General features: G+C 36.2%; 5 protein-coding genes and 1 long non-coding RNA gene across 10 annotated transcripts in view; 4 read left to right on the top strand and 2 right to left on the bottom strand.

Moving 5' to 3' along the window:
• LOC149807554 (excitatory amino acid transporter 3-like) overlaps positions 1 to 32861 on the bottom strand; it is a 74423-nt gene extending 41562 nt beyond the window's left edge. For 2 of the 4 annotated variants that reach the window (XM_089967670.1, XM_089967687.1), the window contains exon 1: positions 32469 to 32861. The gene's annotated coding sequence lies outside the window, so the exon portion shown is untranslated. Of the gene's footprint in view, positions 1 to 20221; positions 20279 to 32468 lie in introns of those variants that run through there. The other 2 variants (XM_089967697.1, XM_089967661.1) reach the window with 2 other exon arrangements.
• Positions 19277 to 30271, top strand: LOC149807555 (uncharacterized). The gene is made up of 3 exons (XR_016422878.1): positions 19277 to 19568; positions 25042 to 25207; positions 28750 to 30271. It is a non-coding gene; the product is annotated as an uncharacterized LOC149807555 (long non-coding RNA).
• Positions 32862 to 43528: 10667 nt separating the features above from the next.
• On the bottom strand, positions 43529 to 105516 carry LOC149807553 (uncharacterized). 2 transcript variants are annotated; one of them, XM_089967635.1, is made up of 10 exons: positions 105484 to 105516; positions 79704 to 79740; positions 76861 to 77213; positions 58671 to 58811; positions 57918 to 58061; positions 57360 to 57514; positions 52767 to 52911; positions 48846 to 49004; positions 46771 to 46904; positions 43529 to 46269 (listed from the first exon to the last, which is right to left on the bottom strand). In XM_089967635.1, the coding sequence occupies exons 1-10, from the start codon at positions 105499 to 105501 to the stop codon at positions 46176 to 46178; spliced, it is 1380 nt and encodes a 459-aa protein (XP_089823761.1). In that variant the 5' UTR covers positions 105502 to 105516; the 3' UTR covers positions 43529 to 46175. The 2 variants fall into 2 exon arrangements, with proteins under 2 accessions (XP_089823761.1, XP_089823770.1); XM_089967644.1 differs by lacking the exons at positions 79704 to 79740; positions 105484 to 105516 and adding an exon at positions 79027 to 79045.
• A 1175-nt stretch (positions 105517 to 106691) lies between these two features.
• Positions 106692 to 108551, top strand: LOC149807552 (complement C1q tumor necrosis factor-related protein 3-like). Its single transcript, XM_089967626.1, has 2 exons — positions 106692 to 106972; positions 108123 to 108551. The coding sequence occupies exons 1-2, from the start codon at positions 106759 to 106761 to the stop codon at positions 108521 to 108523; spliced, it is 615 nt and encodes a 204-aa protein (XP_089823752.1). The 5' UTR covers positions 106692 to 106758; the 3' UTR covers positions 108524 to 108551.
• Positions 108552 to 108698: 147 nt separating this feature from the next.
• Positions 108699 to 121928, top strand: LOC149807551 (complement C1q-like protein 4). The gene is made up of 4 exons (XM_089967613.1): positions 108699 to 110548; positions 117812 to 117854; positions 120120 to 120334; positions 121345 to 121928. The coding sequence occupies exons 2-4, from the start codon at positions 117826 to 117828 to the stop codon at positions 121746 to 121748; spliced, it is 648 nt and encodes a 215-aa protein (XP_089823739.1). The 5' UTR covers positions 108699 to 110548; positions 117812 to 117825; the 3' UTR covers positions 121749 to 121928.
• Positions 121929 to 141162: 19234 nt separating this feature from the next.
• On the top strand, positions 141163 to 143149 carry LOC149807550 (uncharacterized). The gene is made up of 2 exons (XM_089942400.1): positions 141163 to 141461; positions 142444 to 143149. The coding sequence occupies exons 1-2, from the start codon at positions 141197 to 141199 to the stop codon at positions 142842 to 142844; spliced, it is 666 nt and encodes a 221-aa protein (XP_089798526.1). The 5' UTR covers positions 141163 to 141196; the 3' UTR covers positions 142845 to 143149.
• Positions 143150 to 144179: the final 1030 nt, after the last annotated feature.

Raw genomic sequence — 144179 nt, 5'->3', positions numbered from 1 at the left:
AACAATTCCTAAAGAAGAGAACTTGATATTACTGCGAGAATTCAACGATAGGGTGGGTGCCGACCATGACTCTTGGTCTTCCTGTCTTGGCAAGTTTGGCCTTGTGAAGATGAATGAAAACGGGCAGCGACTCATAGACACGTGCTCGTACCACGCCCTCAGCATCACCAATTCATTCTTTCAGACAAAGCCACAGCACAAAGTTTCTTGGAGGCATTCCAGGTCGAAACACTGGCACCAGCTGGACTTGATCATTACCAGACTGTCTGCCATGACGGATGTTCTTCTAACCCGTTCCTTCCACAGCGCTGAATGCGACACCGATTACTCGCTGGTGTGCCGCAAAATGAATCTTCAGCCGAAGGAGATCCACCGCTCTAGGCAGAGAGTAAACCACGCAATGATGTGAGCAAAACGTCATATCCAGACAAGGCTGAGGATATCAATTATGCCCTCTCCAAGGCGTTTGATTCAGAACTTAAAAACCACAGTGCCACAGAGAGACTGGATAACATCAAAGACACTGTACAGCACTACCACGTGTACCTTTGGTGAGAAGCAGTCAATGAACAACGACTGGTTTGAGGCTAACTTCGCCACACTTTTGCCAGGCATAGAAGAGCGTCGCAGTGTTCACCTGGAATACAAGCGATCCCCCTGCCAGAGGACACACCAGGCACACAGGTCTACCAGAAGCAAAAGTGCAGAGGCTAGCACGGCACTGCGTCAATAAATATTGGCATCAGCTCTGTCAGAGCATCCACTCAGCAGCAGATATTGGAAATATCAGAGACATCTACGATGGCATAAAGAAAGCAATGGATCCCACTAACCAAGTGACAACACCACTGAAGTCTTCCGCAAGTGATACCATCAACGACAAGGGCAAGCAGATGGAGCGTTGGGTGGAGTACTACTCTGATCTGTACTCCAGAGTGAACCACGTGAGCAAAGATGTCCTCAACACCATTGAAAACCTCCCTCTCATCGCCGAACTGGACGAGAAACTAACTGTGGAAGAACTAAAAAAGGCCTTAGAGAAATTGTCCTTAGGTAAAGCCCCAGGGAAGGATGGCATCTCAGCATAAGTCATCAAGTGCGGCTTCAGCGTGCTGCTCACACACCTGATCGACCTCCTCTGCCAGTGCTGCAGTTCCTGACGTGAGAGACGCCAACATCGTAACCCTGTACAAGAACAAGAGCGACAGAAGCGACTGAAACAACTACAAGGGGCATATCCCTTCTCAGCATCGTTGGTAAAGTCTTTGCACGGGTCATATAGTGTATCCGGAGTCGCAGTATGGGTTCCGCGCAGAGAGATCTACAATCGACATGATCTTCTCCATCAGGCAACTACAGGAGAAATGAGGAGAACAACACAGACCTCTCTTCCTGTCCATTATAGACGTCCCCAAGGCGTTCGATCCGATTAGCAGAGACGGACTCTTCAAAATCATTTCGAAAATTGGATGCCCTCCAAAGCTGCTAAGCATGATCCAATCCTTCCACGATGACATGAAAGGCACAGTGAAGTACGATGACTCAACGTCCGACCCCTTCGACATAATCAGCGGAGTGAAACAGGGCTGCTCTAGCCACTCACACAGAAGCTGAGCAACAGCGCCTGGTGGACCGCTTTGCTAAAGCACGCGATGAGTTTGGGTTGAACATCAGCCTAAGAAAAACAACGCGATGGGCTCAGGACTCGAATCCACCAAGCATTCATCATCAACAACTACGGGCTTGACGTAGTTAGTCAGTTCATTTACCTCCGCTCTACCATCACCAACAACCTGTCGCTCGATGCTGAGCTCAACAAGCGGATTGGAAAGTCATCAACAATTCTCTCCATGTTGTCGCAGAGAGAGTGGAACAACAGCATGCTGGTTCTGAACACTGAGATCTCCGTGCACGATGCCTACGTGCTAAGCACACTCCTGTACGCCTGTGAAACCTGGACTCTGTACGCCTCGCAGGAAACAAGAATGAACTCTTTTCACATGCGATGCCTCCGACGCATACTCTGGATCATCTGGAGCGATCGAGTAACAAACAACGAGGTGCTTGAACGTGCCAAGATTCCTAGCATGGTCACACTCCTCCGCCAACGTCGCATCCGATGGCTGGGCCATGTACATCGGATGGATGACGGACGGATCCCCAAAGACCTTCTTTATTCGATCTTGCCTCTGGCAAAAGGTCGAGCGGACGGCCACATCTCCGTTTCAAGGATGTCTGCGAACGCGACACGAATGTCCTTGACATCGATGTCAACACCAGGGAAGTGTTTGCTCTAGACATGTGCAGCTGGAGACACACTCTGATCACTGGTATGATAGCCAGCGAGGACAAGCTACGCTTGCTACGTGATGAAAACGATCCCAGAGGAAGTGGAAGCATCTTCAACCCACACCAGGCTCAACCTTCAAGTGCAGAAAGTTCAGCAAGGACTGCCACTCCCGTGTTGGGCTCCATAGACTGGACATCTCTCATGAGTGCATTGCCCTCGTCTCTCGAGACTGACGGATGACAACCAACCAACCAACATATTCAAGCCATGGCAAGTATCCTTACTATAGTATGCACATACCCTCCCGTTTGTTTATACCCCGTACCGATTTGAAAACGATGACATCCAGGATATATAAAATATGCAGATCTTAATCATTTCATTCATTGAATTTGAAAGCTGATTGTCGCCAGGAGGTCCCTAACACTGTGAAACTGTTGGCGTATTAGTGCAAATGGAAGCTCCCGATTTAAGCAAGCAGACTGCTCGCTGTCCATTTCTGGTTTCTAGAATATTTCATTCAGCAAAAACTGTGTTGTCACCGCCCAGTATTTTGCTTTGTCTAGTTTTAATCTTTCTAAAACAAATTGAACATAAACTATGATTAATTCTTGTCTGCTGGTGTTCAAAGAGATATAAATACAAAATTTACAGAATTATTGAGGTTTTCAAAGACGGTGAACTACATCACAGCTGCTGCTTGAAAACATAAACTGGCCGAAGCAGCTATGACGACCGTGTTGCTAGAGAAACTCCCTTTTGCGTCGAAACGTCAACAAATGGACAGTGTTTTGGAACCTCTTTCGACAATCAAGTCAGAACTTATAAATTAATGAATTAAATGACCAAATTTTGTGATTTCTGTTAAATCACTGATACCTTCTGTTTTTAAAATCGGTGGGGTGGGACTAACAAATGAGATGGTGTGAAAATAATACAGATATTATCAATACATCAGACGATCAATAATTATTCATAATAGGTGTGTGTGTGTGTGTGTGTGTGTGTGTGTGTGTGATTTGGATTTTTAACGTAGCTTTGACACTTTTGCAGTCATATCGCTACTATGTCTGCAGTGTGACAGTTTATAACGATGTCTAACACTGGAGCATGATGGCGTAGACATGTAGCACGATGTCCCACCCAGTCATATTATCCTGACACCAGACCGACCGGTCCTAATACTAACCTCTTAGTTCTGAGCGCCTAGCAAGGCAGCTGTTAGTATCATTTTATAAGTCTTTGGCATGACTCGGTCCTGCTTCGAACCCACGACCTCTCGCGTCAGATGCGGACGCTCTAACCAATAGGAGACCGAATCGGTTGTTTATAATACTATCAAATAAGCAAGGTATTTAACTTACAAGAAAATATTTTTATACCATTTGCTAAAAAGTGGAGGATTTGAAAAAAAGGATTTGAAAAAAAATTCAAATGACAAAAACAATTCAAACGCTAAGTTCTGACCCTATCAATTGATTCAATTTATTTTGAGCCGCAATAACCTTGCAGCGATTTGCATAAAGGACTCTGACAATGATGGTGTTACAGTGCAGTAAGGGACACGAGCTATCAGCCTGGAATGTTGTTTAGGCCTTAATAATGCTTGGGCTCCACATCGTGGGGTAACTAAGGAAAAATGGGTTATCTATTGGCAAATAACGGAGTCCATTATCAGCTGAAAAGTTAACCTGTGCTGACATTTACTTTAAATATGTTTATGCCGAAAGGGTCATCGATGATCAGCTAAACTTTTATTGTCTGTTTACCTGCATGAACACTTCAATTGACGAGAGAGAGAGAGAGAGAGAGAGAGAGAGAGAGAGGAATACAGCAGATTCGGGTAAAAATGAATATCAAATCAACCAAGAGACAAAGACAGAGACGGGTGGGGATTGTATTTCAAACAAAATTATATATATTACTTATTGTTTCGTCGCAGTGAACAGCTTCCATAATTACTGACAAGTAATAAACCAGTCTACAGAAGTGTACATAAATACTGTCACGACCGGGAGATTTATGGTGGTGACGACCTTGCCACAAACCTCAATACAGAAAAGGACAGAACAGAACATTCTTATTTTGTTGTGTGCAAAACAGCTCATAGTCAATACAATACATAATGCATATAAAATATAGACACGCAGAAATGAATGAACGGCGATAAAAAGAATATGTGTACACAAAAATCTTCAAGGGAGAGGTCAATTTGTTACTAATTTTATTTTTATTTGCACAATATGCATGTGACTTTTGTCAGGGATGCATTGAGTCCATCTACTGTATCTGACTATATCACCGTTATCATCAGTAAACAATACAATATATAGATAAATTCTTGTAAAACTATGCTTGCATATAAATTTGACAATATAATTTCCAGATCATTTATATAAAGAGCAAATAGTAACGGAGATAGGCTTTCTAATTAAAAATGAACAAGTAAACGATTGAAATGGATTGAATGTGGGTTCAGTGCTTTACACATGGCTGTACTGATACGTTTTGGAATAAGAAAACTTAATATAAAATGCCATGTAACATACTATTACTCTTCTTTGAAACTTGTTCATCATATAATATCATATTTAATGGCCCCAATGGAGAGTCTTTGATTTAATATGCTGCTGAAAACAGTTCCTATATATATAGGTATGCAACTTTTTGCCCTCAATAATTATTGCTCCATTTTAATGGAAAATTACTGGTGCTAAATGTCATATCAAAATTCAGAATGTAAATTACCGTAATTGGAAACAAACTAAATAATGCATTAATTCAAAACTGAATCAAAACTGTATCAAGACTGAGTCCTTTGTAAGGGTATGAATTCCTTGTTACAGATACGTTTTCATCTGTAACATGAGTATCCTAATCATCGCGTAAATACGCAGTTTTACATAAGCCGAAGAAATGTATAAATACTTCACAAGATAAATATTCTGAAAACATATGCTGTGTCAAACACCTAGAAGAAAATATGGTATTGTACAAATCACACGTGAGTCACACGTACCTGACAAGTGCTTAATTCCTAACGGCGAGCCTCGACTAATCAAGTTGAGTGCAGTAAGTTCCACTCTGTGAGGCAGACTCTATTTAATGTGAACTGAAATACAGAACTTTTTGATGATCTACCACCAGTGAGTAAATACTAGACTTTCTAGGAAATATTATTTAAATAAAGATGTAAATTATATAGTTTACGTATTCTATATTTTACCTTCGTGTCGTGAATTTCATACACATTTTGCAAAATTTTAACATTTATACATTTTATGTTGTAGTAACTGATGTTAACATTTATTTGGAATGGACTATCTTCCTAAAAACTATGCGTAATTCACTATCCAGCCAATCCTATCCTGATGGCCACCTTCATATAGGGTCACCTGGTCACAACGACATTCACATTTCCCTCGTAACATTTTCTTGTTAAAAATCACGTATTAAATGACCACCTGCTTTATGCAGTCAACCGTCAGGTGTTTTCTAACAACACAGTGGACAGTTCTGGTGACCTAAGTGATCAGAGCGTCCGCCTCGGATGCGTGAGATCACGGGTTACAACCCCAGCCGAGTCATACCAAAGATTAATAATTTTTAAAAAATGGTACTAGCAGCTGCCTTGCTCGTGCTCAGCAATGAGGTTAGAGTCAAGACTGGTTGGTCTGGTTTCAATATAACGTGACTGGGTGCGACTTGAAACTACATGTCTGCGGCATGATGTACCAGTGCTAGACATCACTATAAACTGCCACAATGCAGACATCGTAGCGATATGACTAAAGCAACGTTAAAAATAAAAATAAAAAACACAAACACACAGCCACATAGTGGTTAACTGCTGCTTAAAGCGGTTAACATTCATTATCATGATTCTATTCACCGAACCAAATTCAATCTTTGTAACTTTAAACTGTCTAGTCCTATATTACATTGTTATTTTAAGAAATTGAAAATAATGTCCAAGTTGTGCTTACAAATTCGCTGTTGGCGACGTAAATATTCGAGATAAATCTTCATTCTTATGGCGCCCACCCCGTTCCATTTTTGTAGGGGGGGGGGATGAGCTGATTACCATATTAAATATATTTGCCAAAAGAGATTAACATAGAACCCATTTTACCCAAATTTGACTAAGCTGATCACATTGTATCTGCTCAACAATTTCTATAATAATAGTTTGGGTCAAACATAGTGTCGATCTCTTGCTAAGTATTATTTATAATGCAAACAATGAATTTCCGTTTCAAACGTTGCTCATTTATTTCGGATAATAATTATTGTAAATAAAGAAATAAAAACAAAAAACTACTAAAATATTATAAAAGTATCGAAAAGACAGCATAAATGCGAATACGCAAAATGCAGTGTTGTCACAGAAAGAAAAACGAACTGATAGTCACAAAGTACACACATCATATCCGTCCAGGTTTCAGACAAAATGTTAACTGGCATTAAATCATCCGTTGCTCCTTCTAATCCAAGGACAGATAATGGACCAACGCTACCGTCACTAGTTCATATCAGATATTATGTTGCTTCAATCTTTCTAGAAATGCTTTACTAGATTTTTCAAAACCACAGAACTTAAGGGGAAAAGACTTGCACACGTTTGCTAGGAAATACATGTAAGGATCGGCGTTTCAACTTAAAAGCCCACACAACTCTTGGATGAAGGGTGATCTGTCAGTCATTGGTTTGGCTCTCTATATTTGGCTTAGATATGATACATCTGAGAGAGCAGATTCCTGCTGCAATTGCTGTATATATATACATTTACCTAGACCAGATATTATCGTGTTCTTAATACACTGGAATACAACGACAACTGGAAAGATCGCTGAAAACATTCGGAAATTCTTTGATCGACCCAAAAATGATGCAAATTTGACAATTTAGGTAAAGGTAAGTTTTGTCATCATTGTAATACTGGTTTAGCATATATTGTAGGACACGGTCAATATAATCATGTATAAATTAAGGTCAATGTTATCTCTGAATTTCATACATACATACATACATACATACATACATACATTTCGTTCCACCAAAATTACTTGATACATAAATCTGGACTTGTTGACATTCTTCTTGGCAGATTAGCAACCCATCATGTGATTGAATTATATCATGAAATATGTTTTTTTTTCACTTGATGCGAATGATATTACATGTTTAACGTTCATTGATGACAATAAAGTTTTTGACAGTGTGGATAAAATGATTAGTTCATAAACTTGAAATATATGGAATTATTAGTTAACATCTAGCATGGATCGAAAGTATTTAACAGTTAAAGCGAAGTTTTCTATCGAAAATCGCTGTCAACAAAATATTAACTAATTTATGGGGTTGCTCTATGTTCCATATAGGGCCCATCCCTATTTCTTTTTTATGTCTACGATATTTGATAGATTTGAACTGGGAGCTGGTCTGCCACGTTAATTACTAAGAATACTTACAATTTCTTCTTCACATACATTTCAAGCATAAATTTTATAAATAACGTAATGCATTCGGAAAAGACTGGCTTGTAACTTTTAATCCCTCTGTAATTAACACTGTATTAATTACCTGCAGGCAAACTGGTATCCCCTTTCGGAATTTCTCTTTTAACAATACAAATTTCCTTGCTATTAAATGGCATAGGTTGCGAAACTCTTGCACAAGGAATTAAAAAGAAAGGATTATGCATTATATACTCGATGATAAATAGTGAAGCACTCCAACTATTAAGCGATATTATTCTACGAAGGTGATAAGGCATCTAATATATTGAACTAAGCACCTTTCAAAACATAATGCCATCGTACTTCAGACTTTTTAGAGTTCTGTTTTCCCATGAATGATTATTCCGTTAAAAACTCTCTCTCTGAAGGTGTCCAGACTGCTTCCAATATAGCAATTTAAAGATGGTCTATTTAATCCAAAATTAAGAAACTACCACTGTCACATAATATAAGCAAACAAAACCCTCAGTATCCTATAATCAAAACTACGTGTAAATGTATATGAGTGCAGAGAGACCAGTTTACAAAGACATCTTAAGGTCTACAGAGCCATTGCGTTGCCAACAAAGCTGCATACTTGCGAAATCTGGACGGTGTACAGACGCCTGGCACAAAAACGGATCCATTTTCGCATGGTTTGCCTGAAGAAACTGATGAGGATAAGATGGCAGAACAATGTCCTCTACACTGAGGTTCTCACACGGACAGGAATTCCAATCATCCACGCTCTGCTGATTAAGTCACAGCTGAGATGAAAGTTCATGTCACCAGGATATCAGAAGAGCGATTTCCCAAACGCACCTTCTATGGCAAGCTAAAGGAGGTAAACAAGCCCACCTTCTATGGCAAGCTAAAGGAGGTAAACAAGCCCACCTTCTATGGCAAGCTAAAGGAGGTAAACAAGCCCACCTTCTATGGCAAGCTAAAGGAGGTAAACAAGCACACCTTCTATGGCAAGCTAAAGAAGGTAAAGCGACCTCGGGTGGTCAGAAGGAACGCTTCAAAGATTCCCTCAAGTCATCCTTGAAACACTTTAGCAGTGACCCTGTGTACAGGGAAGATCTAGCACAGTATCACTCCACCTGATGCAGTCTGATTCATACGGGGCTGTAGGCGTTGAATGGACTAGAATTGCAGAGACTGTACTGAAGCGCTAACAGCGTAAATCTCAGAATTGCAGCACATCCTCTGTTGGTGAATCAAACCCAAGCGTGACACAGACAAAGCACAACCTGGCCTGATCGATCACTCATATACTCACAGAAATCAAACCGGTCATCTCTTAACTCGAAGGAAGAACAAGAACAAATAAAACTTCGACATACATGTATCCCAGTCAGTTCCGACCTTGAAAGAGCGAACTTAGTAACTCTTCGATATGTGCAAGTTATAATGAAGACGTTAACCTCTATTTTGTTTCTATTATATCTTATCTAATACTCAACAATCCCAACTCTCTCTCTCTCTCTCTCTCTCTCTCTCTCTCTCTCTCTCTCTCTCTCTCTCTCTCAACGAACCTATGATGTAATGCTATACTTATTTGTGGAATTGTATGTCGAACTCAATAATAGAACAAACTCTGCAATATGTATAACTGTTCACAACTGTATCAACTAGACTAGACGATCTTAGCATTTGAAATTACAAGATGAGACATCTCGCATCCTGCATAGAATGAAATAGACAATAGTGGATGTGACCACTTAAATCTTGATCGATCGATCGATTGATCAAACTTAGTATTTGGTTGTTGATTTAACAATAGTACATGTATATTTTTGAATTTTTGTCACAGACAAAATATAATCTTTTCAAATGTTATATATGCTCTAGTTTTTGTTGAGCATTTTATGTTTTAGGTAAGGACCTAGGTGCGTTAGTGAACTCGTTTTTGTTAATTAAATGAAAATGAAATATAAAAATAAGTTAAGAATAAAATAGATTCAGCTGCCGTTGTTATTTCAAGATGATAAAGGTAATTAAAACTTTTTATTTTTTATCGGAACGCCATAAATTAATATATTCAGAGTCATTCATTACACAAAGTTTTGGTTTTAGGATAAATTTTCCTACCAAGATACTGATTTAAAATATTTCTGCAATTTTACACGCTCGCCCAAAGTATATAATCATGAATAATACATAAAAATTTCATATTTATAAAGTTATTGCATTAATATAATCTACTGGGTTAAATTTACGGAAAAGCTATTCAATGAAAATTCTAAGCTTCAGTGAATTTTCCTGAGATTAAACATATTTTCAGTATTCGAAAGAAAGTGGGGACAAAAGTTCCATATGAAGCCTTTTCAATTGAAGATGTTTATAGTTAAATCAGACTGTTTTAACCCACTCTATTTCTCCATGGCAATTCCTTTTGCACCCGGTTGTAAATGTATCTAGCTCTATAAGAAGAACACTTGTATGGGCATTTTATGTTTCATATTTGAAGATGTGCTATCCAAATCGGAACTATCCTTTGATTTCTTCTCAACAATCACGTATATTTAAACTCAATGATCAATAATGTATATTTATAAAGGGACTTTGTGAATGATTTGTAATGTGCATTCTTAACACGGCGATTAACTTCATTCTCGCATACTCAAACAACATTGAAAACGAAGAAAAGGAAGAGAAGGAGGACTGACTGAATAATTGTGTCACACTAATTAAAATGTTTATGCAAAAACATACAATATCAATCACATCATCAATAGAAAACACAAAATAAACTTGATACTTCGATGGACATCTTGCTAGTAATAAAGTTTCCCAACCCCTAACCCTCCAATCCCAATCTACAATAACAATTACAACAAGTGTAATATCAAGGTACATGACGGGTCGAACTTATATTGCAAAAATGGTTTTTTGAAAAAAATATTATGTACCTCAAAGTACCCTAGAGATGTGTAATCCATGTTTTTTTACTCCACCGTGCTAACACATTTATTTTTATCAGTCACCGATGATGTGTTCATGCATTTGTACCGTTTACAAATGCTGTCGAATGAAAACAAAATGAACCTGATCTGTTTTAATATAATGGAAACCAATCATGGAAAGCCAAGTCTCATTTGTTATGAATAATTAAATTGTGTTGATAAAATATTCAAATCATCAGACAAGTCATTGAAATGTACAAACAAAACAGTAATACGCGTTTAAGAACAGATGCGTTAAGAAAGAGACTGGTGCAGTAAGAAATTTAAATACATGTTGGTAATGGAACTAGAGTATCACAAGAGAAATACACGGGCTGGGGGGGGGGCAACTATTTTTAAACTCTCAGGTTTGAAAATATCTACTTTACCGTAAATGGTTTACGAACTACAAGCGGACAATAATACAAGAATATTAATTAGAAAGATGGCAATACATTATCCTTCTACCATCTCCCCGTGTAACAGCCAAAATTTCTCGGACTAAAATGAGATTTACAGCGAACATTCGTCACATGTAACAGCAAGTGTGTACCAATTGGTCCAAAACAAAAGAATTAGCGCATATTGGCTAAATTGTTGTCGCATGTAATAACAAATCTGTACAATTTGGTCAAAAACAAAATATAATTAGCGCATACTGGCTAACATTCTGCTGGGGAAATGGCATTTATCGCACAAAAGGACTATTTAAGTGCTCAAAGGCTTTACAACAGGGCCAATCAATGCCTTTAATTATAATTGTGTTTCTTAACGGGCAAATACTGTATTACTTTTGTGATAGTATTTTCCGATATTTACTTCCGTCGAGCATTTATCATAAATCGTGCTAACTATCTACAGTTTTGACGGCCATTTTAATGAGTCTATGCTCTTCAAATAAGAAACAGAAAAGAGTGAAAAGCAGCAAGCTTTGTAAAATTCAAAACTAATTTATTTCCATAGAATACAAAGTGAAAATGAAAACAGAGAACTTACGGTATTGCGAATAAAATCCAAACATAATCCTAGAATTGCAGACACAAGTCCTAATAATAAATATTCTGAATAAACTTTAGTGGGACTCCAAATTAAGATCAACTCTAAAGTGTTGATGCGCCTTTGGCGGCCTTCATCGTGTTGATGTGTTAACAGTTGTTTGTTGAAACACAGTAATATAATCCAAGAATAAATCCTTATTTGAAATTTCGGTATAAATTTAAGTCCCTATTTGTAAGAATTTTATCAAAGAACCTTTGTATTTCAAGGGAAGAAACAATTTGAATAATTCCAAGTCAACAACAATAACTTCATTCGGCTCGGATGTCGAAGCCATAATGGATAATCATTCCAGTGACAAAAATATATAGTCATCTACTTGACCTCAGGTCACAATTGGCATTTTCTTTATAAAAAAAATAACTATTACCTGATGGAAATAACTTTCTATAAATTCTTAATGTTTACAAAATAAAATGTTAGTTATTATTAGAAAGTCAGTTACTAAAATAACAATATATAACCTGGACTATGTCAGGTGGGACAGGTAAATTGTAGAGGATATCCAATAATCTAGACCCAGACTCAAATAAAAACTTTGCTTCTATTAATTATTATCCTGATATTAGACAGAGAATAATTTAGCTTTGTATTAGTTGTTTACATAAATAAAACTAAATAATTCAGCTTAAGTAGAAAACAAACGTTAGTTTGGACACGGCTAAGTTCAACACACACTATTACATGACAATAGCATATAACGAAATATATATAAAAAAAATCCTTTTAAAAAACGAACTAACAAACAATGCAAATTAAATATGCATAATAGTAAAATTTATATTTGTGTTTCATTAATAGACTGTTGAGGACTATTCACTAGTATACACAACACTTTGATTGTATATAAAAACTCCTGGTAAGAACGTTTAATGCATTCTTTACCAAGATAATGTTAGTCAAGATTGCGTGATTTGACAATAAATAAAGTAAGAAGTAGTAACAATATTAACTTGACTTAGAAAATGAAACCAGAAATATATATCAGAAAAATACATTTACAGTGTGAACATTTAACTCTGACGTGTATTGTTTCGTACAAACGGTAATGAGAGTGCCGGTCGTTATTATGACTAAGGGGAATAAGGCCACGACTTATTTGAAATAGCAAAGGCTGAAATGAAATTATTATTTATGTCCGTGACCTCGTTTAAATCGCGAGCCATCTTTTTTCCTTTTCTTTTTTCATGAAATGTTGCAGAATATATGATCAGATAATAATTTAGTCCTGAACAAAATGATTCACTTGCAATATTGCGTTTAACGTGTTGAAGATGCCCAAAGGTCAGAGGTCATTTGCAGTAAATAGTCCTGAATTAGAAGGAAGTCTGAGAGTTACATAATGTAGATTTTGGACATGCAAAAGTTTACGTCTATTGTAAACTGAGACCAGATATATTCCTACATTTAATATATTTTTTAAAAATGACAAATGTGACTGAACACATCACTGAACATTACTGTATTTCCACCTTGAATGACCACTGACGTTACACAAAGGAATATCACTCTATGAAAGTGAATCGTTACTGAAAATCGTAGCATATATATTGTCTGCGAGAAAATGGAAGTTCTAAATCGTCTTTCAGACTGGGGCTTGATCTCAAGTATTTTGTCCGGAAAATCAGTCATACGTTGATCAATAACTCTCTATTTGAAAAAAGGATACGATAAAACTGGGTCAAGGAAATGTATAGAAACTTGTTGCAGCTGTCCAAATTTCAGAACACCCATATCACTCCATTCGAAATGGAACCTCAATTTGAATGTTTTATTATAGTGTAAGTGAGATAAGGAACAACAGAGAGTAGGAAACATATCTTACACCTGACCAGGTACTGCAGATATAATTTAGTTACTTACCAGTATCAACAAAAGTGTACAGGACTTAATATAATCTAATGGTTGATCTCAGGTGCACTACGTCCGAAGTAAATAGCAGTTTAGGTGATATACCTGTAGTCTAAAACTGTATCTGAAAGTCCCTGTGTCAGGTAGTTACTACGGTCAAGCAGCTATCCAGATTCCAGTAATAAATGTTCCCAGACAGCAATTAAATTAAGACTGAAGCTAATTTAAAGGAGACCAGAAACCAATGGAAATATAGAATAAGAATAAAAGTACTATGGCAGAAAACCTTATTCTGAAGTATCATCTGCGACCGTAATGCCAATATTTAAATAGGAGCTGAATTTCCGTGACCTCGTATGCAAAATTTCCGCGCCTATTCGGTTACTTTCGGGATGTGACGTCATAGTAGCGACTCTAGCAGCCCAAGTGGGAGTTGCCAGAGTAAAAGACAATGCCGTTTTACGTTGCTTACGGGTGTAATAGAACATTAAGAAAAGCCTGTGGACAATATTTCTTTTTCTTTTCCGAAAGATAAAGGCATAAATAAACAATGGATACATTATTACAAACGAGTCGATTTCAAAGCAACACCATACAGCCCTCTGTGCTCGTTACATTTCTCAAAGGAATGTTAGGAGAGGGATGTTGAAAACATGGCAGCTCAAGGATACGCAAATGTTAGCCTAGACTAAATGTTGGCGCTGTTCCAGACATACCTTTGGACATTTTAAATCCTGGGAAAAGTGTTAAACGTGTGAGTTACGAAAATAGGCAGAAGGCCCAGTAACTGACCACAAAATGCAACAATCAATTCACAGATCTTTTATCTACACCAGCAGTGCTAAAAATAAATCTGATAGCCCGACACCCTGGGCCCCTCTGGTTTTAGTTCAGGCCCATCCTGTATTCAAAGTGAGGTGTCCGTCAGGCTTGTCGAGACAAAAATTGTTTGCCTGAGGAAACTTTGATCGCGCTGGTGAAATGAGTAAATGTATTTTCAAGATGTTGACATACATGCCTTAACACGGCACAATCTATATCAAATCACCTCTGTCCTAGGTGAAATTTAGATCTGATTTAAATCAAATGGAAGCTTTGCTAAAAATAAGATTCTAAATCTGTCGTGTTTCGAGAAAACACAATTTTCAGTAATCTTAAAAAAGTAAAAATTTAAATTAAAAAAAAGCTTTCATTGTATACATGTAGTATGTATAAACGGTAATCTGTCATGATTGGAACTGATATAAAACTATCCCTTGGGCAGTTTAAATAGCAGCGAATAAAAGAAAAGAGGTCAAAGTTTCACATTAACTGGCTGACAATAGAAACTGGGGGGATGAGGAGACTATTGGTCCAACCCCCTTGCCCCAATGTGCGAGCGCCCATGGGACGTGCCTTTTCTCCCTGTGATACGCCTTATTATTCCCCCAGGACAATCCCCTTTTGCATAGTCTGGTCAGCTCTGGCTAAATTGCAAAATAGCTACAGTTTTGATTTAAATACGCAAACAATAAAGCCACCCTTCGGACATACTTCAAAGAAACCATGTTCGACAGTATGTGTATGTTAGCACAGCAATTGATTGCCAAATAAACAATGCCCATTTTGTTGTTACTTACGATGCCATGGACTTCATTTTAACAGTTTAAATCTGCCGTCACAAGTTACCATACATGTGGCAACTGTTTTTTCCACGTTTTATGTCCCACCTTATTTACTTAGGTTTAAGTCTTAATGCATGTAACGCTGTTTGCTGAATAAAATATTTATTCTGAATTAGTTCTTTAGGGGCTCATATACTGCATGGTATATTTGATTTTATTCATTGTTGTAATTTAATCATGGTAATTAAACTTTACATATACGGTAGAGGAATGTCAGGTGTTAACTGGCTGAGTTTCTTTGGCGGAAATGGAGATGCGATTTTGTTTGCAAAGAAAATTTCACAGCATTCACAGTGATCATTCATTTAAGCTAATTGGTGACAATTTTATTAATATTTTTTATAACTACATTGCTGTTGTAGTTGTTTAAAAACATCTGAAATTTACTTGAATAATGTTTAATCTTCACGTTCTATTTACTGAAAAGAAAAGAGAAAAAACTTGTGTATATTATTTCGTCCAGTGCCGGATTTAGAAGTGTGTGCGCGCGGTTTGAATTTTTACGTAGCTTTAACAATTTTTCAGTCATATCGCTACGATGTCTGCAGTGTGGCAGTTTAGACTGTGGATTGCATACGTTATATCTATTTATAAATGGTTGGGGTTGTTTTTGTTTTTCTTCTGACAAATGAAAATTGACAGACATAATGTAATAATTGGTACTTCGCTGTAAAAAATGAGAGCTATTATGAGATCGGGAGGTAGATGAGGAAATAAAAAAATCAGAAGGTTTTTCTCCCGGCTTGAGAGTTGACAGGTATGAACTGTCCGGGCTTGTGGAATTTCAGTCAGGGTTTGAGTTTATTTAAGACACCAGCCCGGGGCCTGTGCCTAATTTTTTTTTTTTTAGCACTGACCAGTACAGTACACATAAACTATTATATCAGACAGCAGATTCAACTTTTGAATGTGCAACCCAAATGTGGTCTCCTCCTGTCTGCCTCGCTCGCCATGTTTATGTTTGTATTCGAGGACTGGCTAGTATTGCGTCACGGGACCACGTGATCTGTCGTCTCATCAAAACTCGGGAAAACTCGGCAATTTACGGAATCGTATTATCTTCCACGCATTATAATCACTACCCGCTTACGATATTTAATTTATAAACATTACAGTCGAATTAAAATCTGTAGAGAATTGCAAACGTAAAAGGAAAATTTTGATTTCTAGTCTCCTTTAAAAAATCTGCACCCCATCATTGCTTCAGCACGTGCTCAAAGGTTAGTGTTTTGACCCACTCTGATCCTGTAGTATCAGCATTTTTGTATCTTTTCATATGATTGCATATACATGAAGAGTAATTACGACTTGGCCTTGGCGTTATAGTACTCTAAAATCCAATAAACCTCCAGCTGCGATATTAGTCACTGGAATTATGTACACAAGTAGTGTTGTCCCTTCTAACGTATGAACCTATCATAGATATGTAGACAGAGTGACATAAACGTCCTCCCTTAAAAAATCTACACTCTGTTGTAAATAAATATTACTAACTATGGGTTGGTTGAACACATTGCGATTACTGAATAGATATTCCAAGTGCGACCTAAATGTGTCCTCATTCCTAAAGATCTTGGGCGACAGAGGCAATTAAAGAAGGTAATAAATGATATTCGAATCTGTATAAATTTGATTTCAGCTGTGTTACACTCCAAAATAGCTTACATCGGTGCCATACAATAATAACAACGAAAATAGTTTCTTACATTGGTTGCTGGCAGGGACTAGCATTTATATGGAGAACGAAATATGGAAATATGGAAAGGTGTGTTATTATCCATACATTTCAAATCACATTTAATCGTTATAATAGCGAATACCCGGGTCTGCTACTGGAGTATACATAGGCAGATCTGATTCTACGCCCTTCGAAGCTTGGTACGTGTTACGCATGGATATATACAAAACTGTAACCACCGATAAGACGATTTTTTCAAATTGGGCTGCGTGAGCTTGAATGACGAATTTAGTACCAGTCCAAGTCACTTTGAGTATTCATACTCTAATTTATAGTTTATATCCACTTGATCAGGTAGTAAAATGTGGCAGTGAAGAGGTTTGCACTGTTCTTTTGAGTGAGTTTGTATTTATTAGAAGTATTCATAGTCTAACCTATAACTTATACCCTCTTTATCATATAGTAAAATGTGGCAGTGAAGAGGTTTGCCCTGTTTGTTGTGTGTGAGCTTGTATATATTAGAAACAAACGCAGTTTGCGAACGACAGTGTATCTTGCTTTATATATATATATATATATATATATATATATATATATATATATATATATATATATGTGTGTGTGTGTGTGTGTGTGTTTAGAGAGAGAGAGAGGGAGAGAGAGAGAAGCAACACAATTGAATAATGTTACTTTAAAGAGCATTCAAGGGAAACTCAGTGATTAAATATCATTTCGATAATTAAGCTTCCTATATGTATTCAGGCCTAATTAATGTGTGCACTAATCAAATCAGTGAACTATTTGACGCATGTTTGCAAGATACAATTTATACAACTAAAGCGTTCTCAATTTAAAAAGTTAGGAAGTTTGAATCAAAATTTCATCTTACAAATACTCCTATTGCACACAGTAATTTGTCTCATTGTTCCATGGCTCTTAATTTATTTTACACATAGTTGTAATTGAAGCTAGCCTTGACTACATACATGGTAACGTTTTGTCATCCTTGAGCCACTGCTAAATTTTGAATAGGAGGTGTATTTCGGTTCTTTTACAAAGATGGGACCATGGCTACAGTTGTTCAGGGCCTGGCACAATAACAATGTTAATTGTCCAGCCATGTGCTACCCATGGCCCGCGACCTGGATTTATCTGGTCTCATTAACATCATACGTTAATGTTTCAGAAAACCTATGCACCGCGAGCCCATGCGGAAGTCACACACACCTGACTTTGTCTTGACGAAAGTTTTAAACTTATACATTTCGTGACCATTTTCTAGTTTGATTTATTATTTTAAGATGGCGTAAATATCTATGACGCTAAAGGTGTATGATATTGTGAGGAATATACTAAATAATTGGCTCTAAGGGCATCAAATTCTAAATTTCATCATCCGTATTTAGTGTAAATATCGTTTTACTGTTACAAATTCCTGCGGGAAAAAAAAAGATAAAAAAAACGACATGCAAATGTGCTTATGACATTATGTCTTATTATTCTTTTTGTATGACAATTTTAGGACCACGCATAAGGTTTTGTATTTCTGGAAATCTTATGGTTACTTTAGTGCCACATAGGTGATATACCTTGTTCAGATACTGTTTCAGATAAACCAGCAGTACACACTTTTGAACTTTATCGATATTAGTTCTCCCATCACTTCCAAAGCAACGACACGGGTCGAGATTTTTGCCATAAATGATGACATATCACCATTTGGAAAATTTAAAAAGTTATATATCAAACATCATATCAATGGAGCTTATATATATATATATATATATATATATATATATATATATATATATATATATATATATATATATATATATATATATATATATATAAAAGCTCAAACATCATATCACTGGAGCTTCTTTGATGTGTATGTGAGTAAGGTAACTGAGTATTTGCGTTTGGACCGCACAAGTGTAACCTATGGCATGACATGACCCTACGCTAAGATTGCTATTTTGTAAGATAAAGGGAACTCTGGTGAAAATACATCCAAATTTGACAGTTATGCTTCGGTGGTGCTAGAGACAAATTAAAAGCAAATTTATTAAATAGGTCCAAGTTAATATCCAAAATAAGAAAGATAGTCTTGGTTCATCTACGAGAAAAAATAATGCACTGGATGTATTATGCATAAAAAGAAAGAATGTGGAGAAATGAAGGAATTATGTAAAAATTTAATTTCTGTAGTAATACTTTGAAGTTTCCTAACTTTGTATTCGCAATGCGCTTTAAACAGTATCATTCAATTACGATCTTGAAATGCTCTTTGTCTTATATTTTAACATTTTATCCCTTAGACAAATATTTTGAGCTTGAGCTTAATGTATTGTCTCGTCTGTGAATTATGTTATCAGAGGCGAGATACAAATTTCACAATGTCAAGCCGTCTCTTGTCAAAATTTGGTAGGATGGTACTTCTGTCTCCTGTTTATATCTTTAGAATGCTGATGAGGAATATAGCTTCAATAGGGACCGCAAGATTAGAAGTAATTCTTGGGCATAAAGAGAAGAGTTCAGACGGAGGGGTGATTAGAGTGGATCAAATTTCTTGACTGCAAAACTGTAAGTATTACCCTCAAACCATCAACATTACCTCTGGATATTTGGTAAGGTTTTTATTTGGTTCGCTTTTAAAGGTATTTCATTACTTTTTATATAGCCATATCATGCACAGGGTCAAACCGAGGAAGCCGATTCAGGCTGACCTGGGAGGACATTGTTCGCGCAGTCCCTGGATAAACGAGTCCGACGCTCTATCAACGGAACTAACACTTACTTTTAAATTTGCTTAGGCGTTTAAGATATTAGGAAATCGATATCAATCTCCTTTTGTATTATGATCCTTCGAATCTACCGTGTCACCTTGTTTAGGTTCCCAATAACAGTCAAAGGGGATGTACATAGTGTGCATGATACTATAAACTGACATTAGAATGAGAGTGAAATTTGCTCGGTGACAACTGAAATTCGTAGTTTTGTGATTTTAAACCATTTTCACAACAGTTTAATCATCCGGTTTTTTATTGTTTCTTATTGTTTCCACATGGAAGTACTTAAAAATTTGTTTCCTTGCAGTTTGACTGTATTTGTAATATAACCGCCACCCCTCCCCACCCTACCAAGAAAGAAAAACAAAACACATAATACAATCACATGAAAAAGTAGATTAACGAAGTGTTCGATCATAAAATTGAAGGGAATAAATTCTGACTTACCCAACTACTGTGATAACTGCAAAACTTGACAACACCGATCAAATTGATAACACTATCAGTCATGTCAACTGGACTATATTTAATACGTGAGCCAATCAAAACGCTCGGTTTATTTACACTACATTCATAAAATACATCCAGCATTTAAATGGGTCAAGTTAAAGTAAGGATGTTGTGGTACGTTGTGCATATATTTAATAGAATATAAATTCACCTCTTTGTACACGATACTGAAATGATAATTCTTATGAACACATTACGTTGTCTATACAGGATGCATGTTCCACCCTGAGTACAGGAAAAAAAATACAGATAGGTGAGTTTGCATGACACTGTAATTTTGAAATCTCGTAGTTCGTTGTCTTCTTTTTTTGTAGAGTAATTAAAATTTCGATTTTCATATCATATAAAATAAATTATGGGAAAGGGAATCATTCTTTTTAAACATTAATTTATCACATCCGCGCATATAGCTCAATCTTCAACCAAAAGTGATCATTAAAACTTGAAAATGTTTGGAACGTTGCCATTGGCTATCACATAACTTATAAAATTAGATTGCGGGCTTCGAAAATACGCTATGATTCAGCTGATCAATGGTATAATTAAAGTAAGGATTGCGCGTTGGTTAAGGGTTATGTCCCCTTTTGGTCATGACAACATGTATATTGGCCATGTACCTTAACAAGCACAGCAGAAACTAAGTATAGTAATTAATTCCAGATGATATAAATATCTGGATTACAATATTGTAACACAGGTAAAAAATATTAAAGTTTATTCAATGCTTTACCTGTAAGCAATTACAATATGTTCTATGAAATTCAGTCACGTATAATTGAGTACAATGCATACAATACGCTGTGCTCATTTGAACTTACTGGCCTGAATACAAAGTGTATTGATGGAAAGGGGCAAATATTTGCTTACAAAATGGGTCCAACTGCATCCAATATAGACCCTGATCTTCATTCAAATAATGCACAGGCAGGTCTGGGTCTATGCAGTTTGCACTTGGACCCAACCAATAAGTGAGTATGTACGACATACTTTCAAGTTTGAACTCAATGTCTTTATTACCTCCGAGTGACCCCGCAAATAACAAACTTTGTGGTAACAAACGACATAGCCGTAAGGTACTAAACAAGTGATAGAGCCACGTAGTCCCCTTACTTTCTCATAAACATATGGGAAGAAATATTGACCGTCATATAAATTTTACTGAAGATGTAAGCAGTTATTCCTAAATCATGTAATAACATCCCATGCCAGATGTATAAACAACGTTCCGGCTATATGTTAATCAGTGAATAAAGTTGATTTGAATTTTCTTAATATATACTTGTTCATGGATTCGTGTCAGACATCACTTGTGTGAATTTACGTCTATGTACATTGCATGTAATCTAATATTTCTATTAATATGGTGATTTTGCGAGCGTGGATAGATCGATGGATGGATGGATGCGTGCGTGCGTGCGTGCATGCTTGTTTGTATGAATGGATGGATGGGTGTGTGCGTGCGTGCGTGTATGCATGCTTGTTTGTATGGATGGATGGATGGATTTATTGATGGATGGATGGAGTTTCATTAATATGATTCATACACTACACATACACACATACTCCCGAGCAATTTAATTAACAACCTGCTTAAACCCCCGACATTGCTGACTATAAATAATTAATTGATTACGTAGGATGGAGATACAAATGTGGAAATTAAGAAATCACGTCGCATAACTATATGTAGTGATGAAATATCGGTCGCTACAAGTAGACATGTACCGGAAGAAAAATAGGCATGTACATGAAGAAAAAATAGGATGTACCGAAGACAAGTAAGCAAGTACCGGAAAACAAATAGGCATGTACCGGAAGACAAATATGTATGTACCAGAAGATTAAATATGGGAGATAAAAAGGCATGTGCCGGAAGACCAATATGCAAATCAAGATTATGAAGAATTCCTAAACTTCATCAGAAACTTGATTTCTTCCGGATACAATTTAGGACTTGAGTTTATCCGATCCCAGTTATTAACAAACATAATTACCGAAGACGATATAATGCATTTCTCCGTACTTGGAAAAACAATAATAAGAAATGAAGTCGAGAAAAGTAAGGATAAGAGTAACAATGTTCCAAGAAGTCATTATCAGCCGCCAACCAAAAAATCTCCTTGAGCCAGTGGGCAGCTTAACAAGACTGTTCAAACATGTCTTCTTACTTATTAGTCAAGACGGATTTTCCCTGATCGAGTCGGTTCATACTTGAGATGTTCCATTAAAGACAATGAATTATTCAATACAGTATCTCACCTTTCGATTGTTAGCTTCTTCTATATTTTTCTACCATCACGTCATTTTATTCAGATTGATTACGATTTGTGTGTGCGCGCGCACACACACACACATCACATCACATCACAACACACACACACACACACACACACACACAACACAATTCAATGCAAAGAAAGACATAAAAGGAACGTAAGCCTTCATGTTTAAAGAAAAGGAGGAAAACGGAAAAGGCATTTTTGTGATACTGTGACGTAGACCTTCTAAACCCATATTGCGAGAGACATATAACAGGTGATCTAAGAAAACAGTTTGTCGTAATTTTTCTGTTCGTTAAGGATGAGCGCAAACATCTATCGAAATTTGCATATTGGTAGAAGTTTTCAAAGGACGTGTCTTGTGCTAAAGCGTCAAACATGTTTTGAAATGCTCTGGTAGTTTTACGGATTTTGCAGAAATTTGACAAAACTTTAGGTTTTTAACGAACATGCACAGATCTACGAACAAATTTAACTGTTTTCAAGTGTTCCATTCTATAATATGGATATACGTTACTGTGGAAATATCGTGGTATAACCATAATAAATGCTCTTACAATCACTTAAATGTAAGCTAATTTAAGAAGGGGCGGGGAAATCAGCCTGAGGTTTTTTCTTGTTGGTTTTTACAGGCTGGATTGGGCGGGTATCGAACCCGCAATTTGTTAGATTAAACGTCCATTACTCTAACAACTGAGTACCGAGACTCCTCCCCCCCCCCAAAAAAAAAAAGTTGACTTTGAGTGAGCACTCAAGTTCAAGAGATTCTTGAACTTATGCTCAGTCTCAAATGCACATCATATATGATGCATGGATTGCGTCTAGTTCTAAGATACATACAATTTTGGAGGGAGACTGAAACATGCAAAATCTTGTAAGCTGGGGCATTCTAACTTCGTTATAGTTCAACATAAAGGCATATCAAAGGTTTTGAGAATTTTAACTTGAGCTTGAATGTCGTGTTCAAAAAATGTTTTCGTGAATACCAGTCCAAGCCTTCTTGTTCTTATATTTATATTGTTACACGCACACGGCTATTTACTTGACCGAGCGGTTGTCAAACCCTGGCGCGATTCTCGCTAAAAGTCATAAGTTTACCCCAACTTTCCAAAGACTTCCATACAGCTTCAGTTGTAAATTAGAAAGCCCGACGTGTCCATTCTATACCTAAATTTTACTCTAATTAATGCAAGACCACAGATACAACAAACTACCAAATATCTATCAACCGCACATCTGCATGTTTTATCTTCATCATGTTTCCGTACCCAGGGCTGGCGCTACCATATAGGCAAACTAGGCAGCCGCTTAGGGCGCTGATTTCACGTTTTAATTTTTTTTAATTGTTTATAAATTTTGAAATTGATATTTTCCGGGGGGGGGGGGGGCGCCAGAATCTAGCCTTGCCTAGGGCGCCAGATAGTCTGTCCGTACCGCTAACCGTTCACGCCTTAGAAAATATACGAGTATCCCCTATTTTAACTCCGTCACCTTAGGCCAGTCAATGTATGCTTTCCAGGCACATTTCGCCAATATAACTGCACCACATTTGCCATTGCAGTCACACCACCAATGTACACCACTAGATCTTAATATGGACTATCTTACGACAGGGACATTCATTCGGTTTTGGCTTGATTTTACTATTAGTGAACCATGGCATCATGGAAGCTCACTAACACTTCACTCCGTGACGTTTGCTCCTAATAATTGGCTAATTATTTCGGGCTAGGAATATTTCCATTGCGCCGAATTCCAATAATCACACAAATAATGACACAAATCTAAGAATTCCTTAAAACGGGGCGCTATAACCAAATGCGCATACTCCATATTTATTACAATATCTTTAGAGGCGACGAATGGGTCAGTGACGGAATTTACCGGTAGGGTGTGGAGGGTGTGTCGTGGTACATTTGACCCTTGCACAAAGAGCAGCCAGTCAGGAAAGTTTTCGTATATGTGAATATTGCTCAGTGATCCTTTTCTACCTTAGGCTTCCAACCCAGATACTGTACAAAAAACCTGAAAGTTCATATTGATTTTAAAAAGCCGACAGCAGCCTTATTGAATCACTTTCTACATATATGCTTTATGTCAATCCCTTACATAATCCATCTGATATATATTAACAGCGACAAAGAATTTCACATGAACCAAAAGAAAGAATTTTGATACTAGGACTATATATATATATATATATATATATATATATATATATATATATATATATATATATATATATATATATATATATATATATATATATATAATATGAAAAATTCCAAAATTCCAGGACGTGTGGCGAGAACGGATGTTTAAAATGGAATCAGTGTTTTCTGTCTGCGTTCTTCAAGAAATTACATATAGATCTCTTGATATTTAAAAATATAAATACGCGATACGTGTCTAATTAATCAAGTTCAGCGGAACCGAGTTTGGCTTATATATGTCCTTTCTTTCGTACTAAATGTTTAGCGACCGCGTCTCACGACTTTAAGGGTCCAGTTTCGAATCTTACCACCAGATCAGCACGGGTCGTCTGCTTTTGGTGTGTCCATGGACATAGCACTTCCTCTGAGTACTAACAAACGTACTTGTGTTCGAGTACCGTAAAACTACAAAAGGCGAACACCATAATTTGGTAAGCAATGCATTGTTGATTTTGCTATTTCAATATTTGACAGATATATGAGACGGGGAGTAACGTCTTTTACTAATCATTATTAGGATTCTTGTGAATCTGGGACGAATAGTTCCATTTGCATTATAATTTTAAATATATTGTAGGTTCAAATCCATTATTTTTATTTCTTTTCATCAAAATATGAAAAAGAATACGACTTTCTTAGTTTCTGTTTGTAAACTGAAACGCTTGTACCTTCGACTGCACACTGACGCACGGTTGTATGCCTTTCTTCAGGACATAATCTGATCTTGGGGATTCAGGTACCAGACTTAGATTTCACCGACAAAGCTTAAGTCCAGACGTAAACATATTTATAGAATCTAGCAGTATGACTGGGTATAATTTCAATCTGTCTTAAGAGGACCCAATGCCGTATCCCAAGTCTAAACGGAAAGATCAAATATGGCGGTTTCTGCTTAGACTTATATGTTAATCTTCCTGATTATCCCACACTCGTTCTTATCGTAGTTCTTCTTCTTTTTTTTTTTTTTTTTTTTTTTACATCGTTAACGAATAATTGTGTTTAAAGGAATAAATGGCACAAAGGCTGGCGTTGGTATTACCTTTCCCTGCTCTGTATGCTAAAGTGATCTAATACTGTAGTAAATAACCCGCTAATGCAAAGATACAAGCACATGCAACTTCCGATACGCGCACCGGATATCAATTTTTAAATGTATACATATGATGCAAATGTAACCTGATATAACCGGGTCGGAAACCATAAGCCGCGTGAAGGCAATAGATTGCACTCTCCTCCATAATTGATTCGGTTTGTTACATACGGTTATTTTTGGGTTGTTTTTATTTCAAGAAGTAGAAGAGTACCCCCTTATTACACCATATTTCTCAGCTTCATAGAAGAAAGGATTATCAAAATAAGAGAATAGCGTAATAGTGGTGTCTGAACACGAGTTAACTGATGTCATTTATTTGTCCGTGCTTCGATGTTGAGAGGGTCAGGCATTGATTGTTTCGATTTTGACATTGACTGTTCACGTATCTGGAATGTTATAATTGACTGCGAAATGTGTTGAGATGAGCATTAATTGAGTTTAATATGACGTTGGTTTTCAAGAAGTTTTGAACCGTTCCGATGGTCTAAGTAGTTAGAGCGTCCGCCTCAGATGCGGGGGTTTCGCGGGTTCGAACCCCGACCGAGTCACATGAAAAACTTGTAAAAATGGTGCTAGCAGCTGCCTCTCTTGGCGCTCAGCATAAAGACGTTAGTGTTAGGACCGGTCGGTCTGGTGTTAGGATAATGCGAATGGGTTGTACATGATGCCACATGTCTGCGGCATGATTTCCGAGTGATAGACATCATTATAAACAATTCACTGCAGACGTCGTAGCGATAAGACTACGTTAAAAATCCAAATCGCGGATACTCATGAAGTTTCCCCATTTTGGGTCATGGTCTCGTTGTACTAGTTACTGAATCAAGCAATTCTTGTTTACAAAGGGTCGAGATACATTAATAAGTTGTTAGAGACAAAACTATTTCTATATTATCGTGATGTTGATCAATAATGGTGGCTGTTCAGGAACGCATCAAGGTCTTTGTGGCATAGTTTTACCCTACTGCAATAACGAACACAATCTACCCGACTTTACTTAAAATACAGTTCATTTAGTTTTCCGAAGGCCGGTACTTTTGACTGACTTGTAGATTTTTCTTAGATATATGTATAAATTCAAGGTGGTAAATGCAAACACTTTTTAATTCTGAGTATATGATGAAAATTTAAATTAAAAAACTAACATTTATATTTGTGTGCTCGTGATTATAGGAAAATTACCCAATATTACACTGTTGGACAAATAATTAATCTATATTTGATTAGATCAACCCACTTACAAGAGCGGTGTACTGAATACATTCAGTTACCATCCTATCAAATAAATTCGTTAAATGCATATATTTGTCATAACTCCCCGTAACATTCTTCAATCTGAATAAATGTTTTCTTTGGTGGCATTCTGAGAAAAGAGTTTACAACATAATATTAGATTCTTGCGGGAAAAAAGTGCCTGTTTGTTATGTATTTTTATACGAGTCTCTACAATTACCGATTTTAGTCAGCTGTATAAGGTAGTAAACCAATCCTGCTCTCTCAGGAGCTTGGCATATTGTTCATCTGTACGAACGAGTAGACCAATAATTTTCTTTGCGGAGCTTGGGATATAGTCCATCTATATGAGGTGATTTCTTCTATTCTTCTAATGTGATTTTTTAAAAATTAGATTTATCCGCTACAAGACATTAGGATTGCACAGAGCACGTAAAGGATAATAATTAAACCTACATTTTAACATTCACATTCAATGAAACAAGGTAATTTAGCCGCTGAAGTTAAACAAAACAGGCACTAACTTTGTGCCATCTATTTCCATGTTAAACCTTTGGAAATGCGCTATCAAAATTGTATGGTTCTTCCATCAATCACACAAAACTATAGGACCAACAAGGGATTTTGTAACCAGTAAATAAGGACGTGGCAAAAGTTACACTTTTCAGCTGTAATTAAATCTGCAAATGAAAACATTTTCGTTAAATAAAATTATAGTTGACGGCAAAACAATACTGCAGCATGTTGATACTCGAAATAGTATGACCGTCCTACCTTGTATGCACTACGCCTGGCTGCTAGACTAAGGCAGATGACGTTTCGGAGCTGAATACCGGATTTTGCAGGGAAGCGTATTGTAAACAAGTATGAATAATACATGGTCATATTAAAAAATATTTGGTGAATTTTTATCTACCATATTTACTTGTAAATCTCTAGAGGTTGCAACTTTCAATTTTCCTTGATATGAACAAGGATGTATTTATTATCGTTCGTTCACTACAGAAGTTCGGGAAGTAGGGTGAAAGGGTGGGGATGGATGAGCTGGAGACCTTATCACATATTGGTGAACTACACAGGATTCGGCAAAGCGGATGTGTGTATATATATATATATATATATATATATATATATATATATATATATATATATATATATATATATATATATATAATGTGTGTATGATTAGGATTTTTTGCGTAGCTTTTTAAAAAAAATTTCAGTCATATCACTACAATGTCTGCAGTGTGGCAGTTTATAGTGATGTCTAGCACTGGGGCATCATGCCGCGGACACGTAGCATGATGTCCCAGTTACGTTATCCTGACACCAGGCCGACCAGTCCTAACACTAACTTCTTAATGTTGAGCGCCAAGCGAGGCAACTGTTAGTACTATTTTTGTAAGTGTTTGGTATGACTCGGCCGGGTTTACGAACCTACGACCTCCCGCTTCCGAGGAGGACGCTCTAACCACTAGGCCACCGGAGCGGTATATATATATATATATATATATATATATATATATATATATATATATATATAAGACCAATTTTGACCGTTATGTATTGGCTTGAGATTAATGAGATATTTGACCTTGTACCGTGTCCTGCATATGATTATACATAATCGTATATTCTCTTTTACAGCGGATGCTGATGGCGGGCACTTGCTTTATGGTCAATTAATTTATGGACAAATGTAACAGAAGTTAGCTTTACGGCCAAGTATTTTGACCCCGGTGTAGAGTTTACCTTTGTTTGAACCAGGAGATGATAACCGACCTTGTCAAAAAAAAAAGGCGTTTACAACACGAACTGCGCCTAGACCTTTGGGAATATATCCGGGTTTTAGTCCGCACAAAATATATTTGTACCAGTACGGTTCTTACGCACAGCTTCGTTTATTTCACATTGTAGCACACCTACAAATGTGGTACAACCTCAGAATTTGCGGCAGTAAAATCAATGACTTACTGTCAAACATACTGACACCACTGTGACATAATGACTGTTTGAGTGACGTAGTGCTGTTGATACTTTTATATTATTGGTCGATACAATTTTTTAAGCGTTTTAGAATGATAACAACAGTCTCGTATTCTAATGATCAGAGGACGTTAATAGTGGTTTTATGTCGCAAATATTAGTTCTAAAGACTGGGTCGCAATGAAAACTCCCTATGCGACAGTAAATATTACCATTTATGATCACAAATCCCAAACTACAAGACGGTTAGTCCCTAAATATAAATCCTGAGCTGTTTAAATATCATATTTAAAAATTACAAGTACAAATAAACCATGTAATTCCATTATTTTATGCAGTTAAAGCTCCATCACATTTTCCACGAAAACTAAGATTTATTTCACCTGTGAACGCCTCTTACAAGAAAGGAATGCCTTGTTTTAAAAAACAGACTGCGGGTTGGTTGTTGGGTACTGTTTGTCATGTACAGTGATTGCATGTGGTTATTTGGTACATTGTGTATTGTGAACAATAGTCTATGGAATACCTCGACTTCCTTAGAAACGCACATTTCTATCACAAACAGTAACCTAAGAAACAGCAGCAACTCTCTATTTTTACAGGAATGAAATTGCACGAAGCACGTGTAAAACCATGCCCAGCTTGTTTATTAATGGAACAGTATTTGTACCGATCACAAAACTTTTGTTATTGTTTGTTTGTTTGCTTTTGTTTTGTTTTTTATTTTTTAAACTTGATTTTAATTTTATTTTTATAGCTCAATGGTTACGGTCCAGATTGTATTAAGATCACATGCATTATTTTGTGTGATGTGTCAGCGTGTGGTACAGCTAGCCTAGAGGTGTTTGGTTCAGGAATTTAACTCACGCATATCAAGGTAATACATAGCAGGTTATTCACTGTGACTTTAACGTCGCAAATATTTTGGAAGCATTAAACAGTTTTGAGTGATTAAAAATGGTGTAAAATATTTGGCTGAAGAAACGTGCATATCTTCATGTTTGTGTTTCACTTTCTACAGTACTATGAAGAAGGAATGATTTTATATTGCATGCACAAGGGAACATTACTAGTGCAAAGTATATTTGTGCTGGACGGGTTAAATAGCAAGTTTTGGCATGAACTACCCATTGCAAACTGAGTATTTTCTTATTATTCTATATTTTTACCTTTACCATCGTTTTTATGGTTAGCTAGCTATTGCCCATCCCAGGAAGAAAGTGTTAAATTTTCAAGATGAAATTAAAAAATGTTTTAAAAAATAAAAAGTTGGGATGAGCGAGTTTTAAACAGTGTTAACAAAAAAATACAAAAGTAAAATATTGGGATGCCGCCGCTAGTTGTGAACTCGGACCTCTTGTTTGTTAGCCGGGACACACAAACAAATGCTGGTTTTATGTATAAGATGATTTTGCAGGAAATGGGTCAGTTTATGATCTACTTTCCACTTCATGAAGGCAAAATTTGACACAATTATTGTCTCATTAGATATGAAAAACTTCCAATTTTGTTCATTTAGGTCTTTCATGGAGTTGAAAATCGCGATCTTTTGGATTTTCACGTATTGTGGGAAGGGGATTAGTGTGATTCACGCGTGTGTGACTCTAACGAAGTAATCACAGAAGGATCAACTTTCATGTGTCAATTTGTATATTTGTTCGGTTTCTACATTCTCTGACAAATTTTCGAAAGCACATACATGTCATTGGATATAGAGAGTTATTGTGATAGCTCATTGATTCAAATTTGAGTTGTTCCATTCTCGACAGAAGCCGAAGCAAAATACTTTTTTCTTACCTTTGTTGTCCAAAAGTACTCTCAATGACGGCTTGAGGTTAATTTTGAGAAGCTGTAGCATAAATAAATAAAGCTACTCGTTGATATTATTGGTTATATAACTCAGTCAAACAATCCTATATCATAGGACCTGCATTATGTTACAGTCATCGTATCAGTGAAGTGCCGCTATTTATAAATGACGAAGCTGGTTTAATAATAGCGTCGTGACATAACTAGTCTATGAAAAATTAATGAAAAATTTGATCTTAAATCCGGTTGCTGGTTTTTCATTCTTTTTTACTTTTTTTTAAAAAAAATGGGATTTAGCATATTACATTTTGCATGAATGAAATCCAGATACTGAACATTGACCTAATTGTGTATATTTAGAACATTTATATCAGCAAGACCTCCAATATCTATTTATAAAGATTAAGACATATTAAAGACATTGACATTGAGACATTTTAAAGACATTATGAAATTTTGAAGACATTAAGATTTTAAAGACATTATGAAATTTTAAAGACATTAAGACATTTTAAAGACATTATGAAATTTTAAAGACATTAAGACATTTTATAGACATTATGAAATTTTAAAGACATTGGCATTGAGACATTTTAAAGACATTAAGACATTTTAAAGATATTGACATTAAGGCATCTTAAAGAAAACTAATTTTGTTAAGGCGCTGGACCTTTGAATATGCCCGGGAGCGTGCATTGGGTGGAACTTCTGTAGAAATAGAAACTGGGGTGTGTGGATGTTTGAGGAGTGCGGTGCCTCCTATGTGAATCCATCAATAAATCTGTTACTAGGTTGTGTCTTATTTAACGTATCTCATTGTCTGAACCGTAATAGATTTCGTGTTATGTTTCATCAACTAGGTAATGATGTATGCCCTAGTATAGTTACCCTTAGTTTAGTAGTAATTTTTGTACATGTATTTGGTTGAGAGAAATTAAAGGCCGTTCAGGTGGCCCAGTTGTTAGAACGTCGGCTTCGCATGCGGGAGGTCGCCAGTTTGAACACCGACCGAGTCATAACAAGACTTATAAAAAATGGTACTAACTGCTGCCTAGGCGCTCAGCATTAAGAAGTTAGTGTTATGACTGTTCGGCCTGATGTCAGGATAGTGTGACTGGGTGGGACATCATGCTATATGCCTTTGGCATGATGCCCATGTGCTAGATATCACTATAAACTGCCACACTGCAGTCATCGTAGCGATATGACATAACAATTGTTAAAGCTTCCCTAATAATCCAAGTCTCTCTCTCTCTCTCTCTCTCTCTCTCTCTCTCTCTCTCTCTCTCACACACACACACACACACACACACACAGAGAACAATTAAAATATTTGTAAGCTGACATGTTGGTTAAGATGCAGATTTATATTCAGTTGAAATCTCAAAGTGGATCTCAAGTTTCTTTTATGGAACATTTAAGATAGTGACTTCTTTTGCATGTCTTTGTTTTTCCAAATTACAATAGAAAGAAACAAATGCATTTTAGGTACAATATCAGAGTACAAGTATAAATTTATAAGTACTATTTGTATAAAATAGATGAAAGTAAAGTGGGAAATTTCCACTTACTGTATTAGTCTGCTAATCCTCGACCTCTTCAATCCTCAGTCCGAATTTTTACGAATAACAGAGTATTGATATTTATGTTCACGACCTGGTCAGGTCTAGCCAATCTTTGACAGCTTCAGTCTTCAGTCAGAATGTATAAGAATAATAGAGTATTTATATTTATATTCACGACCTGATCAGGTCTAGCCAATCCTCGGCAGCTTTAATTCTCAATCCAAATTTATACGAATTAAAGCGTATTGATATTATATTCACGACCTGGTCAGGTCTAGATAATCCTCGACAGCTTAATCCTCAGTCCGAATTGATATCAATAAGAGAATATTGGTATTTATATTCACGTCCTGGTCAGGTCTAGCCAATCCTCGTCAGCTTCAATCCTCAATCCGAATATATACGAATAAGGGAGTATTGGTATGATATTCACGATGTGGTCAGGTCTAGTGAATGACTCAGTGTGTTTACGACAGTTACAGTGACCAAAAGTAGATTATTGACTTCATGATTATATATAAACATTCTAAATGTAAATAGGCTAGCAAATGTAGGCACGTAAGGATCCCATTGTATGTCATGAACTTTTTAATATATCTACATATTATTGATTTTATAATTGACTGTTAACGTATCCTCTTGTATGAAGTAGATATTTCCGATTCGTCAGCTATACTGTCCAAATATACAATTGCAGACGCTTTTCGTGACTTCGTCATGTGGTTTCAGTTTTCGGAAATAATGAGTTAAATTTAGTTTTAACATATAATGATTATGAATAATAATAACAAAACAAAGTATTAGATATATTTGTATTAGATCCTCCATTCTTCCATATAAAAAAGCAGCCATTGAATGTAAATAATTAGTATGATAAATAGATATATGGAAATATCGATGCATAAATTTATGGACATTTTGATGGGGTGTGTGGGAGTGAAGTATGATCTTCCCCTCTTCTTTTTTTCATCGTTATCGAGGAGATGATCGACCACGGTGTTATTTGCCGGATCGAGTAAACAATAAAACAAAACATGAAATTAAGGGATGGAATAAAAGAGACCTAAGCAGAGATAAAGAATACAATCACATGAGCCTCCTCATGTAACATACAAGAATTTAATCAGTTACATAAACAAACATGATGCGCGAATGATTCGCCGTTTCTCCGAAACAGAGTTAAAAATTAGGCGAATCTCATTTAGCCGTTCTGCTACTGACAGAATAAATTCCATCATATGATTGAGTAACATTTCGAACTCAGATTGTCGGCATGACATCACCTGGTGTTTCCGGTCCTTCCCAAAACACTGCTGGTGATCGGTCGACGTTTTCCTTATCTTTCCATCTTCCTCTCTTCTACTCCTAGCCTCTTCGGTTCATGGACCTCTTAGTTGCGGACTGTGCCCTCCTTCCCAAAGTGTAGTCAGGTGGATATTCGAACTCAGGTCAGCGAGTGAACGTCACATGGCCTTGCCTGTACACACCAGCCCATACTGTATCACGACTAAACACACATCATCAAAAATGATGCTTCTTAATCGGTGTTAAAGGCACTCGCGTGTAGCAGACCAACTCGCATGATGACCTTGATTTCTTTCATAGAAATCCGGAATGACTGTCGATCGATGAAAATTAATTACTAGCTAATAGACATTAGCTAATAGACATTCCGTATTACCTACATGTATATTCCTCATGACCTAAATAGACATCCCTTATTAGCTACATGGACGTTCTTTTTTAATTATATTGACATTGAAATTGGAAATACTTTTTTTTACCTACAATCGTCATCACCTACATGGACATTCCTTATTACTTGCATTGACATTCTTATTACTTACATATATTTTTTCTTACTACCTACATGGAAATTCCTTATTACATATATTGACATTCCTTATTACATACATGTATATTCCTTATTACCTACATATACATGATTTATTACCTACATAGATATTCCTTAGTACCTACATGGTAAGTCTTTATTACCTATAAGGACATTCCTCATTACCTAAATGGATATTCCTTATTACAGATTTGGACACTCCTTATTGCCTACATAGACATTCTTTATTACGTACATCGATATTCTTTATTACCTGCATCAACATTTCTTGCTCTTTCCCCTATTTTGTTTTTACTTGTTTAGTTTTTGGAGGAGGTGGTGGGTGGAGACTTGATTATTCTCTCTAGTCAAACAAACGTTAATAACTGGGTGGACTTTAGATAACGAGTTTAACTTCCTTGTTATCAATGGGAACACAATGACATCAACACGTTTTCTAAATAACATTGTCTTCTTTGCTAATTTTCAAAAGATCGAATTTTAATGATAAAATAAGGAAGATATATGCATTTGCAATCTTGAGACCTATCCTTTTCTTCATACAGTAACTTTAACTGACTCTGGTTTTCTGCGTCTATTTATTGGTGTGGGGTTTAAAGAGTTGGGGTGGGGTGCTCCCAATATATTATTTAAATTACTATGGAAGTCCCACCCAGGCTCGATGTTGTAGGAAGTGAAATTAGTGATAGAGAGAGGTAAAGCTCCGAGCCCCAGCCAGCAATGCCGACAGTTAAATTCTTGAGAACACAGAGGTGAAATTCAAAATAACAATTTAATACAATTCAATATTCAAATGATAATAATTTCCCAGTCACTCTTCTCCCTCTCGACCAAGTGATAGCCTATTTCATCCTGTGATTTATAGTGTGAGATCGCTTTCCACTTGTCCAATGTTTTCTACTCATCTGTATCTCTCCTATCCCGCCAATTTCTTCTCTCCTTCAGGCTTCCCTCCTAACTCCTTCTCCTGGACTGCTCTTCTCCAATTTCTCCTCCTCGACTCCTTTTCCCCCTCCTCCTTCACTCTGTTCTCGGACTAGACTTCGATTCACAATCGACTTCTCCACTAGTCTCTATTCCGTCTCTCTCCTAGAGACTCGAGACTAACCACACCGGAAGTCTGTCCCCATAAAGCTTCCTGTGAAAACACAAGGACGTTAGCATATTTCCTTAGCCATCTCGTCTCACACTAAACCAACAATCAATCATCAGATAAAGGCTATTACATTTTTCGGTCACGCATTCGTGCACATCGAAATACCCATACGCTCTTGTATGTTAAACAACGTCGTGATAAAAGCACGGTATCAACTACTTATCATACAAACATCAATAAATTGCGTCAAATCCGTATATATATTCTTAATCTCATTATACTGAACAATAGCACATCAATCAGACGCATCTCTGTACATTACACTCCCACAAGTGTACACAAATATTCAAATATCCATATTAATTAATTTTACACACTGCAACCATTTTCCAAAGTTACAATTCAATTCAACAGTTGCAAAATCTAGAAGATCACATGAATACGTGCAATAGTTTACTACGAATTAACCAAATAGCGAATTAAAATATGAATTCTAAGTACGAGTTAGCAATCTACATAATTCTTTACATAATCATATCTCATTTCTCAAATACGCATGTAAATTAAACACTACAAAGCTAATTCTACCTACTAACGATTCTAGTAATGAAGTATACATACTGCACATAATTACAATTACAATGCCGCAATATTCTGCTACAATCGAGCAAATAACTCACTGACCTTTACGAAGCTTTGTCTTTCCTTAGAATTTCCTAAGTTTTCCCGCCAAATCACGAGTGGCTTCCAGGAGTTAATGTTACAACTTTTCAGTACGATGTTTTACAACGACTGCGGGTTTCTAGTCAACCGTACTCAGTTAAATTCGGGTTGAAATGGTGACCATAACCTCTCTCCGCTCCGATTGGATATCGACTCTACCCTGCTCTATTCAACTTAGCAGACAATGCCCCGGCCGTCTGTCAACGTGGTGAGATTTACGACGCCAATAAGGGTCCTTTGTTCTTAAACAAAGCTTTCAACGTCCACGTGTAATTTTTGACACCCAATAACCTGGGCTCTCGTTACAGTTCCGAACAGGACCAGTAAAGCCGCGGGGTCTAACATATACACATGGCTTCTAACCAATTCCTTTGTTTTTGACTTAAGTAATCGCGGCCAGGCAACGTGACAATTGGATTATTGTTAAGGTCGTACAATAGTACATTCAAACTTGCTTTATATTTTAATTTTCGCACCTCACTTATTAAATGATCGTGTTCATTAATACTACAGAGGTTCATATAATTTGCATTTTAACGAGTTATTTTAATTGTTTTAATAAAATGCATCAAACCGTTTCTAATGCAAAACTATGTACTAAATCAGTTTCGTACAATACGTAAATACTATATTTAACATGGATTTTATGCTTGCAAATTTATTACATACATGGACATTCCTTATTATCTACATAATTTATATAACATTTTCTTATCCTTGTTAACCAGGAAAACAATCTTCTCCGCATATGGCGCTATCATTCCATTGAAACCCCACTTCCACCACAACTTCATTTTTAAAGAAACATTACTGCAGAAAACTCACGCTTGTTTATGCATTGTTTGAAAGAATCCATTACCAATAAAAGTGGCGAAAATAGAGGATCTTTGAAGAGTGCTCCATTCCAATGAAATTTACGAAACGAGTGGGATAATTTCTATTTTTAGTGAGCATAGGCGTGATAAAGATTAAAATTATTCTAACCGTTTCATATATTTCGGTTTAAAATGAGCACACCAGTGAGATTATATTGGTCACATGACGACATATACTGATTTTATGTTAATGAAGCCGCAAAACAGTGCATATATAGTCGGATGCCTCGGTCATTACGCCTTTATTTTGTATTCGGAGAACTGGGCTGGCTTGAACGAGATATTTGTTTGTCTGATTCCTATTATGGCCTGATTGTTGTACATTTTCTCCAAATACACTAAATTTAACAAAGATTTAATACTACAGTGCTTTGTAAAATAGGTTTACATAACTACACTGTGAATTCGAAATTTCTTTTCTTACTAGCTGTAATGCTTTGTTCTTTGTTGTCTATATCTAAACTCTCAAAAGGTTCTCCTGTACAGGAAGGGTAAGTTTACTCTATAACACAGCCAAGGTTGATCTGATACAGTCGTACCCACATGGCTTTACTTAGATTCCGTTCTACCATTTTTGCGTACTTTTGTGAGAGTAGTCGGTATAGGATGATTTTTTGTTTGTTTGTTGCATTTGTAACATACACAGTTGAGAGAATAAATAGTATACTTCTATTTTTTTACATGTGATAATTATGGAAACCGTGCACTAACTAAAGGAGACTGCTGATACAAATGGACCCTCCCTTGTGCTTCATTTTTTAACCTGAACTAGTCCAAAGTACACTAACTTTAGAAATTATTAGAAAAAGGAAAATCGGCCTTTGGGGAGGTGAAAATATGAAAAACAGGCAAAGCTGTATGCTCTGTAACGAAAACTACACCCATCAATTATACACCAAAATAAAGGGAATAAAACGTTAATTTAACACAATCTAGGATTTACAAAACCTTTTATAAATAACCAGAATAACAAGTCATGAAAACCTGGGAACATCTTTTTCTTTACAACTGAACCAAAAGTAAAGTACTGGAAAGGATAACATTGTATAGAGCAGCCTTCCTGCTCTGCACCCAGGCCTAATCATCAATAAGGACATACCACCGTACTCGTGAACTGGTCATACGGTATAAACAGTACCTGATCTGTGTCAAAGACATCTAGACGAAGCAAATTTTAATTTGAAAAATGACTTTTTCTCATTCATAAGTAATACTTATTCCAGTAAAACGAGTAATACACGCAAATACATTCTATAACACAAGACTATCATGTAAACATGCTTTCATAAGTGTATGTTTTAATAATTTATATGTTGTTTTAAAATGACAGCTAATGTAAATGCCACAATTGATATTCAGCAGTTACTTATATACCCTACTCACCATGGCACAAAGCAACATAACTTAAATTAACCTCAGAACTGGCAGCTCAGAAATGTAGACTTAACCTACCTAGACAGGGTTACAAATAAAATTATTTAAAAGGTCCAAACTTTCTTGGACATTTACATATACCATTGGCAATGACTACGAGGCCTTTGATTGTTTGCTTCAGAAAGTGAAGTTTTTTACAAAACAAAATTTGATAAAGAAAAATCGGGTATCAGTGGAATCAAATGGACCATATATTATCTTACATCAAACAGTTCTTCAGTGATGAAGGTAAACACGGTCGCCACATCCACCATTCAGAACATTCTATCCTTTCTGAAGAGATTCGATTTTACTCTCTGAAAGAGACTCACAGGTAATGGTAGTGATACTTCCAGCATTGGTACATATCTGACGAACGAACATTCGGTGAGATATGCAAATACCAGATTGTAATAAAATGTTAGGTGTTGAAAATAACACTTGGCGACATATCATCAATCAATAAAATACCTGAACTTTAACTTTATTGTTATTCTGGCAACTTTTTTGTAATGATCAAGAAGAAGAAAAAAAAAAACGTAGAAGATCTTTGGTTTCAATATTCTTAAATTATTGCTTACGTAGCTGTTAGTGATGACTCGTCATGTAGTCAATGTAAAGTCTATGAAGTCATTATTATGGGAATAATTGCAATGGCAGTAGGAAAGTAACATTTCCATTGGTCAGAATGTTACCACGTGATCAAAATGAATTATCGTGGTATAAACTGTCGGTTGCCGACTCACACAGCTTACAAAACGCCCTTGTGAGTCGTCAACTGACAGTTTATACCACGATAAACTCAGAAAAAACAACGTTAAACTCTTACTTAAATGATCATGGTTGGGTATTTATCGATGTGTAAATTGTACCTAATCACTCACAAAGTAAATAAAGTCCGAAGGACTTTATGTAAACTTTGTGAGTGATTAGGTAAAATTTACACATCGATAAATACCCAACCATGATCATTTAATCCTGATAATTTCAATTTACTTCCTTCCTAAAATCAGATCAGCATATTTAATCAACAAAACATTCACTTTTATGTTCATCAAAGTTTTCTTACATTAGCCTCTTAACTGCGATAGAATACATAGCCAAGATTCATCGATTTTTTATACAGTGATACGGGGTAGAATGTCATAGCGGGTCATGCCAGTGATATACTGTTTTGATCATTATTTTAATATAGAAAATAGTTGTTGCGGTTAACTAGGAATATTGTTTTTTATTTTGAAAATTACGCTTGCGTGTGGCACGTGTTGTTACAGCAACGTCGTTGTTACTTTCTATGCATTTCAATCTTTCAAAAGCAAAATCGTGTCCATTTTTAGTGACATCCCTCGGTTGACATATGATCCTGACCTTTAATAACCGCTGCTGTAAGATGTTGTCGAGGTGAAATGCAATAATTTCAGAAGATTGGCTTCTAAAACCTGACAAATGCCTTCTTCGGCCAAAGGGGTGAGTGTTGGAATGCAGGAAGGTCTGTGCAATTACATTGTTTTAACTTCTAATGGTCGATTTTCAGCTGTGGCTTGTAATTTTGATCGGAAATCACAGGAGTGGGTGGGTGGGAGCTTGTTGTTATTATTATTAGGGTGTTGCTATAGATAAAATTTCACATCAAATGATCTGGTAACATGGAACCAAAAGTAGTCCGCAGAATATTTCGATGTGTAAAAAATTCCAGATCCGTATCACGTGACTGTTTATATCCAATCAAAGCATAGAAAACGTAGTCAATTTATAAGAATTGGAATTATGACGTATTAACATATACGGGCTTGAGCGCAGTTACAAAATGGCCTATATTTAATTCCAAGGTAGTTTCCAGCAAGCGACGGAGAAGGCACATCATATGTTGACGGAGCCTGTACATACCTTTTAACCACGGGGTCACCATCAATTTCATTTTAGGCATTTTTTGTTTGTTTCAGCATTGAACTTTGAAAAGTTAACAAGAAAAGTGATAGAGCTGCAGATTAGTGGTATATTTTCAATAGATTCCGTTACATCTAGCAAATATTTCTAAATATGGGTTAAAAACAAGAGCAGACGTTCATGCCAAAAGACTGCGAATATCAACTTGTGGTGGCAGTGACATTTCAAGAGAAATTAAAGTACCACCCGGAGAACAGTTTGCTATTCTGCCTTTGCTGTACATGACGTGATGACGTTTATAAAACAAGTCACATGGGTCATGTATGCGCTTTGACTAATTTTAAATTAAATGTGAATTGTTCTGTTAAAATTTAACACTAATTGTCTTTAATAAAATTCTATTCACTCGTGATTTTTGAATGTCTGCACCTTAACTGTCACCAAGAAACTTCCAGAGGAACATTATCAATCGCAATGGACTTTTACAATGGTGGCCATGTACTAAACTTGAGTCAAAATGAGAGCGCATCGAGTGGATTCGTCACAATCGAGGTTAGTACGAACTTATTTATCAACATGCTTAGCTTTCATTGTGACATCACAGCGCGTGACATTAAATCCGGATTGTACTGGATTACACCTTTAGGTTCTTTTCGTCAAAAAATGTATATGTACTTTAATATTGATTTTGCCGTATACACCTCTCGGGGCGTTTAAATAATGACCTTCCAAAGGAATATGGGTGTATCTGATCCCAAATGAAATATAATACCTGCCATGACCCGTGTGACTTGTACTATAACCACAGTTATTCTTGGAAAGAGAAACCAAGGTGTGTCTCAGATAGTGATGAAGCCAACCCAATGAATTATGCAACATCGTGATGGTGTTTCACGTCACATGATGTTCTTTGGTACACAAGGTACAAGCATGTTCATTGGCGGGTTCTCGAGTGGTTTTTTGCTATCCATGGCGGAAATGCTAAAGCGTGTTCCGGTTAAGGCAGAAGTGGGCAAACTTTCCAGTGCAAGTGCCGCATACACAAATTTACATCTTGTCGCGGGCCGTATAGCTCATTAAGTAAAATAATTAGTATTTGAAATAGCAAAAGCAAAAGGTTTTTCTAAATAACATCATAATTAATTTTCAGTTGTTAATATGTTGGTAATATTTGAAAACTTAAACTTAAACTTCAAAAGAAGCACATAAACAGAGTCAGTGCGAATGATGACTTGTTCCTAGGCCGCATGAAAACCCTTGGCGGGCCGCATGCGGCCCGCGGGTCGTAGTTTGCCCACCCCTGGGTTAAGGTAACTGCCGTTACGTTCAGTTCCAAATGATAGTACACTGTAGTGAGAGGTCTTTCACCGATGAGCAGGGTCGTAACTGTGGATTTTTGCCTTATCATTTTGTTTCCTTGCAGACTGCTCTTACATGTATGAACTGACCAGTTGACCTCGGGATCAGCCTTGCATTAGGTTGTCGTGCACATTTTTGCGTTATTATTGACAAGAAAAGGATGATAAGTTAAGAATAACAGTGGTACGCCTGTTGGCTTTAGCCATAAAAGTCTACATTGTAATATATGATCACTGTGTTGTTTAGATTAATACACGCTGATCATAAAGTTTCTTTATATAACACGTATAATCAAAACTCACTCTGTCAGTAAGGGTCTTTCACATATTTAATTGCAAGTTTTGAACGATTTGGACACACAATTTTAGCCTGCAGTGGGATGGGGGCATGCTTATTTTACAGACACAAATCTAGTCTTTCTAAAACACTTTTTGCTACATTTTTAAAATAATTCTAGAGGGTTATGATAATGATGTTGGCATAGCATTATTGTATCTATTGTACTTTAGTGTGGGCCTGAGTTTCTCTCCATTATCCGGCGATATATCCATTTTATGGTGTATCAGTCCATTACGCTATTTTGGAAACTGTCTTCGATCCAGAAACTTCGAGATGTTCCGATTATGGTTGTTTTAGCCAAAAATAAAATTTTAAAATCAAGTGATCCTCGATTTTTCACCAGTTGAATACAGCGTATTGCCAATATAACAGAATTCTCAAAGTATATTTTACAAATAAATTGACATGTGTACATTAATATTTGGTGGCTGTTGTTACTGAAATGCTACGCTATGGGATTTTGGGTATTCTCTGAAATACTTAACAATATAATACTTTAACTAAACTAAACTGAAACATAACGCAGGTTGTCCATGCAATAGTAACCGACTCCCATTGCTTTCCTTAATGTTGGCTAGATTTATAAAAAAAGCTATATCTTTTTCTGCACAATGCCTTTACTGGCAGTGCTATGCCTCGCCATCAATAGAAAATGCTACTGTCAATCCAAATTGACAACACAATATTCCTGATAATACCCACATTAACTGTTGGAAAACATTTCTTGTATCATAGCTCCAAGATTAAAATAAACTTAATAAATAGACCAAGGCCTGCAAATCGAATCCATGATCAAAGCACTGCTGCAAAATGCGTGACCTTGACCCCAAGATCAAATGAAGTGAGCAAGGATGCCGATGAAGTAACTGTCTTGACTTCATATGATTCACATATGATTCATCCAGTGATGAAAAAATCAATGAAAAGGGATTTATGTACTATAAGGCGATGAAATAAAACTTGATTCAAAAGCTTAAAACAAATTTTCTATGACTGACCTTGAGCCCAAGATAAAAAAGAAAAGAGCACGTGATATAGAATTAAATGTCTTGCTTCATAATGATTAATCGTACGTGTGGATAAATTACATCAAGGAGTTAAGGAAATATAAAGGACTGAAAAGATTTTAACAAAAGCTTCAACACAATATTGTTATGACTGTGACCTAGACCCCAAGGCCAAAGGGGCAAGCGCGCATGGCACTGAATACATTGACTTTGCTTCATAATGTTTCATCCCAAGTATGAAGAAAAGCCATCTATGAGTTTATGATACATAAGCTAAATAAACTAACCAACCTTAAATCTAATTTTTTTTGTGACTGCCCCTACAATCAACTGAACAAGTGTGCATGTTGCCGAATGAATTGTCTTGGCTGTGTTTTACAAGTATAATCCATTTCATCAATCAAATCGTACAGACAAATTTTCTATTACTGCAACTTTGTTCCCAAGGTAAAAATAGCTTGCAAACATAGCACTGAATGAATTGTGCTTGCTACAATGATTTATGCCAAGTATGATGTTGAAGTCTTTATTGAGGCAACGAAGGCAACTGGCCCAAATTACATAATATCTGTAACATTAGTAAATAATAAACAAGTGAGTGAAATATAACAAGAAGGATATAAATAAACAAACGATGAATTGTATCATTATTATTTATCCGAGTTCACATTATAAGATTCATGGAGTTCGTGTCTATATTTTTGTAAGTAAAATTCATTTACATTTACTTCTACTTTACATGGCAGATAGAATTTCTCCTTTGAGTTGAAAACGTGACTGCTCTGTCTAGCTTCCCAATAAAGCATGCTCCGCAAAAGTCTCAGAGGAATTAATTTTTACACATTTGTTCACAAGTAATATATTTAATGACATTGTACCATTGAATGTTCACTCTTGCTGTTATCTTTGTGTTAGCGATGGAAATAGGTAATTTTCTACATAACAGCTATTTGAGCGAGGTAGTATATATATATATATATATATATATATATATATATATATATATATATATATATATATATATATATATATATATATATATGAGTGAATAATGCGTTCCAAACCCAACCCTCCCTCTTAAAACTCCTTTGTAGTGAACACGAAACAATCAGATTGTCGCATAGACCCCTTGCCTATTTGTTTAGTCCCACCTCACCCCACTAATTATTCTACATCTCCGGTTTTTATAACGGTTCCATTCAGCAAATGTTCAATTTCGAAGTTTGAAACCAAATGAAATATTGATTTAATCTGATCAAAAGTGATATTTGAGTTTATTTATCTCTGTGAGGTAATATGCGTGATTATCATGCCGTACATGAAGCAGACACAAAAACACAATTATCTATTTTTTAAAAAGAGAGGTAAAATCCATTTCAGGCATGGTGAATTGATAGTCATACAAGATGAGAACAATAAATGAATACATTTTTCATACCAACTGATAATGCCGTTGAATATTCTACATAAATAGTTACCTAACTAAATTTGATTTCTTCGCATTTGAAGATAGCGGTATAAATATACAAAACTACATACAAATCATGTTCCAAGGGTGACCACTCCGGTAGCCTAGTAGTTAGAGCGTTCGCCTTAGATGCGGGAGGTCGCGGGTTCGAACCCCTGCCGAGTCATACCAACAAGAAAATGGTAATAACATTTGCCTCTCTTGGCGCTCAATATTAAGAGGCTAGTAGTGTTAGGACTGGTCGGCCTGGTGTCAGGGTGACTGGGTGGGACATGATGCAACATGTCTGTGGCATGAAGGCCCAGTACGTGACATCACTATAAAGTCACACTGCAGGCATCGTAGCGATATGACTGAAAAATTGTTCAAGCTACGTTAACAAAACAAACAAACACACACACACACACACACACACACACAAACAAAACACACACACACACACACACACACACACACGTTCCAAGGGAGTGGAAGTAGCGAATTTCATATAGTGTAATGATACAATGAAGTTATCAGGTGGAGATTTAGCCATACGCCATTTTAAACGAGTTATTTTCCTATAGCTCGGAACAATACACGAATAAAGTTTTGTATTTTTTTACATACCTCACCCACCTTTAATCATATCCCGATAGTGTTATTTGTACTGTGCGAGTGGAGGTAAAACAAACTGAGAGATCAAAAGTTTGATATGGTGCATTCAAGAATAAGGACGACAGGATTTTTGTGATAACACCTATATAGTACCAGTCCACGTGTGTGAATCACTGATTAAAAATCTGAACTGAACACCAGACCAATTATGTTATATTCAATCGGTTTGTAATAATAAAATTATAATATGACGTAATAAGTCCGTTTTAAATGTTGATCTCTTAAACAAGGTTGTATGCGAAGGGCTGATTGAGAATTTGAAATTTATCTTAATTGACTCTTTCGGTCGCAGATGTCATTGGTCTGTTATCTTAACTTGCTACAGAGATTTCCATGGACTGCTGACCGATGCAACCGCCAGTTCTCTTTGTGGAATAATATGTCATCTAACCTGCATTGACCGTGTAAGGGTGATTGGATAAGAGTTTGTCCAACTTAGCTATTCGCCCGCATTTTAAGAAATCTAAATAATTGATATTATTTTATCAAATCATTTATCATTTTTATAGTTCTTTCCTTTCGTTGTTTGGTTCTGATTTGTTTGCTGTTTCGTTTTGTTTTACAGAAGAGAAAAGTACGATATGTTCATAATTGTAAAGTAATGAGTTTGTTCGAGATTAATTTGTGTTCCATATATAGCAATTTATAACCGGTCTTCACAATTATGTCAATATCTATGTAATTAAGTATAAAATGATCTAATTACAGCGAGGTAATGGCTGTAATAATGTAATACGTTAAATTGCAAATACTGTGGACATTTTTATCGTCCATGGCTGATGTACAAGCATTCAAAGTGAGATACCAATATCTTACCTCGTATGTTGCGTATCGTAACCTGAGAATAATATATAATTTGTCAATTGTTACGTAATGTGTACAGTTTTATATCTCTGAAAGTTAGAAATTTGTCATGAGATGATCATGAACTTGACACCTTTAGAAAGACTTAAAAAGAAACATCCTCCTTCCTCCACCTCAAGGCATAATCTTGCGTATGTGGAGTCAGAGCATTCTCATTTTTTTTCCCTGAGGGGTCAATTACCAAAGCAGCTTCGTGGGGTCGGTTCATTTATATCCTTTTCTTGCTTATCTTTTGACAGATATCGTCTCTTCAAAATCTCAAAATATCTGAAACATAGCATAAACAACCCCTTTTACACAACTAATAATTTCAATACATAATTTTAAAAAAGATGGATTAAATCACACAGCTTGCTAATTTTCTGTGTGTGCAAAATCTCAACTACGTAAGCAGGTACTTTGATATGCCTGACATACTGCCGAAGTTTTGAGCTTTTCAAAGAGACTATAAATCATTTAATTCCCTGATCATTCTGACCAAATGGGTGAAAAGTCCTTTCGACAATAAAATGATCATGTGGGGAAAAAAACAGGTATATACAAATGCATGCAACACTCGAAATAATGGATTTTCTAAATAATCTAGTGTCTGCATTTTTTACATATAGCTTAACTTATTCCAAAAATTGTATGTATATGGCAAAACGAATAAATTAAAACTTGTCAAACAGTAAAGCTAGAAACTGGCATCATTAGTAAATGTATCCATAGCGATTAGCCAAATGGTTTCGAAAATAGAGTGAATTCGCAGTATTTGGGAAAGCTTACTTTTCTATTTTGCCATCTAACCAGTCTTTGTGCTTCAACTTCGACAGCCACGTGATCGGGATCTTATCGAAGTGACCCAGTTTACAACCGAGAAGGGCACCTGCTACGGCTCCGTTTGTATCAGCATCGCCTGCCTGAAATGAAAAATCGCATGCATCTGAACCTAATCTATCCGACATTGGCTTTTCCGAAACCCCGTAAGATATACTACATTATTGCCATTAAATTTAATAAAACACCGTTTGCTGGATGATGTCCAGTCTGAATTCCGCGTTAGTAGTAACCGACGTCTAAAATGGAATGCGGTGATCCAGATCACAAATCATAAGCAAAGCAGTATTACACAATAATAGTACAAGGTGGAATTTTAAGAAAAGCAATAACCTTGAAAGCAAATGCTATAACTGAGATAAAGAATTCAGTATGGAATAAGTCTAACGCTGGATTTAAAACGATAGATGTTTAGGATTTTTAGTTAGTTATATAATATAACTATATGTTTATTGTGTCTTATATCTTACACGGATCTATGACTCCGAAATGTCCTTCCATAAAATGTGCTGGCTGTGCTATAGAAAAGTACAGGAATCGCTGCCTCGAAAATGTCTCACAGACATGTCCCAACGATAAACACAAAGTTCAAGACCTAAAAAACATGCCCAAGTTCCGAGGACAAATAAATATACAACTTATAGTTGATTCACTGACAGAAGTCTAAAAATGACCATACGTATTATAGTTGATTTACAGACAGAAGTCTATAAATGAATATACAGTTTTAGTTGATTCACTGATAGAAGTCCATTAATTGCAATGGTCAATTTATTATATAGGTACCTTTAATCTTTTCGAAGCCTAAAGTAGGAATGAATATGATCACATGTTTAACCGTCAAAAACATGGCGGCTTAATTTTTTTGTTCTTCAAATCGAACTGCATCAGAACATTGCATAATTTTGTATAAATTTCTGAAAAAAAATTAGTTGTAAATTTATTACATGCATGATTAAGGTGGTCGTATACTATCCCGAGCGACATCATTTGAACAACAGAACTGTTCTCACACCATTTGTATTTTAATGAAATAGTGTACTTTTGAGAGAAACATTTGCATAAAACTTTGGTTTCGAGTTTCTCAGCGTATCCTAAATAATGGAAGAGGTATCAAAAAAGTATTTTTAAAAATGGGATTCTAATGAAAACAATTTTCAGGTCTTCTATTTTTTAGTTTTGAATTTGTTAACGTCTACCACCTCCCCCTTCATCTCTTTACCACATGAAAACTTGCAGGCTATTAAACGAATAGTTAGAAGTATATATCTTGTGTATGTATAGTTCTGAATTGAAGTGTATTATTTAAGCTATTTAGTTCGATGGCCTTTTAACTGCGAACAAACAATGCCCGATTACCATAATATCAAAATATCGCCAAGCCACATATCATCGTTCCCACATATTACAAATTCCATAGTGTTTACCATTGACTTCTGATATATTAAAGGGCACATTGAATTCGCAATTCTGCAGATTTAGAATAAGAATGAGTTTATTAGAGACAGCATCTAATCTTTCCAAATTCCACAATTCATTATTAAAGAGGTATAAAATAAAGTGAGCCGCCTTAAGAGCAACAATCGGTTATAGTTACTGTTTAAAAATGATTATATATAACTTAGTAAATGGATCGCAGTTAACAGCCAGTGTCTCGAGACTTTATTTGCTTATTGCATTGATTGGTCGTAGCAAATCACTTTTCGCTGTACTGTGATTAGTTTCCCTAGCCATGAAAACATTCTACAGCGTATACTTGTACTTTATTTCCATAAACAAAGTTAAACTTTCATTTTAACATACCTTCTGACACTCTGAAAAGTGCAAGAAACTGAAAGAACTTACTTATTTGAAGTGGAGGCGAGACTGATGATAAATAACTCGGTTGTTCAAATAAGAAAAAAAACCCGAGAATATAAAAAATAATATAACTAGTATAGTAAAATTAAAAATTAAAAAGAGAAATTAACGTCTACTTCATTGCAGTACGAGGAGGGGATATATCATCATATTATTATACGTACCTGCATTACGATCTGTTGGAGAGCATCTCTGAAATTATTCTGTTTTAATGCCCAAAACCCTGCCCCCAAGCACTTGTAGGTGTAACCAAGGCTATGTGCCTCGTCTAGGTCCAGTTTTGATAAGTCCTTGCATTCCAGGTAACTCCTCAAGCTTTTCTTCTGTAAGTAGATGTACCGGGTAGCACTAATAGAAGCAAAAGAAGCAGTTGCAGTAGCAGTAGTTGTAGCGTGGGTGTGCGTGTGTACGTGTGTATTTTTAACGTAGCGTTAGAAGTTTTATCATGTCAACTGCATTGTAACAGTTAATAGTGATGTCTAGCACTGGGGCATCTTGCCGCAGACATGTAACATCATATCCCACCCAGTTACATTATCCTGACACCAGGCCGACCAGTCCCAACCTAACCTTTTAATACGGAGCACCAAGTAAGGCTGCTGCTAGTACCATTTTTATACGTCTTTGGTATGACTCGGCCAGGTTCGAACCCGGGCCCGTCCGCATTCGAGGCGGATGCTCTAACCACTTAGGCCACCGAAGCGGTCAGTAATAGTAGCTCTAGCTGTAGTTGTTGTTTCTGTAATTACTTAAAGTAGCCGTGTTAGATATATTACTAGTATCAGTAGACTGTCTCTAGTAGTTGCAGGTATAGTAGTAGTTGTGTAACTTATATACATATTAGTAGAAAACGCAACAGTCTTTCTTGTAGCTGTAACATTAACAGAGGTAACATTATTAGTAGTATAAGTGGACTATGTTAGTTACGGTAATAGTAGTAGTAGTAGTACTAGTAGTAGTAGTAGTAATAGTAGTAGTAGTAGCAGCAGTAGTTGATGTTGTGCATATTTAGTAGCAGCAGAAGTAGTAATAGCAGTAGCAGTATTAACAATAAAGAAGCAACGATAATGCCATTCATTCTGAGTAATTGCCGAGTGTTAGCCGTACTCATAGAGGTAAAATAGAAATATTAGCAGTGTTACAATTCTAGGTCTTAAATTATGTAAGATAAAGAAAGCGAAACCAACAGGTATAATAAAATCGAGAAATAATTTATTTCTCTAAGTTACAAAGTTAACACTTAAGACACGCCTAGAGTATTGTGAAATCACAAACAATCCTAAATGTTTTAATATAAGTCGAAAAGTATGGAATGTTCTGAATGAATTCCAATAGCTTTTAGTGTATTGATGTCTCACAATGATATAATCCAGAATGTCTTTGAATGAGTCCTCAATAATCTAAAGTAGTGTTTAAGTCCAAAAAGTAAATGAGCACTTTGTAATTCCAACGAATAATTTCAATAAATAATTCCAGTTAAATTATATCTGAACACAACTATGAGCGTTTCCCACAGACTGATCATGAAACAGTAAAGAATAACTGATTATCGAAAGTCTTTATATACAAACCTGTGAAGTGTCGAATTTTGAATTACAGAAAGTTTTAAAGTGGAATGCATTGAGCAATTAAAGTTATCGCAGTTTAGCCGGTAAGTCTTTGTGAAGGGTCACTCTGACCTTTCGTCGGTTCATCTTCCCCCATGTCAGTGTAAACTTCAAAGGGATAGAATTCCGACCCAGTGAGATTGACGGGGTACCTTAACACGGCCCTTAGAAAGTAGACATTTGAGCTACCAACCCTAACCGCCTGGTAGCAACCTATGTCCACTTATCATATTTTCAAAGGGAAATTGTCACGCACTGCCGTACACAGATTCTGAGCTGTCTAAACCTGATGAAAGGAATTATTTCTTTGGGAAAGATTAGGGACCCTTGCCTACGATTGGGTAGAATAAATTAGGTCACACACTTTAGAGCAATCTGACTTTAAAGTGACGACCCTAGTCAAAATTCTTTAGTCTGAAAATTTCCTACAAGATTAGTGCTTTCCCCGTGAAACAAGAAAGGGACCAGTTGGTCATCGTGCAAAAAGAAAGGCATGATTAGTGCTAGGACGCACAAGTCATGAAGAAACAGCGACAAGGAACAGCTTTCTGAGAGAAGGACTTGACAGTCCGAAGACAGGAGTACGGGGAAAAGAATGAAAGAAGGACGAGGACCAAATAAAGGGACCAGGAAGTTCATGAAGAGCAGAACATAGAACTTTGGGAGGATGAACTAGGAGACGTTGATATACGATTAGACAGGAAGGTGATGCAATAAATCGTGGACAATGAGCTCTTTTCACTTCTCGTTATGATGATGTAATAAATCCAAATTGGACACACCAGTTCAATTCTACTTAGATAATCTAACTTGAAGTGGAATTACCGTTTTAATTTGTTCTGATTAAATTTGTTATTTTCTTGTCAAAAGGGGGCTTGTATTGTTTATTTCTTCCCAGTATTCTCGCTCTGTTCTCTGTTGAAATTCCATTCTTCTTTCACTCCCGCCGGGCTATAATATCGAGGGAGGTCATCGTCTGGATAATGCCAGCCAAACCCAATTAACCACCCCTCTTTCTAAGAGGGAGACGTTACAAAACCCCACCTGACATGCGACGTAATAGATTTCCGACAGAGAGACCCCACTAAAGAAGGTCGAGTTTTAAACTCAAATTCAAGTAAACAGCTTATTTACTTCTTAGAATCATGACAAAATTCAGGTGTGCATTAATTCTACATTCTTCAGTCACAGATAAAAGTTAAGCACACACTATAGATAAACACAACATATGTAGTTCTATCAAAGTACCACAATATTCACTCGTAAAAGTGACTATCATTAGTAACAGCAGCAACAGTAGTCGTAAACGTATTTCTAGTAGTAGTTGTATTAGTAGCAGCAGTAGTGCAAGTGACTGTGGTAGTATTGGTTTTTGATACTGTTTCGCGAACGGCGCCATTTCGAAACGGCCCTGTACCGTTTGGGGTCATTATAGTGCTCTCTTGAAACGGTACAGGGCCGTTTCATAACCTCCGTGTTCTTGAAACGGCAGTCAGCCTGGTTCTTGAATAGCCCTCGTGTCATATCATAATTAGACAGTCTGTGCTCTGACTTGATCGAATCCTAAAATTGACTACGTGCCGTTTTAAGAACTTATATTGCAAATGAAACGGTGCTCGTCCGTTTTGGAACTTAAAATTTTATTTTTACTTTACCTCTTTCTGATGCTGAAAGAAGTTTGGCAGTCCGCGCCGCATCGAAAATACAGGCAAATACTACTATTATTATTACTACTACTACTATCACTAATAATAATAATAATTATAACTAGAATATTTTATTGGGAAACACAAACGTATACAAATACAAAATGCGACGATAGATAGATAGATAGATAGATAGATAGATAGATAGATAGATAGATAATGTAATTTAAATGTCTCCCGATTAACATTTTCATAACAAAGTTAATATCAAAAAGGAAAGTTTATCTAAATCAATCGATAGATTATATCATTTACATTGACCTTTTTCCCCACAGGTACAGAAGCGTATAGTTAATAAATAAATTTGTAAGAAAAAGATCTTCGGAATAGTAACAATTTCAACGAAAATCGATCTTACGATTTTTTTGGAGTACTTACCATGCATTTCTTCTTAAACAGTCAATCAATATTTTTAAACACGGAGTTTTCATGAATTCCGTTGTATAACGGAAGTGGAGCCCCGGTCGCTGTTTGTCCTAAACTCTCACAATGTAAATAAAGTTAACATACGCATACATGTTGCTTACCCACATGATAAACACCAGGTTTTAATTGTTAAAAAGTAATTATGTGTCATATGGAGCTGATAGCTCAGAACAATCACCGCTCCTGTGTGCTGCAGTACTGTATCTAAAGACCACAAAGTAATACTAATTTGTTCAGAAACGGAATATATATATATATATATATATATATATATATATATATATATATATATATATATATATATATATATATATATATATATCTGGAACACATACAGCTCATTTACCTCCTTTCTTGAATCGAGGCACTTCTTTGCGTACTTGTAAACTGAATTTATCAAATCCGTGATGTTATATTCGCCATTGCTATAGTGTTTGCGCTGCAACATCAAACTGATAGCGACACAGACTGACACAGCGGACGCTTGGCATCTGTACGGACAAGAAATGTCATATATTATTATTATTATTATTATTATTATTATTATTATTATTATTATGATTATTATTATTATATTATTAAATATTATTATTATTATTATTATTATTATTATTATTAAATATTTTTATTAAATAAGTGTAGCTAACTTACTAAGATAGTCTCTAGACTCTATTTCATAATTTCACTCTGAAATTTGATAATTCGTGACTGGTTAAGTATGGGTAACACGACAGTTATGATAGGTGTGAATGTTCTGTAGGGAACTACTTGAAAAACAAGCGAGGTACCGTTCACATTCGTGGTGTTCTGTGACGCACCGACGCATAGGCTTTTTGCGGCTTTTATCTACTATGATCATCATCAAGGTCAATTTATATTAGTTAGTATTACGATTGACGCCACGAATTGATTCGCTCAATGTGAAAACCACTTTTTTTTAATAAAGGTATTTTATTTTCTCCACTATTTTAAAAGGTGCTGTCTATTTTTCTCATGTCATACATAATATATAGACAAATACATGTCTACATAATGATACTGTTTAGTGATTCGTTCATTTCTAAGATCAAATATCTCGATCGCTTGCTGCCCTTACTTGTGAGTTCCGTGATTTTAGTCACTCGTAAATGCATTAAAATATAAACGTTCAGAAGATATGTATTATTGTCTAGTAGATATCTTTTCATTTAATAACAAGAAGCGTTCTAGGACACTTGGTCTAACGTAACGAAATACTTCAAAAATGCTAGGATTACAGGGGTGCAGGAATCTGCGATCAGGCGGCCATTGTGGCCCTTGTTTTTTATATTCATCGAATGTTAGAAATAAACGGATTAATGGATGTTAAACATATTCGATGAAAAAATATCCCCCCTCCCCACACACAACCTATTCTAGAACTTAAAATTTATTGAGGTGAACAAAGGTTGGATATCACTGCATGCCACGGGCGACAATCCGCTACGCTCCTTTAGCAAGCGTACTGGATTATCGCTCGTGGCTTGCGACCATAAGGTTTAGGATTGGAACCATTATGGGCGATTTCTTTTATTCGTGCGTCCCAGTATAACTCTGCCAAAAGAAAATCTGCCAACGTATTTGCAGCTTCAATTGCATAATCAGCCCAAAAGAGGGATAGAAAAGAAACTAAAAAATATAGTACATAACTAATTTGAAAACAAGAAAGCAAAGGACTGCGTCATGACTTGAGAAGACTCTAATTTGATCATTGTCTTGGACACATTTTATTTACGTGAGAAACAGCTTGAAAATAACATTTACTTATAAAAGGACAGAATTAAATAAATGTTTCTATTCATCATGATCATTCCGATCCCTCTTCCTTCTCGAGCCTTGAAGAATTTTGAATCAAATTAAAACCTGTAAATCCCAAACATTATCGTCATTGAGATGTATCGATGCGATGATGTGATAATAGAAAGGCTGTTAATTAAGTTTCTCTTGGAGTTCCAGGATAAAACCAATATGGCTCGGTCCTGTGATTATTAATTTTCCACCCATATCATGATTATCTGAACAGCCACAATTTTCATGACTGCTACAATAGTTTAGAATTGAATGGCAATTGGCATAGTGATAACAAGTTTAATGTCCTGATTTCGCCTAAAAAAAATTATAAAAAAAATGTTCATGAACGCATTTGAAGTGAATTCGATTTGGCCATATTCATGAATATAACACTGGTACGTCCAGTCGTCTGAGGTTAATTATTACTTACTTCTCATAAGACTATATCTGTGTGATGTATTTGTAGATAGTGATGTTTGTTTGTAATGAAGGATCAATATAGTATCTTTTCTGTTTCACAGGCTAATAAAATTGGTTTTCGTTTGTTACCAACAATAGCATCGAAATAAATTTACATAATTTGTTACTTACTAGAGCATCAAAAGAGATTTACGTCGGCGGTTTATTTTCTTTTATTAAAAAGGTTTAAATTGTAATTTTTGTACACATCGAATGTTTAAAAGATTTAAATATATTTTGCATAGTACTTTAACCGCTTACTACTGTTGGGATACACCGAGTTCTATAGCTGTTATTCTTTCTCTTCTGCTTTGTTTCATTTCAATTTATTTATTTCCTTTGCTTCCATTTTGGTTAATATATTCGAATTTTAACTGTGTGGCGCAGAAATATAAAGCAGGTGGAGCGACTGAAACCTGACCATATTTCATAAAATGGTTCACGTTTTAAAATAAATTTGTAAATTACCAATAAAGCTCAATATGATAATGGAGCCCCGAGTGGCCGAGTGGTCAAAAGCGCTCATCGTTACGGATCACTGCCATCTCACCTCTGTCGGCGTGGGTTCGAGTCTTGGGTTTGGCCAATGTTGGTATGTGAAAAAGCTTGCCAGTAGCTTCTCGTGGGTCGGTGGTTCTTTCCGAGGTTTTCCCGGGTTCTTTCTCCACCATTTATTCTGGCCGCCATGTATAGCCTATCTTGTGCGAAAAAATGGCGTTAACCATCAATATGCTGATACACAAATCCAACTGATCCAAATTGCATTGTGTAGGTAATCAAGCTGGGACTTTTGATTCATGAGGGGTCTGGCAATTTAACGCTTTTCAATCTTTGATATAAAACATTTCTCATATCATTGGAAACATCAACAAAGACTGATGCATCTTTCGTGTTATCAAAACATTCTGAGCCAGACTCTCTAACTCTAATCATACTCAAATTCCAAAACGAGGCCGTAACTTTAATAAGATAAAAAATTTGACTCATAGAACGTAGAGATTGCTACTACGTCGGGTCCCTCTACCGGTCTCAAAAGTATCGATTATGTACGTGTACATTAAGTATCTTATCTGATTATGGGCTTTTCAGATTGCGTTCGAGTTTGGTGCTCATTAAATTTCGGGAATATGCGTCCGGATTTGTATGCATGTATCTACAGTGTACATGCAAGTCAAGTCGGGTGTTTTGCCGATAAAGATGAGAAAATACAATTATTTGTTTTTCGGGGGGTGGGGTGGCGAATAATAGAGAAAAGACCTTTTCTAATAGCTACTACACGCAGAAACTGGAGTTGGACACGCATTCCTATACCATACAAAATCATTATTCTAACTTCGGATAACTTGCATAGCTATGTTAAAGTATAAATAAGTAATTTGCAATCGAGATTCGTTCCTATACCCTCAAACATGTTAAAGTTAATGCAAGTCGGTACAGTTCTTGCAGAATAATGTAGCTGTGTGGTCGTGAAAAGCAATCGATTTAAAATATGTCGCTTGCTTAAGAGCAAGCGACATATTTTAATGTGTGTGTGTGTGTGTGTGTGTGTGTGTGTGTGTGTGTGTGTGTGTGACATGGATTTATAACGTAGCTTTTTATAAATAATGGGTCAAATCACTACGATGTCTGCAGTGTGGCAGTTAAGAGTGATGTCTAGGACTGGAGCATCATGCCGCAGACACGTATCATCATGTCCCACCCAGTCACATTATCCTGACATCAGGCTCACCAGTCTTAACACTAACCTCTTAAGTTTAGCGCCAAGCAAGGCAGCAGCTAGCACCATTTTTAAAAGTCTTTGAAATGATTCTGCCAGGGTTCGAACCCGCGACCTCTCGCATCGGAAGCAGACGTTCTAACCAATTAGGTCGCTGGAGCGGTGTGTGTGTGTGTGTGTGTGTGTGTGTGTGTGTGTGTGTGTGTGTGAAACTGTATTCGTAAGAGCGCGAAACACAGGTACACGTGAACAATTGTGAATGGTACTATCTTTTCTTACCCACGTACCGATTCTTTGTATTTAACTCAGAGCGCATTCCTTTAAAATTATGTCACTGTAGAAAAATAAAATGGCAGAATATCAGAGGGAAGAAATAAATAAATATGTTTATATATAACAATACATCCAAACAAATAAAAAATGTTCCAATTTATTTTCAGCAATACATGTATAATTTAGCAAATACAACTACGCGGTTTATAATTTTTTTATTTATGAAACATAGAGTTAAAACAATAAGACAATATCCCGACCTTGAATTCGGAAATGGAGTCGTGCTACTATGGCGGATGATTGGCTGATTGGCATTCCTTCGTTTAAGCAAGGTATGATTCGAAAGATTATTTTGAATATCATCGAAAAGATTTACGAGTTTGTATTGCACCACCAGATATACATATTTATAGGATCCCCGACCCCGATATTCTGCCATAATGTTTTAACTATATTTATTGAATTTCAAAGGCTTGTGCTCAGAGAAATCAGCTGAAGCTAACACCTGAATTGTTCAGAGTAACAAGTCTGCTTTGAAAAAACAAACTTGTTGCACGTGAGCAATTTATAAAATTATAGTTAAATGAATAAATTGTTAAAATAAATAAAATCCAAAACCAAACATAACCCATTAGAAATCAGTCAGGACCTTTATTAGTGAGTTATAAACGATTAGCATACCTCGGATCTCGATGTGTTGTTTTACATATTTCCAAAGCATTCCTCACCACCTGGTCTGTGTCCCACCAGTCATGGATTCCTAATATAGATGTGCGCATTACTCCCCCGTTTGGAGCCACGTCTTTCTTACCGAATATCCAAACTTCTTCAGCGACCTTTGTAGAATGAACAGTTAACTTATTTTAACTCCTGAATCTTTTCTTAAGATTGCATCCAAAGCAAATGGCAGCATAAACACAGAGTTGTTATTGATTATATGCAATGTTATATACTCAGTCATGTCTTTCTTTTTGTAGGCAAGCTTATTTGTTCAGTTTTGAAAAAGCACAGTTCACTTTTTTATTCAATGACGAGCACGTCTACGATTATAGATTATCTAATAAAACTTATTTAAGCGTTAGACAGTAAGACACAAAGATCTAAAATGTTTTCAACGTAACACTTAATTTGCATAATGATTCACTACGTTCCAGCTATAGAACTGGTCAGAGGTCAATTTGAAATGTCTTATAGTTTGCTGGACAATCAGACGGAATCGATAATCCATCAATCACCTACCTTATGTGGGTCTTTGACAAAGTCCTTGTGTCTAAGAGTGTGGAGGGTGGTAGATCCTATTCCCATACCACCAAGGTCCCCAAGATCTTGAAATCCGTGCTTCATCCAGTTTACCATTTTCTGAGCAAAGTCTGTCTTCACAACCTGATAATGTTAGTACACGCTGATGGCATTAGTATTTCAAGCACTCGATGTTATGCATTCTTGATATATATATATATATATATATATATATATATATATATATATATATATATATATATATATATATATATAAAGAGAGAGAGAGAGAATGAATTCTAGTTAAACTTTTACTAGTACTTATCGCGTCTTTTGCTATAGTGATACAATTTTAACACGATTCACAGTGCTTAGTATAAATTCTAAAGCATTACAGTTTTGATTAATCTCTAGATCAAATCTGAAGTTCTATTTCTGAAACAAAATCATGTTTCATATTTAGTATCAGTGCATTGCCTCCATACAAGAATGCAGAAAGAGAGAAAAAAATACACATTCCTCGTTAATGTTTGCTTTTGTCTTAATTTTTGTCTGCGGGGGGGGGGGGTCGAAAGTGTGAATATGGTACTGATAAGACTTTATATCTGTAGAATTGTTTGAAAAGAAAACGGACGGACATACAGACGGATAAAGTGATATAGTTTGTCTCGAAGTCTCTTTGGAGAAAAAACAAAACAGACATGAAAGGTATTCTGCGCCAAAGCAAGACATGCACAATGAAGTAATAGTGACCTGTCCATTATTCTCGGTCAAAGATTCCATTATCAAAATCATGTGATCGGAGTCGTCAGTCCAATCGCCCTCTGCCCAACGACTACGGTGGAAATCCTCGTACTTATGATGATATTCCAGTTCCGCACGCAGTCCGTAGTGCTGGGAATAAAAAAATTGTGATGGTGTTAACAACGGTTGTGGTGCTGATGGTAATTGCTACAACGATTATCATGAGAACTGACTTATTTATTAATGAATGACATGTATGTATACGTCTCAGTAAAGGGCTGCCGTCAAGTAAATAAAATAAATTAAAGAAAAGAGAAACTGTGTTGTAGCTGATGAAAGCGGCATCATATTATTGTGTCCTACTAGGAAAACATAAACAACTGGAGGCAATTACAAATAAACATTTAGCTTAGAATTCATGCATAAGTCTGTCTGTCTGTCTGTCTGTCTCACACACACACACACACACATATACACACATACACTTCGTGACAGACAGACCAAAAACTTTCATAACCAACATCACAATCTCTCTCTCTCTCTCTACACACACACACACACACACACACACACACACACACACACATCGTGACACCAACAGACCAAAAACTTTCATAAACCAACCTTGCAATATACATATATGTGTATGCAAAAGTACTGAATAGAACGAAAAAGTCATTGCGAGGTACGTATATACCAATTTAGCTTAATAAATTTGTCTTTTAAAAATGTTTCATACCGCTGAGGTAGTCAAGATGATACCAATTTTCAGGTTGAGTTCATCATCATCATCATTATCATCATCATCATCATCACCATCATCATCATCATCAACAACAACAACAACTGTAAACATTATAAATACTTTTGAATGATATGGTTCAAGATATATATCTCACAGATTACATGTGGACAGTCACAGAATAAATAGTTAAGCAGCAGAGGGGGCGAACAGACCGACCTTAGGAGGGTCCAAAACCCAAAATAAGGCTTCTAACTCAAAAAATATTTCGAGCTGAACATTTGCTTGAAATAAATGATTGTCTAAACAAATTGAGGTCTCCGGTTAATTAGACCATTTATTTTCCTGATCTGAAAACTCATGAAATGAACCAACTTGAGGTCATCGACCCCTCTGCTGCTATAATTAAATCATTATGTTATAATAAAATGGTACATCCGGAATCTCATACTGCAAGGATAGCTCGAGAACGATTAGAAGCAATCAAAAAATTTCTTCCTGTTAGAGATTCATTTAGAAAAAATCTACAAGCGCAGCAAGAAGCTCAAGTTGAGTACGAAGAAGAAACTAAAAAACTGTTTAAGCACGTCACTGCAGCTACTGAGAAAGTTACAACTGTCATCAAAGAAGATCTTCTTCCGGTATCAAAACAAACTATGGCGCAGACTAAAAAAATAGCAAGAAGAACTAAACAGACAAAAAGGATTTTACAAGATCTTCCAACTGATATAGCTGCAGCTCAACCTCCACCTGTCGGTGAAGAAATACTTGAAGGTATTGAAAAACTTCGTACTGAGATAGGTGATAAGAAAGATCGTGAATTAATAAAACCAGAAGAAGAGGAACACGATAAAAGGGAAATGATTATGCTGAATAATAAATTTACCAGTTCGGGTATCAGATTCATAAGAGAAATTAGGGATGTTGATACTTTATCAAAACTTGCAGCAGAAAGTAAGGATAAAAAAGAACAACTTTTAAAGCCTGAATATAGTTCCGCTCGTATTAGTAATCCCGAAATCTGGTATAAATGGATATATCGTATATATTTCAATAAAGATAGAGTTTATTCCAATGATGAGGTATATAATGATTATCGCAGAAACATAGACATGTATCTTGCACAAAAAGAATCAAAAGTATCACAATCTCTCAGAACAATAAGTGAGGAAGAAGAAGAAGTATCACCCTCAAGACTATTTAAGAAAACAACAGAAAAAAGATCACCCTTAAGACCATTTAAGAAAACAACAGAAGAAGAAGGAGCAATGGGAAGTGGTTTGGGAAATAATTTTGTTTGTCCTGATAATATCCTCAATGACGTGTCACGGTTAGAAGTTCTTATGGGGGAAAACGTGCAGGAAATAACTCAACAGAAATAACCAATGAAATATCTGATATTTGTCGAAGATTATTTCAAGGTGGTATTATGGATCGCAGCATTTATCGTTCACTTATTGATGAAAGTGCTGATGATTATCACAGCGACTAAACAATTAATTAATCAGTATATAAAAATGATTATACATACTGCTCAACGTGGACCGATCATGGTCAGGGTAGTAAACTCACGACTGCCAAATTACAAAGTAATTTACGGAGATGGACTTGGTGATGTTATTCAGGGTTTATTTAGAAGGATGGCTCCAAAAGCAATACCGATTGCAAAACAATTAGGTATGAAGGCTATTGAGGCTATTCGTGAAAAAGCTCCTGGTGCAATTGTCAATGTTGCTGGTAAGGCGTTCTCGGCGATCAAAGATAGACTAGCACGATTAATAAGACGAAAACAACAACCACCAGTGAAACTGGCAAGTACTGAGGTTATGCCAGCAAATGTCAGTAAAATAACAAATCAGGCTGCAAATCAAAAACTAGCGGAATTATCTGAAGAAGCAGAAAGAAATATAACAGCGAATTTAATAGCAGGAAGCGGTCTTCGTCGACGATGATTACCATTTGGAAAAATGGTAATTACAATAAAATGTTTAAACGCATGTCCGACCCAGCATTTGACATGGATGCACCGGTCCTCAAAGATGAATCAGTGCGTGATTATCAATTTTATTCCTATGATGCAAGACAACCAAATCAGCGGGGTAGAATCGAATTACAGGTTCATGATATAAGTAGATATTTCTTGCCTGCTGAGGCGTTTATTGAAGTAGAAGGTGAACTTATAAAGGGGGATAATACGGCATATGGTGCCAATTTGCGAGTTGGTTTTGTCAACAACGGGATTATGGCGTTGTTTGATAGCGCCACATACATGATTGATGGAAAAAATATTGAATCAATTCAGAAGGATGTCGATGTTGCCACAACAATAATTGATCTAGCGAGATATTCTGATGATTACACAAGATCAGCCGGTCCAACAATTATGTTTGCCAAGGATATTACCAACCACGCTGATCATATCAGGTATGCTAAAATACGAACACCACAAAATACTGCAATTAATCCACAACCAGTTGATGAAGGTCCTGAATACGCAGCCAGACCAGCCGCTGATTTTGATATTGTACGAGGCTATAGCGCGACTTTCAACCTAGGATTTGCAACACGCCAAGCAGCGTTGTCAGGAAATAATAGAAATTTTTCATGTGCAATTCCATTATCTCACATCTTTGGATTTTGCAGAAACGTTAGAAAGGTCATCTTTGGAGCTAAACACACAGTTGTGCTCGTAAGAAAAGGTGATGATAATGATGCAATCTGGCGAGGTGTTGGTATTGATGATGATGGTAAAGTAAATATATCAAAGCTTTCATTGTGGATGCCAGTAATGATTCCATCTATTATTGAAGAACAAAAACTACTATCTTTTATGAATCAAGGCGGTAAATCATTGATATCATGGTTAACAGTAACCACAGATGCTGTTCAAAGCACTGTTAATGGTTTATTTACATGGAATATAGCATCACAACAGGGTGTTTCTGCACCACGACATATTTTTATTGCGCTGCAAAATAATAATCGGACGAATAATCAATTACATTCACATATGATATTTGACAACCTTGGAGTTAATGAAGTTTCCTTGCGGATAAATGGACATCAAGAACCGGCTGAGGCTATATTGTTAAATTTTGATCAAAATCACGTAGCGCGTGCATATCATCGTTTGATGTCATTTATGGGACGTGATCAAAACGTAGATACTGGGCTGCAAATATCACAGTTAGATTTTACAAAACTATGTCAGATTTATTACTTTTCGTTGGAACATCTTGATTTATCCAAACAATCTGTCGTTGATATACACTTTCGAGCTCGTGTTACTAACCCTCCTCCTGATATAGCTGGTCCACCACTTGTTCGCGGCGCCTACAAAGCAATCGCGGTTATGCTCAGCGATAAAGCCATGTTACTTGAAGGTGGTAGTGGTCGAATGAGAGTCGTTGATGCACCAGTGGAAAATCTTTAATCATGTTATTTAAAAACACGAGTATTGTCATAAAATGCCATATCAACACGTTAGTGTCAGTCTGACTCACGGTCAGATTAAAAACCTTCAATCAAATTCAGGAAAAAACTGCGGCATGAAAATATCACTAAAGCGAGATCAGATCACGGGTGGTCAAAATAAGCTATCATTATCAGAACGCCAGCTTAAACATTTCAACGACGCTAAACAATCAAAAACAGGCGTCAAACTCAATCTCTCTGCGGGTGCGGTTAAAGACTCAATTAAAACAGGCGGTATTTTTCCACTTCTCGCGGATATTCCAGCGTTAATAGCTGCTGCCGCGCCAGCCGTAGCAAAAGCAGCCGCGTTAGGTGCTGTTGGAACAGCTGCTGGAATGGCTCTAAAGAAAGCAACAGGAAGTGGATACAAAAAAGGGGACGCGGCTTAAGATTGCCAGGATCTCGTTGGGGAAGAGGTCTAAGGCTTCCACGTTAGACGTTCCAGCATCAAATTTTGATTTACTTGATGCTGCTAAACGATTAAAAATAAAAGCCTTTAGAGGTGTTTTCATGCGAGATCAATTACCAAAACAACCAAACAAACTCGAAACAGGTATTATTAATCTCGACGAACGTTCCGGACCTGGTACTCATTGGGTATCATACGCGGTTGATCCACGTGGAATCGTTTATTTTGATTCATACGGGTTAGCTCCACCTGTTGAATTTATCAAGTATGTTTCACCACTTCACGCAAGAACCTCTGGTTCCAAAGTTTGGTATTCAACGCTACCCACACAAACAGTGACAGATCCGCCAATATGCGGCCGTGAAGTAATTAATGTACTTGACGCTATATCAAAATCATCCAGGCCGCCACATAAAGTCGTGCATGATTATACAAGCAACCGATTCGTTTTAAACAACAGGTCTTATTATAATGGTTGATATTTACGGAAGATCTTCCTCACGCGTTAAGAAAAAGCCCGGCGACGTTGATCTATCGAAGTACGCGACTAAGGATGACCTCGCTGATATTATGAACCTGGCTGGAGTTGACCCAGATGAGGTTGTTATTTTTCAGGATCGACATGGTAAACTAAAAAGCAGCAATATCAAATGGAATGATATAATTCGACGAGTATTTGGTGCAGTTACGGATAATATACCTGTGTTTACTGACAGCGGCAGAATCAGGGATTCAAGTATATCGTTTACAACCATCAGAAATCAAATTACGGCAGCTGTCGCTAATCGCGTAAAAAATACCGGTGACACAATGACAGGTGAACTTAGCATGAACGGAAATAAAATAGTAGATTTAGGAGATCCAACATCCGGTGAAGATGCTGCAACGAAAAATTATGTTGACATTAGCTATGGTATCGTAGATAATAAATTATCCACGCTGAGAGCCGAGTATGATGTTCACGTAGGCGCTTTTGGAAGATTTCGAAGAAATTTTCAAAAAACCGACGAATCCATAGATAAATTCTTCGGCACTCCGCACGCCATTGACATGAAACTCGTTGATATCAAAACTAACCTGGACACGATCAAACAAACACAGCAAAACATCGTAGCGGGAATTCCTGAGATCGTTAATAAAACCAGTCTGATTAAAATCCCAGCCGGAATAACTTTCGGGCATATTACCAATATCGTATGCACGGTGTCATCTGGATTTGCAACATGGTCACAGCAAAATAAAACTATCAAATATACCGCAACGGTCACTGGCGTGTACAGGCTGTCTGTGTTTAGTGCTGCAAAATTCGAGATTTTTACAACGTACCCATGGCGTCATTCCACCGACAGGTTTTCTGGAGTTGTGTCTATCATATTAAATAACGGAACCGAGGAAATATTTATTCTGGAAGCAGCTGATAAGAAATTAACCGCAACGTCCTTCTGGTGGTGTTTGGAATTTGTAGCTGAAACACCTCAATTGGTTACGGCATAAAATATAATGAGTACTATCGACGTTCAAGGATTTAGGTACAATCAAGCGCGTGAATGGCAGGCAGCGTTGAAAGATCGAGTCGAACAATATACAGTAAAAATAAAAAAGTATCAACGACGATTGGTTATCATCGACGTTGTTGATTATTCGGTATCCGCTGTTGTTGCCGGAAGCGGAATAATATTATCCGCGGTAACAATGATGGCACCAGTAGCTGTGACTATTTGTGTTTGTGCAACTACGACAATTGCAGGTGTGCTTAATATCATTGCAAAAAAAATATGTACTTGCACGAATGAAAAATTATCCGATTACAAGATAAAATTACACATAGCAACTGTCGCATACACGAGGTTATCCTCGTTGTTATCAGCGAGTCTCAATGATTGAATTATATCCGATTTTGAGTTTTCAATGATGATCAGCGTATACAATTGCGCTGGTATTAAAGGTACGAGTATCAATAATGACGGAATTACTGCAGCAGATCGTGACGAACACAACCCCGCACAAGACCACGATGATCTCGCTAAGCTCGATTAATCCTGAATTTAACATCAATTTTCCAACAGCAATTCGCGCGAATGAAATTGCACTAGCACAATTACGAGTATATTACAGCTGGCCAAATATCAGATCAAAATCATTTAATGGTACACCAGCAAATAATTCGCTTGTATTTGCTGATAAAAACAAACCCGATGGAACACCTGACTGGGTTGTTGTTGGAATACCAACTGGTAGTTAAGAGGTCGAACAAATAAATGATGAATTTGCGCGTAGAATAAAATCAATAACAGGAAAAGAAGCCAAAATATCGATTAATGTTCACGAGCCGACGCTGTCCTCGACGATTGAAATAAACTCGCCTGATTACGTCGTTGATATTTATCAATCTACAATCAGATCCGTGCTGGGCTGGCCTGAAATAACACCACAACTACCTGCACAGATACCAGAACCAACTCGGGCTGATTTTACATCGACGAAGAGTTTTCATCATAATATTAAAATGAATTATACAAGTTTTTGGTGGAACATAGAAAAACGGGTATGGGATAAACGTGATCAATTTCATGTCAATAATATTGGTGAATACTATTGGCTTTTACACAACGCTGATGACGGTAATAACCTGTATAATTCATTTTACGATATAAATATCAATAACGTCATTAATATCATAAATTCAGACCATAAAGAACAACTAGATAATTTACGTGTTCTTTTTCATGAATATTTGTCTGATTTGACATCTACGCGTGAAGAAATTATTAAACGAATAGAAATTTTAAATCATATAGCTGATACCATTGAATATTTTCATAACAGAATCATAAACCTGGTTTTTGAATCATCAGGCGATTATAGAAGGTTTTTCTCAACCAAATACAAAATACCCGAAGCTGACATTGTAACGTTTAAGTTCCCTAATTATAATCCAAATGGATTAAGAAAACCTGTCAATGATGTCATTGATGAGTTCTTTCCTAAAATACTTGATGCATGGACAAAAATAACCCCACCAGCAACTGTTCTTAGATATAATAATGATCCACTCGGCGGCGGCAGACACGTATCTCCGGGAATCGTGAATATAACGTCGACGGTCGCGGTTAATCTAGTTTGTGACGTAATCGAAGGCAGTTATCAAATAGATCTTGGAAAATCAAATCAGGCTCAACAAGGATACATCCTGTACACGTTCACACCACAAGTTCCCCCTGGAGATTTCATCGTACAAGTACCAACCAATCCTGTTTATCTACGCACACATAATCAGTATTTGTCACGAATAAATTTCAAACTCACAGACCACCTTAATCGCTTAATTGACCTACGTGGAGAAGAGCTTGTAATAAATCTGTATGTGAAATCTTAATGTGAGGGTTTTTATACACTTGAAAATGCGCGTTTTCACAAAACACAGAGCAATTTAGTTATTGATGAACACGGAAACGAGGATTTCTTATTAACACAAGAACAATTAGATGAACTCCGTCGAGATCATTTGTAACAGAGATCAGGCACACTCCTGCATCAAAGTCGATCAACTTAGATAAATAAATATATCTGTTAAAAAATTCATCTTTTTTAAAATGTTTTATTTTTTTCTGAAAATTTGATCATTTCACATAAATCTGAGTACCAACTCACCCATCAAAATTGCAAATTGCATAAATCTGAGTACCAACTCACCCATCAGAGTTATAAATTGCATAAATCTGAGTACCAACTCACCCATCAGAGTTATAAATAAATAATAATTCAGAAATAAAATAATAATTCAGAAATAAATAATTTGTAAAATTATACTCAAAATTAAGAAATTTGTGCAATTTTGTTAAATTTGATGGGGTAAATGTTAGTCAAAATTAAGAAATTTGTACAATTTTGTAAATTTGATGGGGTAAATGGTAGTCAAAATTAAGAAATTTGTACAATTTTGTAAATTTGATGGGGTAAATGGCAGTCAAAATTAAGAAATTTGTACAATTTTGTTAAATTTCAGTAAAAAAACAAATTAATTCAGTAAATAAATAAATTAATTCAGTAAAAAAATAAATTAATTCAGTAAATAAATAATTTGTAAAATACTCAAAATTAAGAAATTTGTACAATTTTGTAAATTTGATGGGGTAAATGGTAGTAAAAATTAAGAAATTTGTACAATTTTGTTGTATTTTGTGAAATAATTAAGAAATTCTTCATTTTGATGTGGTAAATGGTACTCAAAATTAAGAAATTTGTACAATTTTATGTTTTTGATGGGGTAAATGGTACTCAAATTAAGAAATTTGTACAATTTTGTTAAATTTCAGTAAAAAAACAAATTAATTCAGTAAATAAATAAATTAGTTCAGAAATAATAATAAATCTGAGTACCAAGTAGCCCATCAAAATTATGAATAAATAATAATAATTCAGAAAAAATAAATAATAATTCAGAAATAAATAATAAATCTGAGTACCAACTAGCCAATCAGAGTTATAAATTGCATAAATCTAAGTACCAACTAACCCATCAAATTCAGAAATAAATAAAATATAATCTCAGAATAATATTTCTGATCAAAGATCTCAGTCATCTTCATCGGAATTACTACTTTGGATCTTTTCACCAACTAGGTTACTCGCTAACATAATTTTTCTTAATAGTCTTATGCGAGAAATAATTGTTTTCTTTTCCTCGTACTCGTGGGATAACAGCGATCTAATTCCTTCCACTGCGGCAGAGAGAGGAACGAATTCCTTCACCTGATTATCTTCTACGGTAGCTAGCTACTGAAACATTGCCGCCTGAATCCGTTTCATGAGCTTATATTCAGATGATAGTGTGTGTATTCCTTGGTTTTTACGTTCTTGTAAAATCTCAAAATCAGAAACTATTTTTTTCAGGATTTAGTTCATTAGATATATTAATTCCATCTTTTTCCAATTTTTTAATAGCAACAATTACATCACTGATATTTTCGTAGTTCATTATTTAGTATATATATATTTAAAATAAAAAAATTATCCCTATAGAACCCCTAGCGAGTGTTTAGCGAGTTCGTCGGGATGTTTCAAGGACAGCACAAACATATATTATGAAATGTGAACCTCTATTCGAGTCTTTTAGCAGGTTTAAGTATGCAATGAATGAAAGACAGTACAACCAAGAAGTCATAGCTTGCCATCGCATTCTATCAAGTTCATCAGGCACACGAAATATTCCTTCTACGAGAGCTTCTAACCCGTCAAACAACGGTCTAGAGGCCCAAGAAGGGGGACGGCACAAACATATATTATGGATGAACCTCTATTCGAGTCTTTTAGCAGGTTCATTAAGTATGAAATGAAATTAATGAAATGAATGAATGGATGAAATGAGATGAAATATATATAATGAGATAAAATGAATGAATGAGGCCATTTTCTCCGCTCAACAGAACCACCTACCTCAATAATCAACCCGTAGGTAATACAAAACATGTATTAACCACCGGTGATATGTGGTTTGGGTGGTTCTGAGAGCGGAGAGGGGCTGGCGGTGCCCCAATTAATTATAAAAATCGCTAATATGCGTAACCACCCGACCAATTGTCAGTCATGGGATTCGATCCTGGACCGCGAGCGTCACAGTCCAATACGATACGGATTGAGCTATCGAATTCATCTAACACTATATGTTTCGGAAGTTAATATATAGCTACAGCATTTCTGAATTAAAACAGCGGAATAGTTTCTACATTTAAATAACTGTTTCTACATTAAAATAACGGTTTCTGAATATATCTGTATTATAACAACGGTTTCTGAATATATCTGTATTATAACAGCGTTTTTCGTAACAGACTGCAAATACAAACCTGCGTATCAGCCCTAAGCGGTATGAATACACCTGCATATCGATTTGTGCATAACAACGGTTTCTAAGCAGATTGTAAATGCAGCATGTTCTGCCTACAACTACTTGCGGATCAATAACAACGGTCAAGTTACCTCAGTTTCTCGCTATGTTGTATGATGGGAAATACGTTCATATATTTAGAAACCATAAATATACTTCTACGAGTAATTAATTACGACGTAAATGGTTAATCTGACCATAAAAATCGGAAATTTACGAAGAAAACTATATATTACAAAGTAATCTCCCTTTTGCATAATTAAAAATTCAGTAGTATAAGGGGGGGGGCATACAGCGACTCCATATAATAAATATAATTCGAGGTGGTTATGATAGTTAATAATGTGGTGATGATAATTATTGATACTGAAAGATGATTTTCTGCTTATATTTCTTTGAGAAAGTAGATTTGGTTATATTTTCTGCGACGTATTTTACCACACGCGAGTTAATATCAAAATATTTCGCAGCCGCGTTCATAGACTGAAATATAATTTCTTTGCCAGTTTCTGTGTTTGTAGCCTTGATCACCCTTCTAGAAACTGTCTTACATCTTCCAGTATTACCATGTGCAGAGTTCATGCTTTGCGTGACAACACGAAGGTTGGATAAGGAGTTGTTCTGAGGATCCCCGTCAATATGATCAATAACAAAACCATCTTCGATCAATCCGTTGAAACACTCGTATGTGAAACGATGACAGAGATAATTTTTCCTTCCAGCAGTAAACATTAGATAACCAGTATTAATGACAAAACCAACCGGTCTTTTAAGCATACAATTTCTGATCATGCCATAAATATTTGATTCGTAGTTTGTTATTGTAGGATGTTGGACAAATTCATTTTGCTCCATATATGATACTATTATTTGTTTAAATCATTGTTTGTCTGAAAACTTAGTTAGATAATCCTCCACGGATTTTATAGCATTTTCACTATTATTATTTTTTTTGGTCATAATATCTTTTAAGCTCTCTGAACCGTTTTCCTCCGCACTTTCCACATAATTTTGTTTTTCCTCGCACTCCAGTACCACATCGCAGACATGGTATTGGTCCTAAGCTTCCACGGTTAACGCACTGCATGTGTTGTCCGCAGAATTCCTTTTTACAGGATTTATTACAACGAGTTAATGAACCCACCATGAGCCATCTGCATTGAGACATTGTATACATAATATTTTAATTTATATACTTGTCTGAAATATAGTATGAACGAATTCGATAGATTATCCCGAATAAAGCCCTGGAGCGTGGATAAATTCAACCTCGACAGAATATCTCCAGACTTACCAGTACGAGATCTGGTTGATCCGAAAAATAAAAGTTTGATTAATAAAATTCACGACGCCAAGAAAGAATTTCACACAGATGGTGCATCTTATGTTTGGTCAAAGTTCAAGATTATACGCGACAAAAATATCATTAACTCTATGATGAACGACAAACGAGCAGCAATTATCATTAACTATCTTGATAATCGCAAGTATCTTTTCAGAATAAAATTCGTCGTGTTGACAGAAACAAATGATTGGATTATCCGTGACAAATATGATCCTGTCCACGGTAATAAAAAAACTGTCGTACTAAGTAAAGATTCCAAACCAGGTCTATTGACTGGCATTGACAAACCGTATTATGAACGAGCATATCCTGTGACCGCGGTTATTTAAGGAATCCATGTGATAAATGAAAAACCTAGCGTTGATAAACTAGCGCCGATGAAATTTTCAAAAATAAATTGTGTAACTGAACGAGTAACAGAACATTTTACCGTTTCGACTCGTGGAAACGGTCTAACGGATAAAAGACGTAAAATAATAAACACGTGGGGAGAAATGGTTAAAGATACTGGTGCGTCTATTAAAGATGTCGCTGAGTTAGGAAAAAAATTAAAATTTCCAATAACCGTAGCGACGATAACAGGAGAAATTTTGTATGAATCAAAATATAGATCAAAAGGAGCTTCGATCGAAATTATTGATCATAACGCACACGCGTGGACTAACGCAGTAACAATATTTCCACGAGATCGAACTATTAATTGTTATCCCGGAGACATGTTTGATTTTATTAACGAAATAAGTAAAAACGATCCTGTGTCAGTATGGTTATTTCAGTCTTGCGTGGAAGAAAATAATCAATTTGATCAGTTTGTGAGACCAAATGGTGTTATTTATCGAACAAATCCTCTTCACGAGAAAATGAAAAATCTTGCACTGCAATATACTGGTGACACTGACGAATTATTGAGCAACTGTTTTACTGTTCCGTCAGTTGCGGCTCATTTTGCTAGAAAGAAAAATTCGTGGAAACCAACTCGGTTTGATTTTCTCAATGACATAGTATCCAGTTGTGTCGAATATGGACACGGCGGACTATGGAATACTAAATACGATCACAGAGATGTTATTTCAGTTGATATGGTTGCGTGTTATCCCGGAAGTTTTCTTGGATACGGAGATTGTTCTGTGTATTTTGAGCGATTCGGTCATCCGACACACGAAATGACGCGAGTATCGATAAATGGACCATTACCGGATTTTGACCTGACTGGATTTGCTCGTATCGAGTCATTCGAAATGTCTAAAGGACTCCATGCAATTTGTTATGTTTGGTTTGGAAAACATTTTTCAGAAAAAATGTGGACACCAATAGTACTATTACGGTATATGCTTGATTGCACGATGTTAATATCGCTTACAATCAGCGAAGCAATTATATCATATCGAAAACAAACCGAAGTTTGGTTACCACATTCGAATGAAACCGATTTGAAGGATCTTGGTAGAAAAATAATTGGCAAATTTACCCAAGGAGCAGCATATGATCACAGACGACATTGTACAAGATTGATCATGGACGACGCTGAGTTAGATTTTATAATCGCTGATAAAACGAACAAGAACACGTTTGTAAGTCGAGAAACAGCTTTCTTGTCAAATGGAAATAAACTAGGTACCATTGTGAGCTACATGGACGGTGAGTCACCTCAGTATACTCATTTAAGATCATCGATGCTCGCGTATGTTTCAATAAATCTATTATCGATAATAAATAAGGTTTCTACGCATGCCGTCAGAGTTGCTACTGATTCGTTCTATATAAGTTAAAAAACATTCAATACTGTTAGAAAAATTAAACATAGGCACTTATGCATCGTGGGGTTCGTGGAGAATAAAAAAGGAATATATGCTCGATTATTCCGAATCCGCTGATGTTGCGGTTAAAGATATTTACTGTAAAAAATATCAAACGTTGACAACTTCGTTGTTACCATCGGTATACGATCCAATAACTAGACACAAAACGGTTTATCTAAACGGACCTGGGGTTCTGGTAAAACCACTCGAGCTATCGAACTATTTCAGAATTCAGATATGATCGTGCTAACACCTACACATAGACTCGCGCGAGAGATGAAACAACGCGGTGTTAATTCCTGTACTTATCACAGCTTTTTTCGATGGAAGGGTGATACATGGACATCTTTAAGGATGGGCGAGAAATACATTCCAAGGATTATAATATGGGATGAAATATGCACTGTACCGCTAGAAACATTAAAAACATTTCTTGATTGGTTGTTAACAAGAAATACTGCTGTGATAATGTGCGGCGATCACGGTCAACCACCACCTGTAGCTGGACCATCTCCACATGATTGGCTGAAAAATTTCGTTGATCACGCTGAAGAAATAACTGATGATCATAGAGCACTTGATGCAGCGTTGAAGGAATTTAAAAAATTAATCAGACTACAACCGAATAAAATACAGTGTGAAGTAATGCGCGAGATAATTTCAGAAACACCCATGAAAGACTTTCTGCAAACGTGGCGACCAAACGATTTGATAGATGCAAGTAGAAAGATAGTTCGTGATACACTTCAGCGGGAGTTGTTTCAGTTACAACGAGAAAAGTTTCCAACGTTGTCAGTTCCACTATGTTATCGACCAGCAGATACGCGACGGCAAAATATCGACGTTGATATACCAGGAGAGTCAAAGAGGAAACAGAATCTTGTATTGAATGATATTGTTGCAGTCGACGTTGATGTTGTTGAAGATGCTCTACGTGCTGATAAATCCCCGTGGACGCTCGGATACGCGATGACGATTCATTCATCTCAGGGATTAACTATTACTGATACAGTTGTTTGGATCGTTGATGATCACATCGAATGGTCGAACTTGGTTTATCTTGCAGTGTCTCGAGTTAGAAAAATATCTCAATTGAGACGGATATTCATGGACTCGTCAGTGATTAGTGATGATGATGTTGACGGTGATATAATAAGAAAAAAATTATCTGGTTATAAACAGTGTGATAAAAAAAAAATAAACGCAATTTTGATCTTGATGTTGATTTTATTAATGCGCTGAAACAACAACAGAATAATCATTGTGCAAGTTGTAATTGTATAATGTTATGGCGGTATCTGAAAAATGATCCAAGACAATTTACCATAGATAGAAAAAATAACAATCTTGGTCATACACGAGAAAATATCATGTTGACCTGTCTTGAATGTAATCGACGTCGTGGTGCTAGTTAAGTGATTTTGGTGGTAATTGTGTATCCGTGGGGATTACTTGTAATTGTTCACGTACAAATCCGCGTTGAGGGGCAGCCGAATCTAGTCTGTAGATTGCGGGTCTACCTGAGGATCTAGTTACGGTGGATATCTTATGTGTGGTAACACTCCAAATAGGATCAGTCGCTCTTTTTTTACCACCTTCGAGTTCGCCCGGCTCATATAAATACCTTACAGTGATATTACCTAATACTGGCTGCGCTGGAAGATCACGTCGTTGTGTAGGTATGTGCACGCTTGCAATTGCATTAATAGGTTTCATGTTGGTCGTTCGAGTTACTTCATTATTTAACGCTGCTATCACATTTGATAATCTTGCCACCCATTCACGAGATCTCGTATCCTGAATAAATTCCTTCGCGTATTGATATCCAAATAACCGCTCGGCAAGTGTTCGATTAAATCGCTCAACAATTGCCTGATCACGATGAATTGCAGTATGTCCTCGTCGTATTTTGGTATTATGTTGTTTCATCAACGATGATACTGGACCAAGAAATTCCTTGCCAGGATCAACCTGCAGCAGCTGTGGCCATCGTAATGGTCCTCGTTGATAAATTCGTTTAAATGCGTCGGCTACTTCAGCAGCTGTTTTAGTCGCTAACGGTTCTGCTTCTTTATATCTACTTGCAACATCAACAACAGTTAGCGCGTATTTGTACGTTTTTCTACGTACAGTATCATATGGTAAAAATAAAATATCAGCTTGATGAACTTCATTAGGAACACTGACACTGAAATGTGCAAATCGAATTTGCTTAGGACGTGGTAGATAAATTTGCCATATTGCCTGCCTGGACAACCACGTTTTAGCAGTAGAATGTTTAACCGCTGCTGCATCAGCGAGTTTACTAATTGCTGCTTTACCCTTCCAGTATCCAATTGGTGAATAATAAATCGATTCCATTATATATTACCAGCCCCTAGCGTTAATTTACTTTTCATCGCAGATCTTACTAACCAATTAGCTAATGATTCTCTGATATTTTTATTTTTTATGGAATTTAATGCATGAATTAATTTCACATCTGCAATATGCCTATCTTGTAGATTTTTACTCTTATAAGCTACATCATGAACATGACAAGCTCGATCAATAGTGTTTACTGGTTCCTCGCCTGGTTTTGGTTGATCCTGATTATCAAGCCTGATATCGAGTCGAGTACCAGGACCGCAATAATTATATCCTGGTAGATGTTTTTCTCCGCTGTATTTAGCCCATGGAGCACCTGGAAACTTTGACATCAAATTAGCAATATCACCACCGCGCCTATTAGGTAAAAACGAAAATTTCTTTCTACCTCATACAGAACATTTTCCACCATACGCTATTTTTTTATTTTTTGTTATAACCGTAGCTAAATCAGTGGTTGGAGTTTTAACTTTACAGCGTAAACAATATAAATTCATGTTATAATATATATGGATATAATTGATTTCTCAGCAACTCGGCAGCGAGAGCCAGTTAAACACCATCCTGCGCTACCGAATTCCATCAGAATGATTATCATAGGACCATCTGGATCGGGTAAGACGCAGTTATTACTTAATCTGATAATGAGATGGTTGAAATGGGATAAGTTGTATTTGGTAGCACCATCCGCTGATGATCAACGATGTTATGAAGTACTTAAAGATTTTAACGAAAACGCGCGATTACTGGACGAAAATAATGATGTTATAGAGTTTATAACAGATATTGATGAAGCACCGTCCGTTGATGTTTTAAACGGATTTATTAATAATTTAGTTGTGTATGATGATGTGATGCTAGATAAACAGTCAAATCCAGCTAGGATTTTTTCCCGTGGTAGACATAAAAATACCGATGTCATTTATGTTACTCAACGATACACACAAATACCAAAAGTGATCAGAGATAACTGTAATATTTTAGTTGTGTTTAATGGCGTAGACACACACACGTTGCGAAATATTCATCAAACCTGGTGCAGCGGTGACATGGATATAATTAAATTCAGAAACTTCTTTTCACGAGCGCAAACTACTCCGCACGGGTTTATAACAATAAATTTGCACGATCCTAGAACAAGATATCGTATTGGACTTGATAAAATATTTGGATAGATTAATATCAGCAGAGGGGGCGATGACCTCAAGTTGGTTCATTTCATGAGTTTTCAGATCAGGAAAATAAATGGTCTAATTAACCGGAGACCTCAATTTGTTTAGACAATCATTTATTTCAAGCAAATGTTCAGCTCGAAATATTTTTTGAGTTAGAAGCCTTATTTTGGGTTTTGGACCCTCCTAAGGTCGGTCTGTTCGCCCCCTCTGCTGCTAGTTATCACAAAACTTTGAAAACAAGGAATGCAAGATATTCTAGAAATTTCAATTAACCTTTTTTTGTGCTAATTTATGACTATTACACATTTTCTTTTACATTCATACTGTAGACATGTGCAACCTACAGCCCATGACCTGTTTTTATCTGCTTATCTGCATCATATGGTGTGGCTTTACAAATCGCTTTTCCGGCCTGCACACTGGAGGACGTTGCGCATTTCTGATCTACTGTATTAACAGACGAAGTTAAATTTTCTTCTCTCTATGTAAATGAAATAAGCAGCTGAGGTCAGTCTAAAACCAAACTTTTGCTTTTAATAGACCTCACCTCTCTCTCTGTCTCAATTGTTCACCGTGGCATGTTAAAAAAGATATCGACAACTCATTTGAAGAAAATGGGTGTTAGAAGAAAAAGGAAAAAGTCAATGCCCCGAGATCAGCACATATATACAATATTAGCATCATCAATGCTATGATCATCATCATCGTTGTCGTCGTCATCATCATCATGATCATCATCAAAAACATTAAAAAAACAACAACAGCTATGCACACTTTTGAATGAAACTGATGGCATGAATGACTATCATATATTTAGAGTAATAAATTCCATGCCCATACAAATGTTAACCACAATCTAAGATCGCAACTGTTCAAGACTTTTTAATCATCCATTGATATTCTGAGATATTATACGACAACATTACATACAATATATATATAATATCTCAACATATCATTAACATATCTAAACTGACCGTTTTCTCACATAAGTAACTTACATACTCAGCCTGCTGTATATTCATAAATTCGGATAGGAGTCCAATTGCGTCGCCGACACATTGTCCATACAATGATGCCAAAATCTGATGTCGTCTATCGAGCCAGTCTTTCTCTTCTGGGGATGCAGGGTCGCAGCGTACCAGATGCTTCTGGGATTTTGCATCATCAGCGGTAAGCAACTCTGCCACTGATGAGGTTCCTCGATTTTCATCGCTGTCTGTCGTATGGTCTATAGCTGATATTGCTTTAACGGTGTGCGCTTCGTTTTTGTCTCCTACTGAATCAGTCAGGCACTTCTCCTGTTCAACTTTAAGCCCAGAAGTTGCCATACAGTTTGCATTTTCGTTCATTTCTATGCAATAGTCAATAAAAGAAAAATCATTCTATCAATTTTTAACAAAATTAGGAAAGTATTATCTAAATAATTTCAAAGATAATTACCTATACACGAATTACATGAACCAGAGCTACTGTATTCTATTTTATCTATGATTCTTACATAAAGCATTGTGTTCCGCTGTTGAAAATATTAAGCTTAGTCTCATCATGCCTTAAGATTCTAAAATACTTATAAAATTTATCCGAAATAATGATAGACAATCTTGGCAATAAATGTTTACATAACTACCTGTGAGACATTTTTGGTCCCATGATAAAGTAGAACTAGATTTTACCAATTATCAATGTAAAAGAACTGATACAATGAGCATTAAGTTAACGATTCAAAATATAATATAATATAATATAATATAATATAATATAATATAATATAATATAATGTGTTGTGATGTAATGTTATATATATATATATATATATATATATATATATATATATATATATATATATATATAATATTTCTTCAAATTAAACATGTTGCCCAAAAGCAGGTAGGAAATTACACCAATATTCTTTGTATGTTAAAGGCATTAATGTTTTGTAACTGTGACCAACAGTATGTACTTGAACGAATGACCGATTATCACCAAATCTTGGAATAATATTTGTTCTTAAATCGTAACTTCTTTAAATGTTAATTTTCCAAAAGCGAGACCATGTTTGACGAGCATGTCGAGCGAAAGGTTTCCACACAACTGATTATGGAGAGAAAAGAAAATACGGAATAGCTACTTGACGTATGTTCGAGATCTTTTATGCACATAAAACAAATCTCATATTTGTATTCTTTATCCACGCGTACAAATCTAACCCAGACAGAATAAAAGACCCATCTTAGGTACAAGACAAACAATTGTTCCCATTTGTACATTATTCTAACTTTTGCCTCCAGTGATGTGAAGATCAGTTTTGTAATATAAAAGGAGTGAATTAGCATTTATAGCCAGTGTTCCCTGTTGGTAAAAGCATGGACTCGCCCGTGTTTAAAATACCTTTAAAACGGCGTATCAGGTCCGTAAGCATGTATGGAAACAAGGGACAGCTTTTATGCATAAATTTAAAGGCACATATACCTGCCTAATAGAAAAATTCATAAAAATATAAAATCCACGAGTGAGGTCAAAAAGGTCCATATTTTTGGATAGGTATAATAAAGCAAAACATAAGAATATCATTCATTTACCCTGACAAGTCAATGGAAATTCATTCAATAAAAAGTTTATGCGTCCAACCCCAAATTTATGTATGTATTTTTCACGTCCAAAGGCTATTTTTAACAGCACGTGATGCCTTTAGTGCAAACGCAAGCCCTTTGCTTGGGTAATAATTTTGAAAAACATTGTGTACTTAATAGCTAGACGAAATGCGATATAGTTGTATCAACGCAGATTCGGAGATATTCTACCCACGTGTTTATTGCTATAGGTGGCTAGCTCTGCTTCCTAGCCGAATATTGGTATTTCACTGGCTACATACTGTGAAGTGACTATGGGAGGTGTACTTGCCTCACATCAATTTCAAGAATAACACAAGCCCGAAACACCGAATTCACAAATATATCCGTATCTATTATTAAACAATAATAGATCATAGCTTTAATTTAAGAAATTTGACAGGGCCAATTTACAAAACGGTCTCTTGCTACTTATGCTGAAATGAGCTTGAGAAGTGTGTGCACAATATGAGACATAACTTGGGATTTAGCCTATAATTAATTATAAATGGGGGTGGATAGGTTTGTTTTAGTTTCATCTAAAACTAATCCTACCTCAGTTTGGTTGAACATATTATCTGTACGGTTCGCAAACAACTGTGTTTAAAAACAGTGGCAGGAATACTGTTATTTCCGTGTCAAAAACTGTGATATTTTGTGTCAATGAATGAAACACCGGGATGAATTCAAATAGACTCTTACTTGGCCTCTACACCGTACAATAATGTCGTGCACGAAACAGTGTTCCATAAAAGAAGTTTCATAACTAGAGTTGTACACCATTCAGCATTATGCTGTATGATAAAAACAAGTTACGCTTAGACAATGAAAACAATAACAAGGACGAAGACAAATCACTCAGTTCATAATATCCGGCAGATGGGTTACTAGACTCCGAGTAAGGTCTGAAAGAAGACATATCGTCCTTCGTTCCAATGAGTGATTCCTATGAATTCCGTCCTAGTTACACTCCTTAAAACGCGTAGGCCAAGTTTTCCAATGTCAAGATGGTGAAATGAATGGTATGGGGTCAGATACAATTAATGTGTCTTAACTTTCGGAACTTTCACTCCTTTAGGCGTGTTAAATAAAAGTAAAATCATTAATATACATTGCCGGGTAAACGATCAATATAAATGTTAAATATTCATCGTCAGATTATAATATACACCGTATCGTATATGGATTCATTTATGATAAGAATGAGTGAAAAACATATACAAACCATATACCTTTTTCAAATACAGTGTGTCCTACTCCATCCTTAATCTGCAACCGAACAGGAAAACAAGATTTACGTTTCTTATGTATTTATAGCATTCCAGTGACGAGCTAAAAATAGAAGGTCCGTCATTGTTCACATTAAGGAAAAAAGTACGACAGAAATAATTTGTGTGTGTGTGCGTGTGTGTGTGTGTTGTTGTTGTTGTTGTTGTTATTGTGGGGTTTAACGCCATTTTTCAGCACACGATAGGCTATACATGGCGGCCAGTATTAATGGTGGAGGAAGAACCCAGGAAAACCCCGGAAAGAACCACCGACCCACGAGAAGCTACTGGCAAGCTTTCTCACATACCTACATTGGCTGAATCCTAGACTCGAACCGCCGCAGACAGAGGTGAGATGGCAGTGATCCGTAACGAAGAGCGCTTTAGACCACTCGGCCACTCGTGGCCCCCGTGTGTGTGTGTATGTATGTATGTATATGTGTATATATATATATATATATATATATATATATATATATATATATATATATATATATATATGTGTGTGTGTGTGTGTGTGTGTGCAGGCATATAATGCCGTATAAACCGCTGCAGTAGCCACTTCTATGTCATCATCATCATCATCATCATCATCATCATCAGTAGAAACAGCAGTTGCAGTTTACAGTAATACAACTATTAGCATCAGTGGCAGCAACATCAATAGTACTAGTCAATAAAGAACCATGTATAGTGTAGAATGCTAAGGTTGTGGTGCTGGTGACATATATAGCAGTGAGTAGTAGACTTAGTTGCAGATTAAAAGCGAAGAAATCTTCATACGTGTGTCCAGTTAACCCACTAACTCATGTTCGTATTCCCCTTCAACTATCTACCTAGCTACGCGTATTTACATGATACTCACCCGTCTACGTAAAATAACAGTTTGTCATAATAAATCGATCATGCTTGCATTTGTTCTTTCTTTATTCCCCCTATCAATTCATCATCCGTTTAGAATGTTAAAAGCGTACATGTACTAGTTGCTATATATATATATATATATATATATATATATATATATATATATATATGCCTCAATAGTTATTCTCTGAAAGATGCTTACAAGACTGAACGACCCAATTCAAGTATAATCCGAGAGAGCCACTTTAAATCCATTGTTGGCTAAGGAAACTTGGCCGTATCCTTGATATGTGATCATATTCTCACTTCCTCATACGTCATGCTCTGTTGATACTTATCTCAGTATGTATGTATGTATGTATGTATGTATGGATAGATGGATAGATGGATGGATGGTTGGATGTTTGTATAAATATATTTATTTGCTTGACGTTATCATGTATGCTTAAAAAGCAATGTAGTTTTTTTTGTTTTTTAGCTGTGCTAATTTTATTGTTTAGCATGCGCTGGTTCATCTTTACCAGGAAGTTTAGAGATAATGATAATAGCGCTGCACATAGCGCTTTTTCACCTTCCGAGATTTGATCTGAATAATGCAACGTTTTTTACCTTTTCATTTTCTAAGAGACACTTCTGTAAAGATTATATATTTCAATTGAGAAGTGGCGATGGTAACTACGGACAGTAATGGTGAATTGGTTTTGTATGGTCTGATACTCCACTGTCTGCAGCAATCTCATTATTAGTCATGTAACACTTGCTTAGTGAGCAGCTCTGCTTACTTTTACGGAAACAATGTAAAATAGGAACCCTGGGTGAAGATATTTTCATTATAATTAGACAAAGTCCAGCAGTAATCTTAATTCTTTGCTATTGTTATCGTGCGTACAAGCATCTCGCTCGCAATTTGGATATATATATGTGCGTGTGTGTGTGTGTGTGTGTGTGTGTATGTGTGTAGGCATATAATGCCGTATAAACCGCTGCAGTCGCCACTTCTATATCATCTTCATCATCATCTTCATCATCATCATCATCATCATCATCAGTAGAAACAGCAGCTGCAGTTTACAGTAATACAACTATTAGCATCGGTGGCAGCAACATCAATAGTACTAGTCAATAAAGAACCATTTATAGTGTAGAATGCTAAGGTTGTGGTGCTGGTGACATATAGCAGTGAGTAGTAGACTTAGTTGCAGATTAAAAGCAACGAAATCTTCATACGTGTGTCCAGTTAACCCACTAATTGATGTTCGTATTCCCCTTCAACTATCTAACTAGCTACGCGTATTTACATGGTACATCCCGTCTACGTAAAATAACAGTTTGTCATAATAAATCGATCATGCTTGCACTTGTTCTCTCTTTATTCCCCCTATCAATTCATATATATATATATATATATATATATATATATATATATATATATATATATATATATATATGCCTCAATAATCATTCTCTGAAAGATGCTTGCAAGACTGAGCGACTCACCCCATTCAAGTATAATCCGAGAGAGCCACTTTAAATCCATTATTGGCTAAGGAAACTTGGCCGTATCCTTGATATGTGATCATATTCTCACTTCCTCATACGTCATGCTCTGTTGATACTTATCTCAGTAAGATGTGTTTATCCTGTAAGGATTCTGTTTCGCAGGTGTGGAATCAACAATTTCAACGTCATGGTCGATTTTATATGTTCGTGTTGTAACATCTGGAAACAAGTGTTCATATTCACTTTATAGCTGTTTAGTAAACGTTTCTGGTTCGGATTATTTAACATTTCTGAATTCCGAAGATTGGTTAAACCAAAGTCACTACTGTACGATTGCATTTGACAGTTTGCACCTTCACAGTGTAATATAGATACAGCTAAATAGATCGAATCATGAGATGCATTATCGCTATCAAAATACACCTTTAACAAATTTGTATGACAAAGCTAAATATGCTTTCTCCTCCAAGGAGCGTTAATGATATAATTTAAGCACTTACTTTCTTTTCAATTGTACAAACCATAATACGTAGCCTGAAGAGGATTTTGAGGTATATGATACATTTTTCCTGTGTAGTTCAGTAATACCTTAATTTCAATTTTTGACTGAGTAGATCGAGATATAGTTATTGTGTCTTCACAAGAGTTTGACAAATTATACATTATATTTCAAATCAGAGAGACAGTCAAGAAAATTAATCTCTGAATATTCTGTTGAAAGAAGTTTCTGTTTTCATAACTTCAATGGTCCATGGACTGTATGTTCGAAAACCAGTTTAAAAGGATTAAAACCTAATGTTTCTTCAATTGATTCCCTAACAGCAAACAACAGCAAATGAACACCCTCATCACAATCATTTCCTGTATCAAAGCAATACGACCAAATCGTATTCTTCAAAGAGTGATCAAACCTTTACAGAGACCGTTTCAGGGTGATAGGCAGTAGATTTAAACTGTTGGAGGACTATGCCATGCATAAGTTGTTGGAAAATCCCAGACACAAAATTTGACCCTTGGTCAGACAGGATATATTTAGAAAGGCCAAAAAGTATAAAAACAATTTTTAAAGCTTATTTTGCAGTATTAGTTTTAATATTTTTAAATGGAATCGCGTCTGGAAATCGTGTGGACGCACACATTTTTGGTCAACAAGTATTGGTTGTCTGTATTGTTCTTAGTTAAAGGACCGACACAGTTTCCATTATTCGGCAAATGCGTTATCAAATGCAGTAATAGGTTGCAGATGAGCCTAATATATTTTCGATTGGGGTTTCCTACCATTTGACAAGTGTAACAAGATCTATAGTATTTAGAAATATAATCTCAGGAAAAGAACATCAATTAAAATATGCAGATACAAAATTGCTTCTAAATGACAGAAAATGTCATTTGCCGGAAAAATTATTACTAGCGATGAATTAGTGATAGTTGGAAAAGAAGACAGTTATTTAAATCATTCCAATCTAGGATGGATTTACACTGTGCGAGTTTTAAAATTTGTTGATGTTCGAATTTACTAGAACAAAGTTTAAAGCAAATACGGTAGTAAAATGAGACTGTAAATGCAGAGACTGATTTTTTTATGTATGTAGCTATACGTCGCAATGACAATTCCAAGGAGAAGATATTCGCGTTAACAAACATGAATAAGAATATTCCTAGACTTTTCACCAATGAGATCAGTGGTATTCCAATAAGACATTTGTATCATTCAAGATCGATAAATATTCAACTGAAGTATGTAAGAGAATACAAATAAGCGAGATAAGAAAAGAAAGTGAAATTCGAATTGTATGAAGAGTTACTATTCCATCGCAATGAAACAAAGAGAAAATTAATATGCTCAGGTCATACTATCATGCGATGCATGACATCAAATTGACAACAAAAAGTGTTTTATATTTTGTGGCGTGTGTGTGTGTGTGTGTGTGTTGATAACATGAACTCATTACATTACTAAAACATAAACATGCTACCTACATGAACCTACGGTACAGACACCTTATAGTCAAAGGGGTATTCAATTCTCATTAGACGTTTATTTAGTTTGATCTGTTGGAGAGTTTTTGTAGTGTGTCCTTCTGCTGCTTAAGGTATACGTATTTCTTACAACAGTTTCTCTTGCCGTTTTTGTTTTTTCCGTAAAATAAAACAAAAGTAAATACAGTAATAAAAATACCATCCAATCCCATCCCTTGACACTAAAAGGTCGGCCTAAAATCTTTCATTACAGATTTTCACTTTTGTGATATAGCTCATGCTGGTGTTTTAAAAAGTCGAGAACTTTGGTTACATGAGTTGTTACATTTTCTTAATCATCAGTTTGACATAATCCTAAATTATTAACATAGTATTTGTTCCTGGATAGACATCAGTCAGTAATTTAACTACTTTTCCAACGTGTCTTCGGGATCTGTTACTATCGGCTTCTCTTCCTTAAATAACCATCCTGTTGTATGTCTGATTATACGGGAAAGTCGGACATATGAGAAAGATGTAATCGAAAGAGTATCACTATTCAGCTGTCGTATTCTGTGCAGGTACTATATTTCTATAATTAGTCATCTCAATGGTTATGATATTGTAAAGCTTTTTATTATAATTGCTCTGAGTTGATTGTTTTGAATGTTTACTTGAGCACCTGAAACAAAATAATAATTATTTTATGAGCACCAAGATTTTCTTTTCTACCGATTGCAGGTTGATACCTTCTTGAACGTTAGCTATCTAATCTAGGACCAAGAAATCTATCACCACGTGTGTTTCTCTAATCAAGCTAGACGCAATGGCCGTCAGTATAAAAAACTATAAACATATACGTTTCTAATTTTTGTGTTCTGTTATTTAACAAACAAAAATTGTTTCAGCTGGAAACCCATGTATTAACACTATTTCACAGGCTTTCTATCCCATCTTTTGATAATTTTTGTTTTGTACTGATGAATTTACAAATGTTTCTAGATCATGTTTTCTCCACTGACTATCAGTAAATTATGGTCAGGTACAAAGTTACTTTGCGTATGTGATAAAGTGACGATTTCTTTGATGCTTATGGGTAGTTATGTATTTAGTAGTGTCTGATTATTTATTGATAATCTTCACCCGGATCAAATAATTTAAAATGACGGTTTTATAGTTGCCTTCAGTAGGTGGCGTTAATATGTGTCTTCAACTTTGCTCATTTCAAGAGCGGTCAAACGTTTGTGTGAAAAATTTCAAATAGAGTTTTCTTACAGTTTGGATTTTCACTTTTGTTCATTATATGAAGAAATATTGCTCCGAGAAAACATTTTACGACTCATGTTTTTTTTTTTTTTTTTTTTTTTTGAGAGGGGGAGGCGTTTCAAAAATAACATCATCAAGTCCTTTACATTTACGTAATGAAATTGTCAAAGTTTTTCAAAGATGGTCTTCTTCAAACATGGTTCAATGTAGTTATAAACTTCATTTAGATATTGGTTGTTACAAGCGTAAAATCTATACTCGGTGACAAAATTGAAAACAAAATCTTTAAATATTTATGCTGTGATTCTTCTTAAATGCTACCTTTTTTTATCCTACTTTAATTATATTTTTGTAGACACATTAAAGGAGAATGTAACTTGTTCTTACATATTTTGCTGTATCGTGCATCATATATCAAAGAAAATAGTTCTTTCTATTATATTTTGTATCGCAGAAAGAATCTCCTAATTATCTTATGGAAAAAATCAATGTATAAACAATTTCAAAAAGAATATTTCACAGAATACATCGTCTTGAATATTTAAATCATTTGTAGCTTAATAAAACGGTAAGATTTTAACAATCATGTTGTAACAGATGGAATATCCAAGTCTTTACCGTATATGTTGACAGCTAAACATAATAATCTACGACTTATAAGATCACAAAATTACCATACAACTAAAATTTCATTTAGTATGTACATTTTTCAGATAGGAAAAATATTGTTACAGTTAAGAGAAATATGAATCGCTTACACTATCAGCTGATTAGATACAATATGTGTACATGTACGTGTAACCTACTGATTGTTCCGAAGGACGCATTTCCAAGTTTGATTTGATAAGGACAAGTTTTACACATTGGACATGATTGCCGAGATAATGTTTGGTTACCGGAGAGATTAAAGTCAATATATGTCACCCTTTTTGTTGAAAATACCGAGCTTCTTCTGATCCATAACTGATTTTATCCATAGCAGGTCGCTGCCGTTATTGTTTATAGCTCTCTGAGCATCATCTTCGCTAACCAAGGTTCCGATATGATAACCATATCTATAACTTGGCGGATCGAACAAATATTTTAGTGTTTTGTTCTAGCGACATCTATTGGATTTCATGAGTTGCCTCCTTTAGTAAGTGATGCCAAATAACAAATAGCGTGTAACAGCGGTACATTTTACATCAGCCGGAAATTAAATATGCAATTGACATAAAAAGGATACTTTGTAAGTTCAACATCAAAAGTATGACAGTGTATACCAGAGGGAAGCCATTATAGGTGCATTTGAGTGAAAAGTATTCGTACAAACAAAGGCCAGCAGTGGAAAGTTGCTTGTTGATCAGTCCATTAAAGTTATGTGCTCTCATTGTCTCGATCATGTAGGAACAGCGTTCAAATTTGAACAACTTAATTTTGATTGGATACGGTGGCTTTCCGTCGCATCCAATGAAATTCACAGACCAGGTTGACATACATATCTGCTCGATACGCCAAGTTGTAGATAGGGTTATCATATCGGAACCTTGGCTAGCGAGGATGAGTGAGCAAGTGCAGAATATGTCCAGTATAGTACACCGTATGGAGGGCGTTAGGAATTACCAAAGTGCTGTACAGCAATGGAATTTGGATAAATTTTCAATAAGGTATTATTCTCTGATCGCCACATGCATGTTTAATTGTAAATAATTATCCTTTTAGCACAGATTTCTAGTCTCAAGAGCAGTTAATGTTTTCTAACAAATTTCCAAGTTCTCCAGTATCTAACACTTTTCCAATGGTTTCCCTGTTAAATTCCAACTATACTGTATTTAAGGCCAGAGAAAGTTCGAATCGGTAGCCAGCAAGCCAGTGCAGAAGCAACGAAACGATAGATCATCTGAAGCCCAAATGATTCGGCTACTTACATTAGCATGTAACTGTCACATTTTAGAGTCAGTATAAAAAAATGGGTATCTGCTTTAATTTTAACTTTCAGTTACTTCTGTAATTTATTTATTATTTATTCTGGAATTAATTTTATCTCACAAACTATTTATCTAGTTAACATTTGTTAAGATACATACAGGTAATACTATAATTTTATTATTTAAATGTAGAACTTCAATTTTTTGTATTAGTCAAACATTAGCAATTTTTTGACTTCTGTGTTTCATCTACGATCCATTTTCATGAATTTGAAATATTTATATATTGCAAATTTAGTTCCAGTCCGCTGAGGAGATTTGTTTGCCACTCCCGGTTGCATAAATGTAAAGGATTTTGCATTGACGTATGGATACATTTCAGTTATTCAACTTCGTCTCTTTCTATTAATTTGCGTGTGGTCATTGGATGAGTCTATTTTCTCTTTATAAACCACGCTTTTGCTAATACATATTGTGCAATCATTGGATGAGAACAATTATCTCCTTATGTTATTCAATTATTTTAATGCCTGTGTGATGATATACATGTATCTTCAATTATCACACATTCTTTCACTCTTATTACTCTCCATCCGACGAACTCCGGTTCGTTTTTCTGGCGATGATTATTTTACTCTAGCTACCACATCAAAATTCAAGTAGTAATCTGTTTGGAGGCCGTTCAAAGGACACGACTCTTTTGCAAACTGAAAACATTCACAGGATAAGTTGTTTCCCCTAACCAATTGCAATATTTACTCTTGTTAAAGTTATCCCCAATAAAATCAAGTTATAAAGTCGTCTGCTGAATATCGTATAATATCACGTATTAGAGTGAACCTTCTTAATTGTGTCTCCCCACTTCTACCACATTCGTTAAGGAATACAAAACTGATTAGGACTCTATTCACACATATACGGAAAGTTGGTGATATATTTCCCTGCGCACCAGTGACTATAAGCAAGTTTAAAAAACGACTGTATAAGAAAATATCCAAATGTCAGACGCGAAGTCAAAGTTCATATCTCTAGGATCGTGATGTATTTCGTGACTCTTGGCGATGGATGATTATTCAATTTATTATGTATGTTTTAGTTTGATTTTGCATCTTGAATAAATGTGTATAATGTTTGTACTAGCGTCCGAGTCTGTCATACTTTTGACCCAGTTTATTGCATAAGGTGACCTTAGCAAATAAAGTTGTTGTTGTTGTTGTTGTGGGGTTTAACGCCATTTTTCAGCACGATAGGCTATACATGGCGGCCAGTATTAATGGTGGAGGAAGAACCCGGAAAACCCCGGAAAGAACCACCGACCCACGAGAAGCTACTGGCAAGCTTTCTCACATGCCCACATTGGCTGAATCTTAGACTCGAACCGCCGCAGACAGAGGTGAGATGGCAGTGATCCGTAACGAAGAGCGCTTTAGACCACTCGGCCACTCAGCAAATAAAGTATCAGTAGTGTCTGGGGTTGAGGTAAACACAAGTAAAAGAGAAATGAAGCACAATAGAACGTCATACTATGATACGTATAAATTTGGGAGTGTTTCCATATAAAAACAATATGATTATTGTCATTTATAATTTTTATTCTTCTTCCTTGCCTGAAATACTATTAGTAGATTCTTGCTCTTTTAAAAGGTAAGCTATATCGTGTAGGCTTCTCGACACATACATACGGTATCAAATTTCACTTTTAGTGCCAGCTTGTAAAATATAAAAGTAAGATCTCTTGAATGATTTATAGGTGTAATTGACGCTACCTTAGAAAACAACAGGGTGTCATTAATTCGGATGTTCGTACTTTTATGACTGTATAATTTATTTATTTCAGTTGACATTCCAATACACAAAAGATCTGATTTGTTAAACAAATTGGTCATATAATGTTTAACAGACTGACTGAAGTGAAGCATCGTCTATCGATGTCTCCATTGATACAACATTGGGAATATTATTATTTATATAGAGGATATCAGATAGGCAACGATTTAATATTTAATTTACGAAACGGGTTGAATAATGTACAGCTTTTGCGAGCCTTGGTCGGATATCATTTAACTAGTTTCATAAATTTAATATTAAATCATTACCCATTTTAGTTTCTTTTTATCACATAGTTATATTTCAGTAGAAATTATTTAGATAGAAAGAAGAACGAATAATTTCGTTATTCTGACAGACGCTGTTCCTTTCATTTGTGGAAAAAATTGTTAAAGCTACGTTATAAATCCAACACACACACACACACACACACACACACACACACACTCATTTGTTGTGCGTAGAAAATAGTCCCAAAGAAAGTTGAAATAGTTCAATTTTATTATGCATTTTTGATAAATATAAATCAGAGAATAAGCATACATGCAAATAAAAATAACATTTTACAAAAGACAAAACATGTGTCAACACAAAATGTCCAATGCGTGTGATGTCATATTGGTTGATACGGTACACCGTACCGGCTTGATTTGGCTTACACAACTAAACATTATATTGCTGCGTTATTTTTTTTGAAACTAAAATTACTGATGCAGAAATAAACACATTTACTGGAATGTATTTGTGACCGGATATTTGCAGTATTTGATTTGGAACATTCGATTGTACAGAAGACGTAAACAAATCTCTTTTTGAGCCGGACTTGCATCACATATTTACCGCGTATCACATATCTACTGGTTAGCACTCTCTTCCAATTGTTTCTTGAAACATCTGTAACTGGTGATTGCTATGCATGGTTAATGTCACAAAGCAGCTAATTTGATTTTGCATATGAAAAATGGGTACTGGTGACAAATTCAACTCACATTTGTGTTATTGATCAAGCAATCAAAACTGGCAGATTACAAATTACTTCACATCGACTTATACATTTACCATCAAAAGCCGTGTCTGATCAAAATATTTCCAGAATAAAAATATTTTTTTGTTGTTGCATTGACCAGATTGAATATTTATTTAATCGAGATATTATTGGAATGTGTCGATATTAAAATACTATACGAAAATGGAACTTGTGGAATTGTAAGTTTTGTAGTACTCCGCAGTCTCTCTTCGTGTCTCAAAGATGGATTGACATTAGGCTACTATATTTGTTTGTGTTGTTTGTTTTTAGAACAGCTACGTCAAGCACAGCAGAAGATAACAAGGGTTTCCTTTCTTGAAAGTAGTCCTGAGCGCGTATACACATCGACTGAGACGAGTTGTCTGAGATGACTAGACTTGTGATGAAGAAAAGTAAGGTTAGCAAATTAGCTAGATTTATCTGTCGCATGAGTGAGAAAAAGGTTAAACAGTAACTTGAGACGCAAAACGGAATTTCGAGAACAGCGTAGAAGTATTTACGTCTAAAGGCACGTAGTCCCAGTCAACTTCGATTTCACTATTATCAATCCCACATTACGAATTAATAATAAAAAAGAAGTTGTTTACTTGATTCTCAACCAAGTTCAGGAACTAAGTAGGTCAGCATAAGATAAAAAGTTCGGTGTTTTATGATTAAATAGCCAGGTAAAACTAATTTATGGAAATATCAAATTCCTAGTAAACTAAATTACATTACTTTGACATGAAATAAAATTAAAAGTAAAAAAGATTTTATAACTTACAGTCAATTAAATTAAATCCAATATACATAGCAACAGCGAAATATAAACAAAACTCAAGAAACGCCACGCCCGTAATTTGATCTCAGAATTTAACCAGCCGCAAATAGGGCCATGGAGTTAATGTTAAATATAAAAACATACATCTAGTTCTATGTATGTATTTACATAATAATCGGGGCCCCGAGTGGCCGAGTGGTCTAAAGCGCTCTTCGTTACGGATCACTGCCATCTCACCTCTGTCTGCGGCTGTTCGAGTCTAAGATTCAGCCAATGTGGGTATGTGAGAAAGCTTGCCAGTAGCTTCTCGTGGGTCGGTGGTTCTTTCCGGGGTTTTCCCGGGTTCTTCCTCCACCATTAATACTGGCCGCCATGTATAGCCTATCGTGTGCTGAAAGATGGCGTTAAACCCCACAACAACAACAGCAACAACATAATAATCATCCATGGAGATATAAAAATTGTAAAATGACTACAGGGTGAAGAACGAATAAATTACGCATTTAATACAGAAATGCTTCTAAATCTTTATTCAGCTGAATTTGCAGTACAGCTCAATGATCATGAATATTTTACAAGGCCAATCTACAGACACTGAACGCAAACACAAAAGCAGATTAAAAAAGAGCATCCGATAAAGAAAATATCCACCCTCCACCCAACGGGCTCGGGATTGCAGAATATGTTTGATACATCCTACTGCATGTGGTTAGACGCAACTGGAAGGAAGCTACCCGTTTACAAATAATTGTGTTCCGTGTAGGTGGTGGGGGTCATTCAAGTAGTTGAAAGAGAGGAGAAGGGGATGATTGCAACACACTACTCTGACCATGGTTTTGGTTATACGTCTGGATAGAACAGCTTCCATGAATCAAAACCGGTGTCTATCAACCCTTTAATCACTAAACCTTTGAGGTGCATTGACTGCTCGAATAACGGCCACCACAAAGATTGTTGCAAGAGAAAACCAGTCTGTCCCAAATATGGGCTTGGGGATCACGATGGATCATTCTGTACAGAGAAAGTCTTTTGTGTGTATTGCAAGGGATATGTGGAAATTCGTGGACAGCACCCACGTAAAGAGTTGAGTTGATAACGCGCATAACGAATGTGCTAGTGTCGCAGATAAAACCCCAGTGCTACCAATGAAACACCGCTTAAATACAGTCAACGTGAAGAGAGAACCATTAGCAACAGTGGTTATAGAAAATATGAGATAGGTATTATGTGTTTTTAGCTGCATAATAGTAGCGGTATTAAGGGCAATACAAGGACAGATCAAACAGTCAAAGCTATACTGACTTCAAAGTTATATAAATCAGCATGTTGTCAATACTTGGCAACATATATGAAAGACAATTCCAAACATAAACTTCATCACTGATTGATGGTAGCTCTTATATAGAACGAAACACAGAAAGATGGTACTATGGGCACTCTTTAGACATCACGTAATTCTGAGAGAGAGGCAGGTGTATGGTGAAGTTTCTGTATGCAATATGTACAATGGAGAGAATGTTGGCATACCTCTATTCTACTTTTATGTAATGTGGATACAATTTATTTTCATAATATACTTGTGGAAATCGTAAGATTTAAGCACAAAACTGACTAAATGTTGGATCTCATGTGCTCGAAAAATCAGTCCGAATCAGTTCAAAGTATACTAAGTTTAATAGTTTTTAAAAAAGGGAGACTAATTATGCCAGAATGTGAATGCCAGCTTCTGAAAGTGCAAGGAAAGAATTACAAAATCTATTAATAGTAAAGACAGTTATCGCTCGTTTTTTACAATCTATCTTTGAAGTCAAGGAAGGGAAAATGACCAAGTGAAGCTTGCAGTTTTTCGACAGTTGTAAGTAAGGTCAACCTGCATACTCTATAACACATATTACACCCATCAATCATACACCAGACATACGGAAAGCAAACGTTCATTTGAACAATATCTAAGATATACAAGATGTGTTTTAAATAGTCCGGATAACTAGTGAGGAAATTATGGACCTTTCCTTTTTCATTTAAACGCTAGCCCTATGCAAAATCCGACACTGTAAAACGCCACCATTGAGTCGATTTGTATTGAACACTGACTAATGCATATATTCTGAAGGGTAACTCGACCAGATTGAATTGTCTGCAAGGTGTCGCTAACAGGGGAACACATTATTCTCTGGCGTATCGTCTTCCACCCTGTTAGAAAATTATTGATGTGAACTTGATGCGGAAACTTTATAATCAAGTAATACCTGAGAAACTTTATTTTTAGTTATTGTTTTCTTGTATGAAAATGATGTATTGCTAACAAGTATTGTAAATGCAACAACTGAAAACGAATACATTTATAAGAAGTCTGAAATATCCGTTTAATTACAAAGCAGAACAAAAATAACTAGTTAGATTTACAGGGATCTAGATTAAATAGCTAGGGATTTAAGCGTGGAGATTAACTATTAATACTATCGCCATAAGGTAAAGTATTCATCTTATACTACAAATGACGAATAATCAGATTTATTTATTGTGACAGTGTATATCTTTTGATGGTATGATCTAATTAAAATAACTAGTGTATCCTATGTCTTTACGAAAAGCATACAGCTTACGCACAAGTCCAGAAAATGTTTCTATTTGCACGCCATTCATCGTAACTTTAAACAATCCAGCAAGTTTTCTCTTAGCTAATGGTGTTTGGTATATGGTCTACAATCAGAGCAGATGTCTTCACTTCACACCGGCAAAATTCTGCAACTAAAGTTTTGCGGTCCGTATGGTTTCTGGAACAGCCTTGAAATCTGTTAGAATGAACTTCTTTTAATGTGGCGTTTACTCGCTTGCAGCTTCCGAGTCAAGTTTTTCTTTATCAACTCAAAAAGAGCATTTTTTACACCATATGATTCTTGGTGGACGATTATATCTCATCTACGTTAACATTGGATATTAGGTATTCACGGGGGAGCATTGAGTGTATACAATCCAGGTCATCTTCGTTACTTTTTTTTGTCTTTTTCCATGTTTTTCTCCTGTACATGTTTGCTTGATAGATCTGTATGAAAAGTAAGGTCCTTTTATGGATTCAATGTTAAGACAATCACTAAGAGTCATACCCAAAATACTCTCTCTAGCTTCACATCTGTAGAACATGGATTTTTCTATTTCGTCATTGTCTGAATCTAAAGTCTATTACTGTACATCTTAATTCTCCTAATGATTTCTTGGAATGGGGCCAAAACGTAACGTAATTCTCTTTTTCAATTTATAGGGCCAACTGTTCCTACAATGTGACTCAAGTCATTATTACTTTCCTATTTCCCTATGTACCTTTTGGATATTTTGACTGCTATCTATTTATCTTTTGTCTAACCGTGTATAATCTTCGACACGTATTTTCATGAGACGACAGACTACAATTACTTTATGCACTTGCCTCTGCTCCTCTTCTTTGGACATTCGTATTATAAAATTGTTCAGCGTGGCCAAAATAACATATAATTCGTTACGTCTATGTGCTCAAACTCCCTAGTACCGTCTAATCAGAAGCTAAAATTATGGGATGTAATGATTTGACCATGTTTACATTAACTATGAAAGTGACTTGACTGCAATATTCTACCAAAAGTAGTATGCACAATTTAGCATAACTGTAAGAAGATCCATTCAAAATGTATAATGGCATTAAAACTTAGCACGCCAGACGTAAGCTGTATCCATTATTGTTTCATAGACTTTCTTCATCGGCGATGGCTACACTGTCATCATAACGTCTTATTATATCAGTATAGAGATAAATCGTTTTAAGTTTCCAAAATAATTATCTCAACCATTGTCCCTCAAGTGGGCTGACAGTAAACTCCGATAGTCGTTATGGAACGAAGGGTATGGCAAGGGATATACACAGGATGTATTCTCTTCTCAGTGCCACGAACTATCACACTGAACATTTTAGTGTCTGTTTCTATCTTCTACGGACAACTGATAGCTCCGTATTTATCTTGATTCCACTTATGGTAGCCTTTCGATCAATATTCTACTGACAGGCAATTAAGCACAGATGAATGAGTTCCTTCTACTTTTCCGTCGATTCTCTGCCAATCCCCTGCCCCCATCCCATATGACGGGTTTATTTCCTATTCTTCCTAATATCCAGTTTCTCCTTTCTTACTAAAGGGACTATGATACCCACGCTTGAATTTTACATCATTCACTGTCAGAGAGCTTTGTTTTTCAATCAGTTATTAAAGATGGAATATCATATAGCCATAGAGTAGTACTATCTACTGGTCATACACTTTAAATATACCAAGGAAAATATGATGGCTTAGATACTTCCTCCTTTATTTAATTTTGGAAAGAAACAACCAACACATAAGAAATAAAACCACTGGTTGACTGAATTTATTTATTTGTGAAGGAAAGTGAAACTGACTGCATATAGAAGGTTTGGATCAGAAGCGTTCTCAATGACTTGTTTTAAACAGAGTTGGTACTGGGCAAAAATGGAAGTTACTTCGATATTGTTATGATGTTCCGTAGCGGACAAACGCTGGTCCAATCAGAACGTTGCCGCTGAAATTTTAATGTCATTTGTCCAGAATTCCAATTTCGCGTGTTGTATCAAAATTACTTGTCCTTAAGGTTCCATTTTCTAGGTCGTGATTTCAGATTGTGTCTGTTGGATTAAACAGTCGAGGTTGAAAGTAATAATCTATATGTCGATGTTTTCGATTTTGTCGTTTGAATTACACGGCGATGGTAAAAATGTCATTGCCACACTTCAGGAATTCCTAATTTATGTATTGGTTCAAAGAGTTTATGTTGAAAGTTCCATTTCATATGTTGAGTGTTTAGATTTCATCGAGAGTTTCAATTTATCATGTTGAATCACACTGATTGTGCTGAGTGTTCCGTTTCGTATGTTGAGTTTTCAGATTTTATTTGTTAAATTACTCAACGGTGGTTGGACATTTTATTGCGCTTGTCCGAATCACTATTTTTATATGGTGTTAAAAGTATCAGTACACAATGTCCACTTTAACAATTCAAAATAATATCGAATATTAAGATACATCATTCGTGTATTCAATTATGAGGCGATATTACATTTCATGCAATTTTAGCTTGAAAGTTACCATTTACAGGTCGAGAACTACTAGATGTGGCTCTCGTGAAGTGACCGAGTTATTTTTAAACGAGGAGGCTGCTTCTCGTTGCTGTGAAATTCAACAGATGAAATCTACATACTAGCGATATGAAATGGAACTTTCATCATAGATAGTTACATTCAACGTGTGAATTAAGGATTATCGACATGTGATATTGGAATTTCAACCACCGCCGTGTAATTCAAAATATGCACTCTAAAACGTCGACATAGGAAATAGAACTTTAAACCACTTCTGTATAAAAGATATAAAATCTAAAATCTCGATCTATAAAATGGAACTTTAAATGGATTTCTGGAAATACGACATCGAAATTTCAACTGCAACGTACTCATTGGAACAGCTTCTGTCCGCTACCGCGCTTCATATATGGTGCTATTTGTTTTGCTTAAATTTCAGAAATATATAGCACTATATCAAATATAAATTCTCAGTTAAAGGTATATATATATATATATATATATATATATATATATATATATATATATATATATATATATATATATATATGAGACAATGAGCAAATGATGTTGCAGAATAAAAAACACAAGATCAATATAATCCTTAAAAAATCGTCAGCCTGGAATTCTTGTTTATTACATATAATACATGTCTTCAGGTTAAAATGGTAAATATTCTTGTAAAATGTTGCAATACTGTTCCGACCACATCTTCGGAATGATTGTTAAAATCAAATACCCATCACAGAAGCAGTCATCAAATCAAATATGATACAAAACATGTACCTTCAATTTATAATACCCAATACACTAGAAATCCAAAATTTACAGACTACGTGGTAAGCACAGGAACCTAAAAGAGGGCTTTGTAACTGTAGCCTGAACAGTTAGCTGGGCGTCACGAGGCAATTTAACATGACAGTTGCTGATAACGAGGCTGTTTACAGATAAAACAAACACTGAAAGCAAAGCAGCAGAATCAGATATATTTGGTGCTAAGGTCGTTAAAGATTAAAGTATTTATTTTCATCACTCGATATTTTTACGTAAGTTGCCTTTCGTATGTTTTCCACCTGTTTGCGGAAAAAAGAGTTTTTCATTGACTTAAAACAGTACTATTTTTCAGACTTATTTATTGCTTTATCTCTTAAAGATGTGTTAAGTTCAATACATGATTTTAACCTGTTGTTTCCTAAATGAAGATAGCTCCGAATTGCATTAGTGAATAACTGATGTTTATTAATGGTCCAATAGGCATAACAATTTAGGCACTGTCTCATTTTATCTTCTGTCTGGTAGAAATAAATCACCCTCAGTGGAAATTAGTGTTTCTGATGCCAAAATATTTAAAACGGTCGTGCAAATATGTTGATGCATCTAAATCTACTTCTGAAATTACTCCAGGCTTAGAATAACAATAATGAGGACTTTGTATAGCGCCTAATCTTTAGAAGCTCTAAGCGCTTTACAACATTCGACAACACCTAAAAGATAAAAAAACATATGCAATGATATAATAACAAAAACAAACACCATGAAATTAGAAAACATCAAAAACATGCTGAGAATATTTAAGGTAAGAAACATTATTAGGTCTTTAAGTTTGTTCTTGCAGTCGAAATAAGTGAGTTTTGAGAGCACTCTTGAATGGTATCAGTGTGTCTTTGTGTCTAAGTTCAGTGGGAAATTCATACCACGTTCTTGGGCCCTGTTATGCAAAAGAACGCTATCCATATGACTTTGTTTTCATAGTGGGAATAATGAGTATACGATTGTCAGAAGAGGAGCATAATTATCTTGCTGGTATGTAAACAGCGGTGAGGTCGGATAGGTATGTTAGACTGGAGTCCGTCAGTGAACGGTAGCACAGAGAACACATTTTGTGTTTGATTCTGGATCGAATATATAACCAGTGTAGGGTACAGAGCAGCGTGGAGGTGTGCTCTGATCGTGGTACTCTAAGTATAATCCGAGCAGATGTGTTTTGAACTTTTTGAAGTTTCTGGAGTAGATTTTGAGATGAACCAGACAGAATCGAGTTACAATAGTCCATTCTTGAACGTACTAATGAACACACAAGTGTTTTAGTTTCATCATCTGAAAGATATTTGCGAATGGATATGATGCGTCTTAGCTTAAGATATGCAGCCTTGCATATGTTCATGACATGTTGGTGCAATGTGAGAGTACTGTCCAGATTAACACCTACGTTTCGTACTGATCATGTGAATTTAATGTTGGTGTTGCTGATATTTATTGTTTGAGGTAAAGGATGTGAATGAGACAGTCTTTGTGTTGTGATAAGAATGGCCGCAGTTTTATCATCATTCATCTGCAGCTTGTTACATATCATCCATGATTTCACATCAGAAATGCACCTCTCTACACCTTGGATGGTAGCATCAACTTCAGTTGGTTGGCTATATTTGTACATTTGGGGGTCATCGGCGTGCAATTGGTGAGACACTGCATGATGATCTATGACACTTTGAGAGCGGCTGAGTGTATAGAATGGAGAGAACAGGTCCAAGAACAGACCCCTGTGGAACACCACAACATAGATCAACAGGACTGGAGTGTATTCCATCTGCAGATACGATTTGCGTCCTGTTGACCAAGTAGGACTTGAACCACAGTAAGGCTGTATCAGAAATGATACGTGTGTACACGTGTACACTGGTCCATACACATTGACATAAATATTAAATTCATTTTCAACTGTTTCATAACGTGTACACGGGTCCATACACATTAACATAAATATTAAATTCATTTTCAACTGTTTCATAATGTTTATAATGATCAAAGTTATATTTTTGTGGGATACATAAGTGGGATTAATTTGCATTCTATTGCATAAATAAATTATATATTGTTTGTAATTTTTACATTAAACAAGGCTTTTGAATTTTGTAGGCACTCTGGTGTATCTATGTATGATGTTACTCATTTTGGTTTTTAATATATATAGTTGATTAATTTATCATATTAAAAAACTAATGTGTATTTAAACATGTGGTGGATCCTAAGCAACCTGAGACATCAAGAACCATGTTATACATATTGGGAGAAATGTGTTATGTGTCATAAGGTCACTAACCGAAGTACTGAAGCGTTATTAAGTGAAGTATTAACATTTCAGCTGGGTGTCAGAAAGTGGGCTCTCAACGTAAAGGATAAAAATCTGCACGCTAAACTCAATACTAATGACTTGATTGCTCAAAAGGCCAAGTATTATATGAATTGTTTTGTCTTCTGAACAATGAAGTACGAGGCAGGAAATAATTTTAATAATCCGATTTCAAAGACACTAACTACATTTGCCGGACTTGTGTCCTTTATCGTGCAAACCCGTACGGAGAAAATTGGGTCACACGTGTTCAGATTGCCAAATCTATATATACATCACCTAACTGAAACGGCTTAGGACCGATGTGTCTGCGCGTTTTCACACACCCAGTCTAAAAATCGAATTCTGGTTTACCTGTAAGAAATGGAATCCCACAAAGAAGGACGCGACCTGGCACTTGTTAGTAATCAGGAAATTTGTTCTGATCTACAAAACGCCTGTGAGTATTATGCTGATAATTACGTTGCTCTTTATGTCTGGGCTTCAAGCATAGTACGCTGGACACATGCTCAAACAAGATTCAGTTGCTCATTTTTCTCCATGTGCCTGGAGGAGTCTGTGTCTAATTTGCTTTCGGCGCTAGTTGCTATGATCTTGAATGGTCCAGACATCAAAACACAAACTACAAAATGCTTATTAAGTATTCTCCCACTCTCTCGCAGCTGTCGATCTCGGAGGACAGCTACTCTGACAGGGACTATTAGGCACAGACAAGAACGATAAACACCACTTCCTTTGTATATAGGTTTCATGGTTCAAACGAAGACTTGCAAGAGTGATCTAGTGGACACTTTTTACCACCTTGTTTCATATCAACATCTGTATAAAATTACCCACATTAAAATACGTTAGAAATTTTTGTAAAGAAGATGATAATGTGCCAAATACTTTTTCAACATTAATAAGAATTAATTGATCAGGAATATTGTATTTGCCTAAAAAATGTCTAAAATATTATATTAATTGAACGATATAATCAATATATCTACCTTTGATAAATTCATTTTGAGATTCTGATATTATTGTGTCTAACCCTTTTTCCTCTCTAGTCTATACATCTTGAAGCTAATTTTAAAAGGTAATAGAACGCCAGTATTTTCATAAACTGTTTGGGTTTATCTCCTTTCGGTAAGCAAAGTATAATAACTATTCTTTCTTAGATTGAAACCTGTTCTTCGCCAAATGTTTTATTAATTGATCTCAAGATTAATATTTTAAATTCCTTCCTAAACGTTTAAATAGTTTCACGGTGACTTCAGCATGTCTTGGAGATTTGGCATTTGTCATATATTTGAGTACATTAAGTAGTTCATCCATCTGTATTTCTCCTTCCAAAGAATCGGATTGTTTTCTGGGTAGGTTTGGACATTATACTCTCTTAATTAAATACACATCAAACATGTCTATTAGTTCTGAATAAAGTTTACTGTATAAAATAATAATTTCATGAAAAGATTGTTTTCTATCAAATTAAATTTCGTTCTGATTTCTCTATCAAACTAATCGTAATATTTATAAAGTTTACATTTTCTAGGGCACAAACATCTTTGGATGGTTTTTCATCTTTCTTCAATCCACTGCTCTCTACTTCTAACTGCATTCCCTTGTAACTTATTGATTCTTAAATTTTGAAGCGCGGTTCTTCCTTTCATTAATTTCTCTACCATTCGCATACAAATTATGAACTATAATAAACTGCATATATGCCATATTTACAGCATTTATTTCATCAAGATTATTAATAGGTAATACGCATTGCCTATTTAGTCTGTTATTTGTATCCTTCACTTTTGGGGCTTAATCTGGACCTTTTACGATACTTTGATTACATTGTCAGAATCATTTCCCGTATGTAAAGTTATTGCATTCTAGTTCAAGAGTATTACTCGAGTGAACCGACCTTTAACCTGATGTAGTTCAAGAGTATTACTCGAGTGATCCGACCTTTAACCTAATGTAGTTCAAGAGTATTACTCGAGTGATCCGACCTTTAAACTGATGTAGTTCAAAAATATTAATCGAGTGATCCGACCTGTACATGATGCAATTTTTGCCATTTACTAAATTTATTAGATATTCAAAAATGATTTAAAAAAATCTAATTTAGATTGCTTTACTCTGTTATACCAGCGCAATGTGAATCTTCTTAAATGGGATTACTGACCCGATAATGTCAACTATGTAATGATCATAATTATTTTTTGTTTCAAACTTTCTCAAACGTTTGCTTTATTAACATTTACATATGCAATACTAAATGGAAGTCTTTACATAAAATACTAATTGGGTGTTAAATTTTTAAACTGTTTCTTCCAATGTTTCCAATACAATTAGGATCATCTGAATTAGGGCATGTAAGTCAATAAGTGTTTTCCTATTGTTTTCTAAATTTAAGTAAATTCGAAATATATTGCCATCCATCTATGTTAATATATTGCCACCCATCTAAGTTCTTTCATTATGTAATATAAATCCTAAATTGCCATGAAATATTATGCTTACACCTTTTACATTTGATTCACGCGAGATAAAAGTAGATGGGAAATCTAACTTGTTTCAATATATTTATCCTGCTTTCATGTGATGTGTGTGTGTGTCTGTGATTTTGATGTTTAACGTAGTTTTAACAATTTTTCAGTCATATCGCTATGATGTCTGCAATGTGGCAGTTTATAGTGATGTCTAGCATACATGTAGCATGTTGTCCCACACAGTCACATTATCCTGACAAAAGGCCGACAAGTCCTAACACTAACCTCTTAGTGCTGAGCGCCAAGCGAGGCAGCTGTTAGTACCATTTTTGTAAGTCTTGGTATGACTCGGCCAGGAATCGAACCCACGACCTCCCACTTCCGAGGCGGACGCTCTAACTACTAGACCACCATAAAGCGATTATCTTATAAGCATATACTACTATATTTTCTATCTTTAAAGAATTTAAGGCGTCCTGTTTCATAGTAAGCATTACCAATCCTCAAAAGTTTGCAGATGCTTTTACATTGCATAATATTGTTTATCGATTGATAAAAGAACATAACGCATTAATTCAGACAAAGTTATAATGTTCCCTCCCCCCTCCCCTCCCCCCCCCTACACAAATAGATGTAACATGTGAAGGTATGGTTGATATTGTAATTTCGACGTTATTGTTCAGTCTGTTCTTCAGGTTAGAGACATGGAATACTCTGCAATGGTGATTGTATAGCTTCTGTTTTAAAATCAACTTTATCCCTGTCGGTTGGTTCAAGGTTTTTATTATTTATTTTTATGTCCTTAATAAAACATGCCAAGTACTTGGGCTGAGAATTTATAAATTTATGAATTTGATATCTTAACGATGCTCCATATATCACGTTTACTTTGCTATCCATGTGTTTACAAATACAGGGTGATAAATTGTCATGTTTACTATGCATACCATGTGTTTACAGCTGCAGGTTGATAAGTTACACTCACTTCTGAATATATTTGTAAACCTTAAAGGTGTATGTTTATAACTAGCCCCAACAAACTGGAATGTAATGTTCAACAACGGTGACCAAATTAACTTTCCTTTTCAAAGTCTTTACTCTTTATTTGGAGGGTTCAACTATTGCTTGATAATTGCAATCAAGGTTAAGTCAACATGCATCAATATTAAAATCAACAATCAAGGACGTTGCTGTCCATAAATGTGACACTGCAATTTTGATATAACATTGTCATATAAAAGAGAGAGACATTAACAACAGTACAATTTGATGACGTCAATAATAAATAGAACTGCAATCAATTATAAAACAGTCATGAACACAGTAGAAAAGAAAAACGCTAGCGAAAAAGAGAATTCGCCTACAATAGACCAACAATAGGGGATAACTTCTTAAAGATACTGATGAATTCAGCCAGAAATTGAGACATTAAGGCAAATGTACTACAAAGCAAAAAGCTGTAACAGAACGAGTACTTTCTGATAAAGCGATAACTTTTTCCGAAGAAAATATTGATTGAAATGAGTCAAAAACTCCAATTCTAACATACAGCATTGTAATAAATAAGACAGAATGGTCTCCAACTCATTATCAGTACATCATAAGACAAAAAAGCTGTCGAAGTAATGAACACAGATTGGCTATCTGAGTTAAACGTTAAACAGAAAGATGAAAAGAATCAACAAAGAATTTTACAATGACCCAACCGAAGAACATACAAATGTTGTATGACTTATATCAATAATAGTTAATAACATGTGTGAAAAGGGCCAACACTCAGATGAAAACAAAACATAAAAAAAACATCAACAAAAATATTCTCCTGAATTCAAGAGCAGGTATTTATTTTACCTGAATCTAAATGTACGTCAACTATTAAATCCTGGAATATCAATAATTTCTGGAACTGATCACCCCAAGGAGAAAATAAATGTTTAAATATCTCGAATTTCAAAATGACAACCCAAGTCTGAACACACCCCTTTCATCTTCATAACACAGCTGATTTCTTTTTAAAAGTAAAAGCCTCAAAACGTTGCCACATAATTATATTTTGATTTTAAATAATGTAATCTCCATGTACACAAGTATCGCACATGATCAGGGAATAACAATATACGAAGAAGCATTCCGAATTCTATACGCGAAGAAAGAACGAACTTGCCATCTTGTCAAACTGTTGAAACTATTACTTAAACTAAATAACTACGGATTCAGTGGAAAATACCATCTGCATATTAACAGTATTGCAATGAGAACAAAGGTGGCTCACTCGCCAGCAAACATATTTATCGGTAAACTGGAAGTCAGCCTTGTAGCCGCCAATGGCTTCTTGTTATTAGATACATTGAAATGAAGCCACTCAATGGAAAAGAAAATCTAACGATTGTATTAATAAAGTAAACGAATTCTACCAATCTGTCATGTTTTCAGCATAATTTTCAAAACTTAACCTTGAATTTCTTGGATTCAAGAACAGAATAAATAAAATACTATATCATGATGTATAATTATTCTAAACCAAACATTTTAATATCAATACTAGCTCCCACCCTGCTGCTACCCAAAACATTCCATTCAGAACATCGACCTAATGTATTGTCTCAAAGTTAAATTGAACTAATACAGACAAATTCAGGATGATGCCATAGAAAGCCGAAAATGGAACATTGGGACGCCCTTTTACAGCACAAAACAAGGGAAATATTAAAAACCCTATTCATACTGACTTTCCTTCAGATTCCCTTCAGATTTGAAAAGCACTGAGCAACACTGGACTACCACTGAGTCATCCAGAGCACTAACATTCTTTTATCCAAAGAACCAAATCATAGTACAACTGCATACCACAAATTCGGAGAGACATCGTTATCATAGAGAAACTATTCCCACCCATTAATCAAAATGTGCGTGTTTATATAGCGATTAAATATACGAGATATGCAAAAGCACGATAACAACTAGCGCTTTCTCCAGTTTAGTAACGAACAAAAAACTCATAGCAGCACCATTTGATGAGAAACACGATTTTTTTATGTTTATTTGTTTCAATCCTGTAATAGGTGGAGACCGAAAAACTAAACAGGATGATGTATCTGCCTAAATCCGACTGATGTACTAAACACATTTCAAGAGCCCTCACTGCAAAACACTTATCGTCCCTGGCCACCATTTTCGTGTCGTTGTCCTGAATAAAGTAGCGCGCAATTAAAATTGAAACTTCGAAATCATAAGAGCGAACGAAACGTATTGAATTGACGCGCCTCAGAGCTCTCAGTGATATTTGCACAATTCTTGTCACTAACATTTGTAGAACTTTATGTTCAGTTGGCACAATTAGCCTTTATTACCCTAGGTACCATTAAACGCTAATATCTACATATTTTCTGATTCTTAATTGTATAATCACGTTATTTTAACTGTTAGGATTTTACATTGTATAATGGATGTTATCCTGAAAACGTTTTGAGAGTCATCTATCTGTATCACTGCGATAACGTAACACATTTCCTTTGTTTAGGGTAGTTAAATGAACCAGCTGAAAGAACGTTAAACGGAAATATGTTTGGTGCCTAATTGCAATGTATAAGTTAACGTTAACTCCTTTCGTATCGATATCAAAATCACTTGGCCACTTTCTCTTACATGCTGCACCGTGCTTTGCCATGATACTATCCATTATAATGTTTCCTAGACAAAATCAAATTCGCAATGACTCAGTGCACTTCGAACGATATCTGTCTGTCTGTCTGTCTGTCTATCTATCTATCTATCTATCTATCTATCTATATATATATATATATATATATATATATATATATATATATATATATAGAGAGAGAGAGAGAGAGAGAGAGAGAGAGAGAGAGAGAGACATTAGTCTGATTATTATCAGATCTCCAGTGTCTTACCTGCAGATCTGTCAGCATCCGCTTAAGGGTCCATGTCTTGTGACCTGTATCATTACCCAATGGCTAAATTTATCAGTGAGTCGGAATAAGTCTTATATCTTCACATTTTGGAGACTGAGAGGTACGACTGAAAAGCATGTGTGCCGAAAAATTTGATTCACTTTCATATTTCTGAAAGCTGAGTTTTCTATTGGCTACTGCAAAGGTCACCAGAAGATGACCCCTAAGCGGTCGCCGTCAAATCTTCACATATATAGGAGAGATCTTATTTTAATCAGATTGATATATCGATGTGTGTGTGTGGTCCTTATTCCATTACGTGTGCACTACAAATGTTATTTTGAATCCTGTTAAGTTTGAACTTTATCATCATTGTAAATTATTGTTTCTTCAGTCTTGATCATATGGATGAAGATACATATATGATCACGTAATCTGAATCAATTTGCTTCGTTGCAGCCTTCTATACAGTTTAAAATTAATTAAAATATATTCAGATACGTAATAGACTCATTTCCAGGTGATGAACATTTAAGTGAGACAGAAAATGCCCGTGAAAGATTTGTTCAACAAGCGTTTGGCCAGTTTCTCTGACACACTTCACCATCTTTTGTCTTGGTGGTTTCTGCTGTAATCTTTGCTTGTCAAAATCAATCTCTCATAGACCCGGTGCATTTCGAAACACTGTAATTTGCGATATCGATGTGCGTGTGGTCTATTTTCCATCATGCATGCACCACGAATGTTGTGTTTTATATTGCTCCATTTGAACCTTATAAACTATGTACAAAAAATAACATAAAATCAGTGACGATTTCAGTCTGGAACATCGTGATGGATAAAGATACACGTGTGAAAACATGCGCTGAATCAATTAACGTCGTCGTAGTGTTCCATACAGTTTAAAAGTAACTAAAATAAATTCAGTAATATACTCATTTTCCGTTGAGAAATGTCCATGGCACGTATGTTAAGGAATACTACCACTCTCTTCTTCAATAGGTCTCGCCTTGATTTACGGATAGAACATAACTTTGGTGATAAGATAAATTTAAAACCTTTTGACAATATTCGGAAAATAATTTAGTTGGTAAACAACATTATATGCATACGTCATTTGTAATCAACCAATTGTTAGCAAAAACTTTAACACGTCACACTATGCAATCTTAAAATGGTATAAAAAGAACCTCCTACATCCCGACACCATCTAACATAGCGTTATCCTTCTGACGAAGCAGGTTCAGTATACCATTTGTATCGTTCATTATCAGGATGAAACATTTTTTGATCATCATCCTTTTATGCAAAGTAAGTTGTTCCAAAGATGGAGAGACAAGCGGCTATTTATTGGATGGCGCGAGTGATGGTGATATCAACGCTGTCAGGCTTCGTCTTGCGGAAGAGAGAGAACGACGTTTACTATTGGAGAATGACGTGCAACTACTGACTCTAAGATACGCACAGCTGCAGAGAATGATGAATCAAGGTTAGTTTCCAATAACTGCGCACATCCAGTAGTCTGCCTTTCCTTAAAAGAACTAACAATATTCCGTGTTCCTCACGGATTACAATACATACTTACAGTTTTTATACCAACGAGATCTAACATGAAGTTTTTGAACATCTTATTTATGTGTTAGGTGTGGAGGGGATCTATAGCAAAGTGGTCTTCAACTGGTGATTGTTCATAGTTTATTAATTCCGTCTATAAGCACTAGTTATGTTTGCGTCGTTAGAACTTCTTTGCAGACGGTGATCATTTGCAGAGAAGAAAGAAAAATTATTAATCAGATATTTAAGTCTTCTCTTCATCCTAGTAAAATCAAAGGAGATTGTGATGCTTATGACCAACCGGTTTATACCGACAGATATATGTTTCTTATTGGAAGCGAGGATTGTCTTTACAAAGTGATATCATTCAAGTAGTGACTTTATAAAGCCGGGTTTGTTCCTTTCGTCATTTCAGCTCCATTACATACGTATGCAGTTTTTCATCATTATAGTTATGTTGCGAAATGAAATCTTTTGGAATGGAAATATAAATATGTTTAGTCATATCGTTCCTGTACTACACGTACGGAAATTTCACCAGACCCATTTCTCTTGTTGGTTATTTGCATTGTTACCAAGCTTACCACATCATTAATCATTTCGAGATTTGTTATCCATGAGAAATATGAAAATATACACTTGGATACTACCAAATAGCGCCCATCTGCGCGTGAGTATGCGTGCTTAATGTTTAAAATTAATCTAACCTGTTCCTTTTGTTTTTATTGAAATTAAAGTGATATGACTTTGGATTATTTGAAGATATGCTATAGAGTCTAGAATTGCAAATCCCTGCCAGGAGATGGAGAACTGTGGGTGGAAATGTTGTTACGGATGATACATGTATGATCAACAATACAATTTTCCTTAATATTTTAACGTACTTTTTATTTAAATCGTTTCATACTAAATTATTCTTCGAATTAAATATTCCCATAAAGAATGTTGCCACTTTCTGTTAAAGCGCCCCATGTAGAGAGTCAGTATACATTTTATTTCATACGTATGGCTTTTAGAGTCCTTCCTTACGAATGCTGTCGTATTATGAAGAAGTTATAGAGATTTTCATTTCTTTGTATTTTCAGCTATGTCTCCAGTTGGATTTGTTGCAAAGCTTTCTAATCACACGACTATCCAAAATGGCGAAGTTCTGAAGCTAGACAAAGTGGACATGAATGAGGGAAATGGTTACAACCCCGCCCTCGGTGTATTCCGTGCTCCTCTAAGGGGCATGTACATGCTTTCTATCACCGCGATGACTCGGGAAGGTTATCCAGTGCATATCGTTTTAATGAATGGCGACAAAGAACTGACACGTCTTTACGCAGGGGACGTTGTTAGTGGTCGAATGGTTGGGGCGCTGTCAGTTCCTGCAGTTCTGTCTGAAAATGATAATATATTCATCAAAGCTTTTTTATCGCAGGCAGGAGTTTATGGACATCATTTTACGTCTTTTACTGGTGTACTTATTCAACGAATGGCTTAATAAATCCTGGTTTATAATCAACCTTAAAGGTTGGAGTTTATCTAAATTTATATGTGCAATTGAGCAACGTTTTTGTTTCCCGTACTATAAATACATTTCACTTCAAATTTCGCCCAAAACATTTATATCATAATAAATAGTTAACAAATATGAAAAGAAACTTCATATTTTAGTTAAATTAGAATTCGGATAACTTTCATTGTGTCGCAGAATAGAAATCGAGTGGGTTTTTGGACTAAATGAATAAGACAAACACAATGTGAGAAAGATGGAAATTTATGAAATGAATTAATAAAGATAAATATATGATGTAAAAATACAATGATTCTCTCACGCTCTCAACATACGATTGACTCAGATCACTCTACACAACATTCACACATTGAAAATAGACCAAAATATTAAATCAATATGAAGTACAGATCCAAGAAACCTCATGGACTGCAGATACGCTTCAAACAGTATTTTACACCATAAGAGAGATTCACATAATCTAGAATATGAACTCTTATTAAGATTCAAAATAATCTTATGAACACAACTAAGATTCAAACTAATCTTATGAACTCAACTAAGATTCAAAATAATCTTCTGAACACAACAAAGATTCAAAATGATCTTCTGAACACAACGAAGATTCAAAATGATCTTATGAATATAAAAATGCAATTGGAACAACAATTGATCCAAACGTATGCTTCTAGACCCCTTGTACAGTCGCACGATTCCTTGGGTTGGCCCACACTCTTATTGTCCGCTCGCACCCTTTATGGATCCATCAAATGTACAGACAGCATACAGCACCCTTTTTAGTTTGCTACGTCTACGTCCGTGGCACAGACATACGTACATACATACGTATCGACAGCACGCAGCCTTAAATACTCTGGAAACTCTAGACAGCTCTAAACAACTTTAGACAACTTCATACAGCTCTAGTCATATTCACAGTCATAATCACAGTGACAGTCACAGTCACAGCGACAGACACAATCAGAGCGACAGACATAATCAGAATCATGGCCACAATCACAGCGACAGACACAATCAGCTATAATAAAACCAAATTGGTCATAATACTAGTTTCTGTATAATCTCTAGATATATTATAATACTTTAACCTCTAATAGTGACTTGTAATTCAAAGTTCAAATCTGTGTTGTAATAAATGCATTATTACGCGATAAGACATTACAAACCGAATAAGCTTCGCATATCAAATGAAAATGTAAATTTAACACTTACCCCTATGGCTGGAGAACAATGGAGAGCGTACACTCCTTGACGTGATCCAGAACGACCAGTGTCGGTGTTAGAAATTGATCTTGCTTAAATCCATAGGAGTGTGAGCAAAAGTCAGGGTAAAATGCACGTGCATATCATGTTAGTAATGTTACTTCGTCACAAGTAATTTCTGGCGAGGTACATGTTAATGCAGTCGCTTACCTGGAAAAAACACGTATTTACCCTAGATAACGTTGTACGCATGTACAACGAGAAATAGTCAAATAGTTCTAAGGCAAAACCAAGTTATTTCTTTGCATAATTCTGTGACATATTGTCCTCACCCTCCACAGCTAAACGTTAATATAATTATTAGTCTATCGCTATAATTGATTAACCACTATACCAGTAGGCACACGCGACTTTTTAATGGGCATGTTGGTTGACCTATTTTGACCAGTGCGTAATCTCACTCAGCCAGAATCTCGTGTGACTGAGATAGTTCTATTCCAAGCCAGAATATGCTTAAGGTCTGCACAAGTAACTGATACCAATATATTTTAATTATTTCGTTGTACTCTCTTGTCTCCTCTGTCAGAAGAATGGACTGCCTATATTGTAAAGTCGTATACACTATTTGTGCATAGGCGATAAAGGTATACATTTATTTTGTATACTTTGGAAGTGGCAGAATATACTGGTGCAGAAGCGTTTAGTGCTAGGCTCGTGTAACTAGATTCTCGCGTGTATCGGAGACGTTTAACTTCTAGAGATTCTTTGCATTTTGCGCCTGGAATGGGGGTAGGAAACACATTTTTTAACTTACTTCTCAAAATTCCAAACACGTTTGCTTCCGGGTGATTTTCATTTATGCGGATACATAGATGTATAAAAGATGTTATTTTCAATTTGCTGTTTCGCTCACACATGTTTAGAAAAAAAAAATTGGACTTCTTTCTTGGCGAATCGGATCCATGATTTTCGTGTCCTGGACACTTTTTACTCCAAATCTAAAATTTATTCCACTTTGTGCAAAGGTTAACCTGACTTTGTGTAGTTCGTACCCATCTGCTTTAGATCTCAGGCCAAAATGTTTAAAATGGTTCTGATAACCGGTAACTTTTGTCCTAAAGAAATAGGGTCTCAAAAATTCGGTCTTTCCCGCTGTATTTTGTAAAGCGAGTAAACAATATTTCATTATTTGGTATCATTGTAGAGCTACATCTGTTAACTTACCTTTAATACCGCGCACTTTGGTGTATCATAAACAATTTAAACGGTACAGAGCTCGGAAGTGGAGTAGGACCTCAACACGCATCAAGTTGGCACGCAGGCTTAATGTGCTAAATCTTTTTATCCCCGAACTTTATCACAAATTGTCAAGGAATAGGTATCGCTGTAATTTTGGGTCAATATAAATGCACCGATGATAAGAAGGCAAGGAATTTCAAATTTAGTGATGTCATCGATGTTTAGTCAAGTAAGTGGCTGGCGTAATTCTGTATAACTGATTGCCATCGATACTGTGTCTCTTCCATACCTGTACTCGAATGGGGATGTTGATGAATTGGTTGATTAAAGTCCTATTCTGTAGGAAGAGTCCACAAATTCATTTCCCATATAATTTAATTATATATATATATATATATATATATATATATATATATATATATATATATATATATATATATATATGATTTCTTCATTAGATTGACATGCAAAATCACACATACTTCCACTCATTAGAGTGGGAGAATTGTTACAGGTATAACAAAAAGGTGAGTCTCATTAGATTTGTGCTCCTCGTACTGCTAAAGACAGTGATACCTAGACTGTACCTAGTAACATAGCATCGCACCAAGAGTCCATATGCAATGATTCCCATAGAACTTTATATATATATATATATATATATATATATATATATATATATATATATATATATATATATATTTTCTGAATTGCTCCATCAGACTGGCATACAACATAAAAACATCACACATGCTTACACTCATTAGGGTTAGAGTATTTGTGCAGTATTGAAGAAAGATGCTGCTAAATAGAGGGATACCTGGTCTGTGCCTAGTAAAATAACATCGAACCAAGAATCCGTATGCAATTTAGACAGTATGAAATTAAATACCGGATATTAATGTTAAATTAAATATTTGGTTGGCGACTATAGCACAAAGACTGAAGTTATGAAATGTATAATGACAAGTATTGAACATATTTACTAACCAGTGTGTGCATCTCAAACTATTTAGTACTCTCTTTTGTATTTTTCCCCACACCCTCCAGTATACTGGTTACCTGGCTGTAAATAATTTAGTGGTCCGATACCGATAATTTGTTACCTTTCTCAAAGGACTAATGCATATTGGAACTTGAATAAAACAATTTTATTGTATGAGTTTGTAAATAAAGAACATTTCACCCCATTGTGAAGTAAGCCATGTAGTTCATGCTTGTCGATCACATCTCTTCCATATGAAACTGTCGTATGTTCACAGTGAAGAATTTGCAAACAATTTAACTGTTGTACACAAAGGCAAGGACACAGTAAGACGACGTATTAGATTTGGGTAAAAACCAAATAGTTTAGTCAACATGGCATATACTGGTTCTAAATACAGTGGTTGGCTATTCGCGCGTGAAACTCTACTTGACCTAGCACAGCATGTTCTTTAGAAGATAGGTACAATAAATGTTATAATAACTCGATAAATAACTTAATGACGCACAGATCATCCGGCACACATCTTAACTACACTAGCTGTAATACAAATTGGCTCTCCGAATGTGAATTATACAAACATTATCTCTTGGTAATCTATATAAAATGCTACTTCCTAAAAGTATCATGAAAGGAGCAAACCGTATTTTCCCTGTATTTTGCATCTGTTTTTGCAGAAGCTGCAGTGCAACATGATACAAAATGGCAACGTAATATAAACTTTACATACATTCAACCTACTCCTGACAATATCTCAGTTGACATACAATGTTGAAAAGCGATTAATTTGTCTTATGCCCCACATAATGATCAAAGTACATATGAATGTCATTAAGGGACATTAAATTAAATCATGTAAAGAGCTGTCTTGTAATTACTTTAAATGTAAAGATCTGTCTTGTGATCACTTTAAATGTAAAGATCTGTCTTGTGATTACTTTAAATGTAAAGATCTGTCTTGTGATTACTTTAAATATAAAGATCTGTCTTGTAATTACTTTAAATGTAAAGATCTGTCTTGTAATTACTTTAAATGTAAAGATCTGTCTTGCAATTACTTTAAATGTAAAGATCTGTCTTGTAATTACTTTAAATGTAAAGATCTGTCTTATAATTACTTTAAATGTAAAGATCTGTTTTGTAATTACTTTAAATGTAAAGATCTGTTTTGTAATTACTTTAAATGGAAAGATCTGTCTTGTGATTACTTTAAATGTAACGATCTGTCTTGTAATTACTTTAAATGTAAAGATCTGTCTTGTAATTACTTTAAATGTAAAGATCTGTCTTATAATTACTTTCACTTTGGTTACCTCTTTCATTCACATACCTATGATCGGGCATGTCGGTTCTGAGACACTATTTGTTAATTTATATTCAACTTACTCAGGTCATGTGTTCGTCATAAACAAATTTTATGTGATGAATTAATCAGTTATATCTCTGCTAGCCTTAGAAAGACAGGTATTAAATTAATCAAAAACGCTTCATTAATTCTTTACGAATGTAACACAAATGATTTTATTTATCACGCGGAAACCAAAGAGAATGACTGATCATATCAACCTTTAATAAATTGCAGTAATTGAAGTTAGAAACTCAGTTTGACACTTCAAAATTTGTTTTAACTTTGCATCATCATGTGGTGACTCATGTATATGGAGAGACGTACTATTTGTGTGCAAATCTGGTTATGTTTTGACTGCTTGTGTCTGGTGAATGATAAGCTGTTGAACCTTCCTAAGGACGCTTAATCACAACGTTCAGGACCTTTTAAGAAGCCTTTCAACGATTAAGACTTTCTTGAAGATCGGCCGAAAGATGTGGTCTCGAATCTCACATGTTAACACGGACGGATAATTCTAAACTGCCGACTCACGTACTGTGGAACAGCAGGCAGCCGAGCTTCTACAAGTTCACAAGTGTTCTTAGATAACTTTACTGTCAAGTTGAAATGATTGACCGATGGAATGGAAGGATGACAGATTAGGATGAGAAGATTTTCACATTTGTGCATATTTCGTGAACTCTGCACTATATCAGAACGTGTGATTAATATATTATCAATTTTCATTGGACATGACATAGAAAGAGAAGCGTGTACAGCGATTGCATGAAACGGCAACATTCATGTACAGACTGGTGGACAGGTGTTTCGACGGGCAATGATTTTTAAAATACCCACGAAGCCGGAGAAGAAAATAATCAGTTATCATGATAATCAGCAAATACTATTATACCTTATTTTACGGAAAGATTTTAAGACCTATTATTTATTTTTCCAAACCTGTACTGGATTGGTTTACGAGTGAGTAGCAATTGTTTAAATACCGTTTCTTATCGGGAACCAACTCCCCGCCTCACCTCCCTAACAGAACGTTATTCATCCTAACTGGCTAACAATTGTAGAAGTCTTATCAGTTTGGATCATGAATTATGTTGCGGTAGTCCTTCCATGTCGTGTTAGTCACAAATTTGTCTTAAACATCAACTAACAGAGAAAACAGAACCCGAACGTTTTGGTACGACCATGGTAATGAATTACTGGCAATTGCACTGCTTGCTTTAGAAGGTGTGTGTGTGTGTGTGTGTGTGTGTGGGTGCAATGGTCAGCTTTTATTTCAAAGACACTGAGCATATATTATCAAAAGAGCACAAAACAGCGCTCTACGTAATCAGTCAGAACATATCATCCTAACTGACTTTCCAAACATGTCTTGCCCTCTAAATAATATCGTAATGTTGACCTTAATGTTTCTGCTTGTACAGATGTGGTCTTCTTTGTCAATTGATTGTTATTTATTATTTCTATATATGTTCCGAATAAAGCACATGCATTGACGTTTTGACTCTTACGTTTGAACTGGATGCCTTGAGTATTATCACTTGTTTTGTGTACGTTGCTCTTAATTTGTTAGAAGCTGCATAATGATACATTATTTCACTTCTTAATATGTTTTAAATGATATTTGAGGACGGTAAATGGTTTGCTTTTACTTGAATCACCAACGAACAGAAACATAAAATTTAAAAAGACGATCAAAATAACAGGTAATTTTAGTTTATATTATTAAAAAATGCATAGTTTAGGCTTAGTTTTCTCTGTAATAGTAACATATTCTGAACGAAATAAATGTCCAGCTTTGAGTATATGCTTTGAACAGAAAACAAGTTAAAAATGCATATGAATTTGATACATCACATATATTGCAGTAACCTTAAGAACTTTAACTTTTCTATTGATAATTGAAAGTGCAATTTTCAATGTTGTTTAAAATATCAAAATAACTACGCAAATATGTTTTAAAATCTTTTACTCGTTTATATGCATTCAACATAGCAACAAACTTACCATTAAATTGCATTAAAAGAGACAGTAAAGTTAGGAAATATTTGTAATATTTTGCTTGACATAGTTAGATCTCTAAACTTTTGATGGAGAAACGGCATCCAAACCACAAGAGATAACTAACTTGCTTGCCAGATACTTTAAATACCTATAGACACAGAAAATGCTTTATTCTCTAGCCTTATAATGAATCAATAAACCGCTCTTAAACATTCCGTTTTTAAATGTACAAAACGAGCATAAAGATATGGATGTCGAAACTGATGGGAATTATTACAAATCTATGCAATGAGATACTAAACTAATGCATACCATTTGACTGGAAAGTTGGCAGAATTGTTCCAGTCTACAAAGGCGTAAAAAGTTGTACATGTGACCCTGACTAGCTGTATTGTTACCACCTGGTTTTACCAACTGTTTTTAATATATTTCTCGTTTAGACTTAATAGATGGTACAATACAAAATGCCATATTTTAATAGTCAACATCATGGCTTCCAAAAGGGATTGAGTTGCATAACGGCATCGTTTAACTTTTACATTAGGCTATCTTCGCTAAACCGGAATTAGTTTCAAAGACTATGATGCATTGTTGGACATAAGGAAGGCGTTTGACACTATATGGCAAGAGGGCCTTTAGATCAAGCTTGCCTTATGGGAAACTTATGACAAACGCATCCTTGTAATTGTGAAATCATACTCTAATATCTATAGCATAGTAACCATAAATGGCACTAGATCTGAGCCTATATCAATCAGGCAAGGTGTTCGCCAAGGCAGAGTGCTTTTCACGCGTCTTCACATGGTATTCATCAATGATATGTTAAAGTTTTGGGAGATCCCAAATCAGTAATAACCGTAGGATCAATTTCTTATGGAAACCATGCGTTAGCTGATATCACCATTATAATAACACCCACACACTTGCCAGCAAAATTCGATAGCGCCCACTTGTGCTCAGTGAACTGGAATATTTAAATCAACGAACATAATAGTTGCATTGACATATTCAAGCATAAGCGGCAAAGGAGAGACTGCAGTTTCAAGTGGAAAATTGTCCCAAACTTTATTCCGATTTCCCAAACTACCGGACACGATGGAATCGCTATAATCTCTGACATGAGCGGCGCAGCAAATGTTGAAACGTCATGTGCAAGAGGAAGATCATTGATGTATTCCCTTTTTGGGATTGGGAAAACGGAATGTAAATTTAAACCCTGAATCACTGCAAGTTTATTCAGTACAATTCTTATTCCAACAGCGCTTTATTTTTTCCAGGTTCCGTCAAACATTCGATTGAAAGACATTAAAAGTTTAGAAGCATTTCAGCATCTATATGTTAAGCACATTCAATATTTCTTACGCAAGACCATGTCTTCAATGAGCGAAATCATGCTTGTACTGAAAGTTGTAAACGAAAAATGTGTTTCCTTTGCAGTGTAAGTTATATGCCTGAGAATACGTTGTCTAAAGGAATATGTTTTAGTGAGATTGTATACCTTTTTTGCAGCAGTGTCCGTATTAAACAAATTTGATTTATATATAATTCTGCACAAGTACGACTTCAAAAACTTTATTTATATTTCTGTACAAAATAAGACATCCCGGCAAAGAAGGAATGGAAGCACATTGTATGACACACCATAAATAAATATGAGAAAAATCGCTGCAAGCACATATTCTTTACCGATATATCATTTCAAAGACTCAAAATATGCAGAATTTTATTAAACCCACCATTTAGTGCAGATACCTAGGTCAAACAAAGAACTTATACCAGTCAAAATTTTAACCAGGTTTCCGGTCACTCCATGCAATATAATACATCATAAAAGTCAACATTGCAATACCTCGTTAGCTAATTGTATTTCTCATCTGCATAACCTTTGTTAAAAACACAAAGAGTGAGAAATCTAATTTGGTCGCATGTTATCAATAATTTTGATATTGTTCTTGATGTATATCTTCATAATATATATGACGAAGAATTTGTTCAGCACTTGCTAGAGAAGGAATTCCAATACACATGTGGACGGAAGGACCCCGAAGTCTACAGAAAATGTATGATGTCCGCTGCAACAGTTTTTGCAGGAAGCCTAAGCAAAACTATAAGTTAAAATTTAAATATTTTCCATTGTTTGGTATTTTTGATGGATAACTAACAAAGCAAAAAACATAAATGAATGAAGTCAAAAATATCACTCTGGGTTACTTCGCAGATAACATGACTGCACAGCTTTGATTACGTCGTCATATAACGGTTCATATATTTGATGTAAAATCTATCCTTGTTCTCAAATTGGATAATTGTCTTGTCTATCTCATACATTATAATGAGTTAGAGTATATATGAGTGACCCATCTACCCCTACCAAAAACTATCAAGATTTCACATACAGAATGGTTTTCTATTTATATATGTATGGGTTTGCAATTTCTATATGTAAATTGTACTTCATATCCTTGTCTTTCTCATACAGGAGGAATAAAATGGATGATGGATGTTGATCATCTACACATAAGGTAAATACAAATATCATTCAAACGATGTTGTAAATTAAAAGCCAGACTTGTACAAAAATGCATTGTGTGCAAATGCATAATTTTATATCATTTTCGACAATTAGCTTGAAACTGCGTTTTTAGCCATAATGTCTATCGGCCACAAAAATAGGTAACCTCTGGCCTCTCAATAGTCACTTTTCTTTTGTACAAGCTGTCATGTTTAAGATTCAAATACATGTCTAGCAACCAGCGAGAAACCTCTTTTATCTGTACGATTTTCACTTGAATCTGACTTAGGGCCAAAAGCAACCAATTCCAAAACTTGCCATTATATCAAGATTATTTTACTCCCCATGTGTGTGCAACTGCAGACTGGCATATCATATTTACTTCTGAAAATATTTGAAGACCATGAAATTTTGTTCTATTTTTAATTAAAACCAACGAATCAGATTGGGGTGGCACTGAATCAAAACGAACATGTCAGTTAGGGCAATAATCGATATCACAGAAAAACTGAAAAAACGGCAGTGAAAAACCGGTGCGATACTAGTCCAAATGCTTTCGTAATCTACAGATTCCTGTTTCATGGGCACAAAGGTACAAAATAACACTTATACGAAAGACATTGAAGAAAACACAACAAAAAACGACGCTAAATGATTTTACTTTTAAGTTCTGGCACGGCAAAAGAACCTAAAAGAACCGGTTGACTACAACAAGTTATTTTAGCCTCTCTTGACTTATTAGAAGTTAAACGTACTAACACACTCAACATCGTGCAACGATTATTTTGTAATTAATTTACCTATTTACATTAAACACAAGGTACACATTGTATAGTACGTGCTTGCCTTTTTTTGTTTTGTTATATTTTCGTTTGTGCAATTGTTTTGTTGTGGTTTTGTGTCCTTGATACATTAATCTGTAGTTTCCGAAGGCAGTTCTGCTGGTTTCACACCAGTTTTCCATTGTTGTTTGTCAGTTTAACTGTCACACACCCCCGCACACACACGCACGCACACACAAACACACACACACACACACACACACACACACACACATATATATATATATATATATATATATATATATATATATATATATATATATATATATATATATATATATATATATATATATATATATATATCTGTGTGTGTGTCTGTATGTGTTGTGCATTTTCCATCGCAAATGCGCTAACGAATTTTGTTTCAGATGAATTCTGCTAGTTATGTGTGTGTGTGATTTGGAGTTTTAACGTAGGTTTAACAGTTTTTAAGTAATATTGCAAACAAGTATGCAATGTGACACTTTATAGAGCTGTTGTTGTTGTTGCAGAGTTTAACGCCATTTTTCTGCATAAGATAGGCTATATATGGCGGCTAGTATTAATGGTGGAGGAAGAACCCGGGAAAACTCCCGGAAAGAACCACCGACCCACGAGAAGCTTCTGACAGGCTTTCTCACATACCTACATTGGCCGAATCTGACACTCGAACCCACGCAGAACGAGGTGAGATGGCAGTGATCCGTAACGGAGAGCGCTTTAGACCACTCGGCTACTCGGGGCCATTATAAAAATGTATAGCACTGGGACATCATGCCACAGACATGTAGCATTATATCCCACCTAGTCACATTATCCTGACACCAGGCCAGCTAGTCCTAGCACTAACCTCTTAATGCTGAGAGCCTGGCGAGGCAGCTGCAAGTATTTTTTTTATAAGTTGTTAGCACGACTCCGCCGAGGTTCGAACCGGCGACCTCCCGAATTCGAGGCGGACGCTCTAACCACATGGCCACGGGAACCGTCACATCTGCTAGGTATCAGCTTTGTAAAAAACAAAGTATAGTCCCTTTCAGATTTGAAAATATTTAGAAATAGATATATACACTACAACCTGCGCTGAGGTAGTCTGCGTCGTTGCAACCTTCTATGAAGTTTCAAATTTATTTTAGTCTATCAATATACATAATAGACTCATTGAGAGGTGATAATCATTTTGGTTAAGCAGACGCAAATGTCGTTGAAAAGTTTGTTCCGGAAAACGGACTACTACCGCTTTTCTTGAATTACAAACGTGTGAAACTCGCACAACAATTAAGTCAGCAATTAACGTTCATACGTCATTTGAAATCTACCAATTGCTATTCAAATGCTTTTACACATGCGCATACACAACTGGTATAAAAAGCTCCCCCTTTTACACAGCCGAATAGCTGGATCTTAACGTTTTGGTAAAGCATTTTCAGTTTACGAGCTTTATCGTTTATTTTTAGGATGAAACATTTCTTGATCGTCATCCTTTTATGCAAAGTAAGTTGTTCTAAAGATGGAGAGACAAGCGGCTATTTGCTGGACAGAGCGAGTAATGGTGATATCAACGCTGTCAGGCTTCGTCTAGCAGAAGAGAGAGAACGACGTTTACTATTGGAGAATGACGTGCAACTACTGACTCTAAGATATGCACAGCTACAGAGAATGACGAATCAAGGTTAGTCTCCAATAACTTCACACACTGATTAGTCTGCCTTTCCTTGAAACACCACTAAGACTTTTCCGAGCTCCTTGTGGGTTCTTGTTACTTCTTCAAGCCTTAAAATCAGTGAAATCCGACATAATGTTTTGAACACTATTTATGTGTTAGGTCGGGAGAGGATCTATAGAGAACCGTTTTCGTCACTTTCTCATTTTCACTAAATCGGTTCTGTTTTTTTCATTGTTTTGATTTTCACACATAAGCACTAGTCAGTTTGAGTCATTAGAACTTTCTTCCAGAAGACAATCAATTGCAGAGATCAAAGACACAGTAGTATTGATATCTATCTTTTTTTAAAAGAGTGAAATCATAGAAAAGTATGCCGTTTCTGGCCACCGCGTACATACCCACATATGTACTTTTCGTTTTGGGAAAGAGGCTTATAGCATGAAAACTGTATCATTCAAATGGTGTTTTTCACTACATTGGCTTTGTATTTTGCTATTGCTTTTATGTAATCATTAAGTGATGTGGTATTCAGAAGGAAACGTACAAGTATGCGTCGACAATAACAAATAGTATACGTGCGTTTTGTTGCTCAAATTATCAAACTTTTCTTTAAAATTAATGTGATATGACCTTAGATAACAATGAAGATGTATTACAGAGCTTACAATCTCAATCCACATCCAGTAGACAGAGAGGTGAAGGTGTAGATGCGGGCAAGGATAATACATATCAATCAGCAGCAAGGTTTTGCTGCTGCTTTCTAACCTGGATATTGTTTGTAAATCTTCTCATATAAGTTACTTCTTCTAATTAGATATTCGTATGAAGAGTGTTACCACTTTATATTAAAATGACTCATGTTGAGAGTCAGTATTTTCTACTTTGGCTTCTCTCAATTTAATATTCTTTCCTGTGTAAGTATAGCTCAATACCTCTTTCCTTACAACTGTAATGTCCAGATATATGTACGTAGTATGAAACGGAAGTGCCATAAAGGATTTTTTTCATATTTTCAGCTATGTCTCCAGTTGGATTTATTGCAAAGCTTTCTGACCACACGACCATCCAAAATGGTGAAGTTCTGAAGCTAGACAAAGTAGACATGAATGAGGGAAATGGTTACGACCCTGCCCTAGGTGTTTTCCGTGCTCCTGTAAAGGGCATGTACATGATTTCTGTCACCGTGATGACACGGGGAGGAGGTTTCCCAGTGCATATCACCTTAATGAATGGTGACAAAGAACTAACACGTCTTTTTTCGGGGGACATTGCTAGTGGTCGAATGGTTGGGGCGCTGTCAATTCCTGCAATTCTGTCTGAAAATGACAATATATTCATCAAAGCTTTTCTAATGCATGCAGGGTTTTACGGACACTTCTTTACGTCCTTTTCTGGGATGCTCATTCAAAGAATGGCTTAACAAATCAAGGTGCATACTTCCCTTGAAATGTAGTAGTTTGTAGAGGTTAACAAGTGCTTTTTGATAAACTTTTCTTTCCAATACGATAGCTAAGATTTTGCTTCCAATTACATCCAAAATATCCTATTGTGATTATTTACTATTTATTAATATGAAAATAAACTCCACGTTTTAGGTAAATTAGAATTTGTAGCACATTCATTGAGTTTGAGACAAATGTACACATTGAAAATGACATTTGTGATAACCTAAAGAGGTTGTTGTTTTACTTCAAATGGAGCATGGATTCATCTTTTCGGCATGAATTTATTCTTACAAAGCCTATTTTAGATTGCATTTATTTAACGCGAGAGGCAATTAGTATCCTTCTCCATCCACAACTCAGCATTAGTATAATTACTAACTCGTAATCTATCTGATTCGAAATTCTTATCTTTTAAGATCATTGTTAAAGTGGGAGAGAAAGCATAATGAACAGCCAAAATTAGAATGCAATCATGTGAATGATAATATACAGGAATACTAAAGGTCATTTAAGCAGCATCAGTGATGTTTCCTTTGAAAAGTTCCCCTAATTGACCATGCAGTCATAAGCTCCTGAGGAACGCATATATTCGTGATATCAAATATTTTACTTTGAAAAAAGTGAACTAAATTGTAAATATGAAAACGCATATTTTTAAATTGAAATATAAATTTGCTTAATTTTTATATACATACAACATCATATTTGAAAATGTATGTTGTAAGGATTTTATATTTTTATAAGGTTGTTAAAGGGTGCTCGAACCCACAATAAGTAGATATGATGAGTTACAGTATCTTTATACTACGAATTTGGACAGTAGTAATGTGGGATACCATACGGCAAATGAGAATATATAAGGTAAACAGCCTGGGAACGTGTAGGGACAATGGGAATTTAACATGGGGAATTTTAACAAGTGATGGATATAGAGGCACAAAAGGTATTGGGACTGTATAGGGACAATAAGAATGGAACTGGTGGGCTGACGTCATGGTACTGGTTATTGGCAACAATGTTGCAAGTGGCTGCCCTGAACACGTGCTATCTTACTTAGACACATGTATAACACTAAAACACTTGTTTTAGGCAAGAACTCAAATCTTTTCGGAGCATATCAGTGGCCCTGAAAAGATCCTTTGTTTTTTGTCTTCTTTTAGTGTCTCCTTTTCATCCACCAAATTTATTATTGCTGTTGTCTTCTTCATTTTTCGTCTTTTTCCTAATCCTGTTTTTCCTTTATCTCTTCCTCTTTCTTTCTCGTCTCAATCTCCTGTTCCTTTTCTATCTTTTCATTCCATTTCCCCATTCTTATTCTATCCTCTTCATCCTCCTTCTCCTCCTTTTCTTCTTTAATCAGCAGCTCTCTTAACATATCCCTAAAAAGGTCGAGAGCCAATATAGCGTCTAGGGTTAATGAAAGTCATAGGTCACTATATCGTGTAGGGGAATTTAACATGAGGAAATTGAATAGGCCACTATAGCGTCAAGGGGAATTGAACATGGAAAATGTAATATGTCACACTGGCGTCAAGATGAATTGATCATGGGAGTATTGGGTTTGTATAGTGGTTATGTGTTAGCTTAAAATTTAAGAGAAGGAGACAAATCTCACAAAATAGAGTAACTCTTACATTGCCATAAAACTATGTGGAAAAACGCAAGTATATATTTATAGTCACCACTGCTAAGTAATTCCTTTGGAAAAATCTAGCATTTATTTTTAGCTACAACTTGTGGGAAATTTCTTTGGAAAACCCACTATATGTATGGCCTCAATTTGTCTGACGTTCCTGTTTAAAAACCCTCTTACCTATTTATAGCTACAACCTTTGGAAATACTCAAATTTATATTTATAGTCCAACAATTTCCAGCTTCAACGACGTCACTGTATTGGTCACTATGGGAATAATGGCAACAGTGTTGCAGGTAGCTGATTTGAATATGCGCTACTGAATGTATGTAAGTGAAATTAATTTGATTGAAAAAAGTTTTTTTATAGGAATAAACAAAAACCAATAATACACACAAACAAACGTACGCTCGCACACATACACACAAATGCATACCAAACGTATGCGTGCACACAAACATATACACAAACGTAAGAGTCCGCACACACCGCCACACACACACACACACACACACACACACACACACACACACACACATATACACACACAAACACACACACACAAGCACACCACAGGGGGAAGGAGAAAAAGCAAACCCAAAATATACTATCAACACAGATGGAAGAGAAAAAAAAATTAAATCTGCTATCCACACAACTGGGAGGGACAACACACCCAAAATATACTATGAACACATAAGTGAGGGAAAACAAACCCCAAATATACTATCCACACAAACGTTCGCGAACGCATACAAACACGATATCTACTATTCACATAAACGTACGAGAACGCATACAAACCCCAAAAGTTACTGTCAACACACGAAAGGGAGAAAGAAAAAGAAAAACGAAAATCTTGCATCCACACAGAAGGGGGGAAAATAAATCCCAAATATACCATCCACACACGGGAAGAGGAAAATAAAATCAATCTACTATCCATACAACGTACATGCACGCATACAAACCCCAAATCTAATATCAAAATGCGGGAAGGAGAAAAACAATCCCGAAAATATACTATCCACACCCATGACGGAGACAAAAACAACCCCCAAATATATACTATCCACTCAAACGTACGCTTACGCATACAAACAAAATATCTACTATCCCCATAAACGTACGTGAATGCATGCAACCCTCAAAAATGCTATCTATACCAACGGACGCGAATGCATACAAACCCCAGATATACTATGCACACAAACTTTCGCGAACACATACGTTCACACACTTTAATATCCACACAAACTAACGCGAATGCATACAATCACAATATCTACTATCCACAAAGATGTATGTGAACGGATACAAACACAATATCTACTATTCAAATAAACGTACACAAATGCATACAAACCTCAAAAATCTACTACCCACGCACGGGAAGGAGAAAAAACAAACCCTAAATATAATAACAATACAGAAGATAAGTGAAACAAACCCCAAAAATATACTATCTATACATGGAAGAGGAAGAAACAACAAATCACATATACTATCCACACAGAGATGAGAAGTGAAAATTCAAACCGCATATCTTATTATACACTATCAACACAGAGGGAAGAACAATAACTTATAATATACTAACCACACAGAGGGAAGACGAAAACCATTATATACTATCAACACAGAGTAAATAAATAACTCATTATGTATACTATCAACACAGAGTGACGAAAATGATCTATTATATATGCTATCAACATAGAGTGAAGAAGAAAAAGTTTGTTTTGAAAGCACCTAAGCCATCACCTACAATGACCAACCCAACAACACCCATACCCACACCCACTCCAAAACCGATTTATCCCGTTATTAGAAAAAAATCAGGACACAAAATGATGGATGAACAGAATGAGTAGTGTTTCCCATTTGCATGCCTTAAGTGTGTGCATGAACGAAAACATCCCTTCGATTTCAGTTCTAGGTAATAATGACCCAGGGGATAGAGAGAGTAGAAAGAGCACATATTCATCCAGGGTCAATACAAGCAAAACACACCAGCCTTATTATAAAAAGACAAGACCAAGAAACACTTGTGTTTTCTTTATGGTATATTCTCTTTTAGAAGTTAGTATGAAATTTCACATCAAGGCCAACACATTGGCTGTAATTGTAAATGTTTCCATTCCCATCTCTTTACTGGCACACATTTTCCTCATCATCAATTTCTTCTTCTTCTTAACCTCTCTTCTCCTCTTGTTTCTGTTTCTCTCAGGGCACTCTGAAGCCGAGTATCCTTAGACGTAATATTGGATACCCTAGTGACAATGGAATTCCCAGTCAAAAGGGTCGTGGGACAATCTGGCGACAACGGGAATTTAACATGGGGAAATTTAACATTGGATGGGACGATAGAGCGACAAAAAGGAATGGGACTGTCTAGTGACAATAGTATGGGACTGTCTAGCAACAAGGTGAAATGAACATGGGAATAGGGGGTTGTTTACTGACAAGGGGACTTACCATTAAGATAGGGACAGAGTCAGATATAATACACACAACAGACAACATACAAACACAAACTACTAAACAATAGATTAAAATTATTTGTAGGCAAGAAAGCAGATCTTTGCGAGGCATATGAGTGGCCCTGAAAAGGGCCTTTGGTGTTTCGTTAACATCATTCCATTAATATAGAGGGCAACGCATAGGTTTTCTTCTATTTCTGAAACTTCTTCTGACTGCTGGTCTGTAGATAAGGATTCTCTTCAAAAAGCCTTGTCTCTCCACATAAATTCTTCTTTTCCAAACACTCGGATCGGTGATCCTGACAATTGTCCATGATGATTTCACATACATCGGTAAATCCGTACGGAACAGCATTTACAAGACGAGAGTAGATGATTCTACGTTTGTCCACATCTTGTGACGAGAACAGGTGAAGGGAATGCAGTGAACTGCGGTTATTTATAGGGGAAGTGCCGATCGAAATGTATTGAATTTAGTCTTCAATACAAACATGCGTTAAAAAATTCAGTCACTACACGGAATCAGTCTTCAAATCCGAAGAGAGCGACCTGTGACGCCACATTCCTTATCTTTAGATGCGCTAGCGACTGTGCGCAGATAATCCATGCGACACAGTTTTCAAACACGTCGGAAACTTAGAAGACAATGATTGTGGTGCACCGGTCGTGGAGACGAGAAGAGGTTGATTTTAATTGGGATTTAGTCAATATTTTTCTTCTTCGTAAGAATTTTTCCCGGTACCAGTATCTTCACCACATTCTCTTGTTTACCACAGGTCGACCACTATAAACAGAGACAGAAAGAAGAATTCGAGAAATGTTTACAACAGCAGAAAGAAGCAGAAAAAAGATTTTCTCTTTCAACAGCAACAGTGAGATATATGAGAGGCAAGAAAGAAACGACAGGAAGAAGCAGAAGAGAAGAAAAAAGGTCAAGGAGAGAAGGAGAATATTGAAAGCCAAACGATGACGGTATTCGTAGACATTTTAGCCGAGTTAAGAAGTCTGAAACAAATGTGTCAGACTTCTTTATTACGAACCAAGAGAAAAAGACCTTACCGAGCCAAACAACCCAGCCCTGTTACTACGCCTGCGATACCACCCCTAGTGATTTCTACCAAATCATCATCGACTAAAGCCAGTCCAGAAGTAGGCGTTGGCCGTGGAAAAGGCTTAAGGCAGTTAAAGATGATTAGGTCTCGTTCCTAAGTTTATTTCTTAAACAAACAAATGCCCAACGGTTATTATCAGGGCGACCAGCGTCTCTCGAAAAGAGTATTTCAATTGTCAGAATCAATTAAAACTCAAAAGCCCTTTCTACCCATGATGTACGTATGTGATTGACTGAGTACGTGAGTGTAGATCCATATTCTAAAGAATCAAACCCAGAGACACTTATGTGTTCTGTCTAGTCTATTCTGGTACAAATTTAACAATCCGATTCAAAACACAACACAACACTATTAAACCTTCATAGACGTCTTCTGTGCCTTTGTTCACTCTCTCTCTGTTTTGAATTTATTCATTTTCACAGGTTTCTCCTACTCTTCGTCCTCACTTTCTCCTCGTTTTCTTTTCTTCTTTTTTTCTCTTCCTGCATGTGTATGGGTTCTTCCTTTGTGGAGGATACCTCTTCTTCTTCCTGTTTGGATTTCCTCTCTTCTTCTTTTTCTTGTCGTTTCTTAGGACATTCTGAAGACCAATGTCCTATCTCTTGACAATGATAACAGGCATATTGACTTTTGTCTCTTCTGATACCTGTTATGCTTTTTTTGACGGTCTGGACACTCTGAAGACCAACGTTCTTTCTTCGTGCAGATATAGCAAGTATCTTGACTTAAATTGTCGCATGGTACCTCGCAAAACTCTGATCAAACGTTCGATCTGTGTGCGCTCCTAAATCGTTTTTCTCGGTTTGAGTGAAATGAATATTGGAAGGGAAGTAGCTGAAGGCTTGGCTCAAATTCATGCAGTGATCTCGAAGACGACACTATTGAGCCAGCATCCAGACCCGGGGAGTCTACACGCAACCAAAGTTCACCACCATCATTCAACCCGGAAAACTACTGCCACATTCGAGAGACGGAAAAGCGCTCTTCTAGAAAATTTAGAACGACGTTTAAGATTAAAACTTTCAAGTTCAACGTACCACTGGGGAAAGCAGAGGGTTTCATCACCGAGGTATGGGATTCTGTATTATCCATACTGAAACGACAATGTGAAGGCAAAGAAGACGATCGCTTGAGACTTTCCATTCATCACAATAATTTGAAGACCCCATTGGATCGAGTTTATTAGCTCAGCAGAATTGACACCTTCCAAAGTCATCGACAAGATTCAACACGTGCAACAACCCAGCGATAAGTTTCACGCTGTTCATGCCCCACGTGTATCTTTTCCAAGGGACAAAAGGCAAAAAGGTGTTATTGGTGGACGGCCTTCGTAGCACCAAAACGAGCTTCGTCCGAATTAATAATCCGCAATACCAGATGTGTTTAGCCCGTGCCATCATGATGAGACGAACGTATGCCGACAAGAACGACAAGGTTGAAAGTAAAAGCCTGATAAAATTATTCAAAGATCGGACTCAGCCAAACAAGGAAGAGAAGCAGAACTCATGTTACAACAAGCGGAGTTATCCAAAGACACACCTTGTATAATTCCTGAAACGCAAAACTTACAAGACGTCTTGGCTCCACGCTACACCTTGAAAGTACACCCTCAAGAAGTGCACGGTCCTCTGTTGTTTCGAGGCAAAGATTTCAAAAAGGAAAATACATTCACATCTATTATCACCAGTATCACTGCATTCTTGGGATTCGGTTATTCCTGTGAGAAATGTGACTATGGCAATAACAATTGAGAACAACACAAGCATTGATAATCGAAATGTGAGGAATATTTGGCCTCTAAGCCCTGCTTGGACGAAGGACAACCAAGAATGCACTGCCCTTCTTATCAGCCCTACCTGTTACCAACAACATCTGAATACGCAAAGTTCACATCAGAAATGTGCTTGTCACCTGCTGCGATTGTGCCCTAATTTTGGGAAAGGCATACGTACCAACAGTGCAAAGTTACACGTCAGTAGAGGAAAGAAACGATGTCACATTTGTCGCCAAATCGTGGACATGGAACGCGAATGCTACAATCAAAATACAATTCTAGACGTATGGGAGGATGATGACCAGAATAAATGCAATTTCATCTTTTTCGATTTCAAATGTATGCAAGAGACTGGCATTCACATTTCTAATTTCTGTGTGGCTCATCGAGCGTGCAAGAAGTGCATCCAAGAGCCTATCTTTAGTCATTGCCCTCACTGCAGCAAGATTCCTGGAGGCCGTGAAAAACTCTTTGAACACGCTGGTCGATTAATCCCAATGGACCTTAGGCCCCATCGACGAGACGTGGAGCCAAGAGGATATCGAACGTTACGGAGATTGTCATCGCCATGACACGGTGATGGCGCACAATTTCATGTGTTCAATTGACAATTTCTTTTGAGATACTATACGGAACAAAGTACCGAATGTCCTAAAGTCGCTTTGAACGTAGCCAAAATCATTTCCATGAAATTGGGAAAAGTACAGTTTAAAGATTCGATGAGCTACTTGCCTATGCCTTTGAGTCGGATGCCTAAAATGTTAGGAATGACTGAAATGGCCAAAGGTGATTCCCGCACTTTTTCAATACCGAAGCCAATGATCACGCCGTTCTACTCCATTTGCCTGAGGCTCATGACTACGACACCGGTAACATGCGTACCGAAACTTTCTACGCTTCGTACCAAGCTGACGCCTCGGACCCCTTCGATTTTCAGGAAGAAATGTTGAAGTATTTTCGTTCCAACGTGCACATTTCACGGCGTTGCTGTGGTAAATGTGAGAAATGAAAGAATTCTGCTCCATAGCCAAAGCGTGTTTTTTAGTGTACCGCCAACTACTCATGCCTGAAAACACACTGGCTGTCATGAGTCCTCAAAAGAGCAACTTTGTCAAACGCCAGTACTCGGTCAGTGCCCTAAGCAGGCTACATTAATCGTGCGACAATGAAGGCAAATGGATCCAGCACGCCTGCAACGGAGAAGGCTAAAAGACCATCGGAACGTATTCCGTGGATGGTTGGGACTTAGAAAACCCCAGATCGTGTATGAGTATAACGATTGCATATTTCACTGATGTCCCGTCTGCTACCCTCAACGAGACACTATTCATATATTTTTGCAACTGACCATGGTAGACATGTACCAGGCCACTTTACAGCAGTTATAAGAGCAAGGATACCAAGTGGAGAAGATGTGGAAACATGGGTACGATCACCGTTTGAAAAACCGATCTAGAGTTTAAACGCATCGTGGAAAGTTACAAGCTGGTGGACCCACTGAACCCGCGAGACAGTTTATACGGAGGACGGACAAATGCCACCTGTCTGCTGTACTTAGACGACAAGGAGAAAGGGGAAGAAATCAAGTACTTGGACGTGTGTTCACTATGTTCTTACATGTGCAAATAGTGTCGCTTTCCATCAGTGTACCCGCAATTGCTGTCAGAAAACATCAGCCTGGATAACATTCGACAATTAGAAGGATTGATCACGTGAAAAGTCTTGTCTCCCACCGACGTGTACCATCTCGTTTTTCCTCACCATTGCCAGGGCAAACTGATGTTTCCCTCGTGCCACACTTGTGCCGTAAGGTGCAATCAAGACCGACCTTCTCAGCACACCCAGGAAGAATGCACCTTGATGGGAACGTGGGTTAACGTGGAATTGTTGAAAGCTCTGGACATCGGATACCAACAGTAAGAAGTGTGCGAAATTTACCAATTTCCCAAGACACAAAAATACCACCAGGCGACGAGACTCAGAAGGACTACGTGGATGTCCTTTTGAAACTGAATCAAGAAGCCCGTGGCTATCCTTCCTGGTGCCACACTCCCGAAGACCAAATGAAATTCAAAGAGAAATACTGAGAGCAGGAAGGCATCACTTTCGACCACATCGAGAAGGCGATCGTTTGCCAAAGTGATGTTAAATTGTTTGTGGTCTATAATGACACAATAACAGTGTTTCCCCAAGACAGAGTATTTGACAGAACATTCCCGTTACTTCCAGATGATTCACGACAAAACCAAATACATGCAACACTAGGACGTTGTTCGTGAGGACTGGATGTTAATCAATTACGAAGAAGAACTGGACTTTGTACGAGCAGACGAATTTGGAAAAGTCATCATTGCAGCTTACGTGACAGCCTATATTCGCTTAAAATTGTATGAAGATTTAGAACTGTTAGGAGATCGCGTCTTGTACTTTGACACGGACAGTGGCATCTACATCGATCGCCTCGGTCAACGTAACCCTGACATCGAAGGAGACCGTTTAGGAGCCTGGACAGACGAACACCCCGACGACAAGATTCTAAGTTTTGCTAGCGGCGGTCCTAAAAATACGGCTATGAATACCGGGATAAACAAAGAGAAGTGCACAACGAGTGTAAAGTGAAACTAATGACTCTCAATTATCGCACCAGTTGAGTGGTGAAATTTGGCATATTGAAAGAAGCCTAGAGAGGATGGAAACTTTAAAGTAACCACCTACAAACCGCATACGAATGTACGTTTACCATCTCACCAAATCGTCAGTCGGCCTTTGGAAAAACTGTATCAAAACGAGTATTAGAAGCGTGTGCGGCTTCCCAACCACTTGACGTTACCATACGGTTACGTTGATATTAATCAGCATATAACAATGGACAACGTCCAAGGCAGATAGTTCATTGTCACTACCAAGACCAAGCGAGAAAGATGAATCCCTTAAAAGAGACATCATTCATGTTCGCTGAAGTGCAGTACAATATGTGCCTTGTGATGAGAGCGATGGCGTACGCTGAGTCCTCAGCGATGAAGTAAAGCATCATGGGAAATTTGCTATAAATAATACTACTACCTCTACACCTACCATGGAAAGGGATGATGTGCGTGTCAAACCTCATGGATGAGAAAGCGATGCCGCTCGTTATCGTGGACCTTTTACTGGTTTTCATTTTCATGTTAACCTTCGTGCGAGACCATGCGTCTGCTAAACTACGAATGTCATCCATAGCTTAGCAATCTCCTGTCGATTTCACCTGACCCTCATCGAAAGGAACCTATGAAAAACGAATATTCGTTCCCTGTGCGTTTGCCTGAATAATGCGAGTTTTAAAGTTGTTTTCAAATATTCCAAGGAAAATGGACTAAATATCAGGGAAAACCTACCCCGAAGCATTATCCAGAGCCGGATTATTCTACTTGGGCGAAGGGGATCAAGTCAAGTGCTTCAGTTGCGGTGTGTCACTAAACGAGTGGCAACAGGAAGATTCGGTATACCTGGAACATGTTCGATGGTCTCCGAATTGTCACTACTTACCTTTAGTGGGACAGAGTCATTGAAGTGGCATACCATGTCGTTTAAGATACCAGTTTGGCTAGGAGTCAAACGTTGGACAACACCGAGACCAGTATTTAAACCAAACGGTCTAACTTTCCAACGACTTCAATTCTTTCAAGAGAAAGCTTTAGACAAAACAGCTAGACTGACCCTAAAAGATTTTAAGACTTTGATGAAAAGTCCATAACCACTACCACCCCATAATGACCAAGACATATCTTAGGAAGAAGATGCACGAGAAGTCTCTCAAACACCGTAGCAGCTCCAATCCCAAGTAAGATTGCAGCGTCCTTGTTGACCGCTTCCCCTACATTACAACGAGAAGAAGTTAATGCTTGGGTTAAAAAGATGATGTCCACTCCTACTTCGAAAAAGAAAGCAAGACAAAATTTATACCATTACCACCACCACCACCAATACCATCGACTGCTACTCTCATGGCACGTTGGACACGTCAAACCATTTCCAAACCACCATCACGCCCCAGTCAGAGTATCATAATTGAAGAGTGGGTGACTTATTAAAGAGAGCAAGAGAGTCCTGATAAAGATTTTGTTAGCCAGCATTGACTACGATGCAGCCCATTATGTAGGTTACTGAGGAGTTCAGAAATTGTATCGTGCTGCCAAAACCCGTCTGAAAAGTCTCCGTTAATCTCAAGTGCAACGATGGTTACAAGAACAAGATACGTACACTTTACATAAATCCATTCGACGAAGATTTTCCAGACGTCACACTCGAGTGGAGGGCATCGATCATCAATGGCAAGCGGATTTAGCTGACGTCTCTCATTTGGCCATCTACAATCGTGGCTGCACATCGACGTTTTTTCCAAATTTGCATGGGTCTTGCCATTGACTTTCAAATCGAGCAGTGAGTTACTGCGAGCCGTCCAACTGGTATTGAAACAAAGCGGTGGTCACTCTCTGACAAGGGCACCGAATTTCTGAACTAAGCTTTCCAAAAGAATTAAAGAAATGAGACATTCATTTTTTCACCACCGAGAATCCCAAAAACCAAAGCCAGTATCGTGGAACGTTTTCAACCCACTTTGAAATATTTTACGCATCAACACACTCTCAAGTACATCAACGTCTTACCATACATGGTTCAAGCCTACAACCAATGTTACCATCGAAGCATCGGACTTGCTCCGCAAGACGTGACCCCAGACAACCAAGTTACCGTTTTTGAGTGCCTGTTTGGTACGTCCGCGACAGTGGCTGTCCCAAGGAAAAGTGGAGTGTTGGCAGCATGGGATTGGATGCGCATTGGCAAACCCAAACGCACCTCTGGCAAAGGTTACTTACCCTACTGGACCACCGAATTGTTTCGTGTCACTGGACGTGTGCATGGTCATGATCTTACCGTCTATTAATGGGAAGACATGAACGGGGAAGTGTTAAAAGGAACGTTTTACTTGCCCGAGTTACACTGCGTAACAAACAAAAAAGAAGGCGACGTGTACGACATCGAAAGCATTCTCGAACGAAGAACCCTAAAGGGTGAGAAATCAAAGTACGTTGGAAAGGATATCCACCCAGTTTTTATTCTTGGATCGACGCTTCGCAAGTCATCGACTATAAAAGGAAGTGACCATGATGCCCTTCCTCACAGAATCAGCTACCACTACCACAGCAGTGACCACTCCTGCATCGAGTACTTCTCTGCAAGATCTACAAAAGCAGCCCTTGTGGGTATGGTGAGGTGTGGAAAACGTGTACCTAAAATGCAAATCGTCTTTTTCTGCCAAATCTTTGTAGTGTTTTGTGTCATAGGTGCAGCCATTGCCAATTTGATTTTCCAACAAGGAGACAAACAATTGTGGACCACTTTATCGAGCAGTTTCATCGATTACCTTCTTCACAATCCCTTCCTCGAATATTCCTCGAACTGGGACAAAGAGAATCCTGCGTCCAGCGTCAGTCACCACTCCAACAACAACATTTTGGGCGGAGACACTCCTCTGACTTCCAGTGAGCCCTCGGACAACATAAATCTGGAACTTATGAAAAACAACCTTACCCAGTGACAGTTCCATGGAGGTGTTTCCCAATAACACTTTAGTTTGTTACAAAGCCAAACTACCTCAGGCCATCCAATTAGATCATGAAGCCCATTGGCAAGTGGCTATGGTGGAAATGATTTACCCTACCCAAAACAAGACCATCACTAAAAAGCAAAACTCTTTCCAGGTCGAAATCCAGGATGCCTAATTGCTAGAAGAAATAAATAAAATCGAGTCTTTAGGTGTCAGAAAGTCAACAAGCAATCCATCATTCAGCATCTACACGTTGAAAATTTCGTCAGGCTATTATATTTTGGTGAACATTTGGTGGGTACCATTGCTGACAGGTTCGAGTAAGCCTTTGGCGAAGCCATGAACCGAACCAAAAGGTGTTAATATTGAGTATCATAAAGTGGCTCTTCGCCTACTGATCAAAGTTCAGGATACCGACACATTTCCCTCAGGTTTAATAGTAGTTTATTTGAACGTTAGGGTGGATATACACATATGGTAGCACAGAATCAGAGAAAACAAATACAGTGATATGGATTTTTACAGGGCTTTTGGATCCCCGGAAGAAGTGAACAAATGACAAAATTTGATCTTTGTGTACTCAGATGAAGTGCAGGACAACGTGGTCGGAGACACCTCCGTACCGTTACTGCGTGTCATTCCTTTCCAACTGGACTCGACCACGGCCAATGATCAGGAAGGTAGAAATTCCTATCACGTTCACCGTGAATTTTACATCTACACTATTTACACTTCAGAAAGTCGTATTTCGACACAGTCCACATTACTATAAAAGGAAATCGGGGACAAAATATTCCATTCTCCAAAGGAAAAGTCACGGTGACACTAGCTAACGAATTGTAAGTCATATATCCAGTGTAACGAGAAGTCGCTCAATGCGTGTATGTACTGATCTTTGTTTGTCCCTATAAAACTCCCTTTATCCATCTCAAATTCATTTCACATACCTACCTACAATAGTGCATATTCAGGTCAGCCACTTGCAACACTGTTGCCATTATTCCCCTAGTGTCCAGTACAGTGACGTAATTAAAGCTGGAAATTTTGAGACTATAAATATAGACTTGGGATTTACCACAGTTGGCAGCTATAAATAGTTACTAGGGTTTTTAAACAGGGGTGTCACACAACTTAAGGTTACGGTATTGGATTTTTCCAAAGGAATTACCCACAAGTTGTAGCTATTAATAAATACTAGGTTTTTCTAAAGGAATTCCTACCATTGGTGACTATAAATAGATAGTAGCATTTTTCAACATAGTAGTGTTTGGTAGTGTAATAGTTAGTCTATTTTGTGAGAATTTATATCCTTCTCGTACATTTTAATATAACAGTTAAAGATTATACAATATTCCCATAATCAAATCCCTTTCACGCCCAGTTGGCCTATTCAGTGTCCTAATGTTAAATTCCTGTTGACGCTATAGTGACCTACGACCTTTCAATAACCCTTGACACTATAGTGGCCCTCGAGTTTTTTAAGGATATGTTAAGAGAGAGAATGAGTGTGATATTTGGATTTTTAACGTAGCTTTATCAATTTTTCTAACATATCGCTACGATGTCTACAGTGTGACAATTTTATAGTGATGTCTAGCACTGGGGCATCATGCTGCAGACATGAGCTACCACCCAGTCACATTATCATGACACCAGGTCGACCAGTCATGTTATGAGAGCTGATTCAAGAAAAGGATGAGAATTTAATGAAGAGAATATAATAATAAGGAGGGAATTTAATGAAAAGATAGAAAAGGAAGAGGAGAATGACAAGAGGAAGAAGGAGGAAGAGAAGTAAAAACAGGAGGAGAAAAATGATAAAAGACAACAACAATAACAAAACTAAGAAGATTTTTCCGGAAAAGAAGAAACTAAAAGAAGAAGACAAAAAAGCCCTTTTCAGGGCCACTGATATGCCTCGAACAAATTTGCTTTCTTGCCTAAAGCAATTTGTTTAGTGTTAAACATTTGTTATGCATGTGTTTACCTAAGATAGGACGTATTCGGGTCAACCACTTGCATCATTGTTGCCCATAACCGGTACCGTGACGTCACCCTACCTGTTTCATTTATATTGTCCCTATACAGAACCAAAACTTGTTGTGTCCCTCTATAGTCCCACCCATGTTAAAATTCCCCATTGTAAATTCCTCTTGTCCCTATACGTTCCCAGCGTCTTTTACCTTATATGTTCTCATTTGCCCTACAGTATCCCACATTAATTTGGACTGTAGAATATATCATTTTGAGGGAAGAGAAGTCATTTGATAATTGTATTGAATTGTAACATAGAAAGTTTAATGTAAGCTTCCACCGCCACTCCATGCACTAAACTGCTTTGGTCGCCGATGTTTTGAAATGTTTGGCTTTTATTCTCTTTTTATACGTTATAGCAGCATTTGGCTTTTAATAATTCTTCAACATGTCTCCACATCTTTTTGGTAATTATTTATGATAAACGAATTCTTTAAGTGTTATATTCTGTCTATACTGTCAGATCTTGAGATCTTGGCACTCATGTCAGTCCTAAATATAAACATAAGTCAACTAATGGAAACGAAAATAGGTGTCACAATTTATCAACCACGATTAATGTAAAGATACACATCATTTTAAAGATGTTGTGAAACAAAAAGCAGACTTAAATTTAACATTATTAATTATTACTCATATTATATGGAGATGCGTTATCTTAAATATATCATTTTTGGCCATCAGCTTGAAGCCCGCTTTTTAGCTATGATGTATTTAGTCCTCAAAAATAGTTGTCCTAACGGAGGAGAAAACATCTGGTTTATTTATGGCAGATATTATTATTACACGCTATCGTGGATAACATTTACATATATGTTTAATTAAGTGCGAGAAACCTCTTTAATCCTTATATGTTTCATATAAATCTCATTTGGGGCCAAGGTGGACCCTTACCAAACCATGTATCTATGTTATGTTTACTTTATTCCCCACGTGTTTACAACTGGAGGATGATAAATCACATAAACTTCTAAAACTATTTGAAAACCTGGAAATTGTCTAACTAACCCCATCAAACTGGGTGAAAATGATCAACAAAGGCTACAAAATTAACGTGCCCATTGATTGCATTACCTCTCTATTTAGAAGTTTAAACTGTTGCTCGATAATTGTAAAAAGGATACGCCATGCATCAATATTTTAATCAGTAAGTAAAGACATTACTATCTGTTACAGTGAACGTGGAACTATTGATAAAACTTTACGGCATAAAAAAGAGATATCAGACCCCATATCTCAACACTCTCCTCTTAGCTTCAAAGCACCGCCCATTTCCTAGTATGAAGTAAAAGACGTGAAACTTTAACACACTATAGTCTGTTTATCTCAATAGATGTAACTTCCCTATCCACAACTATCTCGCATGATCATGACATAGCAGCTTGCGGGCAGACATAGCAAACAACAAACGAGAAGAAATGACCAACTTGCCATCTTGTCAAACAAATGAAACTAGCATTTAAAATAAAAACTTCTAATTCAGTGGAAATCGCTACCTGCACATTAACGGCACTACCATGAGCACAGTGATCGTCACTTGCATGCAAATAGTTTTATAGATACAGATGAAGGCAGACACTAAGGCCCACTGCTGTATATCCTACTCCAGTAGCTTCGTTTTAATTGCATTGAAATGAAGTCGTAAAACGGAAATTAAAATATGAACGAATGTGCTAACTCATTCAGCCCCAGAAGTTTTTGTTGTTTTTGCCTGAAATGTGCGTAGGAACGACATTTGGGGTGCTATTTCTGAATGCATCATAATACAGCGGTTTTCAACAGATTATGCATGAGAATAATGCCTAGTTGTATTATAAATATCAATTTCGATTGGTTATTTTGCTTGCGCATGAGCAGAAGGGTAAGTTGGATTTTTTTTGTGCTTAATAGACCCATCATTTTCGTCTGGAGACCGCAATTTATTCCAAATGCCCACCTTATCCTAGTTTTTGCAAAGCTTCCCTGTCTGTGTGCAGTTAAGACCGGTATGCCTTAGATCTGAGGCCAAAAGGTCTAAAATCCGGACACAAAATCGCATTCCGATCTCGAGCGAATTTAGGGTGGAATAAAACCGGGTCCAAAAAAACTGAGTTTTTTCACTCTGTATTTTGTAGTGCAACTAGAACTTCCAGATTCTTTGATATCATTTTAGAGCTATATCTGTCTGCTTTTTTTTAATACCACCCACGTTGGTCTATCTTAAATGGCCTTGATGCTGCAGGGCTTTGAAGTAAGGTACATCCTCATCACGCCTACAGACGGGATCGGGGCCGAATCGGTTAATAAAGTCGATGAAATCCACCAATGAGTCAGGTTCGCAGCAGCAATTTCATAAACAAACCTTGCATTTTATTGACACAACATCAACTAATTAAAAACAAATATTACGAGTCTATGGTTTTAATATAAATAACAGAAAAGAGTGAAATGTAGCAAGCTTTGTAAAATTCAACAAATAATTTATTTCCCTAATACATAAAGTGAAAATGTAAGAACGTATGGCACTGCGAGTTAAATCCCAAATAATGTTAGAATTACTAACAAAAATCATAATGAATAAACTTCTGGAGAAATTATAGCGGTATTCCAAATAATTTCCAAACGCTGAAGGTGTTGATGTTAGTGTAATGGCCGGGAGTCTAAAAAGTACTAATGTACCAATAGCCTGCATTGTATTGATGTGTTAACAGTATTTTGTTGAATCACAGTAGTAAGCACCAGGGTTTACTTGTTTGAATGTTCTATACTTGCCAGTTAATGTCTCTTTCCAAGAATATTATAGAGCACTTTGTATTTGCAGAGAAAAATATTTTGAACTAAACAATTACAGAAAAAATGATACATTGAACACATCCATGATTCACTATCACAGTCTTACAGCACGAATAAATAATTTTCCTTGTATGCAAGTTTGTAAAGCCCTATTCTTTGCCTGGGTAACAATTTGCATTTTCAAATAAATTTTTTTTACTAGATGGAACATTCCATTCTAGAAAATTCTATGACTAAAATTATTATAAAGAACATAGTAAACAATATTCCTGACGCAGAGTACGATACATAATTTCCTTCTGTTGATAATTATCCTAATATTAAACCCACGTTCGTCGAGCGAATATTACCTACGTAAAAGCTTTTGACAGAAAGTCAATGATTCTGATTAGGTAGGCAAAGAACTTGATTTTCCACTAGGTCAGCTACAAAATACAATTTTACATAACCCATAGCATGTAATAAGCATACAAAATAACAAAAATGCAATTTAAACATACATAACACAAATATAAAAATATTCCTTACCGATGTATAGTTACTCCAAACGAAACCACTTAATACCAATTATTACTCTAATCCATCTTCTACCCAAAACATTGGGTGATAAAAGATGCAAGACATGATAAAACATGGTAAAAACTATCACTTTCTCCAGCACAGTCACGAACGAAAACCTGATAGTAGTACCATCTCAGGCCAAACACTGGCTTTATGTTTAATAAGGTGCGAAACATTTACAACCCAGTATGAGGGAAGACCGAGAATGATGTATCTGCCAAGATCCGAAAGGCAATCTAAACAATTGTTAAGAAGCTCAGTCACATAATAGATTGATTCCCCTGGCCATTATTTTAGTGTCCTTACTGAAGTAGCACACAATCAAAACTGAAACCACGAAATCTGAAGACTAAAGGAAACTAATTGGGTTCTCCTCCTCAGAACTATGTGCCCTTGAGATTGTTGCACAATTGGGGACTGTAACATTTGTAGAGGTTTAATTTTAATTGGCAGAACTAGCCTTATTGTGCTGATCAGCTAATATTTGCACTTTATCTTTACTGCTTTGATTATAACTTGTATTATAGATGTTTTCAGGAACGAAGGTTTTCGTAGCCATATATCTGTAGCATTGCGATAATCATAGACATTTCTTTTGCTTCAGGCAGTATAAGGGCCAGTTGAAGGAAAATTTAACGGAAATAGTCCTCTGCCTCATTTGTAAGATATGATTTAAACAGTTCAATATGTTGAATATAATAGTATTAGATACTTTAGTAATGGTTTCACCAAAATGAAACAACATATATTTTTTTGCATTTTTAATTTTTGTTTATGTTGCACACTTTGCAAAATGGATCTGTAGATCTCGAAAGCTCTTTGATAGTTATATACAGACTTGTTCCACATGCGCTTTGTCATGATCGATGATGGTATCTACCATAACTTTTCCGTGACAAAGATGGTGTATTCAAAATGATTGTGATATATATATATATATATATATATATATATATATATATATATATATATATATATATATATATATATAATGTGTGTTTCCCATCGTATATGCAACTAACGAATACGGCTACGTTTGAATTTAATCAGCTTTGTACAAAACAAAAAATAACTTTTATTCCTTTCTGTCTTGAAATTTATATCTACATATTCACTCATAAATCAGTTTGTGTCATTACAGGTTTCAAATTCTTTAAAATCTATTCAGATACCTAATGGACTCATTTTGCGCTGGTTAACATTTTAGTGAGACAAAAAGTGTCCATGACAAGTTTGTTTTGGATAACTGCCTCTCTCCCTCAATATGTCTTGTCTTGATTTACGATTGGAAAATAACTTAGGTAATATGATGCAGTAACAGTCGAAAGTTTCCCAAAACAACTATTTCAGTAACCGACATTATATGCATACGTCACCTGCAAACCACCAATTACTATTAAAATCTTTAAGACTTGAGTACACACAAAATGGTATAAAAAGCTCCGTCTCGATAGCCGTCTCCATAAATGTTAACCTTCTGGTGGAGCGTTTTCTGTATACCATTCATCATTATTAGGATGAAACATTTATTGATTTTCAGTCTTTTATGCACAGTAAGTTGTTCCAAAGAGCGAGAGACTGGTAGATCATTGTTGGATGGCGCGAGTGATGGTGATATCAACGCTGTCATGCTTCGTCTAGCAGAAGAGAGAGAACGACGTTTACTATTGGAGAATGACGTGCAACTACTGACTCTACGATACTCACAGCTACAGAGAATGATGAATCAAGGTTAGTCCCCATTAACTGCACACTTCGATTAGTCTGCCTTTTCTTGAAACATCACTAAGACTATTATGTGCTCCTTGTGGTTGCCTTTTACTTCTTGAAGCCTTTATATTAGTGCGATCCGACATAAAGTTTTGACTACTCTATTATGTGTTAGGTCGGGAGCGGATCCGTGTTCGTCACTTTCTAATTTTCACTAGATCGGTTCGGGTTGTTTTTGTCATCATTTTGATTTTGCACACGTAAGCACTAGTCATTTTGCATCATTAGAACTTTCTTGCAGAAGACAATCAATTGCAGATATCAAAGACACATTATTAATAATATCTATCTGTATTTATACGCGTGAAATCGGATAAAATTATACATTTTCTGGCCACAGCTTGCACACCGACAGATATACTTTTCTTAATTAGAGAGAGGATTATGGCATGAAAGCTTTATCATTCAAATGGTGTTTTTCACTAAATTGGCTTTGTTTGTGTTGTTTTTGTTTTCCCTTTAATCATTAAGTGATATGTTATCTATAAGAAAACGTAAACGTATAAGTTGACAATAACAAATAGTATACGCACGTGATGTTGCTCAAATTATCGAACATATTTATTTTTTTAAATTAATGTGATATGACTTTAGAGAATATCGAAGATGTGTTATATAACTTAAAATCTCAATCCACATCCAGTAGATAGAGAGGTGAAGGATAATACATATGAATCCGCCGCATTCTAACCTGGACATTGTTTGTAAATCTTTTCATATTAGATAATTCCTCTAATTAAATATTCGCCTGAAGAATGCTGACACTTTATATTAAAGTGTCTCATGTTGAGAGTCAATATTTTCTATTTTAGCTGCTCTCAATGAAATATTTTTCCTGTGTAAGTATAGCTCAATACCTCTTTCCTTACAACTGTTATGTCCAGATCTACGTACGTCGTATGAGATGGAAATGCCATAATGGATTTTTTTCTCATCTTTTCAGCAATGTCTCCAGTAGGATTTGTTGCAAAGCTTTCTAATGACACGACTATCCAAAATGGTGAAGTTCTGAAGCTAGACAAAGTGGATATGAATGAGGGAAATGGTTACAACCCCACCCTCGGTGTATTCCGTGCTCCTGTAAGGGGCATGTACATGCTTTCTGTCACTGCGATGACTCGGGAAGGTTATCCAGTGCATATCACTTTAATGAATGGCAACAAAGGACTGGCAAACCTTTTTTCGGGGGACATTGCTAGTGGTCGAATGGTTGGAGCGGTTTCGGTTCCTGCAATTCTGTCTGAAAATGACAATATCTTCATCAAGGCTATTGTAAATCATGCAGGATTTTACGGAGAATACTACACGTCCTTTTCTGGGATACTTATTCAAAGAATGGCTTAATAAAACAAGGTGTATAATTCACCTGAACTGTACCAGTTTGTAGAAGATAACAAGTACCTTTTGATAAACGTTTCTTTCCCATACGATAGCTAAGATTTTGCTTCTAATTACATCCAAAATATCCTATTGTGATAATTCACTGTTTATAAATATGAAAATAAACTCCACGTTTTAGGGAAATTAGAATTTGTAGCACAATCATTAAGTTTGAAACAAATGTACACATTGAGAATGACATTTGTGATAACTGAAGTATGTTGTTTTTTATACTTCAAATCTTTTCAGTATAAATGTTTCTGACAATATATCCTTTAACTTTTATTTATTTTATGCGAGAGACAATTACTAACCCTCTGCATCCATTACTCAAAATTAGTAGAATTCCTAACTCGTAAAAAAATATATTTGATCAGAGATTGTTATTTTATTCGCTTATGATCTTATTGAAAGTGGGAAAAAAGCATAACCAACAGACAAAATGAGAATATAATCGCGTAATTGAAGAAACCGTCAATACGTGCTCTTTCGTGATATCAAATATCTTACTTTGAAACAAATGAACAGAAATGTAAATATGCAAACGAATATATTTTAAATTGACGATCCAGCTTAAAGAGGTACTTTTCCAGCATCCGAATTAAAATCAACTTTACAGTTCCATCAGATTAGCTTCTGCAAAAGACATGACGATAAAGCAGTGGTTTCCAACCATGTTTGGCCGCGACCCTAACAAAATATTTTTTTCTCTGCCTCAGGACCCGGTTTCCACATTTTGATAAGATTTGCCACCCTCAAAAACTCCTGGCGACCATCCGCGACCCAAAAGAACGTCCTAGCGACCCTGATATGTGTCTCGACGTGGGGGATCGGAACCACTGACGTAGAGCCAGGTATTTTGACAGACGTGCAACTTACAAGGCAGAGCAATGCTTTGGTTTACATGATCCAGAAAGATATTTATATTGCGCGTCCTTTTATGATTGCATGATAGCTGTAAGAAATAACCTCTGTTTGTTTCGCTCCTACCCCCACCCCATGGTGAATCCAGTGGTTGGTTACTTGTTCTCTCCTGTCTGTATTTGCGCATGTCTAAACCTCGTTAGCACAAATGCGTTAGAACTAATCCAACCAAATAAATGAACTATGGTGCGCTTCATCAAATGCGCCTATATGATCTTATTCAATTTTCACATCCTTTCACTAACTCTTCTAATTGCTATCACATTTAAATTGTGTTATGATTTAATTTCTAGGCTATTTAGCTACAAATTCAGTATATGTGTATGTGTGTATGTATGAGAGAGATAGAGAGAGAGGGAGAGAGGTCTTGGCTAT

This window comes from Sinohyriopsis cumingii, chromosome 1, assembly GCF_028554795.1.
Source record: "Sinohyriopsis cumingii isolate HCF-2022 chromosome 1, ASM2855479v2, whole genome shotgun sequence".
NCBI lineage: Eukaryota > Metazoa > Mollusca > Bivalvia > Unionida > Unionidae > Sinohyriopsis > Sinohyriopsis cumingii.
The sequence above is the reverse complement of the archived record's forward strand: the minus strand, read 5'-3'. Positions and strand labels throughout refer to the sequence as shown.

Coding starts and splice junctions, on each gene's coding strand:
- LOC149807551 (XM_089967613.1), top strand. CDS start 117,826: ATGATGGATGTTGATCATCTACACATAAG. Junction 117,855..120,119: donor GTTGATCATCTACACATAAG/GTAAATACAAAT, acceptor GTTTATTTTTAG/GATGAAACATTTCTTGATCG. Junction 120,335..121,344: donor ACAGAGAATGACGAATCAAG/GTTAGTCTCCAA, acceptor TCATATTTTCAG/CTATGTCTCCAGTTGGATTT.
- LOC149807550 (XM_089942400.1), top strand. CDS start 141,197: ATGTTAACCTTCTGGTGGAGCGTTTTCTGTATACCATTCATCATTATT. Junction 141,462..142,443: donor ACAGAGAATGATGAATCAAG/GTTAGTCCCCAT, acceptor TCATCTTTTCAG/CAATGTCTCCAGTAGGATTT.
- LOC149807552 (XM_089967626.1), top strand. CDS start 106,759: ATGAAACATTTTTTGATCATCATCCTTTTATGCAAAGTAAGTTGTTCC. Junction 106,973..108,122: donor GCAGAGAATGATGAATCAAG/GTTAGTTTCCAA, acceptor TTGTATTTTCAG/CTATGTCTCCAGTTGGATTT.
- LOC149807553 (XM_089967635.1), bottom strand. Junction 58,062..58,670: donor TGACCGAGAATAATGGACAG/GTCACTATTACT, acceptor TAACATTATCAG/GTTGTGAAGACAGACTTTGC. Junction 57,515..57,917: donor TTGTCAAAGACCCACATAAG/GTAGGTGATTGA, acceptor CATTCTACAAAG/GTCGCTGAAGAAGTTTGGAT.